At 38.0% G+C, this 108604-nt stretch overlaps 2 protein-coding genes and 1 long non-coding RNA gene across 4 annotated transcripts; 2 read left to right on the top strand and 1 right to left on the bottom strand.

The window, feature by feature from the left end:
• Positions 1-11197: 11197 nt before the first annotated feature.
• On the top strand, positions 11198-17863 carry LOC137243062 (uncharacterized). 2 transcript variants are annotated; one of them, XR_010950434.1, is made up of 5 exons: positions 11198-11676; positions 11752-11941; positions 12014-12241; positions 16985-17062; positions 17179-17863. It is a non-coding gene; the product is annotated as an uncharacterized lncRNA (long non-coding RNA). The 2 variants fall into 2 exon arrangements; XR_010950433.1 differs by lacking the exon at positions 16985-17062.
• A 7002-nt stretch (positions 17864-24865) lies between these two features.
• LOC137243056 (parkin coregulated gene protein homolog) lies at positions 24866-74958 on the top strand. The gene is made up of 5 exons (XM_067770228.1): positions 24866-25261; positions 38914-39089; positions 68800-68971; positions 72147-72296; positions 74692-74958. Exons 1-5 carry the CDS (start codon positions 25012-25014, stop codon positions 74850-74852), a joined length of 909 nt encoding a protein of 302 aa, XP_067626329.1. The 5' UTR covers positions 24866-25011; the 3' UTR covers positions 74853-74958.
• A 2225-nt stretch (positions 74959-77183) lies between these two features.
• On the bottom strand, positions 77184-87207 carry LOC137243059 (uncharacterized). Its single transcript, XM_067770230.1, has 4 exons — positions 86777-87207; positions 79878-80021; positions 79010-79145; positions 77184-77408 (listed from the first exon to the last, which is right to left on the bottom strand). The coding sequence occupies exons 1-4, from the start codon at positions 86940-86942 to the stop codon at positions 77324-77326; spliced, it is 531 nt and encodes a 176-aa protein (XP_067626331.1). The 5' UTR covers positions 86943-87207; the 3' UTR covers positions 77184-77323.
• Between the last annotated feature and the right edge of the window lie 21397 nt (positions 87208-108604).

The raw sequence follows: 108604 nt of genomic DNA, 5'->3' as shown, positions 1-108604 counted from the left end.
TCGTTTCTGGACAATTACCTGCGTATGTGCACAGCCGGCGAGGATGTTTTGTGATCACCAAATTTTTCCACCCTTCCACTTTTTTATCTTGCCGGAAACGCATGGCAATTTTCGCTAGTGATCGCCCGTCTGTCTTTTTCCTTCTTTTCCTATACTTTTTATCGCAACTTTCGCCACATCACTAGGTGTGTTCGCGCGAATACGCTCCCAAGTGGATCGTAACCGTAGACCGTAGCAGCAGACCGTAACAAACCTGCTTCGCTTTGAGGACCTGACGATGAAGCGAACAGGAAACCGGATCATCTGTGGGAAGCCACTGCCAGGGATCTCCGACGACAAGCAACGTGGGGCATGACTCACCCCTGAGATAAGAGTCTCAAAGTCCTACTACGAAGCTAGCCGGGCAACATAGGTCCATCAAAAAAAAACTAAGTCAAGTTGGGAATTAATTCTGTTTCCTAGTTTAAAAGGGCTTTGCGGCAATTAGACATTTGTTATGGAGAACTCGTCAAAACTCCGAAAGATGATTTATAGTGGGTATCGCTCCCACAGGAATGCAAAACAAAAAAAAAGGTGTAGACATTTTGATCTGGAGAACTCGTCCAAACTCCGAAAGGCTAGTCCGACCTAAGCGTGGACTGTCAGGGTGTTCACGGTCCTCGGTGAGTACGCGCGTGAACGTCCTATGAGGTCAGTGCTCGGAGAGAATACTGGGCGAGATGTCCCCGACCGCCAAAACGCCCAAACAAAAAAATTGTAAGTTTAAAAAAAAAATCAATTTAAGAAATCTTGGAAAAAAAAAATAAAAAAAAAATTACGATTACTCTCGGAAGTGGTGTGATGAGAATGCTGGCATCCACTTCGAAGGCAGTAGGACCACAGAAAAAAAAAACAAAAACAACACAAACTCATTCATACTCGTCCCTAGTGCTCCCAACCGCAACGCATGAGGGGGTCTCAAGGACCTACCTCTGGGACTGGTTGGGGCCACTAGGGTCAATTTCCTACACACACAGGTTGGTCCCAACACACCCAGCCGCAACGCAGAGGCGGTCTCAGGGACTCGCTAGTGGGACTAGCTGGGGGTGCTGAGGCCTCCCGATCATTCACCCGGGACACCCCTCTTGCCTCCGCCGCTATGGGTGGAGCACTTCAAAGGCCGCTCCCCAGACTGGTGGGACAGGAAGAGGTGCCGCTTGGGATCCCAGCTCAACCCTTCACAATCCAGGTGGTATTCTGTGGTACCACCTGAGACGTGGCTGAGCTGGGGTCCTACTATTCACTCACACCCTCACTCATACTGGACATCACAAATTCGGCAGATAAACTATAAAAAATTACTTTACAAAAAAAAAAAACCCAATTAGCGGACACATATTTTACCTACGCCGACTAACGGACAACATTCCGGCAACAAAAAAAACCCAATTACAAAAAAAAATAAAGTGCGTTTAGCACTGCCTCACTGGGTGAAATGAAAAAAATCCGGAGAACTGACGTAAAGTCCCGTGGAACCCTCCGCTACTGCCCTCGATAACCACTCCGGACAACCTGATCAGCCCAACCATCCCACCGCAACGCAGGTGGCTGCTCCTGCGGCTGCCCACCCCGGACTGGTGGGATGGTCGACTTCACAAGTCGACCCGGAATGGCCCTCGTGACCAGCGGTTCAGCTGCCACGTTGGGCGCCATCTGTTATGGACTCGCATTTTCGATGGAAGCAGTAAGGAAGGCGGTCGGCATGATGTGGTTGTGCGCAATGGCTAGTCATTGTCGGCTGGAGCGGGTCCTTGCCAACCTTACTGTTCCTGCGCCATAATCAGAAAAAAGTTCCTATCATGCCTATCAAAACCAAGATCTTTCAAATTCAAAAAAAAAAAAAAACGACAGAAGCGCAGAGACCGACTCAAAACGCTTATAAATTCATACTAAAACAACATCCGGTCGAACCGGATGTCACGGACAGACCGTTAAACATTCAAAAATATAAATTCAAATTCAAAAAAAAACTAAACGCAAAAAAAAAATTGCCGAACCGGACATGGCCGGTTACAAACGCTGAAAATTTAAAATAAAAAAACAAAAAGGGCCGAATATAACTTGGGGGCGCCGCGGGTGTTGTTGCGACGCCCGGTGCTTATACCCACCCTCAAAATCCATGGCCACCGACGCACCTAAATTTTCGGTGGCCCCTTACCTGGTTTACCTAAGTGCCTTCTAAAAGAATGTAGACGCCAGCATTCCCATTCTAATTACAAGTTTATTCAGATATCATTATTACTAAAGTATGTATGCTATGAAAGAAATATTTAAAGCTATACCTATATTTATGTCACCTCCTTTTTTTTTGACAAGGGTTATAAGCGCTTGGTGCAAAAAAAAATTGTAAATAAATGTGCTTATGAATAGTAGATAGATTACATACAAAGTAGAAATTTGGTTAAATGCCCTTTCTCTTTTCATTCACAAACCTATCTTAGGGCTGTACAGTTTGGATACAACTTCCGATAATTGGGGGCCCCTTACAAAATTAATATGTTGTTGTAGTAGACTTATTTTGAGTTTAACAAAACATCAATTCGGTATAACACATAGTATAATGACACTAATATGTACTATGTACTAAGAAAATTGTTATAAACGCAACTAAGACTAAATTTGGGGTAAATCATACTCCTCGAAGAAATTGTTTCACATGTTCAAGTAAAACGTGAACATTTAAATTCACAGAAAAATTAACGAAATCATTTATTTGTTCAAGTAAAACGTGAACTTTTACATTCATAGAAAAATTAACGGAATCATTTACATGTTCAAGTAAAACGTGAACTTTTAAATTCATAGAAAAATTAACGAAATCATTTACCTGTTCAAGTAGAACGTGAACTTTTAAATTTATGGTAAAATTAACGAAATCGTTTTACATGTTCAGGTAAAACGTGAACTTTTAATTTATAGTAAAACTAACGACAAAGGTTTTACCTGTTCAGGCAAAAAGTGAACTTTTAAATTTATAGTGAAATTAATGAAATCGTTTTACTTGTTCAGGTGAAACGTAAACTGTTTTGCATGTACCAGTCAGTGCTGGTATTGTTTTGTGTTTGGTTCAACTCAGTCAAAAAAATAAAATTAAAACAATAAAATGAAAGAACAAAGAAAATAATTCAGATTTGAAAGGTTTCATGTATGTATATAATAATATTACTTTAATATGTATAAATTTATTTTTGACATATATTCATGTAGAATGAAGCAATTTAAGTTCCACTGCAAATTTTATGATTTGTAAGTTAAACTCGACAATGCATTCACTTCTTGGGTTGAGGTTGGTAATGGAAAAAACAATAAAGTAGATGCCATATTAATTATTCACAATTTACACGGGCATGCTGCAGTTAGTAAGATGGCAGTAAGCAATAAAAATTTGCATGTACTGTAACTTACATTATCACTAAATTTAACAGTTTACTGATAAAGATTATAGAAATAGTATATATATATATATTTTTTTTTTTGTTGATAATGTAAGTTAATTTGCATTACTCGTTAATTGCATCCCTTAATATAAATTTAATGCGTTTTAACTGATAATGCAATTGAACTTGAATTACCAATAAAACTTTATTCCTTACAGAAACAATATCAATACCTTTTGCTCATTCCAAAAACATATCCGCAACAATTGTATTAATTAAAAAGTAATAGTAAAATTTTACTGTAACGCAAAGCAACTTTTAATACCTGAAACTTTTTTTTTGTTTCACGAACAGTACAAATTGCCTACCTATGACCATTGAGATATGTTTTGTTTTTTTTCCTTTTTTTTGCTTCTAAGTTGATTAAACCTCCTTACTTCACTTTACGTTACGTCTACTTTTTTTTGCATGGTATAATACGTTAACTTTACTACAAGTGGATGCAGCTTGCTAAAGAACAAGGTTGAGGCTACACATACGTATACTTAGTTCAGTATTGGAACGAACTCACCGCTTTAACCGCTGATATTCGTTGTCGCAATTGGCCTGGCCGCAGGCCTATGTTCGCTGCCCTGTGGTTGTCATTGTAGCTGGTATATTGTAGCCCGTATGGTCGTAGCTGATAAAGATGTGGCTAGTATTGTTGTAGCCGTTATGGTCGTAGCTGATAAAGATGCGGCTAGTATTGTTGTAGCCATTATGGTCGTAGCGGATAGGGAAGCGCTAGTATTGTTATAGCCGGTATGGACGTAGCTGATAAAGATGCGGCTAGTATTGTTGTAGCCGTTATGGTCGTAGCGGATAGGCTTGCGCTAGTATTGTTATAGCCGGTATGGACGTAGCTGATAAAAACTAAACGCAAAAAAAAATTGCCGAACCGGACATGGCCGGTTACTAACGCTGAAAATTTAAAATAAGAAAAACAAAAAGGGCCGAATATAACTTGGGGGCGCCGCGGGTGTTGTTGCGACGCCCGGTGCTTATACCCACCCTCAAAATTCATGGCCACCGACGCACCTAAATTTTCGGTGGCCCCTTACCTGGTTTACCTAAGTGCCTTCTAAAAGAATGTAGACGCCAGCATTCCCATTCTAATTACAAGTTTATTCAGATATCATTATTACTAAAGTATGTATGCTATGAAAGAAATATTTAAGGCTATACCTATATTTATGTCACCTCCTTTTTTTTTTGACAAGGGTTATAAGCGCTTGGTGCAAAAAAAAATTGTAAATAAATGTGCTTATGAATAGTAGATAGATTACATACAAAGTAGAAATTTGGTTAAATGCCCTTTCTCTTTTCATTCACAAACCTATCTTAGGGCTGTACAGTTTGGATACAACTTCCGATAATTGGGGGCCCCTTACAAAATTAATATGTTGTTGTAGTAGACTTATTTTGAGTTTAACAAAACATCAATTCGGTATAACACATAGTATAATGACACTAATATGTACTATGTACTAAGAAAATTGTTATAAACGCAACTAAGACTAAATTTGGGGTAAATCATACTCCTCGAAGAAATTGTTTCACATGTTCAAGTAAAACGTGAACTTTTAAATTCACAGAAAAATTAACGAAATCATTTATAGGTTCAAGTAAAACGTGAACTTTTAGATTCATAGAAAAATTAACGAAATCATTTACATGTTCAAGTAAAACGTGAACTTTTAAATTCATAGAAAAATTAACGAAATCATTTACCTGTTCAGGTAGAACTAGAACTTTTAACTTTATGGTAAAATTAACGAAATCGTTTTACATGTTCAGGTAAAACGTGAACTTTTAATTTATAGTAAAACTAACGACAAACGTTTTACCTGTTCAGGCAAAAAGTGAACTTTTAAATTTATAGTGAAATTAATGAAATCGTTTTACTTGTTCAGGTGAAACGTAAACTGTTTTGCATGTACCAGTCAGTGCTGGTATTGTTTTGTGTTTGGTTCAACTCAGTCAAAAAAATAAAATTAAAATAATAAAATGAAAGAACAAAGAAAATAATTCATATTTGAAAGGTTTCATGTATGTATATAATAATATTACTTTAATATGTATAAATTTATTTTTGACATATATTCATGTAGAATGAAGCAATTTAAGTTCCACTGCAAATTTTATGATTTGTAAGTTAAACTCGACAATGCATTCACTTCTTGAGTTGAGGTTGATAATGGAAAAAAACAATAAAGTAGATGCCATATTAATTATTCACAATTTACACGGGCATGCTGCAGTTAGTAAGATGGCAGTAAGCAATAAAAATTTGCATGTACTGTAACTTACATTATCACTAAATTTAACAGTTTACTGATAAAGATTATAGAAATAGTATATATATATTTTTTTTTTTTTGTTGATAATGTAAGTTAATTTGCATTACTCATTAATTGCATCCCTTAATATAAATTTAATGCGTTTTAACTGATAATGCAATTGAACTTGAATTACCAATAAAACTTTATTCCTTACAGAAACAATATCAATACCTTTTGCTCAATCCAAAAACATATCCGCAACAATTGTATTAATTAAAAAGTAATAGTAAAATTTTACTGTAACGCAAAGCAACGTTTAATACCTGAAACTTTTTTTTTGTTTCACGAACAGTACAAATTGCCTACCTATGACCATTGAGATATGTTTTGTTTTTTTTCCTTTTTTTTTGCTTCTAAGTTGATTAAACCTCCTTACTTCACTTTACGTTACGTCTACTTTTTTTTTGCATGGTATAATACGTTAACTTTACTACAAGTGGATGCAGCTTGCTAAAGAACAAGGTTGAGGCTACACATACGTATACTTAGTTCAGTATTGGAACGAACTCACCGCTTTAACCGCTGATATTCGTTGTCGCAATTGGCCTGGCCGCAGGCCTATGTTCGCTGCCCTGTGGTTGTCATTGTAGCTGGTATATTGTAGCCCGTATGGTCGTAGCTGATAAAGATGTGGCTAGTATTGTTGTAGCCGTTATGGTCGTAGCTGATAAAGATGCGGCTAGTATTGTTGTAGCCGTTATGGTCGTAGCGGATAGGGAAGCGCTAGTATTGTTATAGCCGGTATGGACGTAGCTGATAAAGATGCGGCTAGTATTGTTGTAGCCGTTATGGTCGTAGCGGATAGGCTTGCGCTAGTATTGTTATAGCCGGTATGGACGTAGCTGATAAAGATGCGGCTAGTATTGTTGTCGGTGGTACCGCCTGCTGTAGGTGTTAACATTAGTGGTCGCAGGCCTATGTTCGCGGCCCCGCTGTGTGCGTTGCAGCTGGTGGTGGCGGTACGTCTGATGGTTGTTGCGCTCGTGTTTGGCGCTAATGGAAGGGTTGGGGGAAGTACTACTGATGGTGATGCCCGTGATAATAGTAGTCGCCGTTGGTGGTGGTGGGCGCTTTGGGTCGAGGTAACCGAGTGAACCGGGTGGCGATAAAGCTTCGCGCTACCCTGTACGAGCCGGATGACTTGGCTCTTTGACGTTGATTGTATTACGCGGCAGCGTACTGCTGGCCCTGGAGGCGGAGGTGGTGTCGGACGCTTTTTCGCAGGTGGTAGTGTTCTTCGTAAACGTAGAGGAAGAGGTTTATCTCACTAAGTGTGACTACGAACGCCCTTGTGTCCACACAACACAACCGGTGCAGAGTTTATTACCACCCAAAATAGACGCGTAGAAACGAGATTTGTCGGAAAGAACGGTTTCGGTGCTTTGCGCTATCGGCTCTTTCCTCGTTTCTGGACAATTACCTGCGTATGTGCACAGCCGGCGAGGATGTTTTGTGATCACCAAATTTTTCCACCCTTCCACTTTTTTATCTTGCCGGAAACTCATGGCAATTTTCGCTAGTGATCGCCCGTCTGTTTTTTTCTTCTTTTTCGATACTTTTTATCGCAACTTTCGCCACATCACTAGGTGTGTTCGCGCGAATACGCTCCCAAGTGGATCGTAGCCGTAGACCGTAGCAGCAGACCGTAACAACTTCACTCCAATTCGAAGTTTTAACGCAAAACGAGAATTAATAGCAGTGGTGAATTGATCTTAATACTTTTCACTTTACGATAAGGCACAACCGGAATCGACCTCCACATTTATATAGGAGTTTACGCGATGGATAAGCTTATCGCCTCTAACATTTCCGAGAAAGAAAAAGCCAAGTTTTAACAAGATTGTATTATTTTTTATATTGAACAGTGTGACCAAATTAGAAAGCGTTTTGGTTTTAACAATGTTCTTCTACAAAACTTAAGTTTCATGGATCCCAAAGAAGTTGCTGGAAAAAATTGATTTTTTGCATATGGTCTTGCAACATTTTTTGCACACAATCGATCAGAAAATTGTGCAAGATATTGATAGCGAGTATAGGGAATTAAGGTTTTTAGAATTTAAGAAATATTTTGAAGACATTTCTAAGGTTCCTTCAGAAGTTTTTTGGAAAACTATTTCTACTATCAAAAGATCTGACTCTACATACGCTTTTTCTAATTTATGTGCACTCGTTGCAGATCTAATGTGCCTGTCACACTCTTCAGCGAATGTAGAATGAATTTTTTCTAAAATAAATTTAAACAAAACAGAAATCCTAAACCGTCTGGAAACTGATACATTAAAAGGAATATTGCTGGCCAAGATTATTTAAAATTTAATAACTTTTCCTGTCATAATATTGAATGGCAAATCAATAAGCTAAAAAAAAATGAACGCGAAAATATATAACTAAAAGACTAAAATGATATAGGAGTTTATTCGAGGTTTGATTCGAGCTCAACGAAAAAAAAATAATAATTGTTAAAATGACTGAAAACAAGTACCTTTTGTATGTAAATACAATCGTACATCCCCTGGTAATAACCCAACTTCGTCCTAACTCTGGTTGTTATTGGTTGTTGCCATAGTTATGACGATTTTTGACGATTTTTTAGGCGGCATCTGACGACTTGGAAAGAAAAATATATGGCAACGTTGCTCCATAGCACGCGAAAACGTATGCGTGCGTTCAAGGCCATAGTAAGCTGCCGGGTAACGCACAAATTTGCTTGATGGTTACCAAAGCAACGGTTATGCGGCGGTTACCCACCGACGTGTGCCGTACGTACGGACGTTTGTCGTACGAAACACGTTTGACCGAACTCTCAAGCCCGTAGGAATCAATGTGTGCGTCTGTGTACATGTACATAACATATTTGTGTGTGTATTGCTTACAGATAAGCACTGTTGCCATTGAGCATTTTGCATGTATGCTTATGGAAACATCAACTTTTTCCAATTTAATTTTTGATATTGTAAAAGGCCGGAATACATTTTAAATAAGTATAAATAGATTACATATTTATAATCAGCAGTTTTACATAATTATTTCGAAATATTTTCACAATTTTTCAAACTTTAATTAGATGTTTTTGCATAAAACTGCAAATGGTCAAAAAGTAGCGCACAAAAGTTTACTAGGGAACTCTATCTAGTGAGAGAGCGATCAGCTGACACGTTCTTACGGAAACCACCAAAATTGTTTTGATTTCTACGTTCCGGGCTACGTACGTACGGGTGTTGCACGTCGGTGAGTTTTCGTTTACATTGCACACTCATAAGATAGGTCGTGTCAGCTGACACGTTTTTGGTACGTACGTTCGTGAGTAACTACCGCATTAGTTGTGTGCGTATCGGGCGATGTCGTGCTTACACGTATTTGTTGTCTGCTTCGCGTTGATGAAAATCAAAATTTTTAGATTATTTCGCTTCACAGCTGGTCTATTTGATCGTGGCCGACGTGGTTGACAAGAATTAAAGTGTTAGTTTTGTGAGAACGTGCAATAAGCAACTTCGCGGAAGAAAAAGATTTTACGTTGCGGTTTATTGAAACCTACGAATGCAAAGGTCGGATGGAAAAAAATTGCCAAAAATCAGGTAATTTTCTTAGTGGCTTAAGATTAGCATGTTATTTTATTAAAATTGAGTAAGCTACAAACTGCATACTCGAAAAAATTCTTAGAAAAAAGTTAAAAAATTTTTATCAAAATTCGCAAAATTTAAAAGCAATAAAAAGTCGTCATCGATGACATGTTTACGTCCGCACGCTATGAATTTTCATTGCAAATGACGCTTGATGCTTTATGCTTGTGTGGTGGCCGGGCAAGCGACAACCACCCGATACGCACACAACTACCCGTTGCTATGGTAACCATCAAGCAAATTTGTGCGTTGCCCGGCAGCTGTTCCTACAAGACGGAGGTAACTACCCTACAAGAAACGCTGATAGTTTTACTAAACACTCACACTTGTAATTGACAATGCTGATCCTGCGATCACGTAAACATTGATACTCAAATTTATGTATGTTCCTTTGATCGCTCACGCATGTCCGCATGTTCCCAACGACAGCCTATAATTATGAAAAAGGACTCAAACTGGGAAAGCTTCGGCCACCTGGTACAGAACAAAAGAACATACAGCAGATACCATTATGCATGTGAGACAGATACATAATTCTCAACGGAATTTTATGTATGCGAGAACAGTTTATCCGATTTAATCATGTTGTCACTACTGAATGTCATATGACAATCAAATGATTATCACGGCTATTTTGTTATTTTTTAAATTCCGCCATTTTCAACCGACGAAAACCATATAAAAAATAAGTTTAAAAAATGAAAAAGAGAGCATTTCAAAGCTCCATGCTAAAAGAAAAAAAATATCGAAAATAATATTAAAAAATACCAAAAGCTATTGGAATGTGTGGGGCGCACTCAAAAAATTGATACGCGAAAAATTATAGTGGTTAGTGGTGATTCATTTTTAAGTGTGTTTCCGCATGAGGAAAGCGCTCTTCTGTTGTTTTGTTATTTTCTGAATTTAAATTGAACATTCTGAACTCGAATTCTTATAAAACTATTTATTTTAAACAAATAAGAAACACGTATGCTTTTATCACGTACGAAATTAAAAACGTAATGCAATAAAGTAAATAAAAAGCAAAAAGCATTGTTTCATTTTTGGCGGAATTAACCAATGGTCATTTATGATAGTATAACCAAAGAGGATAGATATATTAAGAGACGTCAATCGGATATTCGTTTCTTTTCAGAAATTTTTGATCACTGAAAGAAATTTTACTCGATGTTAACCGAGAGATAGTCGGCCAGTTGCCTTCACATCTTGTCCGCAATTTGACAGCGAGGTGTGGGCAAGTATAACAGTCTAACCTGATATCTACAGTAAACTATCATTTATGACACTTTTTGATAGCTAGAGTATCAGCACTGATCCAGGAAAATGAATGAGAGTGAGCAGTACGGCTATATACTTAATCGGTAGGCCATGTGAGTGTATAAGAAGGAGACAAAAACTCACACGTACACAGTTGTTTACATCACATTTGCGCAAGTCCCCTTAAGTTTGTGATAGAAAGTTTGTATCATGGCGCAACGATACAAGGTGGCAGCGTGGAACAGCTGATTATAAACTTTTTTTATTTGATTTGATGCATCAACTTCCGGCGCAGTACGATTTTGATATTTGTCCATCGAATTTACAAAAACAAAATACATGGAATTTTTATTTATGTTTGTAGGTATGTCACCATGCTGCCACCTTGTATCATTCCGCTATGGTTTGTATAAGGCGCTGATCGTTAGGTTGACATTGCTGACAATCAGATGATAGTCATATGATAGTCAGTATTCTTGTAGGGTAGTTCACCCACACATTCAAAGCTTTTTTCGCTCTCCACTAACACATCGACGTTTCTTGCTGTCATCCAAATGACAGCGTCATCTTAATACGACAATTTATTAATTATTCCGGGAAACATTTTAAAACGATGAAAAACTATAATTGTGGTAATTAAACTAAAAAACTAAAAAAGTGCTTGGGCTACGTGCTTTTAGGTGTGACGTGTGTTAGCTGTTTAGGCACTTCTAAATTAACCTGGCGCATTAGCTAGAGGCAGCCAAGTCCTCTTGCCACCAATTTGGATTGGAAGATTCGATTTCCAAATCCAAAAAAGGTAACGTTTTCAAGACAGTGCGCAACCTAAACAAAGGTGGTATCAAAAGACGCGTGTCGAGATCCGTTTTTAGAATCTGAAAGTTATATAGAATCGACGGGATGGCCTAGAAGGTTTCAGGTGGTCATACTAAATCGCTCCCGGGAGTGTCCTTATCGCTACAACCAAAGCAACATTATTTACTCTCTGCTTCTCATTCGTACGTATGTGTATTTTTAAATAATAAAAAAATTTTATATTATTCTAATATATATCATCTCTTCCGGGGTGCGATTCAGCTCAGGATATGCCAAAACAACAAGAAACCTACAATTAAATGCAGATTCACGTGTCATTTGCCAAGGATTTATCGGTAAACAAGGTACTTTCCACAACCAACATGCTTTGGAATAGGGTACAAAATTGGTTGGATGTATTTTCCCAAAAAAGGGTGGAACTACGCATCTTGGTTTGCCAGTATTTGCTTCGGTAATTTATATTGATTTGTATTGATTAAAAATTGCAATAGTAGATAATATAATGTGAATTAAAATTGAATAGGTAGCCGAAGCAAAAAATGCAACTGATCTGAATGCAACTGTTGTTTATGTGCCGCCACCGGGAGCTGCTGCTGCTATCATAGCAGTATTACAAGCACATTTCTTTGATTGGTTGCATAATCGAAATTGTGCCCTAACATGATATGGTTCGCGTTAAGCACGCTATGTTAAAGCAAAATAAATCTCGTCTAGTCAGGCCCAAATGTCCAGGATCATCGCACCAGAAAGGGTAAGTAAATTGCCTACCATATTAAATATATAAACAACATGTATGAATTTGTTAGTGATAATTTGTCATGCTTTTGCTGATAATCAACTGAAGAAGGCAAATACCAAAGAGTTCGAAGTTCATGTAAATACCAATTGATTTCTTTAAATAGCGTTTGGAGAACAAACCCCATATGTATGTATGCATACAACTGCATAGAAAGGGAGGGATTAATTAATTATGATCAGTAGATTTATAGGATTTTTATTATTTTCCCTGCGTCGCCGTTGCCATTACATTGCGTTAAGAGAGGACATCAACACCTTACCCACAACCAGTTAAAATTTTAGTAAATTTTGCTCTTTTCATTACTGATTCAAAACCTGGGAAGTTATATATGTAGCATTCCATGGAGAATGGTAAATTTTAGCAGACTTTCGCATTGCGGTCATTATTAATATTCAATCCCTAGAAGGTTCAATGTAGTCATATCAATAGGTTCGGAGATGGTCGGGTTAGTACCTCAATGGTGCTTGGTACCGGAACGTAGATAGATAATTTATTGAGGATTGCACAGTGACTTGCACATCTCCTTCACAGCACCTCATCGTAGCCGACTTCTTTGATGAACCCCAGCAGAGTTGGCTTGAGGGATTAAATGTGGGAATGCACTGGCCATGGTGAGCCCATAAGCTTCCCCCCAGCGGGTTAGGGGGTCAGAAGATACCCGCGGTAGGTATGCCTGTCGTAAGAGGCGACTAAAATACCAGATTCAAGGGGCTGTGTAGCGCAACCCTTCAGGTTGCCAGCGCAATATATAGCTTCTCCAAACCCAATTGTCAACCTCACCTATCCGCGGCGAATCCTGTTTCACTAACAGACGAGGCTCTGGCGACCCCAAGCTCCTCAAGGAACTTGGTGGTGGGGAGGGAGGGATGGCCTGAAGGTTTAACGTGGCCACATAAATCGTTCCCAAGATGGTCGGGCTAGCACTTTAATGATGCTGTGTTACCGGAGCGTTCCGGATCTGTACCCGGCAAAGGACCATCACATCGATAACACTCCCCAAAGCCTTCGGGGAGCAACCTTATCGCTACAACAACAACAACAACAACAACAACAGCCCATAAGCTTAGCCCTACGTTTTGAGATTGCTTCGTATTCTTGGAGGATATGGTCCGCCGTCTGCTGATCGATCACAAAATCGGCATGTGTTATTCGATAGTATGCCACTTTCTGCATACGGCTGCTCAGTCTATAATGCCCTGTAAGAATAGCTCTTGTGATTCTTCGGTTATCTTTCGATAGGTCTATTATTGCCCTGTAGCGACTTGTGCTATAACTTCCTAAGAGTAACTTAGATTGTCTCAAACCTGGCGTATTGCTCCAGTGTTCTTCTCCCCCCCCCCCCCCCCCCTTATTTGGTAAAATTTTCATACATTTCTGATAAATTTAATGATTATTATAAATTTTAATTATTCAATATAGATTGTTCGGATATCAAAGAGTGGTTTTACTTTTACTTTTTTTTTTTCTCCAACCCAATTTTCAACCTCACCTATCCGCGGCGAATCCTGTTTCACTTACAGACGCGGCTCTGGCGACCCCAAGCTCCTCATGGAACTTGGGATGGGGAGGGAGGTGATGGCCTGAAGGTTCAATGTGGTCACATAAATCGTTCCCGAGATGGTCGGGCTAGCACCTTAATGGTGCTGTGGTACCGGATCGTACCGGATCTGTACCCGGCAAAGGACCATCACATCGATAATACTCCTCAAAGCCTTCGGGGAGCAACCTTATCGCTACAACAACAACAACAACAATAGAGTTACTCCTACCCCAGAAAATGGTTAACATTTATAGTGCATACAAAGAACATTTCAACTCACCAAATTCACTCATATTAACAGAGTATATGTGGAACTTAAGAGCGAATTGAGAGTTTCACAAAGTTGCACTGCCACACCGCCATTTTATACAGGGTAAAAGTGTAACGCTTTTGCGTTGCGAGCAGGCAAGAATTTTCACAAAAGAACGAAATACCCCGTAAAAGCGTTGCCTGTTTTTTAGAATAGAACAACAACGCTTGCGTAACACTTTATCCAGAAAAGAAAACGCTATCATAGCTGCGGGTTGCACAAGGCGAGTAAGCATTCGAGTTTTTGTCGAGAATGTGACGTAGTGCTCCGTTGTAAGCTCCTTTCATATTGGCGCCGTTATCGTACCCTTGTGCACGACAATCTTCAATCATGTATGGCAAATTAGATCAGCGATTTTCTGAGCAGTTTTTTGGCTACAATTCACGAAAGCCAAAATCTGTTCTGGAATTGTAAATTTATTGCTTTCGAATTGAAATGGAGTGAGCGCAAAATGAACGTAGTCAACGTGACTAGCATCAAGCATAGCATCAACGATAATAGCAAAATACTTAGCTTTTTTGCCTTGATCTAATATAGTTTCCCTCACATGCTTTGCACAAATTTCTATAAACTCGTTCTGAATGTCTGGGGAAAGATAGTGAACTTGTAAACGTTTGTGCTGCTATTGTGAAATCCTAACTTTCTCCAAATGATCTCTAAGTATCGGATCATAATGGCTTATGAGATCTTAGATGCCCAAAAAATGTCCATCCTTTCGCTTTTTGAAAAAAAAAAATAGTGTCCAAAATTCTATATAAAATTTCTTTCCATTTTTGAGTTTGAGTGATTAGCTGTTCATTGATAAGTGTATCAATTGTAGCCTCCTTTCGAATTAGGTTTTGTAAAGATCGCCATTGAATATAACATTTAATGTGATCTTCAGCATTTTCGTGTGATGGCAGTTTAGCGTATAGCTTCTTCCATACCTGGAATTTCGAATATTCGCCAGGACAACAAATTTTAGGTCGATTTAAAGTATTGGTGCTTAACAGACGACATGGTAGGCAATAAAAAGCATTGCTACTGGCACTCCACACCAACCAGTGACGCTCCACTTTCTCTCCATTTGGCAAGATTCTGTTTAACAACGAGGTAGGAAATGCCTCGTCATGACAACCACGTGGAAAACTAACAGGGCACTTTTGATGACCTCGACGAATTATTTCGTTGACTTATTCAGATCGCAAAAACTCATTATTCACGGTACCGATATCGAAGTCGTTTAAATAATCTAGACTTTGATACAGAGTTGGTGGTATTGTTGGAAGGCTTTTTGAAGATGAACCTTCATCAGTGTTACCACGAAAACTTTACGATTTCGGATTCATGTAAACATATATTTTTGTTTGATGTTTTTATTGTCTCCTCACTGTTCGAGGGACCAGGTAAAAAATCATTATCAATATTCGTTGCTTTTGAAATTCGGCTTAAAATTTCCATATGGAACAACTAAAGACTCTCCTGAATTAAAAAAAAAATGTCTTAGTACCTCTAAATCGCGGGCCCCCCGAGAAATACCGGGCCCCCTGAGAAATATCGTGCCCTGCGCTTGCCAGGCTAAGGCTCCAGCTATTAGGAGTGATAAAGCTGTCAGATCTAGAAGCAGCAAGTGGCTTAAGTCCTAGGAAGCTTCTAGTATTTGTCAAGAGGACGGAGTTTTTTTATAACATAGGTCCTGGTTCTTGATAGGGTTTTCAGCTTTGTCGTTAAAACAAACTTCTGGTAACACTACGGACACATTCAGTCTATGTGAGATCCTCATGAACCGGTCACTTCAACCTAACCTATATTTTGTGTTTTGGTTTTTATTTTAGAATCTACCGGTTAAGTAAGCGATGTCAGCTAACTAAGCGCCTTCAAATGTAGATCCATAAGGAACATGAGGTCGCCAGAGCCTCGGCTCGGTAGAATCTACCGGTTAAGTAAGCGATGTCAGCTAAGTAAGCGCCTTCAAATGTAGATCCATAAGGAACATGAGGTCGCCAGAGCCTCGGCTGTTAAAGAAACAGGATTCGCCACGGGTAGGTGACGTTGACAATTGGGTTGGAGAGGCTATATATTGCGCTGGCAACCCATTGAAAGGATTGCGCTACAAAACCCCTTGAATCAATTTGGTATTTTAGTCGCCTCTTACGACAGGCATAGCTACCACGGGTATACTCTAAGCGCACGAAGCCGCTTAAGCCATGAGAAGCGTGAGTGCACTTTGGGTGTCGCAAGGCAAGTTCCGTCGTGCCTGGTGTTGTTGGGTGAGCGGCCAGGCAAGGCAGCAGGGTACACATGCACCATTCAGGAGGATACCCTCGCTGAGCCCAGAAAATCTGGGAAAATTAGATGTACTGCTCAGATCCAGCAAACGAGTATGTTCTGTACTGGAATATGATAAACTTGCAGACAACCAAACGTTTACTTTCCTGTCCAAAAGGGAATTGGTGCTCGGTACTGCTGCTAAAGAAGAATAGACGTAGTCATATCAATTCGTTCCCGGGTTACTCGTGGAAGCAGTTTTAGCAGTACTTTGCCCGTTTCAATTTGCACATCCATTCAAAGAACTTCGCATAATGGATTAAACAGTCATCTGCATTTATTAGTTTTTGTTTTTGTAGCACGCCTAATTTACTATCTATTACCCCAACATCTATCAATTATCCCTTGTTATAATCTTCGGGTACCCCCGCTACCGGAAGATGCCTTGGCATGGTGGAGGTTCACTTCAATTTACTTTACAGCTCCTGATTCTGGTTATCTGAAATCCCCTTGAGTATCTTGTATTTATTAAGCACTTCCGGTTATATTAAAAACTTATTATCTATCCTTACCGATATTCGTTTCTTTTTCATGCTAGGTAATTCGATTTGACGGGTACCCCCGCTACCGGAAGATGCCTTGGCATGGTGGAGGTTCACTTCAATTTACTTTACAGGTCCTGATTCTGGTTATCTGAAATCCCCTTGAGTATCTTGTATTTATTAAGCACTTCCGGTTATATTAAAAACTTATTATCTATCCTTACCGATATTCGTTTCTTTTTCATGCTAGGTAATTCGATTTGACGATGTGGGCATAGCAATATTCCAGCTGTGGCTGTAAGAAGAACGTACATTTGCTCAAACTACAAGAAAACTGCGACAACTGTCCCTCGGCCTTTTTAGTATCACATATAAGGCCATACCACGCATATTATGGGAAAGGGTCAAGTTCAAAGGCTCAACATCACCTGCAAATCGACTTTGATAGCACGAAATGGGGCTGCATATATTCCGGTATTATATCTACCGGTATTATAACACTCATATCTATGCAAACTGATAATAACAACACCACCCGCGCAGGAAAAATTGAGCACCATCAGTGTGAGCTTCGAAACTCAAAATGGTTTCAGAAAGGGCACGACTACGAAAGAGTTTATGTCTTTACATATGTAGTTTGTACATATAAATATGCACATATGTAAGTTTTACTAGAAAATTAAGGAAATTATTTGTAAAAACCATTGTATACATAATTTATTCATAATTAAATATTATTTAAACAAAAAGGACGCGCATTGTAAATTTTACCAAGTAGCGCAACTAACAGCTGATCGGTGAAAATTCGCACATTCACACGCACAGTTCTCGACTCAGTTCCAAAAAAAAACTTTAGATTATTTAATTCAAATTTTAAAGTGAGATACTCCTTATAAATTTATGTATACAGAATATATATGGCGTTTTTGTTGTTATTAAAACAATAGTTTTATTTATATTACAGCTGTTATCATTTTTTTTTTTAACTTTGAAAAAACTCCGAACACCATTCCTTCATTATATGATATTCGACTGCCTAGTCCACTGCCTTCCACTCTATTCGCAACATAACCTCTACTTAAGCTGCCAAACTATATAGTAAACAATGAGGACGCGTTTCATTCATATAAAAAGCGAATTGACAGAAGGTAACCGGTACGGGTAACCGAAAGGTCAGTTACCCGTGTTGTTGTTGTTGCATATGCTTTGGTTAGCGATAACGAAAACATACCTAATGAAGTAACTTAAAAATGTAAATAACATCGAGCGAGAAGGAATGTCGAAAACACAATAGGTAAGAGCGAGAAAGCGAGTCACACGTACACTATTTTGAGAGAGCGCATGCGCTACCTTTTTCACGACAGCAATGTAAAAGTCATTAAGACGATAATTGGTGACCAAGTTATTGGTAACGATTAAGTAATCGATTAGGTAACGGGTACCTGTCTTATGTACAGGTCTACAAGAAGGATATGTAGCAGCGCGACATACACAGCCACGCTCACCTGATAAAATGCTTGTTCTTGTTCGTTTTTTGTGTGGATGCTATTTGGCACTGTTGTACTTCTTAGATCAAGAAAAAGTGTAGTAGGTGGTAACGAAAACTGCGTAAAAATTTAATTGTAAAATTACAAAGAAATATTCTTATTTACTTTCAAAAGAGCACTTATTTACATCTCTTTAAAATTCATATGTTTTGGACAATTTTAGTTAACAAAATGTGATAATGTATTACCGGGACAATTGCTAAAAACCTGACCAAAACCGTCGGGGGAGGTATCAATAGACGCGTTTTTGCCTCGCTTCCAATAATTCGAATACTTTTTCGCCTTTGGACTATTGATAACAGGACACAACGAGTGTTTTAATTTCTCTTTCCACATTTTTGGACGGGTTATTGCAGTCGATCTCGGTTTCAAACTGTTTTTTGCAGACAACTTTTGAACGGGTAGAAAAACAAAGCACCCGTGTTTGTATTCTTGAAGAGCGGTACGCAGATCACAAGAAAGTAAAAATTCCATATAAAAAGCGCTCAAGAAATGCTCAAGAAAATTCCTTGTGGTAAATTTTCTTGAGGTAGTACGCAGTTTACAAGAAATTTAGTACGCTACTTTACTACTATTTTTCGATCAAATTTGCATTCGGCAACCCCGGTTTCCGCAAGAAATATGTCAAGTGCCATATATTTCTTGAAGAAAAAAGTTAAAACAAACTGGAAAAATTAGGTAAGTACATGGTTTTTTAATTTTTCTGCAATAAATAATTATTATTTTATTTCAGAAATGGAAATAACAATAGCTGCAGCGCCAAAACGCAAAAAGAGCTTAATGAATTTCACGGCGGAGGAGAAACGGGCATATATAAGGGAAGTGACATTCTTTACATTTCTTTTGTTTATGTGCTTTTCTTCTTGCTTGTTTGACTATTCACCGTGGATTTTTAAACGTCAAAATTACTTCCATACTACTATTTTCCACGCAAGAAAAAAGGCTAAATTTTTCTTGAGCAATTACCTGTGATCTGCGTACCGCTCTTAAATTCTTTTAAAAAATTTACCATCACAGCAACCCATATCTGATATTCCGCTCCTTTTTTTGGTTTCACTGCGTCGCTTTCCACGCCAGCAACCCCGATAATTTTGACACTTCGTTCAGTGTCAAACGAATGTTCCACGCAGGTTCCACTGAGTTCCACAATAGTTTGACACTAACCGAAATGTGAAACGGCAGTGTGTTAGAAAGAGAAAGGAATTGTTTCCTTATACATATCATACTTGTAAACCTGTACTATGTTCAGGGTCGTAGAGAGAAAATCCGGGCCTGGGAATTAACAATTTACGGGCCCTCTATAAAAAATCCACTAATACATTTGATTAACATGAATTAATGACGTCTCATTCATGAATCATTATTGATGAATTACATCAAACAAATTTTTTGCCACATCAACTAAATGATTTTTGGAGTAAGAGCTGACAGTAAAATTTACACAGAATATTTACTATTTATACTATATTGTGACGTCGAAATAAAATTCTCTTTTAACAGCCACATATTGTTCCAAATACTCTTTTCTAGTTATTTGGTAACATTTTAATACATTTCTGATAAATTTAATGATGATTATAAATTTGAACTGCTAAATATAGAAAGTTCGGATATCAAAGAGTGGCTTTACTTGTTTTTTTCGCTGCTAAATTTCTTATAATAATATCAAACTTTAACTGTCTTGCCAAAACGGATTCAACACAAAGCGTGGCAAGTCCTGAAACTCGCTCTTGAGATGAGCACGATCTATGAAAGTTTTTGATTCTTGAAAGGACTCTAAAGGAACGTTCTGCACTAGCTACAATCACAGGTATAGTGCAAAAGATACGTAAAGCAACACAAATGTTGGGGAAAATCGTATACAGATTTTGAAAATAGATGGCATTTAGCAATTCCAATGGTGACAGACTTTTATCAAAATTTGCTTCGTAAATATGTTTCAAGTGAATTATTTCGCATTCTAAGCTTTGAGAAATGTCCGACTTGTATTTTTCGACAAATTTTGCTGCGCTCGCCCGAACCGTAGTTTCATTCATGTCTTCAAATTGCCACAAAAAGGAAAACGTCTCGCTCAAATTTCTCATAGCTGCAAATCGTTCAGTAATGCCAGTGATTACCGAATCAGCGATCACCAGGAATATACTGTTTTTAAAATCAGACTCTGAACCATCCGTAATCATCTCATTTAAATTATCTTCAGAACGTCTTTTGGGTTTTCTTTTTCGAATGTCCGGCGAGATGTTCAAGTGAATAGCAACTGTTTTGCATTCGTTTAAAATTGTTTCCCATTGGTTCCTGATCAACTTCAAATCAGCTAATAAGGCAACTAGATGTCGGACCTCAACATCTATGGTGGCGTCTCTAGCTTGGAGGACCACGTTTCTTTCATTAATGGTAGTGAGTATTTTGAACCAAATTGAGGGCAGCAAGATACATTCGAACTTGTTGATGTACTTGAGAATGCCGGTAACATCGCCGTATGCTTGCGCAGCCAAATTGGGCTTTTGGCTGAAAGACTATGAAGAGAGCTCGGTACATTTTTTTGAGGATGTCCCATCGTTGTGGAGTGCTGCTGAAAATAGTAAAACATTTTTGTACAACTCCGAAGAAAGTAATTGCAGCCGTACAACATTCTGCAGCATCAACACCACATAAATTCAGACTGTGGGTTGCACAAGGCGAGTAATCAGCATTCGAGTTTTTGTCGAGAATGTGACGTAGTGCTCCGTTGTAACCTCCTTTCATATTGGCGCCGTTATCGTACCCTTGTGCACGACAATCTTCAATCAAGTATGGCAAATTAGATCAGCGATTTTCTGACCAGTTTTTTGGTTACAATTCACAAAAGTTCTTGAATTGTAAAATTTGTTGCTTTCGAATTGAAATGGAGTTAGCGCAAAATGAACGTATTCAACGTGACTAGCATCAGGCATAGCATCAACGATAATAGCAAAATACTTTGCTTTGTTGCCTTGATCTAATATAGTTTCCCTCACGTGCTTTGCACAAATTTCTATAAACTCGTTCTGAATGTCTGGGGAAGGATAGTGAACTTGTAAACGTTTGTGCTGCTGCTGTGAAGTCCTAACTTTCTCCAAATGATCTCTAAGTATCGGATCATATTGGCTTAGATGCCCAAAAAATGTCCATAGTTTCGTTCACCAAGATATATACTTTCGCCTTTGAAAGCTAGGCTTCTTTCACGCAAAAATAAAATAGAGCCCAAATTCTATATAAAATTTCTTTCCACTTTTGAGTTTCAGTGAATAGCTGGTCATTGAAAAGTATATCAATTGTAGCATCCTTTTCATTTAGATTTTGTAAAGATCGCCATTGAATATAACATTTAGTGTGATCTTGAGTATTTTCGTGTGATGGCAGTTTGTAGTATAGCTTCTTCCATACCTGGAATTTCGAATATCCGCAGAACAAATTTTAGGTCGATTTAAAGTATTGGTGCTTAATAGACATGGTAGGCAATAAAAAGCATTGCTACTGGCACTCCACACTAACCAGTCATGCTCCACTTACTCTCCATTTGGCAGGATTCTGTTTAACAACGAGGTAGGAAATGCCTCGTCATGACAATCATGTGGAAAAATAACAGATCGCAAAAACTCATTATTCACCGTACCGATATCGAAGTCGTTTAAATTATCTGGACTTTGATACAGAGTTGGTGGTATTGTTGGAAGACTTTTTGAAGATGAAACTTCATCAGTGTCACCACGAAAACTTTACGATTTCGGATTCATGTAAACATACATTTTTGCTTGATGTTTTTATTGCCTCCTCAGGCCCAGGCAAAAAGTCATTATCAATATTCGTTGCTTTTGAAATTCGGCTTAAAATTTGCACATGGAACTACTAAAGACTTTCCCGAATTAAAAAAAAATTTCTTAGTACCTCTAAATCGCGGGCACCATGAGAAACACATTTTTGTTTGATGCTTTTATTGTCTCCTCAGGCGTAGGCAATTTTTCAATATTCGTTGCTTTTGAAATTCGGCTTAAAATTTGCACATGGAGCAACTAAAGACTCTCCTGAATTAAAAAAAAAATATCTTAGTACCTCTAAATCTCGGGCCCCCTGAGAAACACATTTTTGTTTGATGTTTTTATTGTCTCTTCAGGCCCAGGCAAAAAATCATTATCAATATTCGTTGCTTTTGAAATTCGGCTTAAAATTTGCACATGGAACAACTAAAGACTCTCCTGAATTAAGAAAGTATCTTAGTACCTCTAAATCGCGGGCTCCCTGAGAAACCCCGGGCCCATGAAAAAAAAAAACGAAGTCAAGTCCAACAACGCGTTTCAACGCCTCAAAGTAGCATTTCTTCCAATTTCAGACGTTTTCGTGGGTGTAGCAGCCAACTTCAAGCTGTTTTTAATAGCAGCTAAGTATTTTTATTGACTGCTTTCAAGTATTAATTCTGTATACTTGAAAAAATACATACAGTCAGTGTCAAAGGAAAGGGTACGCGCGTTAAAAGTTTAAGGTCAGTTGTGAGACTGTTTTGATCGCGTTGTTTTGTTGGCGTCGTTCAAAAAAATTTCACGAAAAACATTGAATTGTTCGTACTTTTTCACTAATACAGCACGAATACTTTTTGTATGAATAAATATGTTAAGAATTCAAAAAATATAAATTTTACATAGGTACTTTTTCATGCATTTAGCACACATACCTCCTACATGTATACAATTTATTTCAACTGGGACCAGTTTTTGACTACCAAAAATATCGGGGGAGGTGTCAAACGACGCGTCTTGACCTCAGTGTTTTCATACTTTCGAAGTGAATTTATTTTCACACTTTTGTATACTTTTCTAAATTTTTTTAACAGTTCTGGTGTTCTACAAGGCAGCCATCTTGGGCCAGTGTTATTCCTATTATTCATTAACGACCTACTAAGTGTTTTGAAGCACTGTAAGCCGTTGATGTATGCGGATGACGTGAAACTTGTTATGCCTATCCGCTCACCAGAGGATAGAGCACTTCTTCAGTTGGATCTGAACAGCCTAGTTGTATGGTGTGATGCTAACCTCATGTCACTAAACCTTCCGAAGTGTAAGTTCATGTGTTTACACGAAAAACCTTTAATTCCCATGAGTATGTGATTGGAGATTATGTTATTAAGCAAGTCACCAACTTCACTGACCTAGGTGTTACAATGGACCCTAAGCTTGACTTTAGGTTACATATAGAAACTTGCGTTAATAGGACTAAAGGTACTTTGGCGTTCGCGAAAAGGTGGTCTAAGGAATTTAATGATCCGTACGATACTAAAACTCTGTTTACATCATTGGTGAGGCCAATATTGAATATGCTTCGATAATCTGGAGCCCACGTTATCAAATTCACTGCGATAAACTGGAATCGGTCCAAAAACAGTTTTTGCTTTTTGCTTTGAAACACTTGCCTTGGGACACGTCAAGGAATCTTCCACCGTATTGCAGCCGATTAAAAATATTACAGCTGCCTACATTACAGAGCCGTAGGGAGATCCTTAATGTCTTATTTATAGTAAAACTCTTAAGAGGGATAATAGCTAGCCCATTTCTGCTTGGCGAAATTAAGTTCAATGTGCCAGTCAGACGGTCTAGATATTTTCAACAACTGCATATAATTACATGCAGATCGAACTTTGAAATGCATGACCTACTTCGTGGCATTTGTCATGATTTCAATAATCACTGCAAAAACTTAGATACATGCGATCCGATTTTCAAAATTAAAAAGTACCTACTTACTACCTTAAATATGTAAGGTGTAACCCCCTATATCTCTGTATGTCTTTGCATTTGAATGAGTTAATACATAAGTATACAGTATATTTTTGTAATTATTATATATTTAAGTTGCCAAGTCTTTTTGTTTGTTTTTATCTATACTATAATAAGTCTGATTAATTGTTAAATTTGTAGACTAATAAATAAATAAATAAAAACTGCAATTTAACACATGATTAGGACACAAAATATGTTAGCAAGTATTTTTCTTGTATAGTGAGAATGTTTATAACAGTGTTTCGCGAAATTTTTTATATGAATGGCCAAAGCGAAATAAACTTCAATCCCAAGTCTGAAGTTCCTTAATACTTACAAATGCAACATTTTACGTGGTTTTGGCTACTCTATTTTTCATATTCTATATGAAAACCTTTATTGTGGCTCGCCCATTATTCTGCGAACAATATTTGCTGCCGTTTAGCATGCGACTATATATTTATTGCCTTTGAACCTAGCAACGTTTTGTTATGATAACCATCCACCCACAAAATTGCAATCTCATTCCAATACATACATATATGTACATATGTATACTGTATTAATGTACCAATGAACCTGGCGTTAGAAAATTCTGATGATATGAGTTGTGCTCGTAAATACCAACCCTTTAGTATGTTTACTGTCTAAGGTGGAAGTGTAGAAGTAGTATCTTCTTTAGGCAAATAAGTTAATGTATTTTAAAAATTCCATGTATATTGGATACATTTTTTTATAAATAATACATAGAAGGCACAAAAAACAAGTATGTCTTATACGGCACGTGTACGTAGTATAAAATCACAAGAAAATTACGTACTGGGGAAATCAACAAAACAGGGTTCTAAATCTGCAAATTCATCAAAGACACACCCTTTTGTAAAGAGTGCGGTACAACGTACGCGTTATGTGCCACCATTTTCAGTACAATCATTACAAAAAAATACAGTTGTTGTAAATGGACCGATTGAGGAGCCCCCAGCACCAGCTAGTGCACGCGGCAAAGTGAATATGAAAAGTTTGTACCGAATATCCACTATTTATTTTCACTAAGCATTTATTTTAGACCATTTCAGATTTTTTTCTCTTCCAAAGGAGTTCAAAAGTTTCGTAAATGTTAATCTTTCCAGAAAAAATTAATTTACACTGTAATATCCGACTTTCAGTTCAAAATATAGACCTTTCTCAACCAAAAATCTGTAGGTAACGTTTTACAAGACGGTGCACCACCGAATTTTTATCAAAAATTATCAAAGGTGGTATCAAAAGACGTGTTTCGACCTCCCTTTTTAGAATCCGAAAATTAAAACTTTTAATTCTGTCGAAATATATTTACAAGAAACCACAAAATGACCCTTTAACCTCGAGAGGGTCCGAAATATGGGGCCCGTTCCATAGTTTTTTTTTTTTGCATAGAACGCCTTTCTGCGATTTAACAAAAAATAACTCTGGGTGGGTCCAACACCGGTTTGTGGAGCAAAATTAAATGTGCGCACAACACCTTTCTGTTTTAGTGTGTGTGCGTGTACAACAAATCTGGCAAGATACAATCACATGAAAATTTAAACCAATTTTTTGCTTATATCTTTTGACAGAAATAAATTTTTTTTTTCGCTTTCGGATTCTAAAAACGGGCGTAGAAACACGTCTTTTGATACCACCTTTGACAATTTTTGATAAAAATTCCGTGGTACACCGTCTTGTAAAACGTTTAAGGCCGCGGTACAATGACATCTTTCATATAGATGCGTTTAACACAAGCTAATGCATTCCAATAACATCGCCACAATCAACCAAAATGTTGCGTTTGTAAATATGAAGGAACTTCAGACTTCGAAATTGAAGTTTATTACGCCTTGCCCACTCACATACAAAATTTAGCGAAGCATTGTTTTAAACTTTCTCCATATCCAATAAAATTACTTACCAACATATTTTGTGTCGTAATCAATTGCTATATTGCAGCTTTTTAATTGCGAAAAATGATGGAAAAGTTACCAACGAGTGGCCCTCACTAGGGTAGGTACCTTTTCGTTGGTGTGAGAGCTTAGCCGAACTTCATAGCTCCCGACTATGAGGCGGAGCTCTTTGGGACTGACAGCTACGCCGTTTCGCCTAATAGGAGGGCGGCGGGATGTCGGTGACCAAGAACTGCCAACCCCCTAATCCAGGGTGTTATGCGGATCGTGCCTATTGGACGATTTGCAGCCAAGGGATAAATTCGGCTGTATTCGAACGGAGCCTTCCCGATACCGGGCCACCTCGGGAAGTATTTATGGCCTTACCACAGTAAGGGGCGCTGCTGTGGCGGACGGTTCTTTCCCCGTATATAATACTGGACCGCTGAGCCCGCCTTGTCGGGCAGATGGTCGTACGACCAAGATGAACGACTCATTACCTGATTGTAATAAGGACGATGTAAAGAGGACTGAGTCGCAATCCAAGGACGACAAATACGAACTAAGCAATGCGTCGGGCTCGGGGAGCGAGAATAGCATACAAGCATACAAATGAAAACGGAGTAGAATAGTGGAGCAGAGGAAGCAAAAGAGCTCTCTCGCAGTACCGTGCAGCACTAAGAATTGTACAACGCTTGGAAGCAGTGGTCGACCCAACAGAAGTGGAGATCGAGCGCTTGCAATGGGCCCATGAAGCGATAGAAGTAGGTCGAAGGCTGTTCAAAAGGTTTGCTGCGAGAAACCCTCGGTTCTGCAACCGGTACGAGGAGGAAGAAGCTTCGAATGGCAGAATGAAGAGGCAACGTTTGGCGGAAGGCGAAAAGCCTGCTTTCAAGAGGCAGAAAGACCTAGTCCTAGAGCCGCGAGGCAGGGCAGTCGCATAGACAAGACAAGTAGGCCCAAAGCTGTAAGACAGATGGGCTCCAATAGCGAGGTAGCACAGGCCCGGCGAGAGGGGGGGGGGGGGGGCTGAGGGGGCATTATCCCCCGGGCGCGGGCTTTGGAGGGGCCCGGGAATCTCAAAATGCCATCCAAGCTTTTTGCTTACAGAAAATAAACAAACCACACCTTTAATCACATTTCGTAGATAGCAATCATTTTAAATTTCAACAAATTTTATAAAGTTGAATTCGTTTTCTGTTGCAGCAGAAAAATTTGGTATGATGCAAATTCTTATACAGTGATATACATGTATGTATGTATGTATGTATGTATGTATGTAAACAGCGATTTAAAGAAATTTATTTCATACAATTAATGCAATATTTAAATAAAGCTCTATAAGTAATAAACTGTACTTATTTTTTCATTAGTTTTTTTTTAAAGTGTAATATTTCCCGCAATCAATATAATAATTTATATTCTACAAATATATTAGTATTTTATGAAGAATATGTATATTTCTATGTAAACATATTTACTCATATGTTGTTCTGTATGAATGTGTAAATAAATTACAGTTCGTAACTATATATTTATGTGAGATGACTACCCTGAACACCGGTTTAAGCTGGTATCACCAAGACAACTGTAAGTAGAGAGACATTAGCTGAAGAAAAGTTGACAGAGACAGCCGCATGTTTAACATCCACCTTCGTTAATTCATTTTTATATTCATTTTATAATTGAAATACATTTTCTTTATTAATTAAATCATTCTAATCAATATACGCAATATTGAATACCAATAAACTATTCATTGTTTACATTTATTGAATATAATATACATGTATGCATGTTATATTTGGTGGTTAACCAAATATTTAAATATTTATTTTTTAAAAATATTATGTTATTTATTGATGTTTATAATTTTATTTTTGTTTATTTTTTGAGTTTAGAATTTTAATACTAATTAGAATTTTCTTGTTTGAAGTTATTCAAAAAATTTTAAGTTAACACGAAAAATCAATTAAAAATGATTTTAAAAATGAAAGAAAAGAGTACAAAGTAGTTAACACTATATTTACTCCCCCTCCAAGAAAATTTAAAACAAACAGATTATTAATTAATATTAAATGTAACCTTTTTTTGTTTTTTGTTGTTTAATGTATTTGAATTTGTATTTAAATTAGTGTTAAAGACTATGTTTGCTGGTTTAAGTAAATCAATTGAAATATTTTAAATAGTATTTTTGTATTGAATTGTAAATGTTTTATGTTTCTTAGAGATAACTTTAAAAGGTCCTTCATAAGGTGATTCTAAATTAGATTTAGGAAGAATTTTAACAAAAACATACTCACAATTTTCTAATTTTTTAGGAACGAAAAAGTTTTCTTTGTTATGATGAAAAACTTTAGAACGAACAAGCGAAAAAGATTCTCTTATTTTTTAAAGAGTGTCATTAAAAAAATCATGTTCTTTATTACTATTTAAAACAATTAGTTCACCAGGTATTCTAAGTGCTTGGCCATAAACAAGTTCAGCAGATGAACATTTTAAATCTTCTTTAATAGAAGTTCGTAAACCAAGTAGAATGAGTGGTAAAAGTCAGACCAATGAACCGAGTCGTTTGATGCTATAAGTGCTGCTTTTAAAGTTCGATGAAATCTCTCTATCATGCCATTTGCTTGGGGATGGTAAGGGGATGTATGAATTTTATGAGAACCTAAAAGTTTAGTTAATTCTGTAAAAAATTTTGAGGTGAATTGTGAACCTTGATCTACTGTAATATTCAATGGTATACCAAATCGTGGTATATAATTTTGAATAAAAGTTTTTACTATAGTATTTGTTGAAATATCTTTAAGTGGATAAGCTTCAGGCCAACGTGAAAATCTGTCAACAATTGTTAAGATATAACAATTTTCATTCGAAACTGGAAGAGGTCCAACAATATCCATATGAATATGTTCAAATCGACCTGATGGTATTTGAATTTTTTGAATAGGAGATTTAGTATGCCTTGAAATTTTGGATTTTTGACAATTGATACAAGATGAAGTCCAATCGTCAATTTCTTTACGAATGTTAGGACAATAATATTTATTTTGAATTAATTTTCTAGTTGTTCTTATACTTGTATGATATAATGAGTGAATTTTGTCAAATATAATTCTTCTCATAGAATGTGGAACATAAGGTCGAAAAGGTTGTAGAGAAACATCACACCATATGTTTAAATTAATAACTGGAATATGAATTTCTTTTAAATTATTTTTAGAATTTTGATCAGAAATGGTTTTTTGTAAAAATGTATCAGTTTGTTGTTCTTTATATAAAGTTTCTAAATTTATATCTTGAGTTGAAATTGCATTTATTTCTGGAATACGGGAAAGTGTGTCGGCAACTATGTTGTCTTTTCCACGTATATATTGCATATCATTTGTATATTGAGCAATATATTCAAGATGACGTAGTTGACGAGGAGATCTATCTACTTTAGAATTTAGAACATGAATTAAAGGTTTATGATCAGTATAAATTGTAAAAGTTCTACCTTCAAGAAAATGTTTAAAATGTTTAATTGAATTATAAATTGCCAAAAGTTCACGATCAAATGTTGAATATTTAGTGTTGCAGTTAATTTTCTTGAAAAATAAGCTAAGGGTTCTAGCATATTATTGCTAGTTTGTTGAAGAACTGCTCCAATAGCATGCATCAATCTACTGCTAATGATAAAGTACCATTTTTGTCGAAATGTGTAAGTAAAGTATTTTTAGCAAAAATTTTTTTTAGCATTTTGAAAAGCTGTTGTGGTTTCATTTGTCCAATTTAATTGTTTGAGTTTGTTTTTAATTGCATGTGTTAACATTTCATGCAGAGGACTAAGTTCTGTTGCTAACATTTTAATGTATCTGTGATAGTAATTTATCATACCTAAAAATTTTTGTAATTTATTTATAGAAATTGGTTTTTCAAAATTTGCTATGATTTTAATTCTATCTAAAGATGGTTTAATACCTTCTCCTGAAATTTCGTAACTTAGAAATTAAATTTATTTACACCGAGAGTACATTTTGAAGGTTTAATATTTAAATTATATTCTTCAAGTCTTTTGAAAACTGATTTAAAATGAGTTATATGTTGATCTTCATTATCACTGGCAATAAGAATGTCATCAATGTATGTAAATACAAAATCGAAATCAGAAAATAGTTCATTAATAAAGCGTTGGAAAATTTGAGCACTGTTTCGTAAACCGAAAGGCATTCTTACGAATTCAAACATTCCAAAAGGGGTATTTATTGCAGTTTTATGAATGTCTTCTTCTGCCATTGGAATTTGGTGGTAAGCACGCACAAAATCAATTTTGGAAAAAAATTTTGTTTTTTAAATCAATTGTTAAATCGTGGATATGTGGTAAAGGATACCGATCTGGTGCAGTAATAAAATTAAGTCTTCGATAGTCTCCGCAAGGTCTCAAATCATTTGGTTCTTTTTTAGGAACGAGATGAAGTGGAGATGCAATAGGAGAATTTGAGGGTCTGCATATACCCGTTTTAACTAAAAATTCAAATTCAGCTTTAGCAATTTTAAGTTTGATTGGATTAAGACGTCTGGGTTTCGAAAATGGTAAAATACCTTTTGTTTCTATCCTGTGAACCGTATGGTGTTTAACTTTTTTAGTATAATCTGGTTCACAAGTAATATACGGAAATTCATTAAGTAATTTTGAAAACTTATTTTCGACAATAGGAATTTTGAGTGAGAAAATATCAGAAAATCCAGAAGATCCAGCAACTTTAATTTTTGTAGTAGAATCTATTATTTCTTTATTTTTAATATTGACAATAATTCCGAATTTTTCTAAAAAGTTTGCTCCTAAAATTGGTGTATCAATATTCGCAATAATGAATGGAAATTCAAAATCTCTAATCAATTTTAAGTAGTTTTGTACCGAAAGTTTCAATTGAAGAACCGTTTGCTGCAGTCAAAGTAAGATCCGAATTTCTTTTATAAATTTTAAATTTAGAAAAAGGAATAACTGATACAACTGCGCCGGTATCGATAAGAAAATTAAGTTTATTGAATTTATCAAATATGAGTAGGCGACGAGTAGGTTTAATAATAGTTCCATTATCCGTCACCGTCATAGTTGATCGTTTCGGAATTTGAATTATGATTTTGATTAAAATTGCATTGTGGTATACATTTAAGAGCGTTATTCTTAAATTTTTTGTGATACCAACAAATATTTGTTTGTGAATTAAAATTACGATTGTTTGAAAAATTTCTGAATCTTGAAAAAGTTCGAGATTTAGATCTATTTCTATCTTTAGATCTTGAACGAATTTGTAATTGATTAATATCATTAGAAATTTTATTTAAATTTTGATAAATAGCCATAGTTAATTCAGTTAAATTTTTAATGGCATTGTTCTAAAATATTATTATTTATACTCGAAACTATAGGAGATTTGGAAGAATGAGGTTTGTTGATTAAATCAAAAAGTTTGTCAGCCAAAATAATTATTTCATCTTTGCTAGAAGTTAAATGGATTTGTATTTCTTGTGGCAATTTACGAATCCATAATTTCAAAAGTAATTCTTGACTTACAATGGAGTCAGTACCTATAAGTGATTTCATAAATCTGAATAATTCAGACGGTGAACGATCATTAAGTTCAGTTTTTGAAAATAATTGTTCTAATCGTTTTTCTTCGCTAAGAGGAAATCTTTCACATAAAATTTTTTCCTTGTATCATATATATTGAAAAGAGGAGGAGGGTTAATAACGTCTAAAATATTAGATATAGTATCTCGTTGAAGAGTAACTAAAACATTTTGAAATTTTAAATTATCATCATTGATATTGTTAATTTCAAATTGTCCTTCAACAAGCAAAAACCAGGCGTCAGGACAATCTTGCCAAAATTGTGGTAATTTAATAGATTTAGTAGAAGAAACATTTGTAGTTATTTTGTGTTGAAGTATCTTGTGTTATATTAGAGATGTTGTTTTGTGTTGTATTAATGTTAGAATTTTGAGTTGTATTGTGAGTCATTGTGTTATTTGTATAGTTATTATTTTGATTTTCCGAATTTGTAAAATTAAGAGTTCGTACTGGTGAACGTAGAACCATATAAAAAAAAAATTTAAATGAAAAATTTGAAAATTAGAAAATATTTAAGAATTTTTTGGAAAGGGAGTTAACAATTTAAATAAAATATTTATTTTTATATAAAAAAAAAATTAAGTAAATTTAAATAATTTATATAAAATTGTTAAAATATAAATATAATCTTAAAATAAATTTGAAAATTTAAAAGGTTTAAAATTTTAATTTAAATTATAATTGAAAAATGTTTAATTTAATATTAAAATAAAAATTATACTTACATAAAATTTAATTTAATAAAAAAATATTAAAATTAATAAGTAGTTGATTGATGATTGTAGAGATTTTTAGGTAATCAATTGCGTTTTTTGGACGTGATAACAATTAAATACATCGTTGTTGCCGTCTACTTATGCAATGGCTTTGTTGTTTTGTAATGGCATTTATGATTTTGTTGCTCAATAAGTGAAATAGAATGTGAAAATTCATTTAAAAATACAGCAGTGAATGACGTAGATATCTGGAGATGAGGAAATTATTTTGTTTGTGGATGACATTTCAGTTTTATCTTTTAAATCTGCACTATGATTTTTGGTATCTGTTCAATTTTTAAAAATTTCTTTTTTTGTTGATTTTTTATTCATCTTTGTATTGTTATCTCTTAAGATTAATTTTGTTTAGATGATAAACTTTTATTTTAGTTTATTTGTTTATGTGAAAATGTTTTTATGTCGGAATTTCAGGTAAATTTAAGGAATAATTTTGTTATACGATTATTTTTCTTTGTTGGTGCGATTTCATTTTGCTATTGTATATGTCACGTTATAAAAAATTAAGTTTAGCACACGTTTTGATGAGTATATAAATAACTGTTTGTCTGGTTACAAAGCCTACTTTTAACAAAATCAGGTGTACTGTTAAACACTCTGCGACAATGGTACATCCTTTATTGGTTGTCTTCTAACGTTTTATCACAATTAATTTAACAGGTTTTTTAACTTTTGTTATGAGTATATACATATATATAGATAATTAAGCGCGAAGGGTTCGGTTTAACTATTCATTTCGCTCATGTATTAAATGTTCTATTTCACGAGCTACACTGGGTTGTCCTCATTTTTCTTTATATATTTTTAAATTTTGTTTAGCAATTCATGATGACTTGAACCAAACGTGTCTTTTATATTTTCGGTTTTGCATTTAATATTGATAAGGTGACGGTTGAAGATATATTTAAACTTCTTATGAGCTTCTTTTACTAGCTACTTTCAGCTAGATGGGAAAAATTGGTTGCGCGAAAGAACTACACCACTTTTGTCAAAAAAAATATAATATATTGTTCTTGAATTTATTGCGATTTAATTGGTTCGATTGAGGATCGCCAATATATTTGGTGGTTAACCAAATATTTAAATATTTTTTTTTTTAAATATTATGTTATTTATTGATGTTTATAATTTTATTTTTGTTTAGTTTTTTTAGTTTAGAATTTGCATACTAATTAGAATTTTCTTGTTTGAAGTTATTCAAAAAATTTTAAGTTAACACGAAAACTCAATTAAAAATTATTTTAAAAGTTAAAGAAAAGAGTACAAAGTAGTTAACACTATACATGTATACGCTTAAATATACATGTATATACAAATGCATATAAATATGTAAAAGATGGTAATTTTGATTTTGAGAATATGTTCATTTTAGTATGGGGGCCCGTATTTTTTTTGGCCCCAGGTCCGGATTTTCTCTCAGCGGCCATGAGGTAGCAACTACCTCGAAAGCTTCGAGTCAGAGGGAAGTTCCAACTACGGAAGTAGGAGATAAGCCAAAGGGAGATAACGCTAAGACTCCGACTTTCTCGGATGTGCTAAAGGGAGTTAACGCCAAGACTCCGGCTTTCTCGGAGGTGCCAAAGAGGGATAACACTAAGACTCCGGCTTTTCCCGAGAAGATGAGTGATGTGGCAAAGCAGTCATTGACTGTGGCGCTGGCTGATCGTAGCAGTCCTTTCGGACAAATGACTACTGAAAGGTGGAGATCTGTGGAAAGGGAACTTATTAGCTTAATGCTTAGGGTAATGCGGGAACAACCCAGTAAGCCCCTTCCAACCTTTGATTCGAGGGGATGGTATAATGGTGTGAAGATGATAGCGTGCGACAACATCGCGAGCTTGCGGTGGCTGGAGGAAATGGTTCCAAACCTCCAAAGGCAAGGCACGAACGCGCGGTTCGAGGTGGTGGATAAATCGCAAATCCCTACGGTACCAAAAGTTAAGGTGTGGATACCATGCGTGATGAAGTAGGAGGATACACTGCGACTTCTGCAGAATCAGAATCCGAACATACCGACGCAGGATTGGAAGGTACTTACTGTATCTGGGCCTACGGAGGAAGGTCAGTTCTACATGTTCCAAATAAACAAGCAGGCGGAGGATATTTTGTACACGCAGCTTGGCAAAATGTCCTTTGGCACTGGCAAAATTTACATGCGACTCAGGAAAAGAAGTCCCGAGGATAAAACCCTAACACGCTAGAGGTAGGCGAAGTCGAAAAGGTCCTCAAAAGCCTAAGGGAAAAAAGACAGGTGGAGGTCCCCGACGTCACCACGAAGGAGTTAGAAGAGGACCAACCGCCAAATGGTGCTGTGACTCGCACAGAGGAACACCCGACACAACAGTTACAAGGGGCTGAAGGGGGCTTCGAACAATCTAAACCAAAAGGGCAACGAGAGGACGACGACGTCACGATGAAGGTGCTTGAGGGGGACAAACAGCCCAATGGTGCTGCGAGTCCTACAGATAAACCTCGAACACAGTAAGGTGGCGTCGAGTGAACTCCTCCTAACCCTTGAGGTGGGTTTGTTTGACGTGGCGCTGATCCAGGAGCCGTGGCTCTCATCGGGAGGAAAGGTTTCTGGACTTAGCGCGCGCGGATTTGGCGTTTACTATGCGCAAACGGAAGGACGGGTGCGAGCTGTAGTAATGGTAAGGAAACAGCTGTATTCTTATATGCTGCCTATGTACACTACTGAGGACCTCGTAGTGGTGGCCGTTGAGCAAAGGAATAAGCAGGCACTTATCCTGGCATCCTGCTACATGGCCGATGCTGCGGAGGTTCCACTGATGGAGTGCGAAAGGCTAGTACAGGGGGAAGGGCGCAAAGGGGGGTTGGTCATAGGCGCAGATGCAAATGCGCACCACAATGCGTGGGGAGGAGCAGATGCGAACGAGAGAGGCGAATCTCTATTTTGTTACATCCTGCAAACCAATTTGCAGATATCCAACAGGGGAAATGTCCCTACATATATTGGTCCAACATCCAGCAATGTTCTGGATATTACATTGAGCTCCGAGCGTAATATATCAAGGTATGATTGGATGGTTCTTGATAGACCATCCTTCTCCGACCATGCGTATATCAGCTTCAGCATCCCCCTAAAGAGGGTAGAGAAGGGAGGAACCTTTAGAAACCCTAGGTCAACGAATTGGACTAAATTCCAGAAACATGTAGAAACAAAACTGGGACAACCCAAAGAGGTTGCCAATGTAGAGGAACTGGAGGAGTCGAATGAATTCCTAACAAGGACGCTTATGACTGCGTATAACAAAGCTTGCCCTCTAAGAAGATTCAGAGGAAAAGTAAAGCCGCCAAGGTGGAGCTATGAGCTGAGTCTTCTAAGAAGACAGGTAAAACAAATGTTTAAGCTCGCAAAGACCGCGGAAAGCGAAGCGTGTGGGGACGAGTACAGGGATCTACTGAGGATCTACAAGCGTGAAATTACCAGGGAGAAGAGAAACTCATGGAAAAGTTTCTGTACGGACATAGAGTGCTCCAGCGAAACAGCACGGTTGAAAAAAGTCCTAGCATAGTCCAGGGACTAGTAAAGAAAGAGAACGGGAAATGGTCACGTGATAGTGAGGAATCCCTTGAGGTGCTTCTCGACACACATTTCCCATCGGGAGATGGTTTAGAAGAGCCAGCAGACAGCACTCACACTTCGATAACGGAGCGGGTAGTGCCGGGCTTGGTGACCGATACCTAGATCGAGTAGGCAGTGAAAACGTTTTCTAAGTTTAAATCGACGGGCCCAGGTGGTATATTCCTGGCCCTGCTACAAGTTTCAAGTAGGGCGGTCGTGGAATGGCTTAAAATAATATTCGATGGGTGCATAAGACTGAATCATGTACCGCACTCTTGGAGAACTTCTCGTGTAGCTTTTCCACCAAAGGCGGAGAAGATCGGTCAAGTGTATCCCAAAGACTATAGACCCATTAGCTTAACATCATTTCTGCTCAAAACCTTTGAGTGGCTGATAGATGTGGTGTACATAAAGTCCAACGTGGATGAAAAGCTGCTCTCCACAACACAACATGCGTACACCAAAGGCAAGTCGGTAGACACCGCATTGCATAGGGTGGTAATAAGCATAGAGAAATCCCTGGAGAATAAGGAGTATGCTCTAGGAGTCTTCTTGGACATTGCCGGGGCTTTCAATAATGTTGCAAAATGTGCGATTATGGATGGTCTTAATCACATTAAAGTACATCCTGCCTTAATCAGATGGATTCGGTGCATGTTAAATTGCAGAAAGATTACATTACAATCAGTGGACAGGGGCACGCCGCAGGGAGGGGTGCTATCACCTCTGCTGTGGACGCTGCTCATCAACCAACTGCTCAGGCGACTCGATGAGGGACTCGTAAAACTTACGGCTTACGCAGATGACGTTGCAATTGTCATAAGTGGAAAGTGCCTTCCAACGATTAGTTCTTTGATGGATCGGGCGCTTCGGGATATTCATACCTGGGCATCTAATGTTTGGTTGAAAGTCAATGCGGAGTATACGGATATGATCTTGTTTACAAAGAGGCACAAGGTCCCAAACTTGACCAGGCCTAAGTTAGGAGGGGTTATCTTACAAGAGAAACCTTGCACAAAATATCTAGGAATCATCCTAGACAGTAAGCTGTCATGGAAGCTCAACGTGGAAGAGAGGGTCAAGAAGGCCTCAACAGCACTATATGCATGTAAAAGAATGCTGGAGTGTACGTGGGGCTTATCGCCCTCTCTTTCTCATTGGGTTTTTACAGCGATTGTAAGCCCTATTCTATACTATGGAGTACTTGTTTGGTGGAAAGCCACACAAAAAAACATACCCCAAAAAATTAGAGGGGGTATGCAGACTATCGATGCTTAGCATTACGGGAGCCCGGAAAACAACCCCGACGGCTGCACTGTATGCCATTCTGCACATTCCACCTGTAGACCTCGTAGCAAAGAACAAAGCATTAATAACCGCAACCAGGCTCGGTGCCTCGGGGCAGCTTGAGCGCCGACCATATGGCCATAGTAGTATAGCGTCATCAATCACAAGACGAACAGACTACCTGATTCACTATCTACGCTTCGAGGGAGATCTTAAGGCCACAACAGAGGTGGACGGTTGGCGCAAGGGTGCGCAAATGGGGGACCAGGCGATACATGTATACACAGATGGTTCCAAAGTAGTGGAAGGAGTAGGGTCTGTGGTATACTGTGCTGATCTCGAAATAAGCAGATTTTACAGGCTGCCGGATTACTGTAGCGTTTTCCAAACGGAAATATTAGCCGTAACCAAAGCAGTAGAAACCCTGGAAGAGAATAGCTTAAGCTGCAACCGTGATAACTTTTATATTGACAGTCAAGCAGCAATTAAGGCAATAATCTCGCATAGCACAGAATCTAAATGCGTGTTAGAGTGTAAGCAGTCTCTGGAGAGAATCGGGACAGGGAGAAGCATACATCTATATTGCGTACCAGGACATATGGGAATAGATGGGAATAAAAAAGCGGACGAACTAGCTAAAAAGGGCGCATCCCTTGAAGCTTGCTCCGTAGACGTCCCAATTAGACTGGGCAAGATTAAGCGAAGGCGAGAGTTGCACATGATCGACCAAGCGGGAAAGGCGTGGGTTCAAGCGCGGGGCTATAAAGTGTCGAAGATTATGTGTAGGTCTTACAAAGTTGCTTCTATCATGACGGGTATTCTGACTGGACACTGCATTATGGGGTCACATGCCTTTAAATTAGGCTTGGTCAGTGATAGCAGATGCCAGGCTAAGACTCCAGCTATTAGGAGTGATACAGCTGTCAGATCCAGAAGCAGCAAGTGGCTTAAGTCCTAGGAAGCTTCTAGTATTTGCCAATAGGACGGAGTTATTTTATAAAATAGGTCTTGATTTTTGAAAGGGTTTTTCAGTTTGGTCGTTAAAACAAACTTCTGGTAACTCTACGGACTCAATCAGTCTATGTGAGGTCCTCATGGACCGGCCAGTTCAACCTAACCTAACTTACCAATGAGTGGGAAAAATAATTAGACTTGCAAAGTGTGCCAACACTCTTAGCCAAAGCAAATGTCAAATTCTTCTTCTTATGATTTGCTTGCAACAAAATTTGGGAGTTGGCTAATTTTCAATATCAGATGGCGCCCGTGTCGCTCATTTACCGTTCTCCATAAAAATACGTGCAATCTACTCATAATGCATAAGCTTGTGTTCAACTCATCTATGTTTGTATATGAAAAACTGCTTTTGTGACTTGGTATAGATATACTATATATATATATATATAATACTAGGCCCAACTAAACTTTCGAGCCCGATTAAAAATAAAAAAAAATTATATTTTTTTAAATGTTCATAAGCTATACCTTTCTTCCTGTTCACTTGATTTTAAGCGCTTAACAGTGGCAAGAAAGCAGTATCCAAATTGGAATTAGATTTAAAAACCCACAGTACTCTCACCAATGGCACTCATAAGCGACCTAAAACAACATTTCGAATGTACTTCGATCGCGGAGATCTGCCTATAAAGATGGAATATTTATGTGGAGGCGATAAAATCGGTTGGACGGTAAGTTTTAAAAATTATTTTTATTAAATTCACTTAAAACTTACCAAAGACACGTTCGGGTAACTGGGAAAATCGACAAAATAACGAAACTGGCAAACGTGCAACTTTCCGCGACAAGAGGGTGAAAGTCGAATTAGGAGGATTGACCTGGCAATCTTATTTGTATATGAGAATATATCGAAAGACTGTTACTCATATTTTTATAGATTGACAATTTAATAAAAAAAAAAAAAAACTGAATGCATTTACCAAGGAAAAGTGCAAGCAATGCAAGCCTACCGCCACTTCGCCGGTTTTATTGATGTAAAATTTATCGTATCGAACTTTTTAGATATAAGAATATAATAAATGTATAGCGAAATAGTTTTCCATGACAATGTTGTATTATTATTTGTGCAAGCTACAAGGAAAACAATTGTAATTTCCGTCGTTGAATTTCAGGCTCACGTATGCGTACTAGGCACGCGACCATCAATAATGTCGATGTACGGTTACTAGTACTAAAAAACCGGTCCTTCCAAGACCACCAAAGCCAATTTATCAATTTTATTTTGTAAAATTTAAAATGATAGAATTTTTGTCTATACGAGGCCGCGTTTCGGCAGTGTTTTGGTATAAGCCTTTCGAGTGTAACTCTGCTATGAAAAGCTTCGATAGAATTTATCAAGCGTAACGATGCCGTTCGGTATGTGGTATACATATGTAGCTCTCCAAACCTGAAGTTAACACTCAAAAACAAAAATTCGAATTGTTTCTTCTCATTGAAGGTAGCGGCCAGGTTGATTTGACGTCTCTGGTATGTTTTATGTCTGGCGTCTCTTGCGTGCAATGAACGACTATAAAATACACCGATGTAACGAAATTAATCCATACTCATAGCAAATGCGAAGATTTAAAAAAATTAGACACGAATACGTGTGCATCTTGTGGGGTTATTATTTTATGGAGCTTACGATTTCTCGAACTTGTTCGAAAAGAGATTTCTCGCGAGGCTCGCCTTCTCGCGAGATTCTCGAACCTCGAACTAATCGTAAGGCTCGCGAGCTTCTCGACATTCAATTTAATCTATTCATTGGCTGTTTTATATAGAGCTTACGAATTTTTCTGGAGCAAAAGCGAAAAAGTCCATAAAACCACAAGTAAAAAACACCGAAATGTGGTTTCCCAATTGTTTGTATGCGGTAGATGGCATCACTGATCCTCTTGTCAACTTTTTATCGGCCTTCCCAACTGTACCAAAATTTGGATAGAACACCTTTCCGCCGGTGAGGGTTGTATACCAGTACCAAATCTCCCTCCAAGAAACCTTCCGAATTGTTCTCGTCGTGCCTGTGTTTCATCTTACTACTCATTAACCTGGCTAGTTGCCTCGCACTCTGTTGCTTGGCCACTGGACAACTTTGAAGAGGTTGAGCTTGACTGATTGGCTTTGCATAATCAGTATCGTTCTGATGTTTCACAACAGTAGTGCGTCCTGGCTGGAAACCACCCTTGCATTCTTTCTGGTAAATTATTTCGTTGGTTTTAGTGCGTCCATTAGGGTTTGTTAATGCCAGTGTTTTCCTCGCAGCTACCTTTGATTTTGATTTGTTTGGCCCATTCGTTCCATCAACCTTTGCCCGATCTACTGCCTTTGACGTGGTCCTTGTCGAATGGCTTCCACCAGCACTCGCTTACTGCTGAACCCTTTCTCCAAACTGAAGTTCAGTGGTACATCCTGGTTCTTATAGCGCATATTCCATCTTTGTATGTCGATCCTGATGTCATGGTCAACTAAGAAGTCCACTCCCAATATGACTTTATCAACGATCTCCGCCACAACGACTGTGACCTTTCCAATTAAGATTTCACATACCACTTCTCCCTGGACTTGGTTATACTCGCCAGTGACCGTACGCAATCTTGCTCCAGGTAATGGTTTTACTCTCCTGTTGACCAAATCAGATCGGATTAAAGAATGAGATGCGCCCATATATACAGTCAGTACACGTTCTTTGCCATCCACATAACATCTGACGGCAAGACCGCTCCATTTTCTTCCAATTTGTGAGATAGATATCACAGGACATTCAATAGCTGGGGCAAGTTTTCGATCTTTAGATCTGACTCGCTCTTGCTTATCTCCTCCAGCTTTGTGTTTACGACCACCCATGCTGTTGGAACCACAAGGGTCAAGACCGCAATGACGTGCAATGTGATATGGCTTCCCGAATTTGAAGCACTTGATTACTCTATCACTCCGCTTCTGCAATCCTTTCAGCGCCTCCAATATTGAGTTCACTCAAACTGGCCTTTCTACTTCCACACGGCGTGCTTTGAAAACTGTCTTACAAAGAAGCGAGGCTGTTTCCTGAGTCAGCGCATGCGATACTGTTTCAGCAAATGTCAGCTTTGGGTTTGCGTATGTACCTCCCTTCGTTTCCACATCCCGTATGCCATTGATAAAACGCTGGATTTTTACCCTCTCGGTGTATTTCACGGGTGCGTCCACATTTGCGAGATGAGCCAATCTTTCAACGTCTGAAGCAAACTCCTGTAAAGTCTCGTTAGATTTTTAGGAACGGTTTTGCAATTCTATTTGGTAGATTTGTTTCCTGTGTTCGCTTCCGGAACGTCGTTCTACATCAACCATCAATACTTCATAGTTGTTCTGCTCTCCTTCGGGAATCGTCTGTAGGATTTCGGCTGCTGGCTCCTTCAATGCTACGGCTGGATTACTCGATGAAAATGCTGGGCGATTTATTTGCAACTACTGTGTACGCTGTGCTTCTAGCTGCGAAGCTATTTGTGCCACCTGCAATGATAAGCGCTCCTCTTGTGCTTCCATATTGGTTGTAATTTGTGTCGACATTTCGGAAAAACGTGTTTCTTGTCGTGTCTCCTGTGATTCCAGTTGGGAGGCCATATATTTTTTCTGTTCTTCCAATTGAGATGTTATACTTTCTGTTATACGTGTTTCCTGGGTTTCCATTTTAGTCGATATCTGTGATAACAAAGCCAATATCGCATTATTCTACCCGCTTGCGACTGGACTCGGACTTCCATTCTTTTCCTCCACTTTTGTTAATGTCTCGTCCACATCAGTGCTTGAAATTTGTTTTATTACCGGTTGTAGTCAAACCACGGTTCTCCAACTGCTTTTTCAGTTGATGGATCTTTATATTACTTAACTTTGCCATGTCCACGTTGTATTCGAAATCTTCGGAATTTATTCAACAATCCCGCTTCTGACACCAATTGTAACGAATTGGGGAAATTCCGCTTATTTGAAACCTTATGCTAACGTTCGAATCGCTAAACTGTTGAATAAATCACTTCAATATTCAGTATTGCCAACTGGTCTTTATTTAGATTACTTTGTGAGTAGTACTTCAAAATTATACTTCACAACCAATAGCGTGCTTAAATAAAAACTGATTCGTTATTACTCAGGTTGCGCTGCTTTTATATTCTCGGTTTCCTCGTTCACCCATTGCTCCTAAAGTATAGTAATTTCGCGAACAGTTGTAGCTCATGCTTGGTTAGTTACCAGATATACATGTATATCTGTAGTCCACGCCTCTCCCATAGCCATATGCGTGTGTATGTGTGAGTAACTACTTCGGCTGATGACTACATATTTGTGTGTTTGAGATATCTCTTCGTCGCCTTCTACATAATAGTGGCTGCTTTATTATTGTTGTCTTATATGTAATACTCCTATATTGCTACAAAAGGCTAGGTACATTTCACAACATCAGAGTGCCGATATATTGCTCTTTAAAGGTTTTTGTTTTTGTATTCAATAATCGAATGTAACTTAATTTAAATTTTTTCTTGTCACACTTATGCTGCTACAATCACAAACATTTTATAGGCTATCTTGTTTTGATTTCGAATTCAAAACACATTGCGAGCATTTTCTATTAGCATATTGTTACGAATATTAGCAACAGTAAGGGGTACTGTCATCTCTAAGCCGATGCTAAGCAGTGACTGTATGCACATCAATAATTCAATCATTATGTCTACACATATGTACGTACACGCAGCGGAGAAGCAACGCCCAAATACATGCAGATATCTTATCTGAGATATGCAATTATAATTGCGGAAGTGTCGCTCACAAACACACGCGCATGAGCTGTGAGAGAAGCTATAAAAATTGTGCATCTGTAGTTATAGCTGAGAAACTTATAGCAGATAACCAACTAGTAGATTGTAGAACAGAACCGCCTAGAAATGTCAACGAGAAAACCAAACACTATAAAAGGCAGCAACAGTAGAGGCGCGAGAATCAGTTGGATTTAAGACGCTATCTAGCGAGCAATAGCAGTATTATTTTGAAAATCAGTTTCGTTTAAGCAAGCTATCAGGTTCGAATTATAAGTGTTATTTTCAAGTACGTCTAATAAAGACCATTATTGCATTATTCAATATTGGAGTTATTTATTCAACAGTTTAGTGATTCGAACTTAGCAGAAGGTTGCACATAAGAGGATTTGCAGTATATTCGTTACAATTGGTGTCAGAAGAGGAATTGTTGAATAAATTCCGAAGATTGGGAATACAACTTGGACATGACAAAGTTGAGTGAATTGAGGATCCAGAAACTGAAAAACGAGTTGGAGAACCGTGGATTGAATACAACCGGCAATAAGATAGAACTTCAAGCACGGTTACGAGAGGTAACGGAGTCGCAAGGAATTGATGTGGACGAGTATGTCTTTTATCCTGATGTGGACGAGACAACAACAAAAATTGAAGAGAAAAACGAAACATCGCAGACAGGAACGAGCACAGACTTGAACACGATTTTGGCTGCAATATCTGCACAAACATCGATAGTAACATCAATGTCGTCGCAAATGTCAGAAATGTGGTCAGAAGTAACATCGAAGATTGGAGCACAAGAAACGCGTATGTCAGAAATGTCGACACAGATTACATCCAAGATGGAAACTTAACTGGAAGAACAGAAAACATATATGGCATCCCAACTGGAAGAGCAAAAGACATATATGACATCTCAGTTGGCTGAGCAGTTGAAAGCACAGGAGGACCGCATATCCTCGCAGCTGGAGGCACAGGAGATAAGGGTAATATCGAAGTTGGAGGCGCAAGATACAAAAATTTTACAATTTGAGGACTAAATCGAGGCCAAGGTGGATGCTCTGAGAGGACGTATCGAGCAGTTGCAACTAAATTGCCCAAATCAACGAGTAATCTAAAGGTAAAAACACCATCCCTTGACGGTTCTGTTCCTTTCCAGGTCTTTAAGCTACAATTTGAGAAGACCGCAACAGTGAACAACTGGAATGCTGAAGATAAAGTTGCTGCACTCTTCGTAGCATTGAAAGGACCAGCTGCCGAAATTGTACAGACTATTCCAGAGTACGAACGGAACAGTTATGACGCATTGATGGCTGCTGTAGACGGTACGGAAGCGAACACAGGAAACAGATATATCAAATAGAATTGCAAAACCGTTACCAAAAAGCTAATGAGACTTTGCAGGAGTTTGCTTCGGATGTTGAAAGGTTGGCTCATTTGGCAAATGAGGATGCACCCGCAGAGTATACCGAGAGGGTAAAAATCCAGAGTTTTATAAATGGCATACGGGACGTAGAAACGAAACGAGCTACATATGCGAACCCAAAGCCAACATTTGCTGAAACGGTCTCCCATGCACTGACTCAGGACACAGCGTCACTTTTGAGTAAGCCCCCATACAAAGCTCATCGCGTGGAAGTGGAAAGGCCAGATTGGGTAGACACAATTTTGGAAGCACTGAAGGGATTACAACAAAAAAATGCCGGAGTTATGAAGAGTTTCAAGTGCGATAACCCAAGTCACATTGCACATCATTGCAGCAACTGTCATGGTAGTTCCAACTTGGCTGGTCGTAAACGCAAAGCTGGAGGAGATAAGCAAGAGCGAGTCAAATGTATAGATCGAGAACTTGCCCCAGCTATTGAATGCCGTGTGATACCTATATCGCAAACTGGAAGGAAATCGAACAGTCTTACCGTCAAAGGAAATGTGGATGGCAAGGAGCGTGTACTGATATGTCGATACGGGCGCATTGGAAAGGTCATGGTTCTACACAAATTCGTTGTAGCGGAGATTATTGATGAAGTCATATTGGGAGTAGATTTCTTAGTTGTCTATGACATCAGGATCGACATGCAGAGAAGGATTATGCGTTATAAGAACCAGGATATACCACTTAACTTCAGTTTTGAAAAAGGGTCCAGCAGTAATCGAGTACTGATGGATAAGAGTCGACAAAGACCACAAAAGTCAAAGGCAGCAGATCGGGCAAAGGTTGATGGAACGAATGGGCCAAACAAATCAAAACCAAAGGTACCTGCGAGAAAAACACTGGCATTGACAACCCCTAATGGACGCACTAAAACGACTGAAAGAATTTTCCAGAAAGAATGCAAGGGTGGTTTCAAGCCAGCGCGCACTTCTGTTGGGAAACGTCGGAACGATACTGATTATGTGAAGCCAATCCGTCAAGAGCAAGCTCTACAAAGTAGTTCATTGGCCAAACAACAGAGTGCGAGCGAACGATCAAGGATAAAGAGTAGCAAGATGAAACGCAGGTACGATGAGAACAATAATGCGGAAGGTTTCTTGGAGGGAGATTTGGTACTGTTATACAACCCTCACCGGAGGAAAGGTGTTCCATCCAAATTTCGGTGCAGTTGGGAAGGCCCGTACAAAGTTTTGAAGAAGATCAGTGACACCATCTACCGCATACAAACCATTGGGAAACTACGAAGTAGAAAAGTGGTACATTTGGAGATGCTAGTGGCGTTTAGATCAGGAAATTTGTCTGATCGGGACGATCAGACTTAGGTGGAGGGCAGTGTTACGAATATTAGCAATACTAAGGGGTACTGTCATATCTAAGCCGATGCTAAGCAGTGACTGTATGCACATCAATAATTCAATCATTATGTCTACACATATGTACGTATACGCAGCGGAGAAGCAACGCACAAACACATGCAGATATCTTATCTGAGATATGCAATTATAATTGTGGAAGTGTCGCTCACAAACATGAGCTGTGAGAGAAGCTATACAAATTGTGCATCTATAGTTATAGCTGAGAAGCTTATAGCAGATAAACAACTAGATTCTAGAACAGAACCGCCTAGAAATGTCAACGAGGAAACCAAACACTATAAAAGGCAGCAACAGTAGTGGCGCGAGAATCAGTTGGATTTAAGACGCTATCTAGCGAGCAATACCAGAATTATTTAGAAAATCAGTTTCGTTTAAGCAAGCTATCAGTTGCGAATTATAAGTGTTATTTTCAAGTACGTCTAATAAAGACCATTATTGCATTAATCAATATTGGAGTTATTTATTCAACAGTTTAGTGATTCGAACTTAGCAGAAGGTTGCAAATAAGAGGATTTGCAGCAAATTCGTTACAATATTGTTACGAATATTAGCAACACTAAGGGGTACTCTCATCTCTAAGCCGATGCTAAAAGTGACTTGTATGCACATCCATAAATCAATCATTATGTATCTACATAAACGAATCAATAATTATGTCTACACATATGTACGTACACGCAGCGGAGAAGAGATGCACAAACACATGCAGATATCTTATCTGAGATGCTCCCAAAAGTATGCAATTGTAATTGTGGAAGTGTCGCTCACAAATACACGCGCATATGAGAAGCTATACATGTGCATCTGTAGTTATAATTATATGGCAGTAACTAAGTAAATTCTGGAAGCGCCTAGAAGATGCAACGAGGAAATCACAGAGTATAAAATCACCAACAGTAGAGGCGCGAGAGTTAGTTTTTATTAAGCACGCTATCTGTCGAGCAATGGAAATGTTATTTTGAAAGTAGTCTAATAAAGAGCATTTTGCATTATCAAATATTGGAGTTATTTATTCAACAGTTTAGTGATTCGAACTTAGCAGAAGGTTGCAAATAAGAGGATTTGCAGTAAATTCGTTACGATTGGTGTCAGAAGAGGAATTGTTGAATAAATTCCGAAGACTTCGAATACAACTTGGACATGGCAAAGTGGAGTGAATTGAAGATCCAGCAACTGAAGAAGGAGTTGGAGAGCCATGGATTGAATACAACCGGCAATAAACTCGAACTTCAGGCACGACTACGAAAGGCAATGGAACTAGAGGGAATTAACGTGGAAGAGTATGTCTTTCCCTTTGACGGCGAGGAGACAACAAAAATTGAAGAGAAAAGTGAAACATCGCAGACAGTTACGAGCACAGACTTGAACATAATTTTAGCTGCAATATCTGCTCAAACGTCGACAGTGTCATCTCAACTGGCAGAACAGAAGACATATATGGAATCGCAGGACAACCGCATAACGTCAAAGATTGAAGCACAAGAAACGCGTATTTCACAAATGTCGACACAGATTACATCCAACATGGAAACTCAATAGGAAAAACAGAAAACGTATATGTCATCACAGATGGAATCACAGGAGACACGTATAGCATCTCAACTGGAATCTCAGGAGAACCGTATAACATCGAAGATTGAAGCACAAGAGGCACGAATACCCGAAATGTCGGCACAATATCAGCGCAGATCTCTGCACAACTGGAAGAGCAAGAAGGACGTATTTCTTAGAAGATGGAGGCGCAGGACACAAAAATTTTGCAATTTGAGAACAAAATCGATGCCGAGATTGAAACATTGCGAGGTCATATACAAGAGTTGCAACTAAATCGCCCAGTTGTTTCAGCAAGCAATACGAAGGTAAAAATTCCATCTTTTGACGGCTCTGTTCCTTTCCAGGTGTTTAAGATTCAGTTTGAGAAGACCGCAGCAGTCAACAACTGGAGGGCTGAAGATAAAGTTGCTGCAGTATTCGTGGCATTGAAAGGATCTGCTGCTGAAATCCTACAGACTATTCCCGAGGGGGAGCGGAACAACTACGAAACATTGATGAGTGCTCTAGAGAGGCGATACGGAAGCGAACACAGGGCGCAGATACACCAAATAGAGTTGAAAAACCGTTACCAAAAAGCTAATGAGACTTTGCAAGAGTTTGCTTCGGATGTTGAAAGGTTGGCTCATTTGGCAAATGCGGACGCACCCGTGGAATACACCGAGAGGGTACAAATCCAGAGTTTTATAAATGGCATACGGGACGTCGAAACGAAGCGAGACACATACGCAAACCCAAAGCCAACATTTGCTGAAACGGTATCACATGCATTGACTCACGAAACTGCCTCCCTATTGAGTAAACCAGCATATAAGGCTCATCGTGTGGAAGTAGAAAGACCAGAGTGGGTAGACACAATTTCGGAAGTATTGAAGGGTACGCAGCAGAAGATGATGCAGTCAAATGTTTTAAGTGTGAAAAGCCAGGGCACATTGCGCGGTATTGCAACACCAACCCTAACAGTTCCAACAATGTGGGTTGTCGTAAACGCAGAGCTGAAGGAGGTGAGCAAATCTCCAAGTCCACTCAATCGTTAAACTAAAGAGAGTCAGCCGCAAGGGGCGACAGCTGGCTCCCTCAATTGAATGCCCCATAATCTCTATCTCGCAAAATGGAAGAAGGTCAAGCAATCTTACTGTCGGAGGGCACATGGATGGAAAGGAACGTTTACTGACTGTAGATACGAGTGCATCCCATTCCATCATTCGATGAGATTTAGTTAACAAGAAGATAAGACCATTGCTTAGAGCAAGATTACGTACAGCCACGGGTGGGGACACCCAGGTAATGGGAGAAGTAGCATGTGAAGTAGCAATTGGGAACGTCACGGTACTACACAATTTTATAGTGGCAGAGATGAAATCATAATTGGAGTGGACTTCTTAATCGACCAATGCATCAAGATCGATATGCAAAGCAAGACGATGCGATATAAGAACATGTGTGCCACTTAATTTCGGCTACGAGAGAGGCTACAGCAGTAAACGAGTGCTGGTGGAAGAGAGTCAGCAAATACCACCAACATCCGAAGCAGTCATCTGGGCAAAGGTTGATGGAGATTGTGGGACAAACAAATTGTGGGTTGTAGAAGCAGCAAACACATCAGCACTGAATATACTTGTAGGAAAAACCCTGGCTATGACAAAACAAGATGGACGTATTCTGGTAAGAGTACTCAATGAGTTCAAGTCACCACTTAAACTGGCCAAAGGAGCTATTTCGGGAAGATGCCAAGAGGCTGAAGTAGTTATTAACTGTGAACAGCTCCAGGAACACGTTTCATCTAGTAATACTGATCTTTCAAATGACTACTTTGGGAAGATGCCAAGAGGCTGAAGTAGTTATTAACTGTGAACAGCTCCACGAACACGTTTCATCTAGTAATACTGATCTTTCAAAAGACATCACGGCATGGACGGAGGGGCTAGAGGAAGATTAACAGAGTAAGGCAAAGCAACTGCTCCTAAAGTACGCAAACATATTTGACCAGGATGGTTCCAAACCAGGCCGCACCAACGTTGTGAAACATCAAATTGACACTGGAGATGCGAGGCCGATCCGTCAAGCTCCACAACGGGAAATTGTGAGTCAAATCGTACAAGAAATGAGCGACAGCGGCGTCATCGAACCATCAGCTAGTCCATGGAGCTCACCTGTGGTACTTGTGAAGAAGAAGGATGGGAAAATGAGGTTTTGCGTAGACTACCGCAAGTTGAACGACGTCACGAAAGAGGATAGCTACCCATTGCCAAGAATTGACGACACTCTGGACTCGCTCTGTGGTACGAAATGGTTTTCCATATTGGACTTGAAAAGTGGCTACTGGCAAGTGGAGGTGAAGGCGGAAGACAAGGAAAAATAGCCTTCAGTGTCGGTGATGGTCTTTGGCAATTTACAGTGATGCCTTTTGGACTATGTAGTGCACCAGCTACTTTTGAAAGACTCATGGATCAGGTACTAAAAGGACTATGTTGGAAAACATGCTTAGTGTACCTAGACGACATCATCGTATTGGGAAAGAACTTCGAAGAACATCTGAAGAACTTGGAGGAGGTTTTCCAAAGAATAGCTGGTGCTGGTCTGAAACTTAGTCCCAAAAAGTGTTCTCTGTTCAAGAAGGAAGTTAGTTACTTGGGTCATAAAGTAACGACGGAGGGCATCTGCACCGCGAATGAACAGATAGAAGCAGTGAAGGATTGGCCAAGACCACAGAATCTGCATGAATTGAGAAGTTTCCTTGCGCTGTGCACATATTACCGCCGATTTGTAGCAAATTTTGCAGGGTAGTCCATAGTCTCCACGAGCTAACAAGAAAAAATAAAGCTTTTGAATGGAAGAAGGAGCAAGAAGTAGCTTTCCAAACATTGAAAAAGCGTTTGTGCACTACCCCAATATTGGCATATCCGATTTCAGGAGCAACGTTTATTCTAGATACAGATGCGAGCGGATATGTTATAGGAGGCGTTTTATCACAACTGGTCGATGGACAGGAGAAGGTATTTGCATATTACAGCCGTTCAATTGGAAAACCAGAGAGGAACTGTTGCGTTACACGGAGAGAGCTGTTGGCATTGGTAGAGTGCATTAAACATTTCCACAAATACCTCTACGGCCAGCGATTCCGCGTCAGGACAGATCACGCAGCGTTGAAGGGCTTCTGCGGTTCCGTAATCCGGAAGGACAATTGGCACGGTGGATCGAGCGACTACAAAACTATGACTTTTCCATTGAGCATCGAAAAGGTAGTACCCATGGAAATGCTGATGCAATGTCCCGAAGACCATGTAGTTTGGAATGCAAGCACTGTATAGTGTTATTTTGAAATAGTCTAATAAAGACCATTTTGCATTATTAAATATTGGAGTTATTTATTCAACAGTTTAGTGATTCGAACTTAGCAGAAGGTTGCAAATAAGAGGGTTTGCAGTAAATTCGTTACAATATAATACTCCTATTACATATGTGGTTGTTGTGCATTTATTTAGTAGCAGCTTAGTGATGCTAATATTCGTCACAGTATAATAAATATCAAGTAAGAAGTCACTAGTAAAAAAAATCAAGTGTATAAATACTGTCCATACAGCGATTAAGTTTATGTCGAGAAACTCGTGAGATTTACGAGCTCTTCGAAACACCAGAATCTCGCGAGTAGTCGAGTTCTCGAATTCTCGGGTCTCGAAAATCTCGCTTCTGTTCGAGAAGAAATCGTAAGCTCTATTTTTATTATGTGCTTCAATGATAGTTATAAAAAAAAAAAATAAAAAAATATCTCCCAAATTAACGGTATATCTGAAAATGTTATTTTGGTATAATCAATTCCCCGCTCTCTGAATATCCTGAAAGAAGTTCTGAGAATAAATTACTTGTACAACAAATACAAGACATGGTTGACAATTTTTCAACAATTGTAAAAAAATTAAATGAATTCTGAGATAAACAAATTAAAAACTTCATTTAAATCACATCATGAAATTTAACCAATATTTTAAAATGTATTGTAATTTTTTAAAACTAACAATCAACAATATAATAGTAATAAATTTTAATATATAATAATTTTAATATATATTTTTACACCACGGTTGCCATTTAGGCCAAAAGTGGTTCCTCCCAGCCCTATCTGGTCCATTGGGAAATTTTTTGGTCCGTTTTAGGCAGTAGCCACGATTTTGGTACTTTTCTTTTTTATCCACTGAGATAAAATCTGCCACACTTGTATTAAGTCATATATAATTTTTAATTTACTTCAATAGAATTATTTCCCAAAAAATTGTCCAATCAATAAAACGGAAAACCGGGGGTCGTATCCGTAGTATTTTTGCGCAGAACACCTTTCTGGGGTGGCGACCTTCGGCCGCGCTTATAAAAAATTACCCTGGCTGGTCCACTAATGGAGTGGGATCAAAATTAAGCCGTTCAAAAAGTGACTATCGTGCTGCCAACGGTAAAAGTAGTCAGGCAGTTGACGGATAAGATATCACACTTGTTTTGTACACAACGCTCAAAACCTCGCAATGTTCTGGAAAAACCGAAAACTAATTGACTTCTCCATATGAGCCCGTTGATTTTTTTTTTTTTTTTTGCTTACCAGCCATGTCTGTTCCCCTGTAGAAAGAAACTTGGCAGAAGAAAATTTTCTAGTAATTTCAGCGGTTTTTCGGTTCTGTGGGAAACATTTTCCTTGTCTTTGGTAACCAAGTAAAAATTGCAATTGACATGCATACATACACATTGTCGCAGTTAAAGGTTATACACTACCTACAAGCCAGTTGCCTATGTGAGTGTTGCGGGTAATTGAAATGAAATTGAATATTTCTTTTGCAACACGAATGTTTCCATTTATTATTTATCAGGAAAGGGGACACAATAAAAATTCTTTTTCTTATATTAGTCATAACACAATTGTAAATCTGAAACAGATTTATGAGACTTGCAAAAAGTACCTACAATGGTTGAGGGTCGAAGAATTAGCGTCAGAAACTAGAGCCTGATATTGAAATTTAGTGCAAAGTCTGCCGGTCCACCTTGTCGGTGCCGGAATACCTACTTGGTTGTTGTTGTTGTAGCAATAAGGACACTCCCCGAAGGCCTTGCCAGAGCCTCTGCTGTTAATGAAACAGGATTCGCCACGGGTAGGTGAGGTTGACAATTGGGTGGGAGAAGTTATATATTGCGCTGGCAACCCCTTGAGAGGTTTAGCTACACAACTCCTTGAATCAATGTGGTATTTTAGTCGCCTCTTACGACAGGCATACCTAGCGCGGGTATATTCTAAGCCCCCTAACCCGCTGAGGGACTTTCGCGCTCTCATACTGCCCTTTAAAGACCGAACTAGAGGTTTGCGGCGGTGGCGGCAACTTACTTTGAAAATCTTGTTTTTTTCTATTAAAAAAACGTGTTTTTTTCTATTAAATAAAAATATTATTTAAGAAAGGTTTTGTTCATATTTATGTATTTAAGGAATCGTAGTTTTGGCCATGTCGGACAGATCCGGGGTCTTTGCCTCAAAATCTAGCGGTTCGTTAAAAATTATAGGATTAGCTCCTTGCGGAGGGACAATCCTTCATTCACTTACTCCAGGGAGGCTTCAAACCTAAACCCGGTCTGACTGACTGGTCTGCCGAAAAAAAATATTAATGTTCTATTAGTCATGATTCTCGTGGCACAGTTTTAACGATTAGCATCAATGCTGGCCTAGTGCTGATGCGCCAAAGGGCGCCTCTAGTTACTTCGGCTTTCTTTAACAGCAAAAATTTCAGAAATGCGAACAGTAGCAATTCCGACCACCTGTTGCTACCCCGCCTTCTGACCCTAATGCCAGCACAGAAGTTATAGGACTGCGACTTTGAACTCATACATTCAACGTCGTCATTTTTCTAGAAACTCTAGGTGTCTAGCTGTCCCCTACGTAAGGGTAGTAGAACACCCGGTCATTTGTTCAACTGTCGGGGGAAAGCTTTTGGTGTTCGGGTGTCATATGGAGACATCCGGTGGCAGTTCTGATATCATCATTTTGACAGACCTGCAGCCTTTTCCAGTATGTGTTTTTAAGACCAGGCGACAAAACTGGTGACGCGTAGCTCATGAGCGGCCGGCCAATAGCTTTATACGTGGTTAGCAACGTTTCTTTTCCCCAGGTGCTGCCGGCAAGCGACTTGAGGATTTTGTTGCGGCTTGGTACTTTAGATACAATCGCGGTGGCATGCGCACATCTTTGGATGTGACACCATCGATGTGAACGTCCAATATTTGCGACATATGTTCCTTCCACGTCGTAAACATAGTACATGAGGTGAAGAAACTAGAGAGATCGAGAGATAGCTTTTATTTTAGAAACTAATTCGTCAATTGAAGGGCTAGGTCCTGTTGCCATAATCGTGGAGTCGTCGGCATAGGAGATAATTGTAACTCCTTCTTGTGGGGGAGGGAGTTTAGATATGTAGTAATTAAACAGAAGCGGGGATAAGACGCCACCCTGTGGTACCCCCTTTTTAATTTTCCTAGGTTTTAAGATTTCGTTCCTACATTGAACCGCGCACAGTGGCGCCTCTGCCGTTAAAACATGGCAAAAATCAAAAAAATCATGAAAGCGTTCGCTAAATCTAATACATGTTTCAAATAGAGAATTTTGCAGGGAGAGTCGAGGTAGAGCCTCTCAAAGTTGCCCAATTTTCAACATTGGGAAAAATTTTAAATTTTTTTCTTTTTCGTTGTATTTAAAATGATTTTGTGAGTAAATAAGGCGGCCGGTTGTCGTTTTCTTGTATAGCAATTAAAGATAATTTAATTTGGGATTGAAACAAAAAAAAAATTGTTTTTTTTTGTTAAAAGTTGGCGGATATACCTGTTTTTCGAAATGCCTATTTTTAGGCCCTTTTTAAAACTTTGATGGAAAAAAAAATTTTTAAATATGTGCTCCGCCAAATTAACAGTAGTTATTTGTGAAATATTCAGTTACCTAAATTCATAAAGTCTCCCTGCGTCCAGCTGCAACTTCACTTTTTACATCAAATAAAGTTAAACAATGTTGGGCATAAATACGCGCCTGAGCAGGTATTTATAATTCAGTACGGCCGTAAGGTCGTTTTTGTTATTGGAACTTGTTAACAACATACATTTTTTAGTTACGAATTGTATACCTGAAATTCATTTTAATAATTTGAGTAGGTATATAAAGCTATCCATCGTACAATGCACATTATCATTCGTCCTTTGGAGATTAAGGAACTAAGTATTCTGTTTACTTAAATAAAGTGAATAGTATTTTTAAATATAGTTCACAGTTTAATATTTAGTCAGATATACTCGAAGTCAATTCTAATATGTATCTAGAAAACTCGAAACTATTTGCGGTGTTTAAATCTACAAAGTCAAGACGGGACTTCGTTGAGACTATTATGAGAGAATTAGCGAGTGAAACAAGCATTAAAGAAAAGGAAAGAAAATTGGTTTACAATACATTATGATAGAAAAAAAATGGAAGGACGTCTATCGTAACAATTCGAAATTTCTAAGTAAGCATGAAAAGTGGCTAGCTGACAAAACTTTTTTGGACGAAGAAACGACTAGCACGTCAACCAATCCAACTAGAGGGAGACCAAGAAAACCCATAGAAGAGTGTTCTACCTACGCAAGGAAAAGGAAGCTGTCTGATACCACAAAAGCTATGGCCACGACTCATCTTTCAGAAGCACTGGCTATTAAAAAATAAAAAAGACGAAGAAAACGTGAAGTCTCATATAACAGAATCAGTTGTGGTAGCAAGTCCAGTGTGACTGATGAGGATCAAAAACAGCATTCCCACACCACCAAATGCGCTACCTAGGAAATACACTCCCGAAGAAGCTTTGGCGCTGTTTATAGATCTCGGTTTAACGAAGAAAAAATATATTATATTGCGTAAGTCATTACTGCAACGTAATGCCGATATTTTACCTGGATACAAAAAAATTACTCTAGCCATGAAAGAAGCAGTTCCTCTAAGTCCCAAAATAACCAAAGTATCAGCTGAAATTGAGCTACAAAACCTAATGGATCATACGTCTACATGACTCCTTCAAAGTTTTACTGAAGAAAAGTTGAAATCACTGCCAAAGGAGCTAGCCTTGATAACTAAGTGGGGCTGTGATGGATCACCAGGACAAAGCGCAAATAAACAAAGAATAAATATAGACGATGACCCAGTTACAGATAGTAATATGTTTATGGCTTCTATTATTCCATTACGACTAAAAGATGAAGCTTCAGAATATTGGAAAAATCCACGTACGTCATCAACTATATTGTGCCGCCCGATATTATTTAAATACGAGAAGGAGTTTTCGGAACTCATAAAAGCTACAGTGAGTGATATAAAAAATCAAATTGCCAAATTAGAGCCAACAATAATTGAAATTGAAGAGGGGAATGTTATTACAATAAAGCATGATTTTCTTCTAACAATGGCCGATGGAAAAGTTTTGAACTTAATAACAAATACGACATCTACAATGAAATGTCCAATTTGTAAGAAGAGCCAAAAGGACTTTGAAAATCTTGATGATTCAATAACTGACGAACTAAATTATGAGTATGGAATATCTCCTTTGCATGCTAGGATAAGACGTATGGAATTTGTTTTGAAGCTGGCTTATACACTACCACAACAAGGAGACGTTTTCGACTACAATACAACATGTAAGGAGAAACAAAACAGGAGAAAAAATAATTCAGGATGCATTCTATAAAGAGATTGGCCTTAGAGTTGACTGTCCAAAGTATGGATACGGAAATACAAATGATGGTAACTCCTCAAGAAGATTTTTTGAAAACGATGAAGTGACTGCTCGCATAACAGGAGTTGATAGAGATATTGTGAAAAGATTGGGAGTAATTTTAAATATTTTAAACTGCCATGAACCAGTTAATGGACCCAAATTTGGAGAATATGCATCTTAAACTACAGAGATGCTGCATCAAAAGTATCCTGAGAAGAAACTTACACCAGCGGTACATAAAATTTTGGCACATGGAAAAGATTTAAAAGAGTACCAGTGCTTACCATTAGGAGAATTGTCTGAAGAAGCTCAAGAATCTAAGGACAAGGACTACAAAAGATATAGATGTATGAACACCTGCATAGTATCACGAGTTACACAAAACGAAGACCTTTTCAAAATGTTAGCTATCTCTTCTGATCCAGTCATATCATCTATGAGGTATGTAAGAACACAAATAGATGCGTATAGCTCAGAAATGGTTGCTTTGTTAGATATATGTTCCAGTGACGATGACTATGTTAAGATAAAATAAGTTTCTCATTTCTTATCACAACAATGAAAAACAGATTTACTAATCAATTTTGTTACTTTATTGAAAAATAAGATATCTATGTACAAGTTAATTTTTTATTTCAAATAAAAGAATCAATAAATTAGTAATTTATAAATATATACTTTTCGTTATTGCATTTGTCTAAAGTTTTTCAAATTTATTTTAAAGCTTAGGCATTTCGCCTTCAAACGAGTATTAAATTTTTATAGAAATCAATACGTCTATCGAGTTTGGTACAAATTGGTAAAGCGGTTACTAAGATCAAACTTTTTAGCATAAATGGGCAGTGCCACTCCCCTTTTCCAAAATTCGTTGGCTGTTTAATCTTTAGCTCAAATAAAATTTCATTGAACCACTTTCAATAACTTTTAGTTATTAATAAAATACATATTTGGCTTGTAAATTAAAAAAAAAAAAACGTAAAATTTTACGATGAATTTTGAAGCACCTTGTTATTGTGGCACCAAAAACGGACATTTGAGTTTTATAAGACTATTGCCATTTAAAAGAAACAATACGTCTATCGATTTTGATTACGTGACTACTTATATACGACTTTTTATCATAAGTGGGCAGTGCCACGCTATCTTATCAAAATCATTAGTTTATCTTATTTAATGCTTAAATGTAAGACAAATCTCATTTTGGTTTGCTAAAATGAGCATTTGTGGCCATAAATTAAAACAGGGTATATTTGTTTATCCCGACGCGTTTCGACGTTACCTTACGTCTTCTTCATTGGGGATCTGTTTAATGTTAAGTATATAAAATTAAATACATTAAACTTTATTTTAAGATATCTAACAATAAAGATAAAACTGGCACATCACTTAACACTTATTTAGCTACTTACATTAATATTCACATTAATAATTATTTTTTTCAGGTACTAATATAATTTTGCACAACATTATTAACATAGTTACATTAAACTGACATTTGTTTATTTTTTACATTCTCTTGCATCTCTGTATAATAGCTGAGTAGGCGCTGCTTATGTTGTCAAAATCTTCTTTGAAGTTCATCGCGTTTTGTAGTTGTTGTTGAATGCGAATACTTTCCAGCGTCATTCTCGTTTTCTCTCTCCGTTCAATGTCTAAAATTTTAACATTTGAGAAATCCGCTACGTGTTTGCTCTTTGTAAGGTGTTGTGCTAGACCGGTCAACGTTTTTTTGTTTTCTGCATCTTTCTTATGTTCATTAATTCTTATACCTAGTTGCCGTTTTGTTGTACCGATGTAACATTTGTTACATTTTTCGTTTTCGTTGCCATTGCAAGTTATTTTGTAAACAACATCTGTTTGTTCTTCTTTTGTAATTGGGTCTTTTGTTCTAACAAGGTAACGTCGAAACGCGTCGGGATAAACAAATATACCCTGTTTTAATTTATGGCCACAAATGCTCATTTTAGCAAACCAAATATTTATAAATTGGCCCAAACAACATAATAAAGAATCTCATTTTATTTTTTTATTTTTTACTAAAAACATTTTGTTTTTGCATTTTTCTAAATATTTTCGATTCTGTATGTGTGACATTCTGAGCTTTCACACAATAAAACTTCAAATAATTAGCTTTTATTTGCATTTTAAATTTTTAAAATATCTTCATTGGTTCAAAATTTATGATTTTTGCAAAGAAAAAACTCAAAAGGCGCCACTGTGCGACGCTTGCCGACCCTTCAGATAATAAGGTTGAAAACGGGCGTTAGGGAGTTTATTCCCTCAGCACCAAGGAGTTTTAGCATTGGCATGGCTATTCCGTCTGGGCTTATTGATTTGGAGGGCTTGGCTTTGTGCGCACGACGTCTGGCTTTGTCCACAGAAGAATGCATTATGAATTGTGGGCAAAAGGCGCTCGCGTATTTCTTCGAATCAGATAAAGTTTTGCCGCCGAAGCCTATGGATACTTTATCGTTGTGTTTAGTTGGATTGGACATGGATTTGGCGTTTGACCACAATTTGCCAACACCCGCAAAGTGGTTGCCGTTCATTTGTTCATTTACCAGCCGCATAATATCCAAGTTGAAATTCCTAATATGGGGCTCTCTAGGGTCGAGATGTTTCGCCAGGTCACGTTTGCGGCTTCATCCGGGAAATGCGGTATGATTTCAGGTATTCTACCGACCAGAATGAAGCTTGCAGAAGCTGAAGCGATGACTTATCTGCAATTCTGGTGCGGACATCGCCGTTTATCGTGCACAAAAGTCGTATTGTCTATTTGCTCGGCTAGCTGCCTGCCTCTGCTGTCGAATGGCAAGCTGGAATGCCAGAGGTCATGGTGAGCGTTGAAATCGCCAGGATAAGGCGGTTTTCGCCACAGAGTAGCGTACTGATATGATAATCACTTGGGCAGCAGGTGGAAGGATGAATATAGATGTTAATTATTTCTAGGTCAACATCGCCTGACCGGATGGTTATGCCTTGATTTTCTAAGGTATTATCCCTGCGGCTGATGTTAGTTTGAAATATACTATATTGCACGGTGTGATGGGTGATAGGTAAAGGCAAGGCCACCACCATTACCCCTTGTGCGACCTTTCCTATGAATGTTGTAGCCATTGCAAGTTCGGAGGTTCGATCTGGCAGTTAGCTTTGTTCCTTGAATTGCGGCTATACGGACATTTTTTTATTCATATAGTCAACTATCTCTGCAATATTTCCGGTTAACCCGTTACAATTAAGTTGCAGAATTCTGAAGTGCATCGGGGACAGTCGTCGCTCTGGGAGTCAGAGATGGGTGAAGACGCCTTGAAGGATATAGGCTTTGTCGAGTGTGCTGCTCGATTGCTGCTAGACTACCTAGTGTCGAAGAGTTGGTACTTGTGTTTTAGCAGCATGGTGCAACGAACGTACCGGTGGGGTGGTTGCCGTTTCAAAGCCCAGAGCATCTATGAAGGTGGCATCGGCCAAACCATGAACTGCATTGGAGCGATGTCGCGATCGTAAATATTCTAAATATTCTAAGCTGGCATACGGAACACACGGTGTGGGGGACTAGGAGTTTATTACTCCTTTCGCGAGTGCGTGTGTCGGAAAAGAAAGGGAGGGATGGGGGTAAAAGCTGGTGCTCGGCATTTCTTCTGTCCATGCTACGTAGATTGTAGTGATGAGTTGCAGCGGCCGCGTTAGGTGGAGTCGCCGTTTGGCGCGAGCAACAGCGGACAGTTCATGTGGCCTGCTGGGCAGCGTCGCTGCTAGAAGGTGGCGGAGGTACGCTTGAGAGTAAACCGCGGGACGTCCTTGGACGTGTACAGCAGGAAGCCACAAAGGTTTTGTAGAAATTTGGGGGGCGACGAACGTTGGGTTCCAACCCAGAACAGCCCGAACGGTGCAACCATCTTTTACACGTGACACACTAGCAAAAGTATGACCGTCTGAGATAAATCCTTTTCCGACATTTGCAGCAGAACCACAGCCTGGGCCCGGAGTTAGATTCAATACCCAGTGCATGTGGTACCAACAATTTTTAGAGTTAAGAAAAAATATCATGTGAGTGATTTTAATTTTTGTTTACGTGTATATATGTATGTGCGTCCTTTTTGTACTTCAAATAGTATTAGCTTAGCTAAAATTGTTGTTTTGTGACACCTTATTGTTGTCGATGTAAATAATTTCAAAAATTGTGACCAAAAACTAATGTACTTATTTCTTATGTTTTATTGTTGAAAAAAAATGGACTTCGCCCCTGAAGAAGCTAGGACGGCTAGCGAAACGTAGGGCTGCAACAGTGGAATAATCACCATCTTTTTATTTCCTACTGGAACCCACAATAGGTCAAATAGCATAAAAACAAAATATTAAAATTTATTAAAATTGACCGGAATAACTCAAATAGATTCAATACCTTCCCGGAGCAGGAGGGCAAGGAGCTGCTCCGAGGATGACAATTTGTGGCAGGAACGCAACAAATTAAATGGGGTTGCACTGAAATGACAGCCCTTGGTCTGGAAAAAAATCTCAAGTTGCTCCGGTACCTAGAACCGGCTGCCGTGGGAAGCGTATTAGCAATCGACCCCTGTTATAGGCTTTTACCAAAGATGTGTTAATTTTCTCACTCACTGAATCGATCTATTTTGTTCTCAATATGTGGAAACAATTTAACATCTTTATATCCATTGTGTATCAAAATATATCACGCCAATTTATAAGAAAAATTAAAAAGTAGCACGACCCAAATTGGAAGATAAGGTCCACGCAAATCTCCCCCAAAGGTACATATGCACATATATTGCGCCTTGTATTTATTTTTTGTATGGGATCCCATTTTGGCCCATATCTCCAAAAATGTTTGGGAGTCAAAATAAAATAAGACCTTTATTGCATCAAATTTCAAAATCATCTTATTTAATAGAAAACTATTCCTTAAAGAAATGAAAAACTCTCGGAGCACTTTAAATGTGTGCACCACTAAATTTTAACGCACTTAATACATATGGGACCCTCATTAGGGTAGGCACCTTGTCGTTGGTGTGAGGGCTTAGCCGATCTCCATAACGCCCGACTATGAGGCGCAGCCGTACCGGATCTGTATCCGGCAAAGGACCATCACATCGATAACACTCCCCAAAGCCTTCGGGGAGCAACCTTATCGCTACAGCAACAACAACAACATGAGGCGCAGCTGTTTAGGACTGGCATCTACGCCGTTTCGCCTCATAGGAGGGCGGCGGGATGTCGGTTACCAAGAACTGCCAACCCCCTAATCCAGGGTATTATGCGGACCGTGCCTATTGGACGATTTGCAGCCAGGGGATAAATTCGGCTATATTCGAGATGAGCCTTACCGATACCGGGCCACCTCGGGAAGTATTGATGGCCTTACCACAGTAAGGGGCGCTGCTGTGGCTGACGGTTCTTTCCCCGTGTATAATACTGGACCGCTGAGCCCGCCTTGTAGGGAAGGTGGTCGTACGCCCAAGATGAACGACTCATTACCAAATTGTAATAAGCAGGATGATAAGAGGAGGACTGAGTCGCAAGCCAAGGACGACGAATACGCATTAAGCGATGCGTCGGACTCGGGGAGCGAGAGTAGTGCTGATTCAATTTACTCCGTGTTGGAAAACCACACGAATGTAAATGGAGTAGAAGAGTGAAGAAGGGTACGGAAAAGAGCTCTCTCGCAGTACCGTGCAGCACTAAGAATTGTCCAACGCTTGGGAGCAGTGGTCGACCCAACATAAGTGTAGATCGAGCGCTTGGAATGGGTCCATGAGGCGGTAGAAGTAGGTCGAAGTCAGTTCAAAAGGTTTGCTGGTAGAAACCCTCGGTTCTGCAACCGGCACGAGGAGGAACAAGCGTCGAATGGCAGAATGAAGAGGCAACGTTCGGCGGAAGGCGACAAGCCTGGTTTCAAGAGGCAGAAAGGACCCAGTCCCAGAGCCGCGAAGCAGGGCAGTCGCATATACAAGACGAGTAGGCCCAAAGCTGTAAGACAGATGGGTCCCAATAGCGAGGTAGCAACTACCTCGAAAGCTGCGATTCAGAGGGAAGTTCCAACTACGGAAGTAGGAGATAAGCTAAAGGGAGTTAAAGCTAAGACTCCGGCTTTCTCGGAGGTGCCAAAGGGAGTTAACAATAATTAAATTAATTCCCGAGAAGATGAGTGATGTGGCAAAACAGTCACTGACTGTGGCACTGGTTGATCGTAGCAGTCCTTTCGGACAGATGACTACTGAAAGGTGGAAATCTGTAGAACGGGAACTTATTAGCTTAATGCTTAAGATGATGCGGAAACAACCAAGTAAGCCCCTTCCTACCTTTGATTCGGGGGGATGGTATAATGGTGTGAAGATGATAGCGTGCGACAATATCGCGAGCTTGCGGTGGCTGGAGGAAGTGCTTCCAAACCTCCAAAGGCAAGGTACGAACGCGCGGTTTGAGGTGGTGGATAAAGCGCAAACCCCCACGGTACCAAAAGTTAAGGTATGGATACCATGCCTGATGAAGTCGGAGGATACACTACGACTTCTGCAGAATTAGAATCCGAACTTACCGACACAGGATTGGAAGGTACTTACTGTATCTCGGCCTACGGAGGAAGGTCAGTTCTACATCTTCCAAATAAACAAGCAGGCGGAGGATATATTGTACACGCAGCAGGCAAAATTTATATGCGACTCAGGAAAAGAAGTCCTGAGGATAAAAATCCTAACACGCTGGAAGTGGGTGAAGTCGAAAAGGACCTCAAAAGCCTAAGGAAAGAAAGACAGGTGGAGGTAGCCGACGTCACCACGAAGGTGTTAGAAGAGGACCAACAGCCAGATGGTGCTGTGAGTCGCACAGAGGAACACCCGGCACAACAGTTACAAGGGGTTGAAGGGGGCCTCGAAAGGGCAAGGGGAGGACGACGACGTCACGACGAAGGGGACAAACAGCCCAATGGTGCTTCGAGTCCTACAGATAAACCTCCAACACAGTAAAGTGGCGTCGAGCGAACTCCTCCTAACCCTTGAGGTGGGTTCGTTTGACGTGGCGCTGATCCAGGAGCCGTGGTTTTCATCGGGAGGAAAGGTTTCTGGACTTAGCGCGCGCGGATTTGGCGTTTACTATGCGCAAACGGAGGGATGGGTGCGAGCTGTAGTAATGGTAAGGAAACAGCTGCATTCTTATATGCTACCTATTTACACTACTGAGGACCTCGTAGTGGTGGCCGTTGAGCAAAGGAATAAGCAGGCACTTATCCTGGCATCCTGCTACATGGCCCATGCTGCGGAGGTTCCACCGATAGAGTGCAATATGCTGGAACAGGACGAAGGGCGCAAAGGGTGGTTGGGTATAGGCGCGGATGCAAATGCGCACCACAATGCGTCGGGAGGATCAAATACGAACGAGAGAGGCGAATCTCTATTTTGTTACATCCTGCAAACCAATTTGCAGATAGCCAACAGCGGAAATGTCCCTACATACATTGGTCCAACATCCAGCAATGTTTTGGATATTACACTGTGCTCCGAACGTGATATATCAAGGTATGATTGGATGGTTCTTGATAGACCATCCTTCTCCGACCTTGCGTATATCAGCTTAAGCATCCCCCTAAGAGGGTAGAGAAGGGAGGAACCTTTAGAAACCCTAGGTCAACAAACTGGACTAAATTCCAGAAACAGGTAGAAACGAAACTGGGACAACCCAAAGAGGCTGCCAATGTGGAAGAACGGGAGGAGTCGAATGAATTCCTAACTAGGACGCTTATGACTGCGTATAACAAAGCTTGCCCTCTAAGAAGATTCAGAGGAAAAGTAAAGCCGCCATGGTGGAGCAATGAGCTGAGTCTTCTAAGAAGACAGGTAAACGAAATGTTTAAACGAGTACAGGGATCTACTGAGGATCTGCAAACTTGAAATTTCCAGGGCGAAAAGAATCTCAAAGAAAAGGACATAGAGTGCTCCAGCGAAACAGCACGGTTGAGAAAAGTCCTAGCAAAGGGAAATATAGTCCAGAGACTAATAAAGAAAGAGAACGGGGAACGGTCACGTAATAGTGAGGAATCCCTTGAGTTGCTTCTGGATACACATTTCCCATCGGGAGATGGTTTATAAGAGACAGCAGATAGCACTCACACTTCGATCACGGAGCGGGGAGTGCCGGGCTTGGTGACCGATACCAAGATCGAGTGGGCAGTGAAGACGTTTTCTAAGTTTAAATCGCCGGGCCCAGATGGTATATTCCCGGCCATGCTACAAGTCTCAAGTAGGGCGGTCGTGGAATGGCTTAAAATAATATTCGATGGGTGCATAAGACTGAATCATGTACCGCACTCTTGGAGAACTGCTCGTGTAGCTTTCCTACCAAAAGCGGGAAAGATCGGTCACGTGTATGCCAGAGATTATAGACCCAGTAGCTCATTTCTGCTCAAAACCTTTGAGAGGCTTATATATATGTATATAAAGTCCAACGTGGATGAAAAGCTGCTCTCCACAACACAACATGCGTACGCCAAAGGCAAGTCGGTAGACACCGCATTGCATAGGGTGGTAATAAGCGTAAAGAAAGCCCTGTAATATAAGGAATATGCTCTAAGAGTCTTCTTAGACATTGCCGGGGCTTTCAATAATGTCTCTAAATGGGCGTTTATGGATGGTCTTAATTACATTAAAGTACATCCTGCCTTAATCAGATGGATCGGCTGCATGTTAAATTGCAGAAAGATTACATCACAATAGGGATTGTACGAGGCCACGAAATCAGTGGACAGGGGAACGCCGCAGGGAGGGGTGCTATCACCTCTGCTGTGGACGCTGGTCATCAACCAACTGCTCAGACGATTTGATGAGGGACCCGTAAAACTTACGGCTTACACGGACGACGTCGCAATTGTCATAAGTGGAAAGTGCCTTCCAACGATTAGCTCTTTGATGGATCGGGCGCGGATAGGACGGATATGGTCTTGTTTACAAAGAGGTACAAGGTCCCAAATTGGATCAGGGCTGAGTTAGGAGGGGTGACCCTACAGGAGAAAACTTGCACAAAGTATCTAGGAATCATCGTAGACAGTAATCTGTAATGGAAGCTCAACGTGGAGGAAAGGGTCAAGAAGGCTTCAACGGAACTTTATGCATGTAAAAGAATGCTGGGGTGTACGTGGGGCTTATCACCCTCTCTTTCTCATTGGGTTTTTACAGCGATTGTAAGCCTTATTCTATACTATGGAGTTCTTGTTTGGTGGAAAGCCTACAAAAAGCAACCTACCTCAAAAAATTAGAGGGGGTATGCAGACTATCAATGCTTAGCATTACGGGAGACCTGAAAACAACCCCGACAGCTGCACTGTATGCCATTCTGCACATTCCACCTGTAGACTTGGTAGCAAAAAAAAAAGCGTTAACAACTGCAACCAGGCTCGGTGCCTCGGGGCAGCTTGAGCGCCGACCATACGGCCATAGTAGTATAGCTTCATCAATCACAAGACGAACAGACTACCTGATTCCCTATCTACGCTTCGAGGGCGATCTTAAGGCCACAATAGAGGTGGACGGTTGGCGCAAGGGTGCTCAAATGGCGGATGAGGCGATACATGTGTACACAGATGGTTACAAAGTAGTGGAAGGAGTGGGGTCTGCGGTATACTGTGATGATCCGGAAATAAATAGATCCTACAGGCTGCCGGATTACTGTAGCGGAAATAGTAGCCGTAACCAAAGCAGTAGAAACCCTGGAAGAAAATAGCCCAAGCTGCAATCGTGTTAGCTTTTATATTGACAGTCAAGCGGCAATTAAGGCAATAATCTCGCATACCACAGCATCTAAATGCGTGTTAAGCCCCCATTACTGATACTTAGCATAGACTTGACTTGACTTGGCGTAAACTTGGCAACTTAGCCACGATTATACTCCACTTGGCGCATACAATCTGGCATCATAATCAGCGTTGAAATTTATTTTTAAATAAATGTCAATTTGTATGACAAAATGTCAAAATGAAATGGAAACATACAAATGGCATCTCAAAATGTAAACGTCACTTAGAACTTACATAGAAAATCAAAATTCAACAGACTTCAAAGTCAAGTTAAGTGTTTCTAAGTTTTGAGTAATCAGTAACATGCAATGTTCATTTAACAGAACTGAAGTAACAGTTCTCAAGCCAAGTCAAGTCTATGCTAAGTAGCAGTAATGGGCCCTTTAGAGTGTATGCAGTCCCTGGAGAGAATCAAGACAGGGAGAAGCATACATCTATATTCCCAGGGCATATGGGAATAGATAGGAATGAAAGCGGATGAATAAAAAGGGCGCATCCCTTGAAGCATGCTCCGTAGACGTCCCAATTATACTTGGCGAAATTAAGCGAAGGCGAGAGGTGCACATGATCGACCAAGCAGGAAAGGCGTGGGTTCAAGCGCGGGGCTGTAAAGTGTCGAAGATTATGTGCAGATCTTAAAACCTTAGACTAACAAAGTTTCTTCTATCATTAAAAAGAGAGGACTGTAGACTCTTGACGGGTATTGTGACTGGGCACTGCCTTCTGGCGTCACATGCCTTTAAATTAGGCTTGGTCAGTGATAGCAGATGTAGGAGGGATGGAGGAGGAAACGATCGAGCACGTTCTGTACTCTTGCCCTGCGCTTGCCAGGCTAAGACTCCAGCTATTAGGAGTGATACAGCTGTCAGCAACAAGTGACTTAAATTCTAGGAAGCTTCTAGTTAGAGTTGTGCTTTTTCGTTCATTTCAGAGATTCGATTCTTTCGTTCTTTTTCTGATGAACGAAAAAGTTGTTCTTTTTGTTCTCTGTTCTTTTTTTTTCAAGCAAATTTGTTCACTACTGCTCGCATCCGGCGAAAAAAGCCAGCAAGTATAGATGAGGGTGTGTATGCAGCAATGCTTTGTGTAGGTATATTTAAATGTGTTATGAATAAAGAAGTTAATATATATATGTATGTATAATTAACTTCAAAAAAGTTGCAAATTTCGGAAGATCCAGAAAATTGAAAGAGTACAGACACAAATTGTTAATATGAACTTTTCAAGTTTAATAAATGTAATAATTAGTTTCTTACAAAACAAATTTTTCATAAATAGTCCATACATATATTGTTGAAGCAGTGCCACACACAAAGATGACCACACATATTTTTAGTGTAAGTGGCATCATCGACATTCGTGCTCACTGTGAATTTCTGCGTATGTATGTATGAATTTACAATGTTCGCGAGCAAGAAGAGAGAAAGAATAACATTAGATAAAACGAACTAAAAGAACAAATAGAACCGAAATCGAAGATCTAGTTCACTTGTTCAGTTGAGAGACCCGGTCAATTGAACAAGTTCAGAACGAAACGACCCAACTCTACTTCTAGTATTTGCCAAGAGGACGCAGTTATTTTATAACATAGGTCCTGGTTTTTGATAGAGTTTTTCAGTTTGGTCGTTAAAACAAACTTCTGGTAACACTACGGACTTATTCAGTCTATGTGAGGTCCTCATGGACCAGCCAGTTAAACCTAACCTAATACATATGGGGCCAGAGCCGCTATTATTGATAATTCCCTTTCAGAAGATGTTTCAACTCATTTTCGGTACTAACAGGCAAACAAGTGCGAACCGGACCATCGATATGTTAAAATGAATTGGACTTTATTTTCAATGTATTGTATATTCGATAAACATTTTTGAGAATTGTAGAGATTTTGGTGCATAGTCATAATTAAAATAAAATTGGTTCTAAATTCCCTAAGAGCTATATCTCAAAAAAGCAGCAACTAAATGTAAAACCTATTTTCTTTTGAATATGACTATGCGCCTTTGTGTTTAACAAAAGTGTACTGAAAAATACTGATTTTAGTGCCGAAAATGGCGAAAGACCTGAATTTAAGTGGAAAGAATCTGGCAGCCCTAGGTCTGACAGGAATATATGGGGCATTGTGGATAAGTACAAGTGTGTTGACTTATATTTCCAGAATTCTGAGGGGCACTCGGGATAATCTGGACTGCCATTTTTGTTTCGGTTGAGCATAGAACACTATGATATAGGGCACACAGTTTTACAGTTAATTTATCTTATCACTATATTCGTGTTCTTTCGTCCACAAACTATTTGTTTGCTTTTAAAAAGCAGGTCGTTCAAAGAAAATATAAAAATTTTCTTCGAAAAAAATTTACTTATTACATTCGCCTAAAATCCTTAAACACTTTGTTATATAAAAATGCGAGTGACCATTCACCCATTTCGCTAATTTTTTCCAGACTAGTTCCTTTTAAAAATGTTAATCAATTTACCAAGTTATGTGATGGCAACTTAAACCGGCTTTGACCAATAGTATTTGAAAAATTGATTGTCAGAAGTGGGCGGCGTCCTTTTTCAAAGCCTCCAAAAATTTAAATTAGGGATAGGCAATTTTTTGTTTTGAAATATTCATTCTACCATTTATTGTTTGCGGCTCTTAATTGCTTGTATGTATAAATTTGTAAATAAACTAAACACGTTTCCTTTATTATATTTTTTGTAGGTGGATATTGACAGACTTGACTATAGTTTCTACTTACCGCTCTTTTTTGATGGTCTCTCAGAGACTCAACACCCCTACAAGACGTACGCACGGCAAGGAGTTATGGATTTATTAGTTGCTGGTGGCGATAAAATACATCCCGTTGTGCCACAATTAATATTACCGCTCAAAAGTAAGTGTGACATTTTGTGTGCGCTAACGGTATGTAGAGTTTGTGCGTCTATATTGTAACAATGAGCACTTGAAATGCACATAGTCGAAAAATTTGGTTCTTTAAAAACCGACAGTACCGGGTCTTACAAGCTGCCAAAATACTGACTAATTAATTTGTCGACAACGCGGTAAAAGCTGCCAACTCCATCCTACAAAATTTTACCAGAGACCCAATTTAATTATTATTTCAAATTTTTTAATTGAAAACGTTGCCCGAATTCAAAAATTTATCAAAAATTTCTTTGCAATAATTAGATTTTTTTTTGGTTCATAATAGTATTGCTAGATATGTAAAGATGTTATGGGCATCAATATTTTGCAAGATTCAAGCATACTGACCTGTTTCTTGCTTTTAAGCAAATTTTTATCTGCAAGTAGTGCTTAATTTCCTAGGCTAGTGTTATTTGCCAACCGAAATATTATCATTTTTAATCGGTCAGCCGCCAAATGATGCTCATGCGAAATATTGGTTTTTGAGTTTTTGATGCCCAGTCGGTATTTGGGCGTTGTAGAGTCCGTAAAAGCAGTATCTGGAGTTATGCCCGATATCGATCATGTTATCATTGATTGATCATTGAGCCATAGATTTGGCTCCGGCCTTTTGATCAGGATATAACCAAGTAGCTTTGTGGTGTTTCTCGATATGCTACCTGATAATACCCACAGATCGAGGCGCGAGGAAGGCAATTAACCTCCTCAAATTGGGAAGAATTAAATAGTTTAGGCTGAGTTTTCCGACTGTAGCACCAAATAACTTGCCCACCCTTAGGGCGATTCGTCAGACTATGTTGTGTAGTGATGAAATTTGAAAGGAGAATCGCGCTACGAAAAATTGGTTTATAACCACGCCCATTAACTGTATAATAATACGGCATAAATCCGATAACTAAATCTTTTTCGTTTAGAGCATAACTTGTAAAAACTGGCTCGAGGTGAGGTGTATTAAAAAACGCAAAGTTTTTGGTTTTTGCCGATATATTTCCACCTCCTACGGAGATCGTCTAGCCTCCCTTCTTATGTTGTCAGTGACTTGTAGAGCTTGATTTTTGAATGCGGAGAAGGAACTTTACTTTCCAATTGCCTTCTTATTCCAGTTCCCAGATAAAGTTCTTTAACATTTCGAAATTATGGCAGGCAACATTAAAGTGGTTGTTAAGATGAGATTTCAATGACTCTTTGCATAATGACTTTACATAACATAAGCTTTATCTCAAATAGCCTAGCTTTTTGCAAAGGTTGAACCCAACCATAAATGAACTCATTCGGCCACATTATCATCATATTCAAAGGCTTTGAGAGCATCTACCCTATTTGTCAAAATAACTTTTGATAGCGCGAAGACGAGCTTTTTATAAACCGGTTTGCCTTAAATTATGCATTAGAGTTCGAAGGCTTTGCTGGATACGTGACCTTGGTACACTCCGATGGAAGCCTCCACTGCATTGGGATAAACAGACGGACAAAGTCGTCTCTACCAGCATAGTAGACTAAAAGCTATAAAGCAAAAAAATAAAAAAATAAAATCTACTCTAAATTCTATTAAAATTACAACTTTTAATGCCAACAAAAAAGCATATTTATTGATCATAATAATTATCAAGCAAGGTAAAAAATAAACGTTGACAAATAACAAAACACAATTTTTCAATTTTCATTCAAAAATTATTATGAAGCAACGTTTATAGGAAAAAACGTATAAGTTATATTTATAATGACCCTGAATTTTACACGAGAAAACTAAATTGAATAAAAACGTTGAAATTTCAAAATGTATTAAAAAAGAATAGGGAGCTAGCAACTTTTCATAATTTTGTTGGCGATAGCAAGTTTTAATTTTAGTAATTTTAAATATTTGGTTTTAATGGACTTTACACAAGCACTGGGGAAACAATTCCAAAAAGATGCGAAAATGGTAAAAAAATTATTTAATATGAATCATACACGTCAATCTGTCTGTCCGTCTGAAGGTGCAAATGGACATGTTGATAGGGAGTAACTTGTATTAAAATATAAATATTGTATTGAATTTCGGCGCACTAAGGGCCCTTTTATCAGAGCAGTAAAACGTAAGTACAAGTACTTATCTGTACCTAAGTACTGTTACTTGGGAAGTACAAGTATTACCACTATACTTAGTACCTACTTGTACAAGTGTTTTTTTCTTTCTGTGACAATTTTTGAAGATAATCGATTATCTTTTGTAAAAAAAAAGAAATAATGCAGTTGCATTTTATAGTTCGTTTGTTGCAGAATTGGTCTATTGGTAGATAATTGTGAAATAATTTGTGAAATTATGATTTGATTAGTGCCCATTACAATGTACGGAAAAATCAATTTTTTTTTCTGGGTATACATATGTCTGAAAGCAATTGTTCCTAACTTCTAAAGGGGAGGCACAAACGCACGGTTGAAGGCGGTGGATGGGGGTCTGATCCCCATGGACCCATAAGCCAAGCTAAGGATACCATACGTAATGATGACGGAAGATGAAAACAAGCCGTCTCGGCATAAAATATTTACCGCCTTATTTGGTATGCAGATCTCGTTTCATTATATACGATTTCAGTAAAAACGGGTGGTCAACACGCCTTTTCAAGTGGTCCGCTCTTTAAGGAAAATATTTTTCTTGCTTTCTTTGAAATTTTCCCACAATTCGTATGGAAAAATTTGGTTTTACATATAATTATTAGCTTCATTCGCAAAGGCCCTAGCAAACAGGCTTTTCGAAATTGCGGTTTTGACATGATTTTTGGACGATATATAGAATAACACCCTTAGTAAAAATTTAAAAGTGTTGGAACCAATAGCCATATAAGCATGTAAAAAATATTAAACTTGGCGCGATTTACCTTCGAGGAGATTTAGGCCGAGCTTCTCTTCTAATTTGTTTCGTGCACCCATTTAATTTTTCCTACAAATGGGCGGGACCGGACTTATGTGATTGTACATAATTATGCATTGTACATAATTTTCATTGTGCCTCAAATACCTTTTTAAAAATGCTTACCAGCTCTTAGACTATTAGATATATTCGCAATCGGACAGCATTACAAAATACTCTCTAGCAAATATCATTCGATGTGAAATTAATATATACATAATCACTGTCCTTTATATATTTAATCCCATTCCAGATGCACTTAGTACACGTAATTTAGAGGTTATGTGCACCACTTTAAAAATAATACAACAACTTGTTATGGCATCCGATATGGTGGGACCGGCCGTGGTACCTTTTTACCGTCAACTGCTGCCAATTTTTAATGCATATAAAGTGAAAAATGGTAAGTAAGCTTCTCAAAGGAAGGTAGTCTTCACGAGACATACATATATACCCATATTTTTTTATGTAATGTTATAGTTCCGCTTCCCCGTCTAAATACTTTTGAAACGGAGACTCGCTTACATTGTAGCCAATTTTGGCTGTATTTGAAGGGAATATCAGTTCCTTAAAATCCGACAGAGCGTGGATTCCCAAGTAGTTTGGTGCAGAAGGATCTTTTTGAATGTTACATCGATGAATAAATAACTATACAATTTCCAGCTCCCTTAAGGGCACTATTACAGCTTTTGATAAAAAAACTATACTTGACTTAAGAGCATAATCATAGTCGGGCACAGTGAAAAAATGTTTCACAACCACTGCAAATTTCAGTGGAAATGGATATACAAATTTAGTGCACTGTGCCCAACCATGAGTATAATTGCTCGGAGAAGTTTACCAAACCCACAAATAGCATTTATATACTATGAATGCGATATACATACCTCCCAGGAGATTAAGTGTGGAGCTTCTCTGCCGCCGCCGTGGTGTGGTGGTAGCGTTCTCAACAGGCCAAAATTTTTCACTTCGTTTTTTAATTACCTTACTTTGCAGTTCAAATCGAAAACACATTTAGTAAGTCTAGAGTTCGCCCAGTGGTTGAAATTCGACCCCTACAAATGTCGCTATATCTAACGCTTTCCGTTCTTTACTTTTCCTTGCCTTTCCTTCTTTGATTCACCTCTCCTTTTCTATCTTTTCCTTTTTAGTCTGTACAATTTTATTTTATTTTATATTTCAATTTATTATGTTGTATTGTATTATATTACATTATTTTATATTATGTTATATTATATTATATTATATTATATTATATTATATTATATTATATTATATTATATTATATTATATTATTGGCGGCCACCGTGGTGTGATGGTAGCGTGCTCCGCCTATCACACCGTATGCCCTGGGTTCAACTCCCGGGCAAAGCAACATCAAAATTTTAGAAACAAGATTTTTCAATTAGAAGAAAATTTTTCTAAGCGGGGTCGCCCCTCGGCAGTGTCTGGCAAGCGCTCCGATTGTATTTCTGCCATGAAAAGCTCTCAGTGAAAACTCATCTGCCTTGCAGATGCCGTTCGGAGTCGGCATAAAACATGTAGGTCCCGTCCGGCCAATTTGTAGGGAAAAATCAAGAGGAGCACGACGCGAATTGGAAGAGAAGCTCGGCCTTAGATCTCTTCGGAGGTTATCGCGCCTTACATTTATTTTTTTTATTTATTTTATATTATATTATATTATATTATATTATATTATATTGTCATATTTGCTGATTCTCGCACTATACTTCCGACAATTCGGTTTGGATTCGGTTACCGAACAGTTAAGACTGTCGCTCAAATTCCGGTTCGGCTAAAAAACGTGTCGAACATCCGAACTTTTCTAAAGATTACAGCTTTTAACTTGAATTTTTTGGTATGGTGACTGTGAAGTCATCATTTACAGGGATTATGCTAGTATATGAGCACAGGGTTATATCGTGTTACTATCTTGATTAGAGTTTAACACCCCCAGCGGTTTAGGGGGCTTAGAATATACCCACGGTAGGTATGCCTGTCGTAAGAGGGACTAAAATACCAAATTGTTTCAAGGGACTGAGAAACGGGACATTAATCCTTAATGAAGTTTTTCATATAGATGCGTTCAACGCAATCTAATGCATTAGACATTAACATAGGTCGGGAAATATTATCACTTCTGGAAACTAATAAGCTGTGCATTCGAAAGCGAAAGAAAAAAGGTTGAAATCAACATAATTCTCTTCTTCAAAGCGGAGAATATAGAAGTGGGAATATTAGGAGAAGACTTTTTACAGAGAGAAACGATAAAGCACGTTATCAGAGAATATATTGCCTTCAGTACTTTATAAGTTGACTTAACAGTGGTGATTAAGACTCTAAGGGTTCCACATTAGCCCTAATACATATTACATACTAGAAAACCAGACGTTTCTTTTCCTGCTAAGCTTTAATTTACAAACATCATTTTAATAAAAATTAAAGAAGTTTCTTTCGCTAATTCTTCCTGCCATATCACTTTTTACACTTCCTGTCCCTTCCTCTTTATATCTTTTCCACTCTCTTTCCTTTTATACCTCGCTTTCCCCGGCCTCTCACATACATAACTTATTTCCGTATCTCTTCCCCTCTAACACAAATACGATTTTACCTAACAGATCGGCCCTGACCCACTTCCCGGAAAAAAGGTATCTCAGGAATGATGAAGATTGAAGATTATAAGCTACTTACCTAACAAATTTCAAGCAAAACGAGTTATTAGTCTCCAAATTCGTTGCATTACATACATAGAGATAAGGTATGGATAAAGGCAATAAATTTAACTTTTTTATTTACAGTCAATTGTGGTGATGAGATCGATTATGCTCAACGCGCCAACATGAATCTGGGCGACCTCATCGATGAGACACTACAAATATTGGAGCTGCATGGCGGCGAGGACGCTTTTATCAATATTAAATACATGGTGCCTACCTATGAATCGTGCTATTTGAATTAAATAAATTTTTTTATTACTATACAATATAGATTAATATTTGTTGTTATCTATCTTTACAGCGAAAGAAATGAAGCCAGTAAAATCTAACTGAATTGTAATAAATTTATATTACACGTCTAAATTTTTTTTATCCACTCGTCAAGTTTCACCACTTCATCAGTATTTGTTAAAGCATTCTTCCTTTTTTCCATTTTTGAAAGTAGGCGTGGATATAATCTGATTCGACCTTTCAATACCAATATATCGTCGACGATGCTGTAAAAGCTGCTTACTCCATCCACCAAAAATTTACAGTAGAACGAAAAAGCTCTATTGCATGACAAGTTAAAAAGTATTGAAATTTTATGGAGTTAGCAGCTTTTCATAATTTTGTTGTATTGTTGTGATTCTGGAACACATATTTTTTATTTTACCACCATATGCAGAAATCGTCTCCCATTCGGTTTAAGTTAAATGCGGGGCATCGTCGACGATCTCAATATATGCTAAGTTATTATTATTATTATTATTTTATTTATTACGGCCAAAAAAGCCTAATTCATTGTATAGTACAATTTGCAAAATTCATAATTGTTTCTTAAAACTATTTCATTAAAAAGAAATGAGTAAATTCATTATTTAACTAGTATTAAATATTTAAATTTTAACAATATAGAAATAGTTTTTCTTTAAACTTAACAACGTTTTCACAGTCTTTTATCTCTGCTGGTAGTTCATTATACATTTTATAGCCTACGTATTCTAAGGTCTTTTTTTCGAACTCGGTTCTTACTTTGGGCAGTCTTAAATTTCTGCTACTCCTAGTTCCATAGTTATGGATCTCATGATTGTACTGTATCCTATCACTCAGATAATTTGGTAACATTCCCTGTGTTATGTAATGTATAAACTTCAAAGAGTAATAACAGATTAATTGTTATGGTGTTAATGGACTGAACTTTGTTGATCTTAAACCTATAGACCATCGGCACTTGGTAAAGTATAGGGGAAAATATCGAGGTATAGTATCGATACTTCACTCAGTACTCACTAGCATCGAGTACGAAATACTCGAGTGTTTTTTGGAAAAGTATCGATACTACTCACTCAGTACTCGTATCGTTCCATCACTTCCAAATTAAGTAGTAAGTTACATAACTTCATTTGAGCTATCTGTCAAAAAGCTGTGAATAGTGCAAATAAAGCTTAATTTATAAAAAAGTTACAACAAATATATTTTCTGCCCGTTTTTATTAACAATATGGAATTGTTTTGTAACTTCAAAGGTAAAGAATCGAACGATCCTAAGAAAAAAAATCGATTTTTCATTACTTAAATAAAAATCGATTAAGAAGCGAATCCAGCACTAGTTTGGACAGTATCAGTAAAATTTGTGTTCGCTGAAAGCATCCATTAATAATTGTTAGTTAACACATGCTCCGTCTACCACACCAAACAGGCCTGGAAAAAAAATTTTCAGAAAAAAGTTTTTTATTTGTATTTCCTTTTTTTTAGCAGAGCTATGGCTGATGAACTTGTTTTTCTGTCCAATTGTGCGAAGTTGATTCAGCAGCTACTTGCGACGGATAAAAATTGACAGAAATATCTATTGAATTGACGCTCAATTCGGTTGATTTCCTCAGTTGTTTTTCTTCAGTGTATCTGTCTTAATTTCAGATCTAGTTGCCCGATTAATGTGATTTTTTGGTTGTATGTGGGTTCTTTCATAACTGATCATTTTAAAATGTGCCTCCCTTTACTACTTCCATTCCTATCTTTGTATGTATATCGGCCGAAAACATACCCTCTACAAAATGGTTAAGTAATGATTAATTTATCAAAATAAGTTTTTCTAGCATTAAAATTTGCGAATTTCAAATTAAATTTCCTCAGCAGAGAGTTATCTACCTGAGATTTAATGGACGACGGCCGTCTTTCCTTAAATTTTCTCTGTTATGTATGAAAATTTAGCGCAATATTGCATTTATACTTCTCCGTGTGAGCAAGCTTATCTCCAGAACTACTAATGCTCGGTTTCCAGTGCGAGTTTAAACTCCAGTTAAAGTTGAACAGAGCTTAACCCTGCCACAATGGCCCTTGAACTAAGTTGAGCAGCAACATTTTATATTATCGTTCACGGTGGCAAGGTTTAACTCTAGTCAGCTTTAAACTCGCGCTGAGAAATCTGGCCTAAATGGATCTTCAGGTGGCTTTCACATTTCGATAGAAGGTAGACCTGTACTTAATATTTTGTTGAAGGATAGGGAGAGCGTATCTCGCCCTCACGAAGTTTGGTAGTCAGTTTTTAAATAAATTACTCATACAAATATGCAAGGAAACACAAGAAAAAAATTTTTAAGAGGTATTTTCTGTTTACTCTTGCATTGTTTCAAAATTGAACTCAATAATATCATACATACAAACAATATCCTATATATATATATTTTTTAACTCATTTCGAGTAAAAAAACGTTTTTAAGTATTCAAATCATTCACTTTGCACGTAAGTCCCATTCCTTTCCCGAACGAAAGCCCATTGCTAAATCTTCAGCAATGGCATAGGATGCAACAGCAATACTGAAACAGAAGAAATGGTTATTAGATTTATATAACTACTATTTGTTGATTCTGAACAGGTAAATGATATTTTGAATAGATATAGTCAGGCACCTCTAGTGGTTGGGCGCGAGGCGGGACTGTATCATCCGGCCTTAGTTACAATTTTCAAAACTAAGTTGGAAAATAAAAACTATATATCCTATTTTATATTATTATTATTATGATTATTATTATTATTAAAAGTAATTTTTAAGGCTAACAAAAAAAGAGAACTTACTGCTATGGCTCTCAGTTAGGTTATATATTGTAACGAATTTACTGAAATTCATTCAGTTTTGTTAATACCGCTATCTTGTTTTACATAACATTGTTTTCTTTAATTTAATTTTGTTTTTTTTCATTTTGTTTAAAGTTATTTGATTGTATTCTACTCAAATATATGTTACATTTTGTTTTATTTTATTTATTTCTCTTTTTAGGAAGTAACGCCCACGGTCCCTGTTACCATTTATAGCCTACTATGCTCACATTTGAATGAAATTGAAAAAAAAAATTTATTACAATAATATAAAATAAAATAAAAAATATTGAAATAAATATATTTTTTTAAACAACCCAAGTTATTAAAAAAAAGCAAAATTAAATTAAAAATATAAATATAAGTAATTGTTTATTGAAAAATAACTGAACTTATTAAAAAAACGTGTCAGCTGTTTTCCTTTTTCGTTAGTATCTCATACAACAAATTAATTATAAATTGTTTATAAAAATTGAACAGTACTGATAAATACTTGTAAGTAAACTCCCAGATAACATTTATGACAAATTTTAAAGGTCAAACTTCTTAAGTTTCCAAATAAAATATACCCTTCTATTTTACTTTATTTTATTTTAATTTATTTTTTAATTGTTTTTTTAATTTATATGTTTGATATTATTTTATTTAATTTCATTTTATTTTATTTTATCTTATTTTATTATAATTTTCTTTATATTTTTTGTTTTATTCTACTTTTCTTATATTTTAATACTTTTTATTTTGTATTATTGTAATTTATTTTTTGCTTCCATTTTATTCCAATGTGTGTATGGAAATGTAAGTTTAAAGAGTTTTTATTTGTTAAGAACAGTCAGTCACTCGATACTTTGGCAACAACAAAGCAACTAATTCATGCCGATTGTTTTGGTTAACTGCATCCTATATATGTATTTATGTGTTGTAGTCACTTTCCATTATTGCGTTTTTTGGAAAGAGAATTAATTATTTTATTTAATGCAATCATTGAAATGAACACAAATACGCCGCGAAAATATATAGAAGGCACTTTTGTATTTGACAAAAAAAGTCAGCGACTACCTTGAGAAAACATTGAGTAATTTGCCAAAGTATCGAGTGACAGCTCTTAAGAAATAAGAACTCTTTGGTAAGGTATATAGAGGGTAACGCCCGCGGGCCTTTATTGCACTGCACCCATAAATATGTATAAATAATATGTGTTTTTATCGTGATATGAATGAACCCGATGCAAAACGCATTTAACCAAAATACAGTACTGCATGCAGTACTACTGCAAACCTAGTTAGGGTTTTATATAAAAAAAAATTAAACGTGCACTTACTGCTGTTGCATTATATAACCTTTCTCCGAAGAATCGTATTCATTGCCTTTGATATTATGAGGGGAGTAACGATTGTAGAATCCCCAAATTGAGTTCATTAGCTTATCATTGTATTTTGCAGGCGTATATTCGGTTACTGAAATTTGCCAAAGAAGAAAATGAAATATTTAAATAAATACAATTGAAAGCTGATAATCGTGTTTAGTCGACAGTCATTTAAGTTGGTGAGTGATATATTCTATTGGCTAAAAATTAGAGACTACGATTTCTTCTGGAACACAAGCGAGATTTTCGAGACCCGAAAAATCGAGAACTCGACTTCTCGCGAGATTCTCGTGTCTCGAAGTACACGCAAATCTTGCGAGCTTCTCGACATAAACTTAATTGTTGTTTCGACAGTATTTATGCACTTGGTTTTTTTTACTTGTGATTTTTTTTTTTTTGTTTGATTATATTGCTTTCCAATGACATTTAACTCAAAACATATTTATTATACATATAATTTTGTTCACAATATTTTATTTTCTTAACGAGGAATCGAGAACGCGGCTACTCGCGAGATTCTCGAATCTAGAAATAATCGTAATACTCGCGAGCTTTTCGACTTTCAATACAGTCGCTGCATTGGCAATACTCTATACATTTCGTTGGTCTTGTGGAAATTTTCGCTTGTGCTCCAGAAGAAATCGTCAGCTCTATATAAAACAGCCAATGAATCGATTAAATTGAATGCCGAAAAGCTCGCGAGCCCTACGTGTAATTCGAGATTCGAGAATCTCGCGAGAAGGCGAGACTCGCGAGAAATCTCTTCTCGAACAAGTTCGAGAAATCGTAAGCTCTACTAAAAATTGATTTTGTATAAGCTTACATTTTTTCTGAGTGTTAATATTTTTGGTATCTTTCTTATCCTTAGCGCTTCTGATGCGAGCAACCAATAAATCTCGATGACGCATTTCACGCAACTTGCATACTGCAAAAGCTCCTTGAGGCAACGCGGCCATTATTGCGCAGGCTATAGAAATTTGTTTTTTTTTAAGAAATACATAAAACAGATAGAAACGTTTATAAAAAGATGCATAAAACAAACATTGCGTTGACAGGCGGATACAATTTTGTTACCATCCCCGAAATAACATAGAAAAGGGTTGCACTTTCCATAAACTCAACTTTGACTCAAATTTTAAGTTATTTCTCTGCAAATAACTATAGAAATTCTGAAATTTTATCACATAAAGGCATATATATAATACTCCTATATCGCTACAAAAGGCTAGGTACATTCCCAAACATCAGAGTGCCGATATATTGCTGTTTAAACGTTTTTGTTTTTGTATTCAATAAATGAATGTACCTAAATTTAAATTTTTTCTTGTCACACTTATGCCGCTATAATTACAAAAATTTTATAGGCTGTTTTGTTTTGATTTCGAATTCAAAATACATTACGAGCATTTTCTATTAGCAATATAGGAGTATTACATATATGCATAAAGGTGAAAATTCATTTGATACCAAGCTAATGATATATGTATACAGCTTAAGTGTGTAATTTGCACCAAACTCTACCGTTTTCTAAAATTCACAGGTGGGACTGAGAAGTCACCTGCCTATGTAAAGGGATGACTTTACTTTCTAATTTCAAACTATAAAAATAGTTCCAAAATAGTATGTACCATATGTTTTAACTAGAAGCTAATATTCAATTAGTACATTAACATAACTTAGCTGTGCTTTTTTTACATGTATATACATACACACTTCAACTTTATATGGACTGCTAAGTGTGTAACTTTCTCTAAACTTATAAAATTATTGCTCAGAAAATTAGTACTGCTAAATTTTAGTATGGATTATACTCAGTTGCAACTGAAATGTGTCTCTTCATTTTATCTCTACACTATTATCCACTTCTACGACCGAAAAGTGTGTGTGTCCACGATTCATTGCAACCGATTTAGCTATAGGTTATACACTACGATCAACAGAGCTGTGTGTCTCCGCTATTCAGAACAACCCTTTTGTAGCGAGGTATTTAACCACTGCCGCGAATCTTCAATAATTGCTTCTTTAACATTATCTAAGTGATGAAAAGGGTATTTTGTTACGAATACACAAAAAAATACGGCTTTTGTTTATTTAAAAAAAAATAAATAAAAGCTCCTTTAAGCTTTAGAAGAACATAATAGCATTGTTTTTTTACATATATATATGTACATCTACATTTGCGGGTAAAAAGAAACGGTTATCATCAGTTAGGTAATGTTTAAGATACCCATCTAGCGGCAATTATTGAAGATTCGCGGGAGTGGTTAAATAACTCGCTAGGAAAGGGTTGTTCTGAATATGCGGAAATATACACCTCTGTTGATCGTAGTGTATAACCTATAGCTAAATCGGTTGCAATATATCGTGGACACACACACTTTTCGGTCGTAGAAGTGGATAATAGTGTATAGATTAAATGGAGAGACACATTTCAGTTGCAACTGAGTATAATCCGTACTGAAATTTAGAAGTACTTATTTCCTGCGCAAAATTTCATAAGTTTAGATAAAGTTATGCACGTCCGTATAAAGTCATTTTACGCTAGATACGTAGATGACATAATATGCGTTTTAACTGCTAATAACGAAGAGCTAGTACCGGGATTCAAGGGGTTGTGTAGCGCAATATATAGCTTCTCCAACCCAATTGTCAACCTCACCTTCGAGCGGCGAATCCCGTTTCACTAACAGACGAGGCTCTGGCGACCCCAAGCTCCTCATGGAACTTGGGGGTGGGGAGGGAGGGATGGCCTGAAGGTTTAATGTGGCCATATAAATCGTTCCCGAGATGGTCGGGCCAGCACCTTAATGGTGTTGTGTTACCGGAGCGTATCGGATCTGTATCCGACAAAGGACCATCACATCGATAACACTCCCCAAAGCCTTCGGGGAGTAACCTAATCGCTACAACAACAACAACAACAAGAGCTAGTACCTTGACAAGAAGCGCGAGAACATAAAATTCACAATGGAACTTTCACAATAAATATTGATACAATTTCAGAAAGATTTAACTACGACATATATAGAAATCCAACTTCCACCGACACAATAATACATAATACCAAAGAGGAAAATATAATAAGAGACGTCACTCGTTACTTTGTATAATGTTTTCGTTATGGTAATTGTAGGTTTTTTTTGGGCGAGATGTGCATAAATGTCTTCTATACATTTTCGTGGGGTATTTGTGTTTATTTGTCTGACTGTATTTAATTAATTAATTAATTCCACAAGTTTACAAATTCAGGTCAACTTTTGGATCTGAGCAGATAAGAGCGATTCTTAACTATATTTGATATGCTGAATTCGAATCTGCATTCAGTTTTTCAAGATTGATTCTAGTTTCCGAGATCTCGCATGATAGCACCATTGTGCTGTTATAGCAGCTTTTAAATCGTGGCACTGCTTGATAAGTAAGTAAAAATGGCAGAATATTCATAAAAGTATGAACATATAACTACGCCGCTCTAAAATAAGTAAATTTATACAGTCCACTAGAATTTAAGATACTATTGTCATACATAACGCATGCAAAACAAAGCTGTATAAGTGGTCATCGGGAGAACGTGAGTACTTTTCCTTTTCAATGCCAGCGCTCTGGAGAGAACCTAAAAACCGTAAAGATGATTGCTACTTTTGTTTAATGAAAGTTACGGGTATAAATGCAAAAAAATTAGCAAAATATAATTATCCTGATGTATCATCAGTATCCAAGCCAGTTCCACGTACTGCTAATGATCCATTGCCAGTTTATCGAAGTATAAGTGCAAACGTCCTGGAAACTTTAACTCCATCACCCCCGAGCAGTGAAAGCGACTTTGTCATGCAAGATGAACTAAGCGATTTGATTCGTGATTTGAATTTGTCCAAACAAAAAGCAGAGTTGCTAGGATCACGGCTGCAGCAATGGAAAAATCTAGACTCTCGAACAAAAGTTACTGTATACAGAAACAGAAATGAGGCACTTCGACCGTTCTTCAAAAAAGAAGACAACATAAGTTTCTGTAACGATATTAATGGTTTATTTAATGAAATGAATGCACCCTACGATCGAAACGAATGGCGTTTATTCATTGATGGTTCCAAATACAGCCTATTAGCTGCTCTTCTCCACAACGGGAATAACAAACCATCTATTCCGATTGCTCATGCAGTACAAACGAAGGAATGCTACGAAACAATGCTGAAGATCCTGTGCTTCATCAAATACAATGATCATAAATGGAAAATATGTGGTGATCTAAAGGTATAAACATTAATTCCAATTAAATCGAAAACACTTATTTTTTATATTATTTCAACAGGTTATTGGCATCTTAACTGGGATGCAATCTGGATTCACCAAATTTTGTTGTTTCTTATGCTTGTGGGATAGCCGCGCAAGTAAACATTATTATGTGAGGAAAGAATGGCAAAGTCGTACTCAATATGAGCCTGGACAGCAAAACGTCTCCGCTGAACCACTTGTAAATCCACAAGACATTTTCCTGCCACCTCTTGACATTAAACTTGGTTTTATAAAGAACTTCGTTAAAGCATTAAACCGTGAAGGACCGGCTTTTCAGTACTTAGTCAAGTTGTTTCCTAAATTGTCATATGCAAAAATCAAAGAAGGAATATTTGTCGGACCTGATATTACAAAACTAATGGCTGATAAAGAATCTGCAAAATGTTTAACGCCCGATGAAGCAGCCGCGTGGGCATCTTTTCAAAATATCGTTCACCACTTTCTTGGTAATCACAAATCCCCTAATTTTGAGGAAATTATTGGCGATATGTTGGAAAATTATCGCAAGATTGGAGCTCGGATGTCTCTAAAGATGCATTTTCTGCATTTCCATCTCGATTTTTTTCCCGAAAACTTGGGTGATAAGAGCGACGAACAGGGAGAGCGGTTACACCAAGATCTAGCCAACATTGAATGACGATACCAAGGATTTTGGGATGAAGGCATGATGAGCGACTATTGTTGGACTCTAATACGCGAAACAGATACTAAACAATACAAAAAGCAAAGTTCCATCAATCTTCATTTCTGATTTGTTACTTTTAAGTTAATAAAATGAATATTATTTGACAAAAATCTTAAAAAATGAATTTATTGACTATATTAAAAACTAGAATCAATCTTAAAAAACGGAATGCAGATTCGAACTCAGCGTCATAAATTGACTTAAAAACCACTTTTAGTTGCCCAGATCCAAAACCGTGTATACTTGTGTTCTCTTTCCAGAAATCACATTTGCATAAGGTGCCTTCACGGCATGGATAAATGCGAGACAATTGAAATTGTCCCTCATGGAAAACATTAGGCATCAATTTTTTTAATTTCCAGCGAGCTGCTCGCCACTCGTAGCAGACTGGTGGCTTTTATTATATTTATCCTCTTTGATAATACCACAAATCACCCCCAACAGCATAAAAATGCAGCATTAAGGCATTTGGTATAAAGACTTGAAAGAACACCTCTTACACCAACGCTCCCCGTGTCATTGTTCTGTATTACAAAATTCTGTAAATTGCAAAAAAAATCTACTTGAACAAAATTCTGCTTTTTTAAAATTCTGCTTTCTAAAATTCTGCATGTTTAATTCCGGAAGTCAAAATTCCGGAATCATGGCATGGCGTAGGCGGTGTGGGATCGGCTAAGGGTTGTTTTTTTAAAGTGCGGCCGAAGGCCACCTACGCAGAAGGGTATACTACGCAGAAGGACATCACCGTGGCGGTAGCCACAGTTATACTACACACCCGGACTTGGCATGGCGTAGCCCAGGGTTATTTTTTATAAGCGCGGCCGAAGGCCGCCTATGCAGAAAGGTGTTTTACGCAGAATTACTGTGCATGGCGCACTTTTTCAGAATAATTACATGACCTTTAACATTGTTAACATTATATTTTAATACAGAATTTTGTAATACAGAATTTTGAAAGCAGAATTTTAGAAAGCAGAATTTTAGAAGCAGAATTTTGTTTTTAGAATTTTGTATATACAGAATTTCGACACCAACCCCACCAAAAGCATATAAGAGAGAGCTTGAAGTATTATAAAAGATTGCTGCAAACAATGGATATAAAAAAGCACTAGTAGATAGGCCAGAAGGACGCATGGAGAACCGAAAAAAAAAATTATGAAAGGAAAATAATAACACCTGGACGAATATGACATAATACTGGAAAAGCAACGTATAAATTGCAAACTTTTTTAAAAAATACAACATTAACACAGCGTTCAAAACATCGAATAATCTAGGGCGAAAACTAAGAACTAACACTAACTCAGACGATCCGTTTAGCAACCACGGCGTATACAAGCTTACCTTCGGATGCCAACATATGTAGTTACATGGGACAAACAGGACGGAAAATAAGAGTGAGGTTCAAAGAACACATTAGACATTACAACAAAAAAAACACGGAGCAAACATCAATAAAACAGTTAGGAACCTTCACATAAAAGCAAAAGGCCGACGTCTGAACGTACTCGAAAACAAGGAAATCTACAAACAGAAAACATTCGACGGTAAAATAATAAACGAACAGATAAATACAATTTCTGACACACTATTTGAGCCTTTAAAACATGTTAACAAGAAACAAAGTAATCACACAGGTACAATAGAAAAAGACACAACAACAAATAAACACAAAACAGTAAACGACTAAAGCAACAAACCCACAAAGAAGCTCAAACGACTAGAATTACTGACTTTTACTTGCTTCAGTCAGCTACACAAATCGATCAGTAAAAACCACCCTCGGTTTTGAATGAACACACAGCACATACATATACCCAAATATACACAAACAACCATTTTGACAATACCTGGTTATGTAGCTACGAACTATAAATACAAGACAAACGACAACAACAGATCAGAACGAAAATCGACACTGATGATGGCACAACGCCGAAACCGGCTTGTCTCCAATCCAAATTTGACAAGGGATGACGGAAAATCGTTCCAATATACATCATTTATCCACCCTGTCAGAATATTAAAAAAGCAAAATGAGTCACTTTTTTTCTTTGTTTTTTTTTTTATTACTTGTTAAAATCTGGCTTATATATTTTCAAATGGTCTAGCATCATTGTGTTGCAAACTTGCGTAAACTATTTTTATAATGCGCTAACAAAGTACACGACTATGCATTTGCTACGTCCTTGCAAATACGCTTCATAAAAAATCGTATTTGTTTTTTCAAATTGAGTAGTAAATCAGCAACTGTCATACAAAACAAAATTTGCAAATTTAAAACGAAGAAATTTGTTCACGACCCGTAGCTTATATTTCACAAAGAAAGGTTTCCTACCTCAATGCACAAAACTCTGAACTCGTTTAATTAATAAATTTGGTAATACCAAATTGGTATCAACTAATTAGCAGATCCATTTTCTATGTCGATTGCTGAATGAAATATCATCCTGTCTCGGCTGTCAGTTCGAAAACGCTCTATGTGCCTATATATCTCATAATTTGTTTTAACAACGCCCGATCTCAGAATTCGGTTGAAGAATGACATAATTCAGAATTTTTTTCATAAACGCCCCGGCTCATTTCAAAACGTGTTGAATTTATGCTGAATTTGACGTAAAATTCCAACCATTGCGTGGATCAAAAATACTTAACAGTACGTTCAGAAAATTAGCACTCAACGATTGACCAACACTTGTGTTCGCTGAAAGCGCGACAACACAACAAAATAACAACTTTTCACTCACCTTCACAGTTTTCCAGTACAAAATCACTAATTATTTTCTTGACAGCCCAAATAAAATCGTTTTTACTTGTCAAGTCACTTTTAAGTAAATCCTTCAAATGATTTTGTATCCTTGTTGAATTCAAAATTAGCTTCAGATCTTTCGCAAAACTTCTTATAACCACCATTCAAATATGGTTTTAGTCTGTCTGCTCAAAAAATTCAAATTTGTTGAATTAAATTCAACACAAAGCTTTGGTGGACGCACTAAACAATGCGTTTAAATCACTAAACTTTGACTAGTTTCTAAATAATACTTGTGAAATAAATATAGTTAATAAGACAAATTGATGGGACATTTGTATGCACTTTTATGTTAAGTTTTTTTATGTATGAAAGGAGCAGCACAAGGAATTATTATATGTTAGAGAGATGTTCAAAATAGAACTGAGATCGTTTATCAATATGCCACTCAGATTTATATGTATACATATGTATATGTATATGTTTTGATTAATCTAACAAATTTTATATAGTAATTTCAATGATAGGAAGTTTCGGTCGCGGAAACGCAAAGCCTATTTATTTAATGGTGGTTGATAAGGCGCAATTGCTTAGGTCTAGGTGTGAGTTTAAAAATGCTGCTCTTGTTGGTGCTCCTTCTATGGAGACAATTGATACGAACTGGGTTATTCCCTGTCTCTTTAGTCGAAACGAGAATTTCTGTAAGGTGCCACAAAGAACGTCAGCCGTTTGAATACTTAGCTCAGAGCGAAACGGGAAAAGATGGTAATTGAAGTTGTAAGTTTAAATATTGTAGTTTCCTTATTGTAGGTGCCCACAACGCATCAAAGAAAAGTCCGGTTAATTTTTGCTCTGAGGTCGTCAAAACTTCTTCCCGATAACTAACACCAGCTAGAGATACTATACCGATATTTTTTTTTAGTTTTAAACGATTTGAAGAGATCGCATTGAAGCAAATTATTCACAATCCTGACGGCAGACATTTTAAAAAATCTTTTCGAAGATGCGCTCTTTGGTACAAAACGATCTATTACTCTCACTTATCCGGCCTTGGGAGGCCTGTAAGCAAGTAGGCGTTTATTCCATTGAGCTGCTAGTGGGAAGCTTCGAAATGCGTTCTTGCAAACTTAGCCTGTATAGATAACAACTACTTGTCCTTACTCAAAGAGCTGAGGCTGAAAACTGTCTGTGCCAATCCAGGTCTGGACTTTATGCTGTATCCTCTTGTTGATCTAGAAAACTCTTGACTTGTGAAATGGGAAACGATATTTTTAGTATCGAGTCGTTTTTCTTCGATATTATTAGGTCTTCCGTACATTGAAATCTTTAGTGGAATAGGGTACCAGATGGACACATTTCAATCGATAAATTGTGTCCCTATCTAGTGTTCCTTCTTTCATTTTCCTTTTGACTTGTTTTATAAAGTTGACCTCCAGCTTAGCTGTTATTAGTGGTACTTCACGGTGAACAAGCATGGCAATTTGCCCTTGGTTATTTCGCGGCATCGGAATCGAACTTGCGCGGAATGCTCCTTGTGCAAACATATGTATGTTGTATGCGTAAGCGGTAATTTGTTGTATAGAGTTGAATACTTATATTTTTCATTGTGGAAAGCGGAAAGAAAAAGTATATCGAGATTTACTTACACATATTCATAAATACAATAACACCTATATCAGTACATATGAACAAGGACGTATCCAGTTCATCGTAAAAGAAGAGGAGGGAAATGTTTTTCCTGAGTTGAGGTTAAGTTAGGTTGAACTGACAGGTCCGTAAGGACCTCACTGACTCACAGACTGAAAGTGTCACCTATACAAATCTTTAGAGCGCGTTCTTAACTGTCTCAGTCGTAGGTGGTTCTAAGATGGCCGCTGCCTTTGATGAAAAGACTTACATAAATTACTGATCACTCATATTATTCTCAAAGTGAATGGTTCCACTACTTTCGAGAAATTAAGCCTTACAATAGAATTTCCATTTGGCCCCAACGGGCAATAAACATATTTATTTAACTTAAATAGGGTTTGTTGGACCGTCAACCCCATTAAAATGATTAGTCGCTATATAAATAAGTAAATTTTGGAACATATTCGAACACACACATCGGCAAAACTGCTAAACTCTTTTTCCAAAATTTTACATTAGATCGAAAAAACGTGTCGTGTTTTACGATACATGATCGAGATCCATTTTTTAAATTCCAATAGCTCTAAATTGGTGATTTATTTGTTATATCTATAAATTAAATTCCTGCTTTTCTTTTCCCAGCATGTGCAAATAAGCTTCCCCCTCTCCATCCGTATTCAAAAGAGCTTTTGAGTGAAGGTGGAGAAGAAGTTATTACCGCGAAGACAGTAATATTTTTGCTAGAAGAATTAACATGTTCCGTTAAGCAAACAAATAAAAAATTTGCCTGAAAGAGAAGCACCATAATACATATTGAGACATATGTACATATTATGTACATTAGACTGGGTCGATTTATTAACCGATATCGCGCCATTGATTTTTCGATAGGATTTGGGCTCAGGAAAAAAAAATTTTCCACTACACATACCCAAAAAATAATTTTCGAGCCTGCAAAAAAAAATGACGAAAGGGTAAATTGTTATGATCAAAACACTCCCCAAAACACAGACAGACTTGAACACGATTTTGGCTGCAATAACTGCTCAAACATCGAAAGTGGCATCTCAGCTGGAATCGCAGGAGACACGTTTAACATCCAAGATGGAAGAACAGAAGACATATATGGTATCCAAGATGGAAATTCAACTGGAAGAACAGAAGACATATATAGCATCCCAACTGGAATCACAGGAGGCACGTATTTCAGAAATGATGTCGCAAGTGTCATCTCAACTGGAAGACCAAAAGACATATATGGTATCTCAATTAGAAGCGCAAGAGACACGTATATCTGAAATGTCGGCAGAAATTTTGGAACAGGTATCATCAAAACTGGAAGCGCAGATGCAAAAATCGCTCAATTTCAGGCAGAAGTCGATGATTTCAAGGGTCGTATGGAGCAGTTACAACTAAATCGCCCAGCTGTTTCAGCGAGTAATCCAAAGGTAAAAACACCATCCTTTGACGGGTCTGTTTCTTTCCAGGTCTTTAAGCTACAATTTGAGAAGACCGCAACAGTGAACAACTGGAATGCTGAATATAAAGTTGCTACACTGTTCATGGCTTTGAAAGGGCCTGCAGCTGAGATTTTACAAACCATTCCAGATGGCGAACGGAACTGTTATGAAGCATTGATGGGTGCTCTAGAGAGACGATTCGGACCTGAGCATAGGAGACAGATATACCAAATGGAGTTACTGAACCGCTTCCAGAAGCCTGGTGAGACATTGCAAGAGTTTGCGTCGGATGTTGAAAGGCTGGCACATTTAGTGAATGCGGACGCCCCCGTGGAATACACTGAAAGGGCTTTATAAATGGCATATGAGACGTTAAAACAAAGCGAGCTACATACGCAAACCCAAAGCCAACATTGTGTAAGCCAGTTTTCAAAGCACGCCGTGTGGAAGTAGAAAGGTCAGAGTGGGTAGACGCAATATTGGAGGCGCTGAAAGGAACGCAAAAGCGGAGTGAAAGAGTTATCAAATGCTTCAAATGCGGAAAGCCTGGTCACATTGCACGTCATTGCGATCTTGGTCCTAATAGTTCCCACAATGTGGGTGGCCGTAAACGCAAAGCTGGAGGAGAGCGTGTCAGATGTAAAGAACGAAAACTTGCCCCAGCTATTGAATGCCCTGTGATATCTGTGTCGCAAATTGGAAGAAAATCGAGCAGTCTTGCCGTCAAAGGAAAGCTGGATGGCAAGGAGTGTGTACTGACTGTAGATACGGGCGCATCTCATTCCTTAATCCGATCTGACTTGGTTAACAGGAGAGTAAAACTGTTACCTGGAGCAAGGTTGCGTACGGTCACTGGCGAGTATAACCAAGTCCAGGGAGAAGTGGTATGTGAAGTCTTGATTGGAAAGGTCACAGTTCTACACAAATGTGTTGTGGGGGAGATCGTTGATGAAGTCATATTGGGAGTGGACTTCTTGGTTGACCATGACATCAAGATCGATATGCAGAGAAGGGTGATGCGTTATAAGAACCAGGATATACCACTTAGCTTCAGTTTGCAGAAAGGTTTCAGTAGTAATCGAGTACTGGTGGAGAAGACTCGACAAAGACCACGAAAGTCAAAGGCAAAGGTTGATAGATCGAATGGATGCACAAAAACGAAGCAACGAATTTCCCAGAAAGAATGCGAGGGTAGTTTCAAGCCGGAGTGCACTACTGTTGTGAAACGTGGGAACGTTACTGATTATGCGAAGCCAATCCGTCAAGCACAAGCGCAGGGCAATTGCCCTGGGGCCCTGAAGGTTTTTGGGGGCCCGGCAAGGCAAGCAGTATTGACAGTACTCTAACTAGGATTTCATAGATACATACATATTTTGTTGATATTGATCGAAAATCCAAAAAATGGAAACTTTCTTGGTATTTTGGAAATGATCACCAATTATTACCCCCTATTGCATGAACATTTGGAGAAGGTGAGGGAATCTCGAAAAATATTCGTCTCCAAGCACATTATTTGTCTGATGGAATACAAAATGAGTTCATAGAAATCTGTGCAAGTCAAGTAATTAGAAAGATAGAAAGCGAGATAAAGTCCGTCAAGTATTACACAGTAATATTGGATGCATATTGAGCAGACTGTTTTTATATTGCGTTATGTTTTATTACACAGGGACTCCGGAAAATGGAAAATCCAAGAACCCTTCTTAGAGTTTGTCGATTGTAACGCAAAAACAGGAGAAGCTATCGCTGAGCTGATTCGTAGCACTCTAAAAAAGCACAATATTCCATTGGATGACTGCCGTGGGCAAGGGTATGATAATGGCAGTAATATGAGCTGTCATTACAAAGGAGCGCAGAGTCATATCCTGAGAGATAACTCCCTGGCAATATTTGCACCTTGTACTTGTCACAGTTTAAATTTATGTGGAGTGGAAGCTGCTGAATGTTGTGCAGAAGTCATCACATTTTTCGGTATTATACAGAAGTTGTATAATTCTTTAGCGCAAGCCCTCAGAGATGGGAAATTCTCAAGGAAAAAACTAATTGCTCCTTGCACAGCATGTCACAAACACGATGGTCTGCTCGTGTGGATAGTGTGAAACCTTTCGCAACTCACATTCCCCAAATTTTGAAAGCTATTGATGAAATCAAGATTTTGAATCTTAGTTCAGTAACAGTAACGCATTTGAAAGGCATTGAAGCATATATGGGGAAATTAGAGTGTATCCTCTTAGCCTCCATTTGGCTCAAAGTGCTGACGGTACTCAACCATCGAAATCTGGTACTGCAAGCTAGAAATGCCACACTGGACGTGGGAACAGAAAATATACGTAGCCTGATTGATGAGTTGAAGAAGTTCAAGGATCAATGGCCGATCATACTTCAAGAATGTAAGGTTCTGGCAGAGAGTATAGGAGTTGTGAATACCTTCGCAGAGAAAAGAAGGAAGATAGGAAAGCGCCAGTTCGATGAATTACCTGGCGAATCACCTGAGTGTGATTCCGAAACTAATTCAAACAGCAAATTTTTTACGTTCTTTTGAACTGCTTGATTGGTAACATGACAAGACGTTTCGAAGCCGTAAATGACATTGCGATTAAATTTAGTTTTTTGTGGAAGTATCTGGATCTGACGGAAGAGGAGTTCAGAGAAAAGGCATCGGCATTCTGCACGATTTATGGCATCGATATTTCTACATAATAGATGAAATAATTCATCTCAAAGCCATCCACTTAGCAAATTTGGGATGTGATTCGCTGCCACCACTTCAACTTCTGAACAAATTTCATGACTTGAACGTGGAAGTATCATTTCCTAATATCTGCATAGCATTAAGAATATTTTGCACACTTCTAGTCAGTGTGGCTGAAGGGGAGCGTTCTTTTAGTCTATTGTCTCGCGTGAAAAATTCTTTTCGTTCTACTATGAGCCAAAATCGCTTGACAAGCCTTGGAACATTGGCGTTGGAGTCCAACTTTGCCGCAGCATTAGTTTTGAATCGGTAATTTCCATATTCGCAGACCAAAAAGCACGAAAGGTTTTCCTTGGCTGATACCAAAATGTACATATTTAGAAAAAGTTAATGTAAGCAAATCAAACAATGAAATCTAACATTTCATTTATGTAAGTGCTCCAGTAAATCTTATTTTATATGAAATAAAACTGACAATGTGAGTTGAAAAATTTATGTATGTTATGTTATTTTTTTACAGTCGGTACCACACCTCCTAGCCCCCACACCATATGCCAGCACAGAAGCTATAGGACTGCTATTTCGAACTCATACCTTCGTCGACGTCACTGTCCTAGAAGCTTTAGGTGTAGCTCCGAATACTTTCTAACGGATGTTTTTGTCACGCTATGCTGCCGAGCTACAACAGAGAAACCCCTTGAAACGTTGGGGAGTGACTATTCGGCCAAGGATGCCGCCGTCGAAATCATAAGCAGTCTAAGTGGATATCATTGCGTAACTCATGGGTGAAAATCGTATAATCCTCGGGGCATCTACATAATTAAAATTTTACAAGGACCCTGGGTAAAATTTTAAAATGTGGACCAAAGTTTGTTCACAACATTGATTTCAATAGTCTTCATTAAATCGAAACGGTATTTTAGAATGAAAGTCGACCGATTTAAAGTTGAAAGATGTTAACTGCTGTTTTCCGGCCTTATGTTATAAAAGCTCATTATGGATGACTAGTTCGACTGTCCACTACGTTAGGGTAGTAGCACACACGGTCATTACTTCGACTGTCTTGGGAAAGCGTTTGCTTCACAACTTTGAGTGTTCTTGCGAAGGACAAAGCCTCACCTGGTAAATATACATATGTGCCTACGTATTCACATTTGTAAAAGGAGCCGTAACGTGTAGGTGATATTTAAACTTGGTTGACAGGCTATAATCCATGTGATTCACTCCAAAAGACTAGTTTTGGATAGGGCCGCCAACTTTAGAAAATGCCAAACCGGGAGGCTTTGGTGTTGAAGGATGAAGTGTGAAAATCAAAATTAACATTTCAGACGCTATTGTATAGTTTCGCAAATAAACAACAGGTGTTTAAATGTAAGCCCAAGTGATTTTTCAAATCCTTCTCATACGTACATATATCCTCAACTTAAGTTTGAGGTAAGAATCATTTCAAAGGAGTGTTTGAACCCCTGGAACCTACTAAAGGATTGATTTCCCTTATTCTTTCAGCCAACCGCAATATACAATTTTTTTAAAAATCGGCACCTTTTTTGGGTAATTTGTTTTTTTTTTTTAACCATTTGAGGACAATTTGAAAACATATTCGCTTTGGGTCTTTTTATTTAAATTCATTTTTCATTATACATTTTTTGAAAAAAGTATGCAAAGTGAGCATAAAAATGTATTATCAAAATTTTCTTTTAGTGTTTTCTTTCAATAATTTTGTGAATTGGGTGATGCAAAGTCTTTGTTAAGCTAGCATTGAAAGTGCCTGTTTTTTCAAAATAACTTTTGAACAGTTAGAAAGAGTTAAATTTCGCAATTAGTTTCTTATAACTGGCAGCGATGCGCATCCGTTGATATTACTTTCGATCATATCCGACCAATTTTCGACATGAACAATAAATGGTCTAAACAGTCTTAAACGAGTAGAAAATATAGTAAGGCGCCGGACGCCCCCGCCTCCGCGCCGATATTTTTGATATTCGGCGACGGCGTGCGGAAAACGACAAAAATCAGCGGCGGCGGCGATTATCGGCGCCATATATCTCTAATGTAGACGACAATAAAGTGCGCATATCGCCATAAATATACTAAAGATATATAGATGCATGTAGCCAAAGCCAATAAGAGGTACATAAACCAGAATTAAATAAGCATTTATTCGAGGCGGCTGTACGCGAAAAGTATAGACCCTGGGTTAAATAGGTGAACGAGGCGAACTGAGAGTATTAAAGCAGCGCAGTCCATGCGATTGTCAATTAGTTTGATTGTAATAAGCCATAAGTGAAGTACGCGCTTAAATTAGTTGTGAGGTACTACTTACAAAGTAGTGTTGTCAATAAAGAATATTTTACTATGCTGAATATTTGAGTTATTTATTCAACAGTTTTTTTTTTTTTTATTCGACAGTTTAGCGATTCGAACTATAACAGATGGTGCAGAATAATCAATAATTTCTAAAATTCGCACATTATTATAACTTAAATTGAATATTGGTAGTACGTAATGACTTAAAGGAATCGAGATAGATATAGATTCCCCTATATAAAAAATATTAGGGTCAAAAAAGATTTTAATTTAGCCATGTCCATCCGTACATCCGTTCGTTCGTTAACACGATCACTTGAGCAAAAATTTAAATACCTTAACGAAGTTTTGTATACTGGCTTATGTGGACCCAGAATTAATTGGTATTGAAAATTAGCGAAATCGAACGTCAACTTCGTCCACTTTTTCTATATCGAAAATTTCGAATAGGTGTACTGACTTAATGACAATAATCGAAATTTAGTAAAAGTTTGGAAAATGTGCGGAGCGCCGCCTCCATTTAAAAGATTTAAAAGTTTTGCAAGCCGTAAATCAAAAGCATTAATGATATCAGGTTGAAGTTTAGAATAGCTGTTGTCCTTGCCGTTATACATACATACTTTGGGAAAGGGACATGAACTCGCCCCTTTTTAGGTAATCTCCCTAAGGCAGTAAATTTTTTATGGCCTCTTACGGAAGACGGTATTTGCATATGCATAAGTTGTATATTTCAGCTTTTAAATTAATGTTCGTGACATTTCTCTTTGAGTGTATCCTATATACATATCTACATATGTATGCATATACGTACACGTATGAGAGAACACAGCTGGGCTGGGTATATAATATTCGGTTTCACCCAAACCTAGACTTCCTTGTTCAAGTAATTAAATTTAAAAACGGCTGCTAGGCAACCGAATGTTTTACATATAAAAACAGAATATTTTTAGTCTTATCAGCTTTCTATATGCAGAAAAACGAGTACACTCTTATAAACAAATGCTGTACATACATATGTATTTATTTACTTATCAGACTTACACTAAGGAAAAATGAACGGCGAAGCTTGAATGTTTTCTTTTTTAAATTTATTGTTCATACAAAAGTATTTAGATATTTTTTCAATATTCTTTTATATTTTGTTTATTATTAGTTTTTAATTAAACAGGCTTTAATAATGCATTTATAAATTTTTATAAATTATTTGATTATAATATTTACTACCTGTTATTTTATATATGTAAAATGTTAAATGTTGTTTTAATCAAAGTTAACTTTAACTAAGCTTTTCATGTTTTTGTTCTTTTTTTGCAAAAAAAAACAATTTTTGTGACCCCATTGGAATTAAGAAATGTATTAGCAGTGTTTTTTGACATGTGCATAAATCCTTATTCTCGGGGTGAAAAAACGCTTATCATCACTTATATAATGTTTAGGAGACATATCTAGCGGCAATTAGTGAAGATTCGCGGCAGTGGTTAAATAACTCGCTACAAAACGAGTTGTTCTGAATAGCACAGACGTACAACTCTGTGGGTCGTAGTGTATAGCCTACCCTTCAAAAAAGTACTAAAGAGGAATTGTGTCGGAAAGAATTATCGGGGTGAATTTAATTTAAAATGAAGGTAAATGAAGAGGGGCAATACAACTTTTATATTTTTTACTACGAATATTCTTATGTTATTTAGCATTTGCGTGAATAAAGAAACTATTTCTCTATACTATAGTATGTATACATAAAACCAGTGCGCGGTTGCATTTTATCTGAGTTGCCATAGTAAAATTTTATTATCAGTTATTTGTATGCAATATTTTACTTTTGGCAACTCTGATCGATCGTCGTCGTGTCGTGATCACGGTCGTTAAAAAACGAGCAATAATCGGCTGATGGTGGTCCGCAAACGCATTGCAAAGGAGTATTGTTAGAGTACTCCAACATGAAGAAAATGGAACACGTAATCCAACAATTTTTGCAGGGTATAGCTAAATCAGTTGCGATGAATCGTGGACTCACACACTTTTCGATCATAGAAGTGGATAATAGTGTAGGGATAAAATGGAGAGACCCATTTCAGTTGCAACTGAGTATAATTTAGCAGTACTTACTAGAGATATACGCCGCCGATAAACGCCGCCGCCGATTTTAGCCGTTTTTCGCACTCTGCCGCCGATTTTTAAAAATATCGGCGCGGCGACGGCGGCGTCCGGCGCGTTACTATATTTTCTACTCGATTAAGACTGTTTATGCCATTTATTGTTCATGTCGAAAATTGGTCGGATATGGTCGAAAGTGGTATCAACGGATGCGCATCACTGCCAGTTATAAGAAACTAATTGCGAAAATTAACTCTTTCGAGCTGTTCAAAAGTTATTAAAAAAAACAGGTGCTTTCGATGTCAGCTTAACACGGACTTTGCATCACCCAATTCACCAAGTTATTAAAACAAAACACTAAAAGGAAAGTTTTATAATAAATTTATATGCTCACTTTGCATAGTTTTTTTCAAAATATTAATAAAAAAAGGTGCCGACTTTTTAAAAAAATTTACATTGCGGTTAGCTGAAGGAATAAGCGAAATCAGTGATGCAAAATCCTTTAGTAGGTTCTAGGGGCATAAAAACTCCTTTAAAATGATTCTTACCTCATACTTAAGTTGAGGATATATGTACGTATGAGAAGGATTTGAAAAATCACTTGGGCTTACATTTAAACATCTGTTGTTTATTTGCGAAACTATAGTTGTATATAGTGTATATATACAATAGCGTCTGAAATGTTAGTTTTGATTTTCACACTTCACTTAGGAGACATATCTAGCGGCAATTAGTGAAGATTCGCGGCAATGGTTAAATAACTCGCTACAAAACGAGTTGTTCTGAATAGCACAGACGTACAACTCTGTGGGTCGTAGTGTATAGCCTATAGCTAAATCAGTTGCGATGAATCGTGGACTCACACACTTTTCGATCATAGAAGTGGATAATAGTGTAGGGATAAAATGGAGAGACCCATTTCAGTTGCAACTGAGTATAATTTAGCAGTACTTACTAGAGATATACGCCGCCGATAAACGCCGCCGCCGCCGTTTTTAGCCGTTTTTCGCACGCTGCCGCCGATTTTTAAAAATATCGGCGCGGCGACGGCGGCGTCCGGCGCGTTACTATATTTTCTACTCGTTTAAGACTGTTTATGCCATTTATTGTTCATGTCGAAAATTGGTCGGATATGGTCGAAAGTAGTATCAACGGATGCGCATCACTGCCAGTTATAAGAAACTAATTGCGAAAATTAACTCTTTCGAGCTGTTCAAAAGTTATTAAAAAAACAGGCGCTTTCGATGTCAGCTTAACACGGACTTTGCATCACCCAATTCACCAAGTTATTAAAACAAAACACTAGAAGGAAAGTTTTATAATAAATTTATATGCTCACTTTGCATAGTTTTTTTCAAAAAATTAATAAAAAAAAGGTGCCGACTTTTTAAAAAAATTTACATTGCGGTTAGCTGAAGGAATAAGCGAAATCAATGATGCAAAATCCTTTAGTAGGTTCTAGTGGCATAAAAACTCCTTTAAAATGATTCTTACCTCATACTTAAGTTGAGGATATATGTACGTATGAGAAGGATTTGAAAAATCACTTGGGCTTACATTTAAACATCTGTTGTTTATTTGCGAAACTATAGTTGTATATAGTGTATATATACAATAGCGTCTGAAATGTTAATTTTGATTTTCACACTTCATCCTTCAACACCCAAGTCTCCAGGTTTGACATTTCCTCTAAAGTTGGCGGCCCTATCCAAAACTAGTCCCTTGGAGTGAATCACATTATTTATAGCCTACCAACCAAGTTTAAATATAACCTACGCGTTACGGCTCCTTTTGCAAATGTGAATACGTAGGCACATATATTTAGCAGGTGAGGCTTTGTCCTTCTCAAGAACACTCAAAGTGGTGAAGCAAAAGCTTTCCCAAGACAGTCGAACTAATGTGTGCTACTACCCTAACGTAGTGGACAGTCGAACTAGTCTGAAAACTGAAGCTACGCGGTCATCCATTCTAAAATATCGTTTTGATTTAACGAAGACTATTGAAATCAATGTTGTGAACACAAACGTCTGCAAACTTTGGTCTACATTTTAAAAATTGTATCCAGGGTCCTTGTAAAATTTTAATTATGTAGATGCGCCGAGGATTATACGATTTTCTCCCATGAGTTACGCAATGACATCCACTTAGACTGCTTTTGATTTCGAGGATGGCATCCTTGGTCGAATAGTCACTCCCTAACGTCTCAAGGTGTTTCTCTGGTGTAGCTCGGGCAGCATAGCGCGACAAAAACATCCGTTAGAAAGTCTTCGGAGCTACACCTAGAGCTTCTAGGAAAGTGACGTCGACGAAGGTACATATGAGTTCGAAGTCGTAGTCCTATAGCTTCTGTGCTGGCATATGGTGTGAGGGTCAGGAGGCGTCGTAGCGTCCGCTGGTCGGGATTGCTACTGTTCGCACATCGGGAACTGTAGCTCTTAATCATCGGGAATTTGTAGCTCGAAAAAACTGAATGTGCCGTGTGCCACGAGAGTCATGAGTATTAATAGACCAATAATAGCAACCGTAAGTCGCCTTTGTGCGTGACTGCCAAGGAGCCACAAATGATTTAAAGAAATTGTGTTCGCGACGATTATTAGGAGTTAACCTCAGGTGAAACTACGACATATACAGACAAAAGTGTGACCATTTTATGTATCTCTATTTTTTCAGCAGACGAGGCAGTACCAATACCAAAGATCGGGGTTAGGTTCGAAGCCTCCCTGGAGTAAGTGAACGAGGGACAATTCCTCCGCAAAGAGCTACTCCTGAAAACTTTTGAACGATCTGCGAGTTTTTGAGGCAAAACCCCGGATCTTTCCGAAATGGCCTAAACGTTGATTTCCTTAAATACATACAAATAAAACCTTTCCTAAGTATTATTTTTTTTAAATAGAAAAATCAAGCTTTTTAATGAAGAACACCGGCGTACGCCGGTGCGCCGCTCACGCCGTCGCCGCCGCCGATAAAGTGATCGGCGTAAACCTCTGCTACTTTCCGCGCAACAATTGCAAAGTTTAGATAAAGTTAAAGTAACATTACATAAAGTTTAAGTAACATGTAAACAAAACACAGCTATTATTTGGAAATTAAATAAACTAAACCGAGTTTTAGCAAAACTTTCGGCAATTCTTACGCACAATACATATATATACATATGTACATCTAGAAATTCAGCCACAGGCTCTCAACGTTTCCGGATATTAACTATTCCTCTTTGCCTATTATACGAGTATATCAGAATTTTGTTCAAATAAGCGCCCTATCTCACGTCGAAATCTATTATTGAACATATGCCACTTACAGACTTAACAGTTTAAACGGTTATGGCCGTCGCTTATTCGCTGGGTTGACTGGCGACAATTGGTCACGGCTAAGGCATTAAAATCGTTTTCCACCTGGTCCTTCCAGCGGAGTGGGAGCCGCCCTCTTCCTCTGCTTCCATAGGCCGGTTCCTATGAAGATACTTTCTTAGACGAAGCATCATCTTTTATTGGCATAACATGGCCTAGCCAGCGTAGCCGCTGCGTTTTAATTTGCTGGACTATGTTGATGTCTGCGTAAAGCTCGTACTCTTCGGTACTCGCCGTCGCCAAAGCGTAGAAGTCCGTAAATATTTTGAAGAACTTTTCTCTTGAATACTCCCCGAACCGCCTCATCTGATATTGTCGTGGTCCATGCTTCTGCATCACATAGCAAGATAGGTACGGAAAAAGCATGATTTTCGCTTGCCGATAAAGGGTTTTACCTTTCAATTGCCTTCTTAGCCCAAAGTAGCATTCATTGTCAAGATTGATTCTTCGCTGGATTTCAAAGCTGCGTTGTTGTTCGTATTAATGCTGGTTTCCAAACGTAAACGAAGTCTTTTGGTGTGGTTGTGGCGACAGAAATGCGGTGACTTTTTTTTGGTGACAGCAGGTACTTTGTTTTGTCGTCATTCACCATCAAATCCCTTCTTTGGCTTCTTTTGGAGTAAGCAGAACTTTCCGCGCGGGTGTTTAGGTCGATGATATGCATTTGACGTAGATCGCACTGGTAAAAAAGTTAAATGAAAATGTGATTCAAACAAAACATAGACAAACACCTAGGCTAGGTTAGTTTGAACTGGCCGGTCCACTTCCCATAGACTGAATGAGTCCTTAGTGTTACCAGAAGTTTCTGTAACGACCAAACTGAAAAGCCCAATCAAAAACCATGTTCTATGTTGAAAATAACTCCGCCCTCTTGGTAACGGCTAACACTTCCAGCTGAAAATCGCTACATTGATTTGACACTTATGGTCTGTTTATATTCGGATCAGCACAGTAGACCGCAGACCCTACTCACTCCACTACTTTGTAACCATCGGTGTAAACATGTATCGCCTCGTCCGCCATTTACGCACCCTTCCGCCAACCATTCACCTCCGTTGTGCCTTTAAGAGCCCCTTCGAAGCGCAGATAGGGAATCAGGTAATCTGTCCATCCTGTTTTGATGGGGCTATAATACTGTGCTCGTATGATCTGCGCTAAAGCTGTACCGAGGCACTGAGCCTCGTTGCAGTTGGTTTCGCTATGTTCTTTGCTACAGGTGGGATATGCTGAATGGCATACAGTGCAGCCGTCGGGGTTGTTTTCAGTGCTCTCGTTATACTAAGCGTTGATTTCCTGCATACGCCCTCTAATTTTTGAGGTAGGTTCTTTTTGCGTGGCTGTGCACCAAACAAAGACTCCATAGTATAGGATAGGGTTTACAATCGCCGTAAATACTCAAAGAGAAAGTGAAGGTGATAAACCACACGTACACCCCAGCATAATTTTATATGCTGCCACGTTGAGCTCCCACGACAACTTACTGTGTAGAATAATTCTTAGATATTTTGTATAAGGTTTCTCCTGCAGGGGCACCCCTCCCAACTTGGGTCTGATCCAATTTGGGACCATGTACCATTTAGTAAACAAGACCATATCCGTTTTCTCTCACGGAACCGCCTGAGCAGTTAACCGCCTGAGCGAGTCCACAGCGTTCAAACCGATTTTTTCGGTAGCCACTATTGACTTAATCGATGGTAGCGCCTAGCAATTTTTTTTTTGATATCGTACTTAAGTCAACCCAAAAAATTGGTAGTCTCAACTATTTGTGTGTTTTGTTTTGAAATTCAACACACTACTTCTTCCGACCGCGACTTATACTCCTGTAAAACATAAATATTATTTCAAAATGAAATATAATCTGTGATAATTCAATACTTAGCGGGATGTTTCCGGCATTTATAAAGCTCAATGCCAATATTTTATATGATCAACTTCGTAAGATTGACTTAAAAACTGTATTTAACCGTCTTGAAAAAACGAGCTTGGCAATCCCTACTAGAGGTTTACGCCGATCACTTTATCGGCGGCGGCGGCGTGGGTGGCGCGCCGGCGTGCGCCGGTGTTCTTACTTATATAATCTCGCAGATCGTTAAAAAATTGTCAGGAGTAGCTCCTTGCGGAGGCATTGTCCCTCGTTCACTTACTTCAGAGAGGCCTCGAACCTAACCCCGGTCTTTGAAATTGGTACTGCTGCGTCTGCTGAAAAGAAATAGAGATACATAAAATGGTCACACTTTTATCTGTATATCTCGTGCAAAGCGTAGTTTCACCTGGGGTTAACTCCTAATAAACGTCGCGAACACAATTACTTTAAATCATTTGTGGCTCCTTGGCGTTCACGCACAAAGGCGACTTACGGTTGCTATTAAAGGTCTATTAATACTCATGACTCTAGTGGCAGAGGACGCATTCAGTTTTTTCGAGCTACATTTCCCGATGTGCGAACAGTAGCAATCCCGACCAACAGTCGTCTCCTAACCCTCACACCATATGCCAGCACAGAAGCTATAGGGCTGCGACTGCGAACTTATACCTTCGTCGACGTCACTTTCTAGAAGCTCTAGCTCCTAAGACTTTCTAACGGATGTTTCTGTCGCACTATGCTGCCGAGCTACACCACGGAAACACCTTGAAACGTTAGGGAGTGACTATTCGGCCAAGGATGCCGCCCTTGAAATCATAAGCAGTCTAAGTGGATGTCATTGCGTAACTTATGGGTGAAAATGTTGACCAAAGTTTGCAGACGTTTGTGTTCACAACATTGATTTCAATAGTTTTCGTCAAATCAAAACGATATTTTAAAATGAAAGTCGATCGATTTTAAGTTGAAAGATGTTAACTGCTGTTTTCCGGCCTTATGATATAAGAGCTCATTATGGATGGCCGCGTAGGTTCAGTTTTCAGACTAGTTCGACTGTCCACTACGTTAGGGTAGTAGCACACACGGTCATTAGTTTGACTGTCTTCGGAAAGCTTTTGCCTCACCACTTTGAGTCTTCTTGCGAAGGACAAACCTCACCTGGTAAATATATGTACTACGTATTCACATTTGTAAAAGGGGTCATAATGTGTAGGTGATATTTAAACTTGGATGATAGGCTATAATCAATGTGATTCACTCCAAAGGACTAGTTTTGGATAGGGCCGCCAACTTTAGGAAATGTCAAACCGGGAAACTTGGGTGTTGAAGGATGAAGTGTGAAAATCAAAATTTACATTTCAGACGCTATTTTATAGTTTCACAAATAAACAACAGATGTTTGAATGTAAGCCCAAGTGATTTTTCAAACCCTCCTCATACGTACATATGTATATCCTCAACTTAAGTATAGGTAAGGATCATTTCAAAGGAGTTTTTATGCCCCTAGAATCTACTAAAGGATTTTGTATCACTGATTTCGCTTATTCTGTCAGCAATATACAATTTTTAAAAAAATCGGCAACTTTTTTGGGTAATTTTCCTTTTTTAATAACTTGAAGAGAATTTGAAGACATGTTCGCCTTGGGTCATTTTATTTGAATTCATTGTTCATTATTAATTTAAAACAAGTAAGGAAGGTTAAGTTCGGGTGTAACCGAACATTACATACTCAGTTGAGAGCTATGGTGACAACATAAGGGAAAATAACCATGCAGGAAAATGAACCGAGGGAAACCCTGGAATGTGTTTGTATGACATGTGTATCAAATGAAAGGCATTAAAGAGTATTTTATGAGGGAGTGGGCCATAGTTCTATAGGTGGACGCCATTTAGGGATATAGCCATAAAAGTGGATCAGGGTTGACTCTAGAATGCGTTTGTACGATATGGGTATCAAATTAAAGGTGTTAATGAGTATTTTAAAAGGGAGTAATCCTTAGTTCCATAGGACGCCGTTTCGAGATATCGCCAGGGAACAGTGGTGACCCTAGAATTTTTTTGTACAATATGGGCATCAAACGAATGGTGTTAATGAGTATTTTAAAAGGGAGTGGGCCTTAGTTCTATAGGTGGACGCCTTTTCGAGGTATCGCTATAAAGGTGGACCAGGGTGAGTATTTTAAAAGGGAGTGGGCCTTAGTTTTATAGGTGGATGCCGTTTCGAAATATCGCCATAAAGGTGGACCAGGGTTGACTCTAGAATGTGTTTGTACGATATGGGTATCAAATTAAAGGTATTAATGGGGGTTTTAAAAGGGAGTGGTGGTTGTTGTGTTAATGAGGGTTTTAAAAGGGAGTGGTGTTTGTTGTATACGTGGTCGCCTTTTCGAGATATCGCCATAAAGGTGGACCAGGGGTGACTCTAGAATGCGAAAGGTGTTAATTAGTATTTTAAAAGGGAGTAATCCTTAGTTCCATAGGTGGACGCCGTTTCGAGATATCTCCATAAAGGTGGACCAGGGGTGACCCTAGAATTTGTTTGTTCAATATGTGTATCAAAAGAAAGGTGTTAATAAGTATTTTAAAAGGGAGTAATCCTTAGTCCCATAGGTGGACGCCGTTTCGAGATATCGCCATAAAGGTGGACCAGGGGTGAGCCTAGAATTTGTTTGTACAATATGGGCATCAAGCGAAAGGTGTTAATGAGTATTTTAAAATGGAGTGGGCCTTAGTTCTATAGGTGGACGTCTTTTCGAGGTATCGCAATAAAGATGGACCAGGGGTGACTCTAGACTTTGTTAGTACGATATGGGTATCAAATGAAAGGTGATAATGAGTGTTTTTAAAAGGGAGTGGGCCTTCGTTCATAGGTGTTCGCCTTTTCGAGATATCGCCATAAAGGTGGACCAGGGGTGACTTTAGAATATGTTTGTAAGATATGGGTATCAAATGTAAGGTGTTAATGAGTGTTTTAAAAGGGAGTGGGCCTTAGTTCTATAGGTGGACGCCGTTTCGAAATATCGCCATAAAGGTGGACCAGGGTTGACTCTAGAATGTGTTTGTACGATATGGGTATCAAAGGAAAGGTGTTAATGAGTATTTTAAAAGGGAGTAATCCTTAGTTCCATAGGTGGACGCCGTTTCGAGATATCGCCATAAAGGTGGGCCAGGAGTGACTCTAGAATTCGTTTGTGCAATATGGGTATCAAACGAAAGGAGTTAATGAGTATTTTAAAAGAGAGTGGGCCTTAGTTCTATAGGTGGACGCCTTTTCGAGGTATCGCAATAAAGGTGGACCAGGGGTGACTCTAGACTTTGTTAGTACGATATGGGTATCAAATGAAAGGTGTTAATGAGTATTTTTAAAAGGGAGTGGGCCTTCGTTCTATAGGTGTTCGCCTTTTCGAGATATCGCCATAAAGGTGGACCAGGGGTGACTTTAGAATATGTTTGTACGATATGGGTATCAAATGAAAGGTGTTAATGAGTATTTTAAAAGGGAGTAATCCTTAGTTCCATAGGTGGACGCCGTTTCGAGATATCACCATAAAGGTGGGCCAGGGGTGACTCTAGAATTCGTTTGTGTAATATGGGTATCAATCGAAAGGAGTTAATGAGTATTTTAAAAGGGAGTGGGCGTTAGTTCTATAGGTGGACGCCTTTTCGAGATATCGCCATAAAGATGGACCAGGGGTGACTCTAGAATGAGTTTGTACGATATGGGTATCAAATTAAAGGTATTAATGAGAGTTTTAAAAGGGAGTGGTGGTAGTTGTATATGTGAAGGCGTTTTCCAGATATCGACCAAAATTTGGACCAGGGTGACCCAGAACATCATCTGTTGGATACCGCTAATTTATTTATATATGTAATACCTGCCAAGATTTTAAGGGTTTTTTATTTCGCCCTGCAGAACTTTTTCATTTTCTTCTACTTAATATGGTAGGTATCACAACCATTTTATAAAGTTTTTTCTAAAGTTATATTTCGCTTCAATAAAACAATCCAATTACCTTACCATGTTTCATCCGTTTTTTCGTATTTGGTATAGAATTATGGCATTTTTTTAATTTTTCGTAATTTTCGATATCGAAAAAGTGGGCGTGGTCATAGTCGGATTTCGTTCATTTTTCATACCAAGATAAAGTGAGTTAAAGTAAGCACGTGAACTAAGTTCATTAAAGATATGTCGATTTTTGCTCAAGTTATCGTGTTAACGGCCATGCGGAAGGACAGACGGACGACTGTGTATAAAAACTGGGCGTGGCATCAACCGATTTCGCCCTTTTTCACAGAAAAGAGTTATCGTCATAAAATCTATGCCCCTACCAAATTTCAAAAGGATTGGTGTTTTTGTTCGACTTATGGCGTTAAAAGTATCCTAGACAAATTAAATGAAAAAGGGTGGAGCCACGCCCATTTTGAAATCTTCTTTTTTTTTTGTATTTTGTTGCACTATATCATTACTGGAGTTGAATGTTGACATAATTTACTTATATACTGTAAAGATATTAAATTTTTTGTTAAAATTTTACTTTAAAAAAAATTATATCATTACTGGAGTTGAATGTTGACATAATTTACTTATATACTGTAAAGATATTAAATTTTTTGTTAAAATTTTACTTAAAAAAAATTTTTTTTTTTAAAGTGGGCGTGGTCCTACTCCGATTTTGCTTATTTTTATTAAGCGTACATATAGTAATAGGAGTAACGTTCCTGCCAAATTTCATCATGATATCTTCAACGACTGCCAAATTACAGCTTGCAAAATTTTAAATTACCTTCTTTTAAAAGTGGGCGGTACCACGCCCATTGTCCAAAATTTTACTAATTTTCTATTCTGCGTCATAATTTCAACTAATCTGCCAAGTTTCGTCGCTTTATCTCTCTTTTGTAATGAATTATCGCAATTTTCCGGTTTTTCGAAATTTTCGATATAGAAAAAGTGGGCGTGGTTATAATCCGATATCGTTCATTTTAAATAGCGATCTGAGATGAGTACTCAGGAACCTACATACCAAATTTCATCAAGATACCTCAAAATTTACTCAAGTTATCGTGTTAACGGACGGACGGACGGACGGACGGTCATAGCTCAATCAAATTTTTTTTCGATCCTGATTATTTTGATATATGGAAGTCTATATCTCGATTCCTTTATATATGTACAACCAACCGTTATCCAATCAAACTTAATATACTCTGTGAGCTCTGCTCAACTGAGTATAAAAAAAATATGCAAAGTGAGCATATAAATTTATTATATAACTTTTCTTTTAGTGTTTTGTTTTAATAACTTGGTGAATTGGGTGATGCAAAGTCCGTGTTAAACTGACATCGAAAGCGCCTGTTTTTTAAATAACTTTTGAACAGTTAGAAAAAGTTAAATTTCGCAATTAGTTTCTTATAACTGGCAGTGATGCGTATCCCTTGATACCCCTTCCCACCATATCCGGCCAATTTTCGACATCAACAATAAATAGCCTAACAGTCTTAAACGAGTAGAAAATATAGTAACGCGCCGGACGCCGCCGCCGCCGCCGATATTTTTGACATTCGGCGGCGGCGTGTGAAAAACGACCAAAATCGGCGGCGTATATCTCTAATCCCTACTAAGCCCGCTCGAATCCTTTGAAAATCTTTGCATGCTGTCGTTGTTGTTGTATTAACGATAAAGACACTCCCCGAAGGTTTTGGGGAGTGTTATCGATGTTGATGGTCCTTTGTCGGATATAAATCCGGCACGTTCCGGCAACAAAGCACCATTAAGGTACTAGCCCTGCCATCTCGGGAACGATTAATATGACCACATTAAACCTTGTAGGGCATCCCGCCCCATCCCCCTAGTTCCATGAGGAACTTAGGGTCGCCAGAGCCTCGCCTGTTAAATATGTGTATGATACATTCATATTTGTAACAGGATTCCCCTAGCGTAGGTTTCCTCACGCTCTCTCTTTACCTTCATATTGTATACTCATGCGTAAGTTAGTGTGTTGAAAGCGATTGAAGGGGTAACATGCGTTGTTTTGAGCGGAAATGTTTCTACGAGTCAACCACGACGGTTTTAAGGTAGGTGTCTGGGAGACAACCGTCTCAGTATTTAAGTCACAATTTTTTAGCGTCACCTTAAGGTAGGTGTCTGGGAGACAACCATCTCAGTATTTAAGTCATAATTTTTTAGCGTCCGCGTCAGTGAAGTTGTTTCGATATCTTATATTTCTAGTTTATTTTGTCCTGATGGATTACTCAGGCATTAATGATCGCCCTCATTGACACTTTGTAAGTGCAATTATTTTTCCCACTCGTTGGTCTTAAGGCCGCGGCACATTGGAATTGTTTTTAAAATTAAACAGAACAGGGCGCCGATGTATTTAACAAGTTGCATTCACTATGTTAGAGATACACACCAATATGCTGTGCGGAATGCGAA

This window comes from Eurosta solidaginis, chromosome 3, assembly GCF_040869045.1.
Source record: "Eurosta solidaginis isolate ZX-2024a chromosome 3, ASM4086904v1, whole genome shotgun sequence".
NCBI classification, from domain to species: domain Eukaryota; kingdom Metazoa; phylum Arthropoda; class Insecta; order Diptera; family Tephritidae; genus Eurosta; species Eurosta solidaginis.
The sequence above is the reverse complement of the archived record's forward strand: the minus strand, read 5'-3'. Positions and strand labels throughout refer to the sequence as shown.

Coding starts and splice junctions, on each gene's coding strand:
- LOC137243059 (XM_067770230.1), bottom strand. CDS start 86,942: ATGGTGGTTATAAGAAGTTTTGCGAAAGATCTGAAGCTAATTTTGAAT. Junction 80,022..86,776: donor TGTACTGGAAAACTGTGAAG/GTGAGTGAAAAG, acceptor AAATTTCTATAG/CCTGCGCAATAATGGCCGCG. Junction 79,146..79,877: donor TATTAACACTCAGAAAAAAT/GTAAGCTTATAC, acceptor GGCAAATTTCAG/TAACCGAATATACGCCTGCA.
- LOC137243056 (XM_067770228.1), top strand. CDS start 25,012: ATGTCTTATACGGCACGTGTACGTAGTATAAAATCACAAGAAAATTAC. Junction 39,090..68,799: donor GCGATAAAATCGGTTGGACG/GTAAGTTTTAAA, acceptor TATTTTTTGTAG/GTGGATATTGACAGACTTGA. Junction 68,972..72,146: donor ATTAATATTACCGCTCAAAA/GTAAGTGTGACA, acceptor ATCCCATTCCAG/ATGCACTTAGTACACGTAAT.